The sequence below is a fragment of the Corvus moneduloides genome, unplaced genomic scaffold (assembly GCF_009650955.1).
Source record: "Corvus moneduloides isolate bCorMon1 unplaced genomic scaffold, bCorMon1.pri SUPER_scaffold_79_arrow_ctg1, whole genome shotgun sequence".
NCBI classification, from domain to species: Eukaryota; Metazoa; Chordata; class Aves; order Passeriformes; family Corvidae; genus Corvus; species Corvus moneduloides.
The window spans coordinates 141,904-282,700 of record NW_022436872.1 but is presented as its reverse complement, the minus strand read 5'-3'; the positions used below and the strand labels follow the sequence as shown (position 1 = coordinate 282,700).

Here is a 140,797-nt window from a genome sequence, read left to right as displayed (position 1 = left end):
AATTAGATCAGGATGGGTTAAGAAAAAAACCCTTAGAATTGTGTGTTAATCTTATTGGTCAAATAAGAAATACAATCCACACTTCTGTAAGTTTAGATAATAGAAGAAGAAGCTGTTTACTGCTTGCTGTTTGCCTGCTGCTGCTGTTACTGCTTGGCCTTATCATGTAACCCCTTCGAACTCTGCCTTCAGAAAACTATGAGACTATGAAATAAAGAATTTTAGCAGGACGGCAGCCTCCTCTGCTCTTTCACCCTTGTCTGAAAAGGAAGGGTATCCCACCAAAATCTCAACAAATGGTGCCTCTATTTTAAGGGAGAAAACTTAAAAGAATTTCCTGTTGAAGCATCTCCAAAGTAGGAAGAAAAAGGCTGTTTGGAAGAAACAGAAAAATCCTGGGAGCAAAGTGGACCTTGAAATGAAAGGTGACACGGTATCTATTGGATGCTGAAAGGAAAACATAAACCCAACTTGAAGGATGAGCTGGAGAGAACTGTGCTGAAGTGTTGCTATGACCCAGCCCACTGCGGGGCTAGGGCAGCGAGATGCCAACCTGTTGGGGAAGATGAAACAGGAAAGCCTTATAAATATGATTGCCTGACAAAAGATTTTGGGAATATGAAAACTATAAGCAACATCGAAATGAAAGCCACCTTTTGAGATACCAAGTCTTAGTTACTGAACAACTGGAAAACAATGGTATGGCCGACTGAAGGTAATCCCGTCTTGATGGAACAATACCCTCTGCTTGCAGGCAGGTCCAAGGGTCAGAGCAGACCCTACTAGCTCAGCAGAAGGGGTCCAAAGAGTAGTTTTTAGAAGTTAAGATGTAACACTCTATGGTAATATAAGAACTCTTACAGGCTGTATGTAAATGCTATAGGATTTGTATCTTGTATTAGATTGGTTAGTGACAATTAGAATATTCAGTACAGAAGATGATTTATTGTATTGTAACCAGGACTTCAGACTCTCATACTACTTCTTCACTCTCATTCCTCTCGCTCTCTCTCTCTCTTTACTTACCCGCTTACTCTCTTGCTCTCCTGGGCCTGCTCCGAGCTGAGTCTGGCAGTTCTAAGCAGTGCCCCTATACCCACGCCCTTTGCAATAAACCGCATGTTCCAAGATCTGACTTCAGAGATCTCTTGTCACCGTCCAAACCCGCACTGAGCACCCCCCAGGCTCCTACAGTCTGGCGCCCAACGTGATTGCCGAACCCACCCCAAGCTCCTGCAGTCTGACGCCCAACGTGACTGAAGGCCCGGTTCAGCTTTCTCCATCTGTGGGAGACTTGTCCATGGACGGTAACTGAAAGACCAGTTATAGCCACCTAGAACGTGTCATGAGCATGGCATACCATTGCTGCGCATCGTAAAAGCTGGAGCTCTATAATTCTGCCGAGGCAGCCCTCGAGCACGGGGATTACCTGGAGCTCTTGGAGAGAATTGCCTGGCAGTCCTCGAGCACAGGCGGCCACTGCTGCGCAGCGGCTCCCTGGAGCTCTTTGAGGAAGTTTGCGTGCCACCCCTCGAGCATGGACACGCTGCTAAGCAGTGCCGACCGGAGCTCTACGGAGGGACCCTGCCGCGCGCCCCGAGCACAGGCGAGTAGTGCTCAGCACCGCCCGCACTGGAGCTCAGTGTGGACCCACCCGTGAGGTCCTGAGCACGGAAAGCCGTTGCCAAGCTACGCCTAAAACCGGAGCTCTGATGAGGGACCCAAAAGCAGCGTCCTGAGCGCCGAGTGGAGTGCCTGGCCAGCCCCCCATGACAGACCTCTGACTAAGGACCCTGCTCCTGCGACATCTAAGTGAGTATCATACTGGTCTAATAATGGGACAAACTCACACTGCCCATGACAGAGATCTCTATAAGCAACTTAAGCATTTACTTATAAGCTCCGGTCCAAGTCCATTACCTAAACAGGAGCTAAAAAATCTCTTAGAATGGACTCGAGTTAATTTCCCAAATGCTGACCGTTCAGCCGTCTTTACAAGAGACTTCTGGGACACAGTTGGGGTTAAGCTCTTTAATAATGTCTCTTACCGGGATATGGCTGCCGTGCAGCTGATCCCAGCTTGCAGAGCGCTGGTAGAGCTGTTTGCTGTGAAGGCGCCGCCCGCAGCAGTCACCCCGCCGAGCCTGGCTCCTGCTGCTAGCCCGCCCCTTGCCACCGCGAGCCCGCAACGGGGCACGGCCCCCACCTCTCCGCCGGACCTTGCGGCTCCAGTACCCGCGGTCCGGCTGACTCGTGCCGCCCTGCCCCCCGCGCTCGCGGTCCCGGCACCCGTTACCCCGGCCCCAGCCACCCCACCAGACCCTACGGCCCCTCCCACCGCTCCCGCCATCCCCGCCCCCGCCATCCCGCTCGTCCCCGCTGTCCCAGCTCCCGCGGTCCCTGCCCTCGGTTCCAGCGTCTTCGCGGCCCCGCCCCTCGCTTCTACCACCCCGTCCGCCAGCGTCTCCGCGGCCCCGCCCCTCGCTTCTACCACCCCGTCCGTCAGCGTCTCCGCGGCCCCACCCCTTGCCCCTGCCCCCACGTGCCCCCCCCCGTTTCTGTCATCACGGCTCCACCCCCCGCTGCTGCCGTCATTGTTACCCCACCCCCCTCTGCTGGCATCATTGTGGTCCCGCCCCCCGGCGATACCCCTGTGGGGCCGGTGGCTACCCCCCTGCTACCTACGGGTGCTACCGCTCCTCCAGCCGCGCCTGTTATGGCCGTGGCTGCCATTATAGCCGGCCCCCCGCAAAGCCAAGCGGCGACCCTTCTTCCAGCCCCACAGGTCCCCCTTGCCGCCACCAACACGGCGCCGGTGGTAGCCAATGTCCCATCCACGTCCGTCGCTGCTGCGTCTTCACAGTCTCCTGCCGCTCCCGAACCACCGGTGCCGACAGCGCCTGTCCCCAAGCTGTCCCCCGGCCCTGCGGCAGCACAGATGTCTATGTCTACTCCCGTCCCTGCTGGCATTCCTGTGCAATCCCCCGATCCCGGCACACCATCGCTCGGGCTGGGACGCGGAGCGCCCCAGCCCCGCGAGCCACTTGGTGCCGGTGCCGCAGCGTCTGCACGGATGACTGCAGCTCCCTCCGTGCCTGCCGCTGCTCCAGCCCCGTCTCCCAGCACCGCCGCTCCGGCAGTGCCGTTCCTGCCCGCCGCACTAGCACCCACCCCAGCCCAGCCTACAAGCTCCCAGCGGCAGCATGCCGCGATCCAGCCGCCGGCCCTCCTGCCTCCCGCCGCCCCGCGATCAGCTCCTGCCAACAGGGCAGCCCTGCCGCCGCCGCCCGCCTCTGTGGCCCCAGACCGGACCCTGCCGTATCCACCGCAGCCTCCCGCTTCTCAGCTGCTGAATAGTGCGGTCCCACCGCCACCGGCATCCATGATCGTCCCATCGCCCCCTTCCTCGACCGCGGCCGCAGCCCCAGCCCCTGGTTCTGCGGTCCTGCCATCTCCCACTCTGCCCGAACCGCCTGCCACACGGACTGCCGCCATCACAGCCTGCCACGTTGCCCTGATGACGCAACCCACGCATGCGCAATTGCTGCAACCTCCGGACCAGCGATACCACTCCGCTCACACTCCTCCAACCACAGCACCGCTCCCAGGACCAGCCGCACATCTTCCCGCGGCTCCGCCGCCTGCCTCCCTGCCTCCGCCGACGCATCCCGGAGCCAACCCAAGCAGCACCGAATCTCTTGCTCTCCTGGGCCTGCTCCGAGCTGAGTCTGGCAGTTCTAAGCAGTGCCCCTATACCCACGCCCTTTGCAATAAACCGCATGTTCCAAGATCTGACTTCAGAGATCTCTCGTCTCAGTCCGTCCCGACCGACCCACCCAAGCTCCTACACCAACCAATCCCAGCCCATCCCCTGGATCGAGTTTCCAGAAGAGACAGACTCCGAGGGTGGGTCGAGGGGTGGCTCAGAAACCTAAGCCGCATCCCCCCTGGGTGGTGCCCGGGTACAAGCCGCCTCCCCCGGTTTGGGAAAATTCTCGGTTACTTGGTTGTTCATTGGTTCTTTGTTATAACTCCCGCTTCTCGGTTTCCCCCAGTGGTTCTTGCTGAATTGTATCCTCCCCCTGGCTTGTAACTCATTGGTTGTTTTTCCCTTTCCCCATGGTTTTCAAACCCCCTATAAAACTGAGGAAAAGAGTCTCGGCAGCATCCCATCCCATCCCAGCTTATGATCATCGCCATGTTCTGGTTGTGAAACTTCTGGCAATAAACCTGTTAGAAGCCAGACCAGAACAGCCTCTCTCTTCCTTTACCTCCAAACTAATGTGAACCTATATCATTGGTTCCTGACGTGTTCCCTCTGCAAAGAAGCCAGCTAGCTAGCTCAGCCAGCAGCACCCTTCTTGATGCCGAAGTCACTTCTGCGACGCATAGAAGTAGTGCAGCTGGACTCTCTCTGATCAAGGGCACGCCAGAGCTCGTTCCACGAGCACAAGAACTGTGTTACTGAAGCTTACCTCTGGGGAGGAAAGGTAAGCATCCTTTGGAGTAATCTAGATGGGGAACAATACGACAAAAGCGCAGAGGCAGATTATGAACATCTAAAATATTTATTAATATGTAATAATGACAAGATCCCAAGCAAAGATTTGAAAGATCTTTTAATATATGCTCAAAAAAACTTCTCAGAAGTTAAAGCAGGCTCTGCATTAAATAAAAAAAGTATGGGACCAAATAGGTATAAAATTATTTGATGAATCCATCCGTGGAAATAAATCTGTATCAAATATACTGCCCATATGGCAAATAATTGTTGAAATATTGAATAATCCCTTCTCTAAATTCATAATTACAGTCCTTGAAATAGAATCCAATAACGAAATACTGCAAACTCCAGTTTCAAATTCTATATCGCAGCTAGACACTAATGTGGGTGGAGAGGGCTCTCAGCCAGATGGCACATACAGGAGACACATGTGCACGCGAGTTTGCATGTAGCACCTTGGGTGCAGATAGCCCACTCACAAAACCTCCACGTTCTTTAACTGCTGTTAAACTGCAGACCCAGGACCCCCCGGGACCGGCGGACATGGCACAGCCGTGTTCTCGGGCTGCACAGCTAGTTCAAACAGCTCCGTGTGAAGCCCCAGCACCTCCAGGTGCCTCTCCGAGCAAGCCGAGCGCAGCCGCTGCTGATGCTTTGGAAGATGCAGCGGGCGGAGCAACCTCCCCTTCGTCTTTGCCCCTGACTCCGCCCCATCTCTATGGGCAACAGACGGGTTTTCTGCAGGTGCTACCGTTCCTTTCTTATTGGGATTCCCATACCCCTCCTGGCCTGAGAAAACAGGAGGGATTTTCCCTTCCCTTTGCGAAACAGCTTTACTTTTTGCCTCCACGGCCAAGAAACCCGAAATTTTTATAGATTCAAACTCGGTCCTGCTGCCTGATCCAAGCGCCAGACCTCTGTGTGTGGCCTCCTGCTGCCACCACTCACTTCTTCCCCCCTGCACGGAGCTGCTACAGTGTCCAACCTGCAGCCCATGACGGAGCAGCATTCGGCACCCGCGCTTGTTTCCCCACCATTGGTGCAGCCACTGCCTGTGCCAGCCGGCCTGCTGCTGGACCACCCTGGCCATGACCCTCTGCCCATGGTTCCTCAAATGGACCAAGTCTTCTATATTCAAGCCGGTGCTTGGCCAAAAAACTACTTCACTACAGAAATCTTGCCGGGTATCCACGATGTACAAAATGTGTGCTCACGTTATCCCAGACAACCAGCTGATGTCCCAACAACGCCATCTGCCATACAAGAACATGGCGGTGCCCTCATCACTTCCGTAAACAATGCCTACGTACTTCCGCTGGTGCCATCTTGTAACCAACAAGTTGCTCATCCGCCAGCTGCAGCACCACCTGTGGCTGCTTCTGTTATTGCACCCTCAAATACTTGACAATACACAGACACAGATACAGCCTGCCTCGGAACCCATTCTATTGCACAGAAAGGGGGGAGATGGACCAGAAAGAAACAGCTGCTGGAATAATAAACACAGAAGAATGGACAATGATTGTTCTGCTTCTGGTGAAGAAGAAAACCTATCTCTCCCTCATCAAGACACCCTCTAAGGGAAAGTCAAAAGCCAGTGACAACAGACTGGGCAGAAGTTAGACAAAAGGCACTAAAAGAAAAAGATTTTGACTTAGCCCAAGAGCCACTTCTAGCTTTGCCAGTCAGATATGGCCAAGGGAATGCCGAACCAAGATGGGTGAAGGTAGACCATGATGATATCAAGGATTTGAGAAGAGCGATTCGAGAAAATGGGATAGGCTCACCATATTTTAAACAGCTGCTAAAAGCAGTAATTGATAATGCAGATTTAATACCTCTTGATTGCAGATACATTGCTTCATCAATTCTAACAGAATCACAATACATCCTATGGGACATGAAATGGAGGAAATTCTTGAATCAAAAAAATGCAACATATGCTGGGGGTCCCCACGCAGCACTTACAATAGCCCAGCTAACAGGCGACCCCCCCAACGATAAGCCTGAAGAACAAATAGATTTACCGAAAGTAGTGTTAGGGGACATAAAAAAAGCAGCCTGCAAAGCTTTTTTATTGACACAGCCGGTGGGGAGCCCAGAAGGGACTTACACATCAGTAAAGCAGGGTCCATTAGAGCCCTATACAGCATTCATCGATCGCCTGACACAAGCCTTGGAAAGGCAGTGTGAGGATGATGAAACCCAACCACTCTTGCTTTGCAACCTTGCATATGCGAATGCCAATGAAGAATGTAGAAAAGTCATTCGAAGCCTACCTGAACAAGAACCTACTTTATCACAAATGATAGAAGCCTGCAGCAAAATTGGCAGACCTCAGCAAACAGCTACCATACAAGCAGCTACCTTGGGAGAGTCACTTGAAAAGGATCTCAAAAGTCAGTCAGAAGTAATCGACCAGAGACTTGCAAAAACCCTTGACGCTCTCAATTTAACAATTCAGCAGAGCAATAAGGTCATGTAAGAGCCAATGAATTGACAGTAGTTCTTGTTAATACTCTAACATTTTTGAACAAGCAAAACTGAGTCATGCCTTTTACATCAAAATGTGCAAGCACTCATGTGAATGTTTCATCTTTCTAAGGATCAGGCAGAAGCAAGCGTAAGTGCCTGTCCTGACTGCCAACTTGTACAGCCTCCTGTCTCAACAGGAGCAGTCAATCCATGAGGATTGCAAAGCTTGCAATTGTGGCAGACAGATATTACCAAATACCTGTCTTTCAGGAAATTTAAAAATATCCATGTGTCAGTGGATACCTTTTCAGGTGCAGTCTTTGCTTCAGTACATACAGGTGAGACAGCCAGTCATGCCTGTCAGCATTTTTTGCAAGCATTTCCTTCATTAGGGTACCTCAAGAGATAAGAACAGGCAATGGCCCTGCATATACAGCAAAGAAATTGGCTGACTTTTTAATGGATTGGGGAGTGTGGCACACTTTTGGTGTTCCTTACTCTCCCACAAGTCAAGCCATTGTTGAAAGAACATATCACTCTTTAAAACTTATTTTAGATCAGCAAAAAGGAGGGTTGGCACAGGCAACACCACAGATGAGGTTGAACAAAGCTCTGTATGTCTTTAATTTTTTAAACAGCTCTTTTGTAGAGCCTGATCCACCAATTTTCAGACATTTCTCTAACAGTGCAAGAGCAAAGTTAAAAGAGAATCCTCCAGTGTTAATTAGAAACCCAGAAACAGGGAAGATTGAAGGTCCATTTCCTCTAATAATGTGGGCAAACGGTTTGCTTGTGTTTCCACAGGCGGCCAACTCAGATGGCTTCCAGCAAAGAACGTGAAACCCTATCAAATGCGAAGAAACGCTGACAACCCCACAAGTAAAGAAGCAGGCACACAGATGTGAGCTGAACAGAGATTGCAACCTCTGCCTGACATCTTGCACTCTATCTACAGAAGATTGTGAACTTTGGGTGTGGGAATCAGTAATATTGTAGAATTCTTTGTTAGATGATAGTGTAAGAAGAATATGGAACTTAATCGAAAATTATGCTTATGCTTTTTTGCTTTGCTTGCTTTTGGCTATGCAGATTTACCTGTTAACCAACCTAAAGCTAACGTTTGGGTGACTTTAGCTAATGCATCAGGTTTAGATGCCATATGTCTGTCCGACACGACCCCTGAGAAACCATTTCACACCTGCTTGGTTGGTGTGCCAATGGATGCTTGGCCAATCCCGATAGAAATTGATGAAGCTTTTCAGGGTCCCTTTGTTAAGACAAATGTGTGGAACTACTACAATCCAGTAGATGCATGGGATTGGTGGGTTCCTCACCTTCTCAAGGCATCTTCTGAACCTCAGGAATTAGCCATCCTTGGTTCTACATATATGACCTTTTGTGTCAAATTTAATTATACAAACAACAGTCAATATTTAATTAAGGATGTTACTCCTTATCACAATTTATATAAAAATCAGACTTTATGGTGCAATTATACTTCTGTAATTCATTCTGTATATGATACTCAGCAAGCCCTGTGAACGCCCGACCGAGAGGGGCGGCGCGCGGGTGGCGGCGGTGGAGCGGAGCCGCGCCCAGCCGAGACGCGTGCTGGAGCAGGGCGTGGGGGAGTCATTGCTTGGGGGCCCAGCCGAGATGTGGCTGCAGCGCCTGGCATCAGCAGCGAAGCTGTGACCAGAGGAGGTGACCCGCAGAGAACTGAGCGGCGCGGCCCGGCCCAGCCCGCACGGCCCCGAACGCGACCCCGGGAAGAACGCGCAGGCACCAGCAGCTCCGGCGGCCCTGGCAGCCCCAGCAGCTCCAGCAATTCCAACACAGGAGCGAGCGAAAGAGAAAGCAAGAATGCAGCGAGACAGAAAACAGCAGCCACTCAGAAAAAGGAAAAGATCATAGTAGCTAAGATTTTAGGAATGGTAAAGTGGCATAATGTTAAACAAAATTATGGTTTTATAACAAGATGTGACAACCAGCAAGGCATATTCGTGCATAGAACTGCTATTAAAAAGAATAACCCTGAAAAATGCATCGCAAGCTTGGGAGATGGAGAGGTGGTGGAATTCAAAATTATACAAGGGAGAAAAGGGTTACAAGCATCGCAGGTCACTGGGCCTGATGGTGTTCCTGTAAAAGGCAGTATATATGCAAAAAATCGTAGTCATGTTAGACAATATCTCCATTGTAAGCCCCCCCTACAGTCTCCCTTTCCTAATCCCACCTTTCCCTTTTACCCTATGTCCTATTACCCCCAGTGTATTCCCAATCCATTTTTTCATCCATGGTTTCCCTCACAAAACCATGTCTTTGCCAATTGTTTCCCCAAAAATCCCTTTCCAATGCCAAGGGGGGGATGAAAAGGGGGAGGGAAGAAATTAAACCCTCTCCTGCTTCAGTTTCCCCACAAAGCATGCTTGGAGAGTCCTGTCCCCCTTCTGCCAGCCTTAAGATGTTCCAGAGAATCTGTTTGGACATTTAAAGACTCAGGAGGGTGGCTTGTTTTGTTTTGAAACTGTTCTTGTTATGTTTATCCAGTTGTTTTCAATGTTAAGTTTTACATCTCTTTTTCTAAAAATAAACGGGTGAAATGTTGGGGTCTCCTCCCCCGCCGTGTAGCCCTGGGAGAGGGACCCTGAGGGGACAGACACGGGGTTTCCCTGCCCCTGGTCAGCCTCGTTCCCATTGGTTGTTCTGTGTTTCCCTGCGTGGACAAGGACCCTCGGGTCCCATGACTGTAAGAGTTCCTCGGCAGAGCCCTGGCCATGCGGTTGGAGAAATAAACATCTCTCTGAAACATCTACCAAGAATCTGTCCATACATATTTCTTTCCACGGGACTCCTTGTTTGATACATGGTGTTACAGGATCTGCACTGTAACAAGACTCCCTTTCAATTACCAGGTGGAGTATTTTTCATTTGTGGAGGTAGAGTTTGGCCTACTATCCCAGCATACATCACTGGTGGACCATGTAGCGTGGGAAAACTTACTTTGCTAACACTCAGTGCAAAAATGCTTGCTTTTATGAGACATAAAAGGTCTATTCTTCAGTATAAGCCAGATTGTAATGATGATTTTGTACCCTGAGGTCCTGTGGAAAGGCTCTCAGCAGCTCTTCTTTTACCACAACTTGCTTCAGGAGTTGCACTGAAACAATTAGACCGACTAGGGTGTTGGCTGAGAAAGGAATTCAATGCTATTTCCCTTGCATTAAGCGATATGCTAACAGATACCAAAGATGTGCAACTTTGCAGAACAGGGCTGCAATTGATTTCCTTTTATTAGCACATGGACATGGGTGTAAAGACTTTGAAGGAATGTGCTGTATGAATTTCTCTGATCATTCAGAATCCATTCATAAGAGTATTCAACAACTGAAAGGAGGTGTGCCAAAGATTAGAGTTGATGATGGAACTTGGTTAGATAATCTGCTTGATGGATAGAACTTAACAACATGGGCGAAAGAGCTTTTAAAGATGGGCTTTTACATATTAGTTATCATTAGAGTTGTGTTAATAATGGTGCCTTGTTTACTTCAGTGTATCCGGCAAATTATCAACAAAGCTATTAAGGAAGTCTTCATGGTTCAAACAAGAGGGGGAGATGTTGGAGTGAAAGCTCCTCTGGACTCAGGCCCAGAGGAAAGCCAAAGCACAGGGATTGAATTAAAACCTTTGGATAAGCTGAAATACATGAAGTCACACCAAACTGAAATAGAAATACAGATTTTTTAACTTTTAGTAGAAATATATGCTAAGTGCCTTAAACATTAAAAAGCTGTAGCAGAGACCTTAAACACAGTTCTTGCTGCAGCAGTATTACCTTTCACAGAATTCTTTTACTTTAGACAAAACATAGATAGAATTAAACTGTTCACATTTTTAGATAGAGTGTTCACATAAACAATAAGAACTGATAGAAACTGTATATGCAAATCTGTGTAATACCTATGTAACACTTGTGTAAGGCTTACGACTGTTAGAATTAGACCAGGATGGGTTAAGAAAAGGAAAACTAGAATCGTGTGTTAATCTTATTCGTTAATTAGCAAATATAATCCACACTTCCATAAGAAAAATTGTTGAGTATATAGAAGAAGAAGCTGGTTTTTGCCTGTTGTTGCTGTTGCTGCTTGCCTTTATCATGTAGCTCCCTTCAAACTCTGCCCTCAAGAAAGCTATGAGACTATGAAATAAAGAACTTAGCAGAACAGCAGCCTCCTCTGCTCTTTTACCCTGGTCCGAGAAGGAAGGGTTAAAAGCTCAACAACAACAGACATAATAAAACACTTTCTCCTTGCCTTTTCCACCCTGGGAGTGCCCAAAGAAGTGAAAATGGACAATCGTCCTGCCTATGTTTCTAATAAATTGCAAGGTTTCTTTAATCAGTGGGGCACCCAGCACACCACTGGCATGCCCCACTCCCCCACAGGACAGTCTATTGTTGAAAGGACCCACCAAACTCTCAAGAGGGTCCTTGACCAACAACGTGGAGGTGCAGAGGTTAATTGTCCCATTGTGAGACTCTGCAAAGGCTCTTTACCATCAATTTCTTAAACAACTCCTTCTCAGAACCTACCCCCCCCATATTCTGATACTTTACCAATTCAACACAGGCCAAATTAAAGGAACAGCCACTGGTGTTGGTCAAGGATCCAGAGAGCTGTCAAATTCAGGGACCCTTTCCACTCAACACCTGGGGAAGGGGATATGCTTGTGTTTCCACACCAGCAGGTTTGAAATGGGTGCTGGTAAAGAATATCAAGCCCTACCTTGGACCACCACCACCAACTCCTGAGACCGTAAGAAAAAATACAGCTAACCCTGACGCTGAATCAGCCAAAGACGAGACTAGTGCCGCCTGGAGGCGATGTCAACACAAAGTGACAAGCCTCATGAACATCTAATTTGTACCCCCTCCAGACTGGTTCAGTTAAAAATCCCCCTGAACCCCCCTGACCTTCCCTCATGGTTTCCCTGCCCGAATAATCCCTTACCCTTCCTATACCCTATACCTACCCTCTTTTTTTGAAAAGAGGGGATGGAAAAGGGAAATTGATAAAGGGAGAAAGAACATTTCCAGTTTCGGGTATTCTCGAGTGATTCGACGGTCCTTAACAACTTTGTTTGAGACCCTTACAGAGACATCTGTCCTGACTCCCCCATGGAACCTGGCACCTGTCACCCTGCCATCTCCTAGATGTCCCTAATCTGAGCAAGTACCCAGAGACGCTGCTGTGGCTGTGGATGCTGTGGCTGATAAGAGCATGGAAATAGCAGCCTCAGTAGCCCAGAAAGGTCCACTGCACCCAGCACCATCGGAGGAACTCAGGACTTGTTGGGACATTGGGAACTCGGGGGAGGGGTTGCCTCCCTCCAGAGGCTTTACGGGTGTTTCTGGTTGTTCTGCCATCCATTCGTTGTTTAAAATACTGCCACAACCCTGGACGCTCACTGTTAAGATCAAAATACCCTTTCCCCACTCACAGAAAGGGGAAGAACGGTTCCCACCTTAGTTAGTTCCAAGTAAATGGGGGAGGCCTTCTTTTAAAGTAAATTAGAGGGAGATGTTGCAGTGGCTAAGTCCACTTTACACCCCCCAAGTTGCCCTAAAAGTGGTCTCTCCTTACAACACTGTGCTAGAAAATTCTCTCTTTGTCTAGATTCTGCTGGTCACTGGCCCTCTCCTCCCTCCCATCCCTTTTCCCATTTGCCCCTGTTATGTCACCCAACCTTGCCTCTGCCCCCTAGCCCTCAGACTATTGCTTTTGGACGCTCTGTCTGCCTTTGGGAGCTCTCAGGATAAAACTGGCGTGGGCTTTCAGTTCTGGGTTCTTCTTGCCTCCTTCAGGTGTGTTGCTATCAAACACCTCGGAACCCCTCTCCCCTCTTTATCCCTGGTTTGTGCATAAACTCTGTGTGTGAGCGGCTCTTTGTGATAACCTGTGAAGGTGAGATTGTGTGCACACGTAGGTGCTGGGAGAGCGCCACCTAAGTGGTTCATGAGGGACCCAGCAGGGACAAACATGGCACTGAACCACCAAAGCTCTCATTCTATAATCCGTCACCAGATGATCCACACTGGGGAGAAGCCCTGCTCCCAGGCTGGAGCAGCCTGGCCTCGGAGGACTACACCCTGTGGAAGACAGACTCATGGCATGGGAGGACTGTGTGCCCGTGGGATGGGCTCACGCTGCAGCAGGTGCGGTGTGGCTGCTGCTCATGACAGTGGGCCCATGCTGGAGAAGTTCACGGAGAACTGTCTCCCGTGGGAGGGACCCCACGGCCTCACAGGGGAAGGAGTCCTCTCCCGGAGCAGCAGAAGGAAGTCTCAGTGATGAACTGACCAAACCCCCGTGCCCTGTCTCCCTGCGCTGTCGGTGGGAAGGAGGGAGGGGCTGGGGGGGGGAAGGTGTTCTAAGGGCTTATTTTATTTCTCATTATCCCCCTCTGGTTTAAGTTGAGCCTGTTTCGCCCTTGAAGTGTTTTCTCCCGGTCCTTATCTCACTCATGAACCCTTCGTTAATTTTTTTTTTTCCTTTTCCCTCCTCTGCCCAGCTGTGGCAAGGGAGGGTAAGCGAGGGACTCCTGTGGATGCCTGGCATTGGGCCAGTGTCAAACCACGACACTAGGATCATACTGGTGGAGACTGGAACCTTACTGGGGCAAGTGGCTGTGACTGGGAATGATTATGAGCAAGCTGAGGGCAACTGGGCTATACTGGGAGTGTCTGTAACCGCACTGGGGGTGACTGGGAACACACTGAGAGCAACTGGGAGTGACTGGATCTACACTGGGGGCAACTGGGATTGACTGGGACCGTGCTGGGGGAGACTGGGATACTATCGGACACATACAGGTATCATGCATGGAATAACTGGCTCTGTGCTAGGGGCAACTGAGAGCAACTGGGATCAGACTGGGAGGAACTGGTACCATGCTGGGGACAACTGGGATCATACTGGGAACAACTGAGTCAACACTGAGGGTGACTGGGGTCATACTGGGATCATACTGGAAGTGACTAGGAGCATCCTGAGGGCAACTGAGATATACAGGGAGTGACTGGAATCATGCTGGAAGCTACTGGGAGACACTGCGAGACACTGGGAGTGACTGAGATCATAGAGGAACCATAACGGAAGTTACTGGAATAATACTAGGAGTATCTGGGAGTGACTGGGATCATACTGGGAGTTACTGGGACTATGCTGGGAGCAAATGGCTTCATACTGAGGGTGACTGGGTTCATACTGGAATCATACTGGGGAGGACTGGAGCCACAGTGGGAGTGACTGGGATCATACTGGGAGAAATTGGGACTTTACTGGGAGTGCCTGGAACTATACTAGGGGTGAACACGTGGGACCATGCTGGGATCATAGTGGGAGTGACCAGGGTCATACTGGGATCATACTGAGTGTAACTGAAAGTGACTGAGATCATACTGGGGAGTGAGCTGGAACCATACTGGGGTGACTGGGAGCCACAGGGCCCATGCTGGGAGTGACCTGGGCCCCCCTGGGGGAACTGGGGGAACTGGCCCAGCTGGGGCTCAGGGTTGTTCTCCCCCAGGGCTGCCCAGGGTCCTGCTGCCACCCCCGGCCCCACAGAGCCGAGGGACACGGAACAGCCGAGGGACAGGGAACAGCCAAGGGACACGGGACAGCCGAGGGACAGGGGAGAGCCGAGGGACAGGGGACAGCCCGGGAACACGGCCTGGCCCAGGGACACTGTGCTCCAGCACTCTGGGCTGTTGTGCCCGGGGCGTTGCCCTTGGGCTCCCAGGACAGGCAGAGGGGGCAGAATCCCCTCCAGGAGCTGTTGTTCGCTTGAAGCTTTGGTGTTGGACATTCCTGCGGAGCCACCTGCAGTGGCCGGAGCCCGGCCGGTGCCCGGTGCCACCAAAGCTGCTCTGTCAGTGCCCTCCTGCCCCGGGCAGGGCAGAGAACACTGAAGGAAAGGCCCGAGCTCGGCTCGGGGCAGGGAGAGGGCACTCCCCTGGCGCTGCCAGGGGCACCACAGACCCGGCCTGGGGAAAGGATTGGGATTTATGTCCCATTGAATTGCAGCAGGGATTTGATTGGACATAAATTCCAGTCATTTCCCCATGGAATTCCCATGGCAGTGGGCTGGGGGGGAGATCCGTCCATGGAATTCTCACCTGACTGGGATGAGAGTGAGATCCATCCATGGAAATTCCATGGGAATTCCTGCATTCCCAGGTCCACCCTTCCTGAATCCCACATTCCCATAGGAATTCCCCCCCCACACCCACCTTTGTGCTCCAGAGCCTCCCGACCACATCCGATGTATTTTGGGAGCTCTTCCACACAGGTGTGTCCCAGGTAATGCTTCATCTGCTCTGGCAGGATCCCTTTGGATTCCCAGCACCTCTGGGGGATCCAGGTGGCATCGTCAGACACTGCAAAGCTTCCGGATCCCAGCTGGAAGGAGATGAAATCCCACCCATCGTAGCCGTGCCGGTGGGATCCATGGACGCTCCATTGGACAGGAGGTCACAGCTGGAAACCACCTGCACCGTGGGGAGACCTGGGAACGAGGAGAGAACGGACCCATGGAGTCGTGTCCCAGCCCCACGGAGCCCCTTGCAGCTCCCTGGATTCCTATGCCAAGCACACAGATCCCATCCCACTCCCACAGATCCCACCCCTAGAGATCCACCCCATTCCCACAGATCCCAGCCCCCAGCTCCCCCCCGTCGCCCCACTCTGGTTGTACTGGCCCTGTCTCCAGGTCACTGTTGGCCACGTGCCAGTTCCTCTCCTTGAGCCGGGTCTGGCTATCCCAATATCCCAGGTCTGGCTATCCCAGTATCCCGGATCTGGCTATCCCAATATCCTTGCTCAGCTCCCGCTCCCATCCCCGTGCCTGCAGCTCCATCCGGTCCCGCTCGCTGTGGCAGCGCTCGGAGGGGGTCCCGTCCACGTTCCCGTGATCAGGGACTGGGGGACCCCCGGGCCGGGCTCTGACAGCGCCACTTCCAGGTACTGCAGGGAGTGGAGAACTGGGGGGACACAGAGATCTGGGGGGGTGGGAGTTTGGGGATCCAGGGGGTCCACAGGTCAAGGAGAGGAGGGACTTGAAGAGCTGGGAGAGCTGGGAAGGAGGTTCAGGGGCTCGGAGTCAAGGAAAGGGGGTGCAGGGACTGGGAGAGGTGGGGTGGGGTGTCCAGGGAATTCTGTGCCCAGGAAAGGGGATGCCAGGGGCCCTCAGTGTGAGGGAAGGAGGGTCTGGGGGCTGGGAAATACAGGAATGGGGGCCCAGGGGTCCCAGGGTCAGGGAAAAGGGTGGGTCTGGGGGCTGGGAGAGGCAGGGTGGCCAGGAAAAGGCTGCGTTGGTGCCAGATAAGGGGGTGCAGGGGGGCCTCAGTGCCAGGGAAAGGAGTAAAAGGGCATCCTGGTTCTCAGGAATGGGGGTCCAGGGGAGTCTCAGGGTCAAGGAAAGGGGAGTGCAGGGACTGGGAGAGGTACAAGGGAGTTCCAGGGGATGCCTGTGCCCAGGAAAAGGGAGTCCAGAGTTTCCCAGAAAAGGGGGGTGACAGGGTGGGGACACCCGCATTGTCCAGGAACGGGAGTTCAGGGGGTCTCTGGTTTTGCAGAAAGGTGGGAAGGCAGGAATGGGGGACCGAGGCGTTCCAGGGCATCCCAGGATCCAGAACACAGGAAGTCTGGAGGCTGGGAGACATGGGAGAGCCAGGAAAAGGGGAGCAGGGGGGTCCTCATTTCCGACAATAGGGGATTCAGGGGGGTCCTTGTGAAGGATAAGGGGAGTAGGGGAGTCCCGGTGCCGGGAACGGCAGTTCAGGGGGGTCCCGTTCCCGGGAATGGCAGCTCAGAGGAGTCCCAGGGGGTGCCAAGGTCCCAGTCCCCCCTCGCCGCCCCAGGAGCCCCCAGCCCCAGCGCTGGAGCCATCGCGCTGCTCCGGGCAGATCCCGGCGGTGCAGGTTGGGAGATGCGGCAGTGCCCGAGGGAGGGTGGGGGAATGGGGGGATCACTTCCAGCTGTCCCCAGGGAAGGCTCTGTAAATCCCAGTTAATCCCAGTCGCTCCCAGTGTGTCCCCAGCCACCCCCAGTATGGTTACACACACTCCCAGTATATCCCAGTTGCCCTCAGCATGTCCGTAGTCATTCCCAGATGCTCCCAGTGGTCCCAGTAAGGTGTTTGTTATCCCAGTATCATACCAGTCACGCCCTGTATATCCCAATTGCCTCCAGCATGCGTCCAGTCCTTCCCAGTTACTCCAGTTTGCTTGCAGCATGATCCCAGTTGCTCTCAGTTGCTCCCAGTAGCCCAAAGTGTGATCCCAATTGCTCCCTTTCAACACCAATATGATCCCAGTTGCCTCCAGTATAATCCTAGTCACATGCCAGCACTCCCAGTATGGTCCCAGTTGCCTCCAGCATGGTTCCAGTAGCTTCATCGATCAATCCAGTCAGTCCCAGTATGATGCCATTTGCTCCCAGCATGCTCCCAGTTGCTCCCAGTCACCCCCAGTATGGGGGATGATATGCATGGTGTGTTTCCCAGTCACTCTCAGATACTCCCAATATTAGTCCAGTCACTCCCAATAGGATCCAAACATGACCCCAGTGTTCTCCCAGTCACTGCCAGTATGAACCAGTTGCCCCCCACAGGTTCCAGTTGCTCTCTTTCACCCTCACATTTGCTCCAGTCACTCCCAGTCTCTCCCAGTTTCCTCCAGCATATTCCCAGTTCCTCCCAGTTGCTTTCAGCATTATCCCATTTGCTCACAACCACTCCCAGTCAGCCTCAGTGTAGTCGCACTCACTGCCAGTCTGATCCCAGTCACCTCCAGCATGACCCCAGTTCATCACAGTAGAAGCCCAGTTGCTTCCAATCACCCCCAGCATGCACCCAGTCACTCCCAGTTGCTCCTAGCATGATCCCAGTTGCTCCCAGCTGCCCCCAGTCACCCTCAGCATGATCCCAGTCACTCCCACTGTATCCCATTTCCCCCAGCATGGTCTCAATTGCCCCCCAAAGGCTCCTACTCACTCCCAGTATGATCCCAGCATGATCCCAGTCTCCCTCAGTGGGATCGCAGTCTCCACCGGCATGGGCCCAGCTACTCCCAGTATGATGTCAGTACGATCCCAGTACAGCCCAGTCACTGCCAGTATGATCTCAGTACGATCCCAGTACAAAGCAGTGACTGCGAGTGGTGCCACTCCTGGGATCCCCCAGCCCTCTCTGCGTTCCCCCTCCCGGCTCTCCAGGCTCCGAGAGGAGCCCCAAGGGCTGCAAGTCCCCACCCAGGGTCCCCAGCAAGGCCCAGTTTGGATGTGCAGCCCCCAATGTTCCCAGTTTCCCTCTCCTTTCCCCGGGCCGGGTTGCCCCGCCCCCAGCGGGTGGGAGCAGCCGAGAGCCCCGCGCTGCCCATCCCGACCTGTCCCGGCTCCATCCCCGCTGCTCCCGCGGGCTGCGAGGGGCTCGGCAACGGGGGAGGGGGAAGGGGAGGAGGAGGAGGCGGAGGTGGGATTGGGGAGAGGCGGGAGGAGGAGGAGGAGGAGGAGGGAGGAAGAGGCGGAGCGGCAGCGGGAAGCTGGAGTAGAGGAGGAAGCGCTCGGCTCCAGCGCTCGCTGAACTCGCAGCCCCCCGGGACCATCGCCCCCCGTCCCGCAGGTGCCCGGGGAGGGGGAGCTCGCCCCAAATGTCCCGGGGGGTCCCTGGGTTTGGGGTTTTTTGGGGGGATGTTTGGAGCTTGCGGGACTCCAAAGGCGAGCCGCAGATGCCCTCGGGGGGACATCGTGGGGTCCCGGGAGGTGTTTTTGGGGGTGCCGGTGGCGGCAGAGCCCCGGCGGGGGCGGGGGGATGCGGGTCCCCCCGCGGTGGGGGTTGGGCTTCCCGGGCCGGGCCCTCGGAGCTCTGCCGGGGCCCCGTGGGGAGCGCGCGGGGGCGGGGGGACACCGGTTTTGGGGAGCCCCGGGAGCCCCGGCTTCCCTAAGCGGGACCCCGGAGAGAGGAGAGCCCCAGAAGCCCAAAGCGGGGAGCCCGAGAGGGGGGACCCCTGGGATTGGCGGGACCCCGGCGGGGGGGGTCTGGGGGCTGCAGGGGCGGCACGGCCGGGAAAGGGGCTCGGGGGTGCCGGGGCCGGGAAATGGCTGCTCCCAGTATGAGCCCAGTTCCCCCCCACGAGTGGTTCCAGTTTCCTCATCAGTCCCAGTATGAGCGCAGTCAGTCCCGGTATGATCCTGGTCACTTCCCCTCACTCCCTGTAGGATCTCTGTTGCTCCCAGTATGAACCCAGTCACTCCCAGTCATTCCCCATTATGATGCAATTTGCCCCCAGCATGGTCCCAGTTGCTTCCAGTTCATCCCACTTTTGTCCAGTGTGTTCCCAGTTCTCCCAGTTGCCCTTAGCATAGTCCCAGTCACTGCCAGTATGATGCCAGTCTCTCCCAGCAGGGCCCCAGTCATTCACACTTGCCCCCAGTTCCCCCCAGCACATTCCCAGTCGCTCCCAGTGTGGTCCCAGCCACCACCTGTATGGTCTCAGACACTCCCAGTATATCCCAGTTGCCCTGAACATTCTTGTGGTCATTCCCAGGCACTCCCAGTTACCTCGGCATGGTTCAGTTGCTCCCAGTTTTATCCCAGTCACTGCCCGTACATCCCAGTTGTCACCAGCATGCATCCTATCATTCCCAGTTGCTCCCAGTCTGATCCCAGTGTATCCCCAGTAGGTTCTCAGCATGGGCCTGGTAGCTCCCAGTAATGCCCAGTCAGGGTCCATTGACACCCACTATAATCCCAGTATGATCCCAGTCACTTCCAGTATGATGCCAGTGGCCCCCAGTGTGCTCCCAGTTGTTGCCTGCCAGTGCCAGCATGAGCCCAGTAGCCTCCAGTATGATCCCTGTGACTCCCTGTCTTTCCCAGTATATCCCATTCACCCCCAGCATGCTCCCAGTCCTTCCTACTTCTTCCCAGTTACTTTCAGCATTATTCCAGTTGCTCACAGCCATTCCCAGTCAATCCCAGGATGATTCCAGTCACCCTCAGTATGATCCCAGTCTCACCCTGCTGCTCCCACTGTAATTTCAGTATGATCCCACTTGCCCCCACCATAGTTCCACTTGTTCCCGGTTCCTCCCAGTATGATCCCAGTTGCCCCTAGAATAGTCCCAGTCACGCCCAGCATAGATCCAATTGCTCTCAGGTGCCTCAAGCGTGGTCCCAGTTGTCCCCAGCGTGGTCCCAGCTGTTCCCAGTGTGGTTCCAGTAAGCCCTAGTGTGGTTACAGACACTCCCAGTATATCCCAGTTGGCCTCAGCATGCTTGTAGTCATTCCCAGTTACTCCCAGTTGCCCCAGTAAGGTTCTAGTTTCCTCAGAATGATCCCAGTCTTTCCCAGTTACTCCCAGTTGCATCCAGCATGATCCCAGTTTCTGGCAGTTGCCCAAAGTGTTGTCCCAGTTGCTCCCAGTATGATTCCAGGTTCCCCAGTTGTCCCCTCAGCATGGTTCCAGTACCTTCCAGCTGATCCCAGCTGCTCCCAATGTGTCTGATGCCTTATGAGGCCTCCTAGAAACAGAGACTAGACTGGAGTAAAGGAATAAAAGAGATATTTATTTGATAGGACCTTCACATGTACACCCTGGGGAGCCTGAAGCTATTATCAAAATGGACCCCAGGTCATGAGTTCTTCACCCTTTGATAGGTTTTGTTCATTTGCATAGCAGGGTTAATTCTCCAGTTAAAGCTTCGATTTTCCCCACAGCTTACCCCGCCTTTAGAGGCTCTTCGTTTTCTACTTTTTTGCCTAGGACAGTCTTGGTGTCCTTGGAAAGCAGGGCCAGAGAGGCTTTGTTATGTCTACCTAGCATGAGAGAGCAAAAATTAACAAGCTACAAGAAACTTAAGAGTCACACACTAGGCAGTACAGAATTTGAAAAATATGAAGGTTGAAACCTAAGGCATCATTTGCCCTCTTTAGAGGCTTGACAAGGCCTCTATCTTATTGAGACTCTATTCCAAATATTCTAAATATCTACTAATCATATGTGTTTAACTGCAGTATATATCTATAAACAAGAATTACAATTACAATTGTTATAAACAATCTTTAATTCAGGGTCAGTTTGGTAACCATGAAACCAGGATGTGGAAGATACAATCAGCTTTGAACATTATCCAATGTAAGATCTAAGTTAATTCTCAAATTGTAAACAAATTTTGTTGCTCTTTTCACTTCAGTTTACATGTCAATTGTTAGTTTTGTATCCAAATGAATGTCTTTGTATATACTTTGGACTAGAATCATATGCAAAATTTAGTTCCAAACCTGAGTCAGCGTTACCAACTATGTAGATAATAAGCACAGGAAAAAATAATTTAAACTACATCATCTTCATTTGTATCAGTCTCTGCTTTCTCAGTTGTTTCCAGAGCAGAAGCCTTCTTAACTCTGGAGTAGTGAATCCAGGGTCCTTTGCCCACGACTTTGACTGCGGTGAGGGTGGTCATCAAAATCTGGAATGGTCCTTTCCACTTGGTCTGTAGAGGGTCACTGTTCCACCACTTAACACAGACCCAGTCTCCAGGCTGGAAGGGATGTGCAGGGGTGTCCAATCCTATGGGTCTGGATATCACAATGTAATTCTGGAGCTTCTGCAAAGTAGAACCTAAAGCCATTAGATATCTCTGTAAATCAAGTTTTCCCCTCATGTGAATTTCACCCGGAACATGTGGAATTTGATATGGCCTGCCATACAATATTTCATAGGGACTGATGTTATCCCTCCACCTTGGTTGTATACAGATCCTCAGTAAAGCTATAGGCAAGGCCTGAACCCATGTCATGGATGTCTCTTGACAAATTTTGCTAATTTGTGCCTTACCATTTGCTTGGGGTCTGTAAGGTGTGTGCAGATCCCAAGCAATTCCCAAAATTGGGCTAACCTCTTGAATCACATTTGCAACAAAATGTGGTCCCCTGTCTGAGGACATACCTAAAGGAACCCCAAACCTTGGTATTATATAATTAAGCAAAACTTTCACCACCTCCTTGGCTGTGTTAGTGTGACAGGGGTAAGCTTCAGGCCATCCACTGAAGGTGTCAACCAACACCAGTATGTACCTGTATCCTTCTTTGTGTGGTAACTCAGCAAAGTCTATTTGCCAGTAATCTCCAGGAAGATCCCCTGCCTTTGCTACTCCTAACACAACTCTTTTTCTCGTATCAGGATTGTTTCTGCAGCAGATTTCACACTTGCTCACTACTGATTGTACAATATCTGTGATTCCCTTTCCTATTACTACCTTTTTCAGATGTTTCAGAAGATTTTCAACCCCAAAGTGTGTGTTTTCATGTTCTCTTCAAGCTAGCTCTCTAAGGATTAAAGGTGGGACTACAACCTGATTTGCAGGTGTAACAGCCCATCCATTTTCTGTGATCTCAGCCTTAAGAAACTTAATTAACTTGTGGTCTGCCTGATCATATTTTGGGGTGAACCCTGACAAATCAGTCTTTTTTTTGTGGAATTACTGCAAGAATACCTTTTTCTCAGCCCTTCTTGCTGTTTCATCGGCAAAGCGATTTCTCAATTCTGGAGTGGTTTTCTCTTTCTGGTGACCCTTACAATGCATGGTACCTACTTCTGTGGGTCTTTTAATGCTCTCTAAGAGGGCAAGGATTTGTTCAGCGTGTTTGATCTGGTTACCTTGAGCATTCAACAGTCCTCTCTCCTTCCAGATGGCTCCATGGGTCTGGACAATACTAAACACATATTTAGAGTCAGTCCATATAGTTATCTTCTTTCGTTCAGGTCTAGGGCCCTCATTAATGCAATCAGTTCAGCTTTCTGCGATGATATGCCTGCTGGCAGGGCCTTCGCCTCAATCACCTTGTCCTGGGTTGTTACTGCATAGCCTGTCATTCATTTACCATTTCTCATGAAGCTGCTCCTGTCTGTAAACAGCTCCCAGTCTGGATTTTCTAGGGGTACATCCTTCAGGTCTGGTCTGCTGGAATAGACCTCCTCGATTGTCTGCAAACAGTCATGCTCAGGCGCATCGTCAGTTAAGGTAGAGGACAGAAACATGGCAGGGTTAACAACAGAAGTTGTTTTCAGGGTAACATCATCCTGTTCTAACAGCAGTGACTGATATCTAAGCATCCGATTGCTGGACAGCCAATGTCCTCCTTTCTGTTCCAGTACTGCTGCTACTGCATGTGGCACATACACTACAATGTGTTGTCCAAGGGTGAGTTTCCGGGCCTCTTGAATCAGGATGACAGTAGCCGCCACAGCCTTCAAACACCCAGGCCACCCTTGGCTAACATTGTCCAGCTGTTTGGAAAAATAGACCACAGCGCTTCGTTGGCTTCCGAGGCGCTGTGCTAATATGCCCAGTGCCACATTAAGTCTCTCATGTGTAAAAAGTTCAAAAGGCTTAGTCAAGTCTGGTAAGCCCAGTGCTGGATCTGACAGAGAATGTTTCAGCTGTTTAAATGCAGCCCTTGTGCTTTCATTCCAAATTATAATGCCATTTTCAGCTGCTTTTATTGCTCCATACAATGGTTTCATCAACAACCCATAATTTGCTATCCACAAACGACACCAACCTACCATTCCCAGAAAAGCTTGCATTTCTCTCACGGTGTGGGGCTCTGGAAGTCGGCAGATGGCTTCCTTCCGTTCCTTGCTGAGCTGTTGGTGTCCACAGAAGATCTCAAGTCCCAGGTAAGCTACTGCTTCCTTGGCGATCTGTGCCTTGTCTTTGGAAACTCTGTACCCACTCTGTCCCAAAAAGTTTAACAAGCTTACAATGAATTGGATGCAGTCATCTCTGGTCTTAGCTGCAATCACAATGTCATCAACATACTGAAGGATAACCCCTACTGGCTCTTGTCTCCTCCAATCTTCTAATTCCTTTGCTAGCTGGTTTCCAAATATTGTTGGGCTATTCTTGAAACCCTGGGGTACGACTGTCTAAGTAAGCTGACTTTTCCTCCCCGTTTCGGGATTCTCCCACTCAAAAGCAAAGAGCTCCTGGCTGTTTTTATGCACAGGAATGCAGAAAAAGGCATCTTTTAGGTCCACAAGAGTAAACCCTCCTAATTCATCTGTCAGTGTGGTCAAAAGTGTGTACGGATTGGCAACCACTGGGTGTATGTCCTCTGTAATTTTGTTAATTGCCCTCGAATCTTGGACCAACCGATAACTTTTACCATCAGCTTTCTTCACTGAAAGGATTGGCGTGTTATACCTGGACTCACATTGCGCTAATAACCCACGGTGGAGGAATTTTTCAATTATAGGTGCTGGTCCTTTGCGACTCTCTAATTTTAAAGGATATTGGTTTTGCCTTACCAGTGTAGCTCCCAGTTTGAGTGCAATGCCTGTTTGGATCTTCCTGGAACATCACTGGCCCACACAATTGGATTGACAGCATGTTCAACTTCAGTGGGGATTTCACCACATCTGTCCTGTATAAAAAGTGCAGCAACTTGGACAAATTTAGTTTCTGGAATGATAACTCGTATGCCCCCCCCTTTTAAATTTAATTTCTGCTTCCAATTTTTCTAACAAATCCCTCCCCAGCAATGGTTTAGGGGAGTTAGGCATATAAAGAAATTGATGAGTTACCCAGTGCTTCCCCAGTTCAAATTTCAAAGGTTGGAAGAAAGGCCGTGTTTCAGTTACCCCTGTTGCCCCAACTACATGAACACTTTCATGACTCAGTTTCCCTTATTAAGTATTTAACACAGAATATGCCGCGCCGGTGTCTACCAGAAATTCTGTCTCATCTTTCCCCAGCTTAACTATAACCAAAGGCTCTGCTGGGGGAGAAGCCTCCGGTCCCCATCATTCTGAGTTTGAGTTTTGTTCCAATGGTAGCTGTGGAACTGGGGGTGTCTTCTTCAACATCAGTCAGCTTTCCAATGCCCTTTCTTCTTGCAATAAGTGCATGTGTCTTTCTCCCTAGGGAGAGAGGCTTTCTTAGATGACTTTTCTTGACTATTCTTCTTCCTGGGACAGGGTTTACCTTTGTCACTGGAGTCTCTAGCTCAAAACACTCTCCAGGCTACTTCTAACAATTTATTCATGTCTTGAACACCTTCTAACTTTTGCAACTTTCTTCTTATATAGTTTGAAACCTGACCCATAAACATATAAGCCAGATGATTTCCCCCTTCCGCTGTATCAGTATTTATGTTTGTGTATTTGGTAGCAGCTTCTCTTAACCTATTCAAAAAATCAGTAGGAGTTTCATTAGGACCTTGCTTCACTTCATAAAGCTTTGCCCAGTTAAAAGATTTAGGGACACCATGCTTTAACCCATATACTATGAGATCTTGATACCATTTTAATCTTTGCATTTCTGCTGGCACATTTGGGTCCCACCTTGGATCATCTGTTGGGAAAATTTCTGCAACTGTACCTTGGAACATCCCTCTAGCTATGCCTAATTCCACAGAGTTTATAGTAGCTTTGTTTACCATCTGTCTTTTAGTGGGATCAAGCAATGTCTCTATCATAGCTGCCAAATCACTCCAGTCAGGGTTCTGTGTTTTGATTGCTCTTTGTGCCAAAGTAGCCACTTTGTCTGGATTTTCTTTATATTTTCCTACTGTACTCTTCCATTGTTCTAACTCTGAGGGAGTACAGAACTTTCACATAGATTGGCCCTTGATTACCCACAGCCTGTCTCAGAGGGGCTTGCAAAACTGGCTCCCTTTTTGCTCTGGTCTGTTTAGCAATTGGGCTTCTCTCCCTTATTGCTTTTCTTGCTGTCTTTCCCCTCTTTCACCTGCTTAAAGCAGCTATCTCATCTTCCTCCTCAGAGGAACTGCCTGGGTGAGAGCTGTCTGATTCTGTGGAGTCGGCTGTGTCAGGTCTGCCCCGGCCCGTTCTGGTACCTGATATCACTGACAGGGACCTGCTCTGCCGCAGGGGCCGGGCAGTGTCCCTGGGCCTCCGTGCTTCCATGACTTCATCCTCTAAGCCAGCCACTCTGCGTGAGGTGTTGTCATGGAGATTCCGACGCCTGGGAGAGGGAGGAATGCCACCCCCCCTGAGGGAGGTTCCCTCCCTACCCTCTTCATGGAAAGTCCTGCCCTCTGGCTCCACCTCCAAGAGGGGTGCCGTAGGCTGCACACACTGGCTGTCCCCTACCCTTGGCCCATCCGCTCCTGGTGGGACTGAAGGGGAGGCGGGGGAGAGAGCCGGGCAGCTATTGGGCAGAAGCCACTGGAGACACAAGCACCTTCCAGAGCCGCCACGGCCAGTCTTCATCCTCTTTTAGATGCGGCCCTGCCGGAGCCTGAGTCACGGTTGGGAAGTCTCCCGCGTCTGCGGGAGGTCACGGGGGCGGCCACTCTGCCTTCCCCTTCTCCTTTTTCACCGGCTGGAACCTATCTAAAGCTGCCTCTCCTCCCCCCCCTCGCCCCCAAGATCCATGTTGGCTGATAAGGAGAAGGAGGAGGGAGAGGAGAAGGAGGAGGAGGGGGAGGAGGAGGAGGGGGGCCCAATCTCGAGGCGGGAGCTATTAAATCCATCTCCACGTCTTCCCCTTTTGTCAGGTCCAACATAGACTTCTTAATCTTTTTCTCTTTTTTCCTTAAAAACAGTATATGCTCTTTTTTAGATATTTGTAACTTAGATGCAGCCAAGAAGAGCTTGGCGTACTCTAATTCTAAGAAACAGTGATCTCTTCAATGATACGATATTAAACTCAATAATAACTCTTCATCTGGGCTTCCAAACTGTGGCCACTTTTGCCAGTTATCTAACCTATAAGCTGACCAAATCAATGTTGAAAGCCTAATTAATTCTGCTTTTGTAAGGGTTTTATCTTTGCCTATCAATTTTGCCCAGTTATCTAATACAAAGCTTAAAGGGGTGTTCGGTGGTATTTCACTCCCCATACAAGAAATACTACTGCCCATGGTTTTATGCTTATAAACAGAAAATTCACAAAAATAAAGCAACAAGATCTAAGTCACTCTATAAAGCAGAGAGGGAAAACTAGAGAAGGTAGGATTCGAACCCACAACCCTGGGGATTCAAACAGAGGCTCAAAATACAATCCAAGCCACTGTGCCACCTGGCTGCATGTCAGAGGGTGGTGGCTGGATGGAAGCTAGGAACAAACCAACAGAGGGAAAATCAAATTCCCTGGGACTCTCACACGAGTTCTCTGACAAGCTCTCGTGAGCTGCCAAGCTAACAAAAGGGGGAAACACCAAACAAAACCCCTTGGACCCTCCCGAGTCCCTAAACAAACTGTAAGAGATGTCTTAATACCCAATTCAGGTGTTAACAACAGAATACCACCTTTATTCAGTTACTCATGTGCCTCTGTGCTGGATCTGGAGAGTTTTCTGGGCTCTTGAGGCTTCTCTGCCTCCTGGACTCCTGGCAACTGCCCCCCGGGTGCCGGCAAGGGGGGGGAGCTGGGCTGGATCTTTCTGAGTCCCAGAGGACTTTGGGAAGCCTCATTGTCCGTTCTGGTGGCGCCAAAGAACTGATGCCTTATGAGGCCTCCTAGAAACAGAGACTAGGCAGGAACAAAGGAATAAAAGAGGTATTTATTTGATAGGACCTTCACATGTACACCCTGGGGAGCCTGAAGCCATTCTCAAAATGGACCCCAAGATGGACCCCAGGTCATGAGTTCTTCACCCTTTGATAGGTTTGGTTCATTTGCATAGCAGGGTTAATTCTCCAATTAAAGCTTCAGTTTTCCCCACAGCTTACCCTGCATTTAGAGGCTCTTTGTTTTCTACTTTTTTGCCTAGGACAGTGTCTTGGTCTGAAAGACAGGTGTCTGCTAAGGAAGGCAGGAGCCTCCCTTGGAATGGCAGATGCAACCCCCCTTCCCTCCAAGTTATTATAATTTTGAAATCAAGGGGCTTTTAGGCAAAGATATGGGAAATAGGAGTAACAGTTCTTTACTATTATATATCTATATGTGTATAACAAGTCAAACAAACAACAATAACTATGGCAGTAACAGCAATCACAAACCCAGTGCCAGCCTTCTCGGCTGCCGGGCCCTTTCCCCTCGGGTGCAGTTCCGCTCGCAGCCGGCAGGGGCGCTGGCGGCTCCCGGTGAGCAGGGCAGGTGCGATGGTTCCCCCGCGGCTGCAGGGGGCGCTCCGGAGCGAGCTCGGGAAACACGCGGCACCGGTGCCCCGGGATCCCGGGAAGGGATGGAACAAAGAAGCTTCACAAACCCCTGGGCAGCCGATCCCGGTGTCCGGCTGGACCTTTGGGAACAGCAGGCTGGAACGGCAGGCTGGAATTGCAGGGACAAGCACAAATCCTGGGTGGCAGATGAGATGTATCCAAATGGGGAACCCCCCCAGGGGTCTGGGCAGGCAGGGCGAGCAGGGCTACAATGTAGCGAAGGCTCGAAGCAGCGGCGGAGGCAGGGCGGCCACGGCCCGGCTCCCAGCGGGGCAGGGAAAGGTGGGCTTGGGATCCCGGGGTTTCTCCGGCAGAAGGAAAAGCAGCCAAAGAAAGCAGACTCCCTGTCTGTTCAAGCACTGGTGACCGACTTCCTGCACACCCAGGTGAAACAAAAGAGTAGCCAGATGCACCCCACTGCTGTAGCCATCCCTTTTTTTTTCTTAAATACCCAGCCATTTGTCCCCCTAGCACCACGTATGGGGAAAATTCCTTTAACAGAAAAAAGGAAACCAGGAGAGCTCCTAAACCCCCAAGACAGTCTTGGTGTCCTTGGAAAGCAGGGCCAGAGGGGCTTTGTTATGTCTACCTAGCATGAGAGAGCAAAAATTAACAGGCAACAAAAAACTTCAGAGTCACACACCAAGCAATACAGAATTTGAAAAATATAAAGGTTAAAACCGAAGGCATGTCCACATTTTCCTCCCAACATGGGCCCAGTAGCTCCCAGTAAGCCCCCGTCAGGATCCGTTCACACCTGCTGTAATCTCAGTGTGATCCCAGTAGGACCCATAGTCACTGCCAATCTGGTTCCAGTCACTCCCAGTATGATCCCAGTTACCCCAAATGTGATCCCAACTGCTCCCTCTCAATGCCAGTATGATCCTAGTCACTTCCTGCCACTTCCAGTATGATCCCAGTTGCACCCAGTCACCCCCAGTATGACGCCAGTCACTCCCAGATACTCCCAGTATTATTCCAGTCATGCCCAGAGTGACTCCCTCTCACTGCCAGTGTGGGCCCAGTTGCTCCCAGTATGAATCCAGTCACTCCCAGTCACTCCAAATATGATCCCATTTGCTCCCAGCATGGTCTCTGTTGCTCTCAGTCACCTCCAGTATGGTTCCAGTCACGGCCAGCACCTTTCCAGTCACTCCCAGTCTGATTCCAGTATGATTGCAGTCACTCTCAGATACCCCCAGTACTATTCCATTCACTGCCAGTATGATCCCAGCCAGTTCCAGTAGGATCCCAGTATGACTGCGGCATGGGCACAGCTGCTCCCATGATCTTCCAGTGTGGTTCCAGTTTAATGCAGTTGCCCCTAGTATAGTCCCAGTCACTCCCCATATGATCCCAGTCCCTCCCAGCATGGTCCCAGTCGTGCCCAGTTGCCCCCTGTTCAAACCCAGTCACTCCCAGTAGCCCCCAGCATGGTCCCATTTCTCCCCAGCATGGTCCTGGTTGTTCCCATTGTGGTTCCAGTCAATCCCAGGATGGTTACAGACACTCCCAGTACATACCAGTTGGCCTCAGCATGCTTGTAGTCATTCCTAGTCCCACCCAGTTGCCCCAGTAAGGTTCCAGTTACCCCAGTACAAGGCAGTCACTGCCAGCGATGCCACTCCTGTGATCCCCCAGCCCTCTCTGTGTTCCCCCTCCCGGTTCTCCAGGCTCCAAGAGGAGCCCCAAGGGCTGCAAGTCCCCACGCAGGGTCCCCAGCAAGGCCCAGTTTGGATGTGCAGCCCCCAATGTTCCCAGTTTCCCTCTCCTTTCCCCGGGCCGGGTTGCCCCGCCCCCAGCGGGTGGGAGCAGCCGAGAGCCCCGCGCTGCCCATCCCGACCTGTCCCGGCTCCAGCTCCCGCAGGCTGCAAGGGGCTCGAGAAAGGGGAACCCAGGGTCTTACTGGTCCTGGGAGGAGGAGGAGGTGGGATAGAAGAGGAGGGATGAAGAAGGAGCAGGAAAAGGGGTGGAAGTAGGAGAAGGAGGTGGGATTAGGGAGGAGGAGGAGGAGGGATGGGAGAGGAGGAGCAGGAGGAGGATGAAGAGGAGGGACAAGGGAGGATGAAGAAAAGTAGAAGGAAGCACGAGGTCGAGCACTCCCTGAATTCACAGCCCCCTACCCATGGGAGCATCACCTCCCATCCCACAGGTGCCCGGGGAGGGGGAGCTTGGCCCAGATATCCTGGGGGTCCCTGGATTGGGTTTTTTGGGGAGGATGTTTGGAGTATGAAGAACTCCAAAGCCGAGAAGAAAATGCTGCTTGCAAGGACATTGGGGGGGTCCCCAGGAGATGTTTTTGGGGGGTCCCAGTGGCGGTGCAAGCAGAGCCCTGGCAGCGGGCAGGGGGATGTGGGGTCTCCCCTGCAGTGGGGGTTGGTTCTGCCCCGGGTCAGGCACGGCCAACTCCAGCCCAGAGCCAGGGGGCTGCGGGACCCCCCGGGAGAGCCGAAGGGGGAACCTGGGGACCCCCAGAGATGGGAGAGCAGAGAGGGGCAGTACCTGGACCAGAGGAGCCCCGGCAGTCTGGAGGAGCGAACCCCTGTGACCCCCAGGACCCCAAAGTGGGGAGCCCAGAGAGGGAAGAGTACCAAAATTTGCGGGACCCTCAACAGCCTGGAGAGGGGAAGGGGGGACTCCTTGGACCCTCTGCACCCCGAAGCAGAGAATAAGGGGAGAAGGACCCCTTGGACCCCATAATCCCCAGCATCCCTAAGTGGGGAGACCAAAGATGGGAGCTTTTTGGATTCCTGGACTCCCAGCAGCCTGGGGAGGGCGGGGACCAAAGTAGATGGGGGACCCCCAATACAAGCGTGACCCCTGGCAGCTGGGATAGGGGGGAACCCCCCAACATCAGAGCAGGGGGACTAGGGAGAGGGAACTCCTGTGAGGCTTTTTCAGGGCTGAATCTTGGTGTTTGGGAGGGTTTTCTGGACCCCAGATGCCCGGTGACTTGTAGAGAAGGACTTGGGCAGGGGGACATTCAAATTCAACATGCTCATCCCTTGTTTTTCCCCAAACCAGGATTTCCCATTCCCAACCCTTGGCCAGATGGAGGAGGAGGCTGTGAGGAAGAGGAAGATGCCCTGGAACACCCAGGCAGGTGAGGAGGAAGTCCCTGCCCCTTTCCCCCTCTCTCCTGCTCCATCTCCCAGCCCAGCATCGCTCCCGGCTGCAGGACAACCCCGCTGCCAATGCCGTCCTGCTGGGGACGGACTGGGTGGATCTCCTTCCCCTTCTCTGTGGCACGGAGGCAAATCCCATCCTCTCCTTGTCCTTCCTCCCCCAGACAAGGAGCTGAGGATGGAGCCCAGGGAGGACAAATCCCCGCGGCAGAACCTCATGGAAGAGGCCGTTTTGAGCAGCTCCACAGCGCAGGAATCCAACGGGGAGGAAAAGCCCCGGAGATCCCACAGGAGGAGGGGCTGCAAACACAGCCCAGGGAGCTGTGAGGAGGAAAGGCCCACCCTGTGCCGGGAAGGCAGCTGGAGATCCAGCCAGAGCTCGGACCTGGTGGTCCATGAGCAGCTTCACACTGGGGAGAAGCCGCACAAGTGTGAGGAATGTGGGAAGAGCTTCAGCTGGAGATTCCACCTGATCTGCCACCAGATGATCCACACTGGGGAACAGCCCTATGAGTGTGGGGAATGTGGGAAGAGCTTCAGCACGAGCACCCTCCTGATCCATCACCAGATGATCCACACTGGGGAGAGGCCCTACGAGTGTGGGGAATGTGGGAAGAGCTTCAGAGACAGCTCACACCTGATCTGCCACCAGATGATCCACACTGGAGAGAAGCCTTACGAGTGTGGGGAATGTGGGAAAAGCTTCAGACAGAGCTCCCACCTGATCCGTCACCAGAGGATTCACACTGGGGAATGGCCCTACAAGTGTGGGGAATGTGGGAAGGGCTTCAGCCAGAGCTCCAGCCTGGTCCACCACCAGATGATCCACACTGGGGAACGGCCCTACAAGTGTGGAGAATGTGGGAGGAGCTTCAGGGAGAGCTCCAGCCTGATCATCCACCAGAGGACCCACACTGGGGAGAGGCCCTACAAGTGCCTGGAATGTGGAAAGAGCTTCAGACACAGATCTCACCTGATTGTCCACCAGAGGCTCCACACTGGGGAGAGGCCCTACAAGTGTGGGGAATGTGGGAAGAGCTTCAGAGAGAGCTCTGAGCTGATCATCCACCAGAGGAGCCACACTGGGGAGAGGCCCTACAAGTGCCCTGAGTGTGAGAAGAGGTTTCAGACCAGCTCCCATCTCCTCCTGCACCAGCGGACGCACACGGATGAGAGGCCCTTCCGCTGCCCTGACTGCGGGAAGAGCTTCAAGCACAACTCCACCCTCATCAGCCACAGGCGTATCCACACTGGGGAGAGGCCCTATGAGTGTACCAAGTGTGGGAAGAGGTTTCAGACCAGCTCCAGTCTGCTCTTGCACCAGCGGATTCACACTGAGGAGAGGCCCTTCCGCTGCCCCGACTGTGGGAAGGGCTTCAGGTACAACTCCCACCTCATCAGGCACCAGCGCATCCACACTGGGGAGAGGCCCTATGAGTGTTCTGAGTGTGGCGAGAGCTTCTCACACAGCTCTAATTTGGCCAGACATCAACAGAGGCACCGGTAAGTGAAGCCCTGTGAGTGCCCCGAGTGCAGAAGAGCTTTGTCCGCTGCTCCAACTTCATCCCCCACTGAAGGACCGACATTCCCTGTATCCATGTTGGGAAGACACCTGGCTGGTTGTCTCCATATCCTTCTGTATCCCCACAGGCACCAGGGATGATGATGTTTGGGAGGATTTGGGGGTTCTGAGGGGATATGGAAGAGTTTTCTCCATCACTTTGTACTCCAGAAGATAGAGGCCTTGATCTGTTACCTCAAAACCACTGGATCCTACTGAAAAATGTTCAGTTCCCACTCCAAATGGCTCAGTCACATTCCAAAATTACTTGAATCTACAGCCCCCTCAAAATCCCCACGAGGGGTTAGATGTCATTCAGAGGGTCTGGATGGAGTGGGAGGTACATGGGGGGGCGGCGGGGGGGTGAGTAATGGGGGGGGCGGCAGGGGTTTGGAATGAAGAGCTGAAGGCTGGGGATGATGAGGCTGGGGGGAATCTCCTTTCTGGGTATCCCCCACATCTGAGGGCATTTGGGTTATCCCCTGTTCCTGAGGGGTGTTTTGGGTGTGATGATGGTAGCAGCAGCTGCTGAGGTAACCAGGGAGCCAAGAAGGGCCAGGGCAACATTGGACTCACGGTGGGCTGGTACCGAAGTGTAGAATCTCTCCCTGGGTTATGGAGAGTTCCCCCAGTCCTTTACTGTGGTATGTAAATTGTTTTATGGTTGGCCAGTTGGCCCTCCGCCTAGTTCTGTGTAGATCCCATTGAATATGTATGCCCCCTAGTTAATATGTATAATGTTCTGGAAGTTTCTCTGCTCCTTGACACCCCATTGGTTCCCTGTCCCTATTCCCACCACCCCACTTCCCCGGTTGTTGTTCCCCTGTCACTCCAGGTTCTCTCCTTCCTCTAGCCCTCACCCGATTGGTTTCTGGCACTCTGCCTGCCCCCAAAACCCCGAGTATAAAATCCCTGAATCTCTGTCGGGGCCATTTTTTCACTGGATCCTCCTGTGTGTGTTTTAGAATAAACCTCGCTGGAATCTACACAAAAGGTCCCTCTCGCCTCTTTATCTCTGGCAACGCGACTTGATATCCATCAGGGTTCATTTTGGTGCGAGGCTTCTGTGAGCGGAGCCTGGTGCTGTCGTGCTGAAGCTGAGTATCCGGGATACTAGTGGAAGCAGCCCCAACCAGGACGCTCTCCAGGAAGGATGCGGTGGCCCCCCACACCAACGGGCCAGAGCGCGTCATAGTGGTGCCCGAACAGGGACCTCTCCCAGAGGTTCCTGTGGAGCATCCTTGGCGGTCGAAAAATCACCAAGTGTTCGCCTCAGGTCATCTGCTTGCCTGAGTAGGCACTTCAGTTTTATTAAGCGTCCTCCGAGGGATGGCCAGCAACCCTCTGAGTTAAAGAGGATCGGCTAGGCCAGAGGACTACTGTGAAAAGCCTTTTTTCCTGCCGATGCTTTGAGACTGGTGAGTAGCGCCTGGCAGGGCCATTTGGTTCATTTGTCCCTTTCCTTTTGGTGGTGGGTGATGTGGTTTTGGGGAGATGGGAGCGAGTCTATCCCAGCCCCAACAGGAGATATTCATCCAAGCTGAGGGTTCCCTAAAAGCGGGCAAATATAAGTTTTCTAAGGGGCTTCTTAAACGCTTTGTTAGCTGGATTTTTTTATACTTTCTAAATGTGACAATTGAGTCGGTTAAGATGTTAAGTTTTTGGGATAGAGTTGGGGAGAGATTGTCGGTGTTGGGGAAAAGTGGGGTCGTTCTGTGGGGAAGTTTTTCCTTTACTGGTTTCGATTTACAGTTAGAAATATGGGGAATAGCTTGGGTGTTTGTAAAAGTCCTAATCCCTTTTGGAACGTTCCCCATCCGCCTCTACCCTATCCCCATGTTCCTAATCTCTTTAACCCGTTTCTGGGGGAATTGGGAGGTGTAGCCCACCATGCAGTGCAGGGTTGCCACTGTCTCCCTGACTCCTCTTGATCTCCCCTGTTCCCTTTCCGTGACAGTGAGTGCACCACTGCCCTGGACCTTTCTTTTAACCCGTTTTCCTCGCCCTCAGACCCAGTTTCATCCCCCTCAGACTGTTCACAAAATGATGCCGGCCTCGTGGCCAGGCCCGCCATTTTGTCCCTGTCCTGCCCCATCCTTCCCGCTGAAAACCACAGCTCCTCCCTTGTTCCACCCCTTGTGGCGATAGATGCCCTTCCGTCGGACCCCTCCCCTGCGCCCCTTGCATCGTTTAGTGTAACCGTTCTGCAACCCTCCCCTTTCACTGAGAATCCCTTTCCAGTCGTGGATTCCACCCAACTCCCCGCCCCTTCCATCGGCAGCCCTGCCCCTTACCAGTTTCCAGTTCCCATGCCACCTCTTCTGGTTCCCATGCTCCTGGGGCCAGAAGTGGGAGTGACAAAGGCCGGAACCAGGGCGGGGAAGGCACAGTTTTTGCTGTCCTGGTCTTGTACAACAGGGAACCATTTCCATATGCCCACCTGAAGGAGCTGTGTAAAGCTGGCAAGGAATTTGGGTGGGAGTCCCCTTACTTCGAAGGCTTAATCCAAGCTACCTTCACCACCAATGCTCTGGTTTTGCAGGATATAAAAACAATTATGTCATGCATCCTTTTCCCCGGCTGAGTACCTCCTATGGGAGAGGACTTGGAAAAAGCAGCTTAGGGATCTTCTTTTGACATACCAAAGGGATCCTGCTAAGGCACATCTCATAATGGACCAATTGTGTGGCAAGGGTCAGCTTTCAAAGCCCCAAAGATCAGGCTGCGAACCTTCCCGAGCCAATCCTGAGTGACATAAAAATCGCAGCAGAATGGGCCTTATCCCTGACCCCCATGGCCAGCTTTACACACATCAAACAGGCTCCCCAAGTGTCATTTGTTAAGTTTGTGAATGGGCTCCGGGAAGCTGTGGTGAGGCAAGTTAACAACATTGAGGCCCAGGGAGAACTGCTCAGCACTCTGGCTAAAACAAATGCCAGTGAAGCCTGCCAATTGGTGTTGAGGGCGCTCCCCCTGGACTCGCCTCCCACCCTTGATCACGTGATCAAGGCGTGTATGAAGCTGGTCCCTTTGGACACTGCCACCATCCAAATAAGCTGGGGGGTGTAGTGGAAGCTATGGAGAATTCCCGGCCAGGGAACCTTCCATCGGGCTGCAGAGACACACACAATTGCTTTAATTGTGGAAGCCCTGGCCACTTTGCAAAAATCTGTCCTAAGCCTCAAAGTTTTCACCAATTCTCCATACCTAATAAGCCTTGTGAGCCTGTTCCTGCAGACTGCTCTAAGTGCTCGGCGTGCAGACACCATTGACACCAATACAACCAGGGAAACCAGAAGCAGAGTGTGGAGTGGCACCGTGCGATGACACAAAATTAATGGCTGAGCTCCCCAAGCCTGCTAGCTTTGACACAGAGGAAGCCTTGTGACACTTTACCGTGTGTAGTGGTTTGGCCCAAAATACTCATTACTGTTTATCTGTTGTGAGATAAGAATTAGGAGAAATGCAAAGCAGGCACCAAACTTGAAAGAATATAAACAAGTTTATTAACAGACCTAAAAGAAGGAAAAAAAAGTATACCATACCTTCAGAACTCTCCTCCTCTGCCCACCTTCCTCCCTTCTCCCACTGACAACGTAAGAAGAAAACCCTTAAGATGTTCAGTCTGTTTACCACTTCCATAACAACCTTGGTCAGTCCATTTAGGAAGAGGAGTCTCTCTTGCTCGTGCTATGAAAACAGTATCACAACGAGACAGCCGCCCACTTCCAAATATTGTTCAGTCCATTTAGGAAGAGGTCTCTCTCCCTGCATGTGAGTCCCTTCCCCCGACTTGCAGCTTTTCCCGCAACTGCTTTCAAGGGTCCACTCTTGAAATTTTTTGGGGTACAATTTTAAGGGTGAGCCGTTCAGAAACAAAAAACAGAGGCCCTTCTCCTTCCCTGGGAGCAAAGGGTCTTCCTCATCTTCATCTTTAGGACTATTTCTGGGAGCATCTCTAGGGACTGAGGTTTTCTCCTTTCCTGTTTGGAGCAAAAGTCCTCATCTGGTCCATCTCTCCCTGTCCAAACTTCTCATGAAATTACAGCAGCATCAGCATCTGCCTGTCTCAGCGCAGGTGCTTTCGCTTACGAGTTGAACACTCCACCCCCCATATCTTCATGAAATTACAACAGGATACTCTGATAGCTTCACAACAGAATTTCAGCTTTGAGCATCTCCTCCCTTTCTTCCCTCAGGTTTTCAGCTCTTCACAGCAATAAAAGGGTTAATCTCACCTCGGCCTTGCAGCTCTGTGGCTTATCGCAGTGGAGGTGGGGGGGAGCCAAGCCGCTCCGGCTGCCCACAGCAAGGCAGTGGGGGGGGTTCCACGGATGGAACAGGCCCATGGCTCCAGGATGGCCATGGCCCGGCCTGGCCTGGCCCGAGCAGGGCCTGAGCCGGGCCCACGGGGCCCCGCATGGGGCCCGCAGCCACCTGTCCCAGCACCGGAAACAAGAGAGAGCTTGGGGGGGAGTTTGCCTATTCCTAAGTGTCTATCACAGAGGCAGACACAACTTTAAGTGGCTTAAAGAATTGTCCATATTCAAACTGGCCAGCTGATAGGTTCTATCAGGTCGCAGAGGAAGCTGTAAGCACCCCTTAGCAAGGACATCCCTTCCGGGACTATGCTTGCTAACCTATGACACCGTGCCATAAATCGAGTCTCTCCTGATGGAAGAGAATTTGCTGAAAGTCCTTGCAAGGAGTTTGAGAGATAAAGCGAGATGTCTTCTTTAGTTTCAATGCTTCTAGATAGTTGTTTAAGTCTTATCAGAGGAACAGAGCCACTAGCGTGACCCAGGTACAGCATAGAAGGAGGAAAAGTAGGAGTGAGGCCAATTATCAAGATTTACACAGCCTTTTAAAGATATTTTAACCAATAGTTACTAAAAACATACATTATTTTCACTTCCTTACCAATTATTCAGTAACACAACTAGGAACTGTGGAATTTTCTATCCAGTCAATCCAAACTACTTTTACTGCAGAATATGGAGTAGTAGAAGAAGGAGAAGAAGGTTTAGAGAACAACAACAATCCTCCATTTTGATATTTTTTACTCTTATCTATGTACTACAAAGACAAGCCCAAAACCTCCAGATTTTTCACCCTGTGACAATCTTACATAGTAGTCTATCACCTAATTCACACCACTGTATTTTCTAGTTCTTGTCTGACTGTTGGTAATTTTTTCCAAGGTTTGAAGCTAAATCAGTGTTGTTCAGGGGGGTAAGAACCCTTAAAAACAGGCAGAGAAATATTCTCGGCACTCTGGGTTCCTACACCTTGGAAAGGTTGGAACTAGAATGATGGGTTTCCCTGGTGAGTGCTTCCTCCATCCACTTTAAAAAGCAGGTTCAGAGACAAATTGTGACCAAACGGGCTTTTTTAGTTCCAGCAAATGCAGAGCTCTTGGTTATAACTGATCCCATACGGGGTCCACAAGAACTTTACATTGAACCCAGTGTTCAGGAAATTGACTCGGACGGGACTGTTACATTTTTTGCAGCTTGTTGCAGCCCACCCTTCTTCCTAGCTGAAGGACAGGTGGTTGCTCAAGCTATCATCGTTCCTAAGGACTATCCAGGTGCTGCAGAACACCTTCCATGTGGTGGATGGAACTTGTGGGACGGGACAAACCCACCACCAACTGCTGCCTGCACAATGACAAAGACATCGTCAGCTTGTCCGGCACGGTAGACACAGGGGCCGATGTGACGGTTGTCTCTAGAACAGAATCACCCCAGGGATGGAGAATGAAACTGGTAGGTGGGAGAGTCACCAGCATTGGGGGGACAGCTGCTGCTGAGCAGAGCATTGATAATATTCTTATCGAGGGTCCCGACAAATGGATTGCATCAGTTTATCATTGACACTGGCCTTACCCTGTGGGGACGGGACCTATTGTCCCAATGGGGGACTCGCCTTGAGATTCCCTCACCCTGGGATTTTCAGTAGGGGCCACTGTGGGGTGCGATACCCCACGCCTAAATTGGAAAACCGACACTTCGGTGTGTGTTGACCAGTGGCCCTTGATCCGGGAAAAATTAAGCACCCTTGAGTCCCTAGTGGAGGAGGGCCAAAGGCAATATAGTTCCATCGAATAGCCCTTGGAACTCCCCTGTTTTTGTACTTAAAAAACCAGGCAAAGACAGGTGAAGGCTCCTCCATGACCTCAGAAAAATCAATGAGGTGATTGAGGACATGGGTCCCCTCCAACCAGGCATGCCATTGCCCTCTATGCTCCTCCAGCATTGGCCAGTATCTGTCATCAATATTAAAGACTGTTTTTTCAGAATCCCTCTTCATCCATGTGACACTCCCCGGTTTGCCTTCTCTGTCCCGTCTATCAACCGGCAAGTCCCTATGCGCAGGTACCACTGGCGAGTCTTGCCGCAAGACATGAAGAAGTCCCCAACCATCTGCCAGTGGTACATAGCGGAAGTCCTGTCCACAATCTGCAAAACATTTCCTAGAGCAATCATCCTTCACTACATGGATGATATCTTGATCTGCGCACCCAATGAAGACCAACTGAAAAAGACATTAAACTACACCATTCATGCCATCAAGGAAAAGGGCTTTGAGATACACCCTGACAAGATACAGTGTACCACCCCATTGACCTATCTGGGTCTTCGCATCGGGGAAAAGACCATCGTGCCCCAGAAGATTACCATTCGAGACAACCTGAGGACCCTGAGATCTCCATCAACTCTGTGGGTCCATCAGTTGGGTCCGTCTTTTGCTGGGACTCATGACGGAGGACCTCGCGCCTTTGTTCCAGCTGCTAAGGGGCTGCGAGGACCTTGACTCTCCCTGGACTGTCCCTGCAGAGGCCTGGGAGGCAATCGGTAAGGTACAGCTAGCCTTAGCCTTGAGGCAAGCACACCAGACTAGACCAGACTTACCCTATAGTCTGATCATTTTGGGTAAGATACCACACTACCCTTCCCTCGTTTTCCAATGGGATGTGGTGCAGAAGGATCCTCTTCTTATTATACGGTGGGTCTTTTCTGCCACACCAACCGTCTAAGAGCATAACAACACCGCAGGAATGTATGGCTCAATTGATCATCAAGGCCAGAGCTCGCCTCCGTACCCTTGCGGGATGCGATTTTACATGCATACACCTTCCATTAACGATTGGTGACTTAGAACATTTGTTACAGAACAATGAGCACCTCCAGTTCGCCCTGGACAGTTATCCAGGCCAAATGTCAGTTCACAAACCGCAACATAAGCTCTTCAGTGCTAATTTTAATTTGACTCCAAAACATCTCCAGAGTAAAATTCCCTTAAAGGGAATTTTACCCTGACTGTGTTCACAGATGGCTCTGGATCATCCCAGAAGTCGGTGATGACTTGGCGGGATCCTCTGACCCAAGAGTGGGAGACTGATGTTAAAGTAGTGGACGGTTCTCTGCACGTGACAGAATTGGCAGCCGCTGTCAGGGCCTTTGAGAGGTTCAAGTAACCATTTAATGTGGTGACAGATTCGGCTTACGTGACTGGAATAATTGCCAGGGCAGAACACGCCTTATTAAAGGAGGTTGCAAATCCACACTTACCTGGGCTACTCTCACAGTTAATATACTTGGTCTCCCACTGAGAGCACCCCTTTTATGTCCTGCATGTAAGATCACATGCTGACCTACCTGGACCAATCACAGAGGGGAATCGGAGAGACAGCAGCTTTCCAAGGGTAATATAGTACCATCTAATAGCCCTTGGAACTCTCCTGTCTTTGTGCTAAAGAAACCAGGCAAGGACAGGTGGAGGCTCCTCCATGACCTCAGAAAAATCAATGCGGTCATTGAAGATATGGGTCCCCTGGAACCTGGCTTACCCTCGCCCTTGATGCTGCCTCGGCAATGGAAGTACGCTGTAATTGACCTCAACGACTGTTTTTTCAATATCCCCCTACACCTGCGTGACGCCCCCCGATTCGCCTTCTTCTATTCCATCAATGAACCAGCAAGCCCTGATGCGCAAGTATCACTGGCAAGTTCTGCCACAAGGCATGAAGAACTCTCCTACCATCTGCCAGTGGTACGTTGCTCCTGTCCCCCGTTCTGAAGGCGTTTCCAAAATCAATGATCCTCCACTGTATGAATGACACCCTGATCTGTGAACCAGAGGAAGCCCTACTGGACTTGACATTGGAAAAGACTGTCCAAGCCATTTAGAAGGCAGGATTTGAGATTCATCCTGAAAAGATCCATCACATCTGCCCATGGACCTACCTGGGACTCCACATCAGTGAACAGACCATTGTACCCCAGCAGCTGACCATCTGGGATGACCCGAGCACCCTACGAGACCTCCATCAGCTCTGCGGTTCCATCAACTGGGTCCATCCCCTGCTGGGTGTTACGATGGAGGACCTCACTCCCCTGTTTGATCTCCTGAAGGGATGAGATGAGATGACCTGGACTCATCACAAACCGTCACTGTGGAGGCCCGGGATGCCATTGGTAAGGTGCAGCTCGCCCTGTCCTCTCGACAGGCCTACTGGACAGACTTGAGGTTACCCTTCATTTTCATCTTCCTGGGTAACTCACCACGTTACCACAGACTTATTTTTTAGTGGGACGCATTGCAGAAAGACCCTCTCTTGATCATAGAGTGGATCTTCCCATCACACCAGCCATCCAAGACCATCACCACACCACAGGAATTGATGGCTCACTTAATTATGGGAGCCAGAGCTCACCTCTGTACCCTTGCTGGGTGCGACTTCACGTGCATTCATGTACCATTGACCATTGGTGTCTTGGAACATTTGCTCCAGACCAATGAGCACCTCCAGTTCGCTCTGGACAGCTACCCAGGCCAAATCTCAATTCACAAGCCCAAACATAAGTTGTTTAACACAGCTTTCAATTTGGCCCCAAAACAACTGCAAAGCAAAACCCCGCTCAAGGCTCTAACTGTTTGTACCGATGGCTCAGGATGACTTGGCGGGATCCTCGGACTCAGGTGTGGGAGTCTGATGTCCAAGTGATGGAAGGATCACCACAAATTGCAGAATTGGCAGCCGTGGTTAGAGCTTTTGAGAGGTTCCAGGAACCCTTCAATCTGGTCACAGATTCGGCCTATGTGGCTGGAGTAATTGCCAGAGTGGAGCATACCTTGTTGAAAGAGGTTGCAAATCCAAAGCTGTACCAGTTGCGCTCGAAACTGGTCTATCTCCTTTTCCACCGAGAGCAACCTTTCCATGTGATGCACGTGCGGTCACACAATGATCTCCCAGGTCCCATTGCTGAAGGGAACAGGAGAGCTGAGGCTCTGGCAATGCCGATACTAACACCCAATGTACCTAACACTTTCCAACAGGCAAAATTGAGCCACCAATTTTTCCACCAGAATGCTCCCGCCCTCATCAGGATGTTTGATCTCCACAGGGATCAAGCGAGGACGAATGTGGCGACATGTCCAAGCTGCCAGAGCTACCAGGTCCCATCATTAGGCTTAGGGGTAAACCCCCGAGGCGTAGGTAGCTGTGAACTCTGGCAAACCGATGTGACACACATTCCCCAATTCAGGAGACTTAAATATGTGCACGTCTCCATCGACACCTTCTCAGGGGCCATGTTTGCATCTGCCTATGCAGGAGAAAAGGCAAAAGAAGTCACCAAACATTTTTTCCTTGCCTTTGCCACCCTGGACATGCCCATATAAGTTAAAACGGACAATGGTCCTGCTTATATTTCAAAAAACTGCAAAAATTTTTTAGCACATGGGGCATCCGGCACACCACGGGCATTTCCCATTCCCCCACAGGACAGTCCATTGTCAAAAGGGCCCATCAAACCATCAAGAGGGTCCTTGATCAACAATGTGGAGGGACAGAGATTAACTCTCCCATTGTGAGACTCTGTAAGGCTCTCTTCACAATAAACTTTTTGAATAATCCTTTCTCAGAGTCAACCCCCCCCCATATTCCAGCATTTTACTAACTTGACCCAAGCCAAATTAAAGGAGCAACCACCAGCATTGATCAAAGACCCTGAGAGCCATCAGATCCAGGGCCCTTTTCAGCTCATTACCTGGGGAAGGGAGTATGTGTGTGTTTCCACCCCTAAAGGATTGAAGTGGCTGCTGGGCAGAAATGTAAAGCCTTACCTAGGACCATCAGCGACAACCCCTGAGGAGAGCAGAGACAAACACAAGATACTGCACAACAGCAAGATGAGACAAGTGCTGCCTGGAGGAGACGTCGGCGCAAGCAGACAGGCCACAGCAACAACTAACTCACGCCACCTCCAGACAGTGTGCCCTCGTTGCCTTCCCTCATGTGTTTCCCCACCCCATGATCCCTCACTTACCCTAAGCCCCTTACTTACCTTTTTTTTTGAAGAGGGGGGAAAGAGAGGAGAAGGAAAAGTTAAAAGTGGAACCAACAAGTTGTAAGGTTTTTAATGCTTTTGATTCTGATTTATGTTAGCTTTATTTACAATCCCACAGAGGAGCCTGCCCAGAAAACCCCATTCCACCAGGATGGAGACCTACCTCCACCTCATTATGATCTCCTGCATCATATCACCAGATGTCGTTGCGTGGATCATCCCGCAGCCAAAGACCAACGTTTGGGTCACATTGGCCAAGGCCATTAACCAAGACCATATGTGCCTTTCAATGTCTGGCGTGGAAGACCCATTGTCCACCTGCCTGGTGGGAATCCCCCTCCAGCCCCTTTGCTGCTAAGAGGCCCAATCTGGTGTACACCTGGGACCAGTGGATGCAGATACTGCCACATGCACCAGAGGAGCCCCAAGAATTTGCCTTACTGGGGTCCTCCAAATCACCTTATTGTATCCGATTTGGATACAAATTAACCAACTCCGAATGGCTCAAATCAGCACATCACAAAAAGAGTTACGCCAAAGATGTCAACCCCACAAAAAGAGAGTATGATGCTGCCTACTGGTGCAATTACACCAGCTCCACACTGTTGGCGTCCACTATCAAACCCAGAGTGCTCCCCCAGGGAGTGTTTCTTATTTGCAGAGACAGGGTTTGGGCTGGAATCCCTTCCCATCTTCAAGGAGGGCTGTGCACTCTTGGAAAGCTTACCCTGCTAGCACCCAACAAAACACAAATTATCAATTGGTGTAACAGAAATCAATTGGCCCGCAAAAAAAGATCCATTCAACAATTGGATGAAAATTGTAATAGTGAAATTGTCTATTGGTCTCATACAAAAAAGGCCATGGCATCCTTATTCCTTCCATAGAAAGAATAGGGCCAAGGCCTTAGGTGATATTGGTCACCTTGAGTGCTGGCTTGGCAAGCTAGCCAATTTAACATTGAGTGCACTCAGCCAGCTCCTCAAAGACGAGGAAACCACCAGGCAAGCCATGCTCCAGAATAGGGCTGCAATTAACTTCCTGTTACTGGCACACAGCCACGGCTGCGAGGAGTTTGAGGGACTCTGTTGTTTCAACTGTTCCTCGCACAGCCAGAGCACCCACAGGATGATCCAGAAGATGCAGGACCACATAAAAGACCTAAAGAAGTATGTAGGCAGATGGTTTGATGGACTCCTGGGGAAGTGAGGACTGTCAAGTTGGGTGGCCTTGATATTAAAACTATCCTATGGGTTATTTTGATCATTTTTCTGGTTCTATTTCTTTTTAGTTGTCTTAAGAGTTTTTTGTTGAGGGCTGTGGGAAAAGCCTTCTTTTTAAGTAAAGAAGGGGGAGATGTTGGGATGATGGTTGAATCCACTGCAGGAATGACCAGAAAGCCACAGAGCCTCAGAACAGTGGAGGTCCGCTGGTGGGCAGGCTCAGCTGTCTAAGACCACCCCCCTTTTACCCTTTTTACGTTCATGTTCTAGATAGTTCTCCTTTCCTTGATACCCCACTGGTTCCCAGGTCTCTTGTTCCACCCCTCGCCTTTCCCACTGGTCACTGTCCTGTCACCCCACTCCCTTTCCACCCCCTGGTCCCCAAAGAATAGGCTCTGATGTTCTGCCCCTCCCCTGGTGCCGATCCGGATAAAACCCTGGACCTTGCAGTATTCTGTGTTCTTTGTCCCTGGATCCCTTCAGGCAGGGACCTCAATAAACCCTTTGTATGGAACTCTGTACAAAGGACCCCTCCCACCTCTCTGTCCTGGGCGATGCTGCAGAAGCTGTCAGGCTCTGTGTGTGTGTGTGGCAGTGAGTATCCACCTCCTACGGTGTGTCAGAGTGTGTCCAAGTTCGTTCGCATGGCATCCCCTGGAGCAGCTCCGGTGGGACGCGATCGAGATGGATGTGATGCTCTTTCCACCCCCCCCCCCCACGCCCAGCACATCAGTGTCACTTTAGAACTTTGGTTCCATGAGGTTCCATAACCTCACTGTGGTCTCCTGAGCTCCATTAGGCCCTGCTGTAAGGTAGTGGAGCCTTGGTTCCATGGGGTTCCATAACCTCACTACGGTCTCTTGGGTGACATGATGCACCACTGTGTCACATTGGAGCCTTGGTTCCACAAGGTTCCATAACCTCACTATGGTCTCCTGCGTTCCATGAGGCCCTGCTGTGAGATATTTGAGCTGCAGTTCCATGAAGTTCCAGAACCTCACTGTGGTCCCTTGGGTTCCATGAGACCATGCTGTGTCACTTTAGAGCCTTTGTTGAGGTTATGAGGTTCCATAACCTCACTCTGGATTTACTCATGAGGTGCATTCAGACCTCACACTGTCTCACACTGGATCCTTGGTTCCATGAGGTACCATACCATGACTATGGCATCTTAGATTCCATGAGGCTCCTCTGAGTCACATTAGAACCCTGGTTCCACTGGGTTCCAGAAGCTAACTGTGGTTTCTTTTATTCCATGATTCCCCACTGTGTCACACTGGAGCCTTGGTTCCATGAGATTCCATAGAGTCACAATGGACTCCTGTGTTCACATAGGCCCCGCGGTGTCACATCAGAGCCTTGGTTCCATAAGATTCCATAGCCTTCCTATGCTCTCCTATGTTCCGTGATGCCCTGCTGTGAGACATTTGAGATTTGTGCTTCCATGAGGTTCTGTGACCTCACTATGGTCTCCTGAGCTCCTATAGACCCCACTGTGTCACATCAGAGCCTTGGTTCCATGAAGTTTCATTTCATCACAATGGTCTCCTGAGTTCATTTAGGCCCCTCTCTGTCACACTGGACTCTTGGTTCCATGATGTTCCATAGCTTCACAATGGTGTCCTGTGATCTATGAGGCCACATTGTGAGACATTTGAGCTGCAGTTCCATGAGGTTCCAGAACCTCACTATGGTCTGTTGGGTTCCATGAGACCATGCTGCGTTGTGGTGTAGTGGGTTGAACCTGAGTTGATGGACAGTCTTTTAGACTAATGACGCTTCTCACAATTTACATATTTAAACCGCACGGAAAGGTGGGAATTCCCTTTTTGTCCAAGCTCGCCTGCTGGAAGGTGGGGGGGCTCTTAGCCTCCAGGCCCTGCCAGGTCAGGCCAGGGCCACGGCCCCTTTCCCCCTTTCCCAACACCACAGCACGGACCCTGGGTTGCTGGGGAGGGACTGTCCCAGAGCCGCAGGCAGCTAAAACCAGCCATGGACTGCCACACAGCTAAACCCATCCGGCGTGGCTTCTGGGGACAGGCGGGTCCTTCTCTTCTCCATGCGGAGCCGGTGGAGTCAACGGGAGCCGGAGGAGCCTCCTTTCTGCAGCCAGCACACTTCGTGCTGAACTGGACACTGTTGGGGAAGATGAAACAGGAAAGCCTTATAAATATGATTGCCTGACAAAAGATTTTGGGAATATGAAAACTATAAGCAACATCGAAATGAAAGCCACCTTTTGAGATACCAAGTCTTAGTTACTGAACAACTGGAAAACAATGGTATGGCCGACTGAAGGTAATCCCGTCTTGATGGAACAATACCCTCTGCTTGCAGGCAGGTCCAAGGGTCAGAGCAGACCCTACTAGCTCAGCAGAAGGGGTCCAAAGAGTAGTTTTTAGGAGTTAAAATGTAACACTCTATGGTAATATAATAGTTTTTATAGGCTGTATGTAAATGCTATAGGATTTGTATCTTGTACTAGATTGGCTAGTGAAAATTAGAATATTCAGTACAGAAGATGATTTATTGTATTGTAACGAGGACTTCTGCCTCTCTCCCCTTACTTACTACCCCCTTACTTACTTCCTCTTTGCTCACTCTTACTCCGCTCTTACCTACTTGCTCTTACTTTTACACTCTTGCTCTCTTGGGCCTGCTCCGAGCTGCGGCTGGCAGCTCTAAGCAGTGCCCCTGTACCCACGCCCTTTGCAATAAACCGCATGTTCCAAGATCTGACTTCAGAGATCTCTCGTCTCCATCCGTCCCAACTGTCCAACCCACCCAAGCTCCTACAGACACCACACAGCCAGTAGCACAGAGGGAGCGAGGCTTTCTCTACCATAAAGCCTGAACAAGAACACTCTTCAACATGAGTCAGAGAGAAAGAGAAAGTGAGTCATGTGAGACGAAGCTGAAAATGGCGATGGGAGAAAAGAGGGCGGTGCTGCCATTCTCGCATGTAGCTTAAAAAAACTTCTTGCATGCTGTGGTAAGAAACTGTAATACCACAAACTTTTTGTCTCTTTAATCCATTTGAAGTACACGGGGGGATGGAGAATTCATCGTGAGGCCTGTGAAGATTGTGAAGAGTGCCTATGCCAGGCTATATAGAAGCAGTGAGAGGCTTTTAGAGACTTGTGGCGAAGAAAGCCTTTGTGTGCAGGCCAAAATAACTTATCCTTAAAAAGATTAATAACCCCAAGTGATGGCCCATGTTTTGCAGTGTGAAGGAACTGTGAGATTTTTCATAGGCGAGATGTTTTATACCGCAGCAGATTGATTGTTTCCAGGTGGGTCTGCTGTTGGTGGCAGTTTGGGAACCACGTGCAACTGAAGAAAACCCTTTTTTCCTTAAGCATAAGAGAGAGACTTTTCAAGAACTGCAACACTGACTAACATCCCATGTTCTGTTATCCTTTGTGCAAGTTGGGTAAAAGGAGAGAAGTGCTGGAAAAGGGGGGGGGGGGGGGGGGGGGTAGACTTTGCTTTAATTTCTTGTTATTTCTCGTTACTTTTAATTCTGTTAGTAATAAAACTCTTTCATTGTACTGCAACTGTTTAAGGTTTGTGCCTGCTTTGCTTTTCTCCTAATTCTTATCTCACAGAAGGAAAATAAGTAAGTAATGAATATTTTGAACCAAAACCACTACATGTGGGAATTAACAGCAGGTCAGCAAGCCTGTCTGGTTCCGACATTGATGGTAGCACAATCTGTTTGTACCTGTGAGAAACAGAAGCAAGAAATCTAAACACTACAGAGAGAGAACAGCAACAAACTTGCACCTGGTGTTTTTCTGAATGTTGAGAATGCTTAGGATGCTTATGCTTCATAGAAACAATAATGGTATATTATAGTTAAATAATAGCCAATAAGTCTGTTGTAGTAGTTAAGTGACCAATGGATAAGTGACATGAATGATAAACATACAAAAGTGTATAAATGACACTGACTTCGTAGAATAAATGGTTTTTTGCCTGGAACTGTTCTGGGGTCTTTATGTGTCGTGCCCGTCTCAACAGCGACACTGCGTCACTTTAGAGCTTTGGTTCCATGAGGTTCAAAACCTCATTATGGTCTCCTGAGCTCCATTAGGCCACACTGTGTCACACTGGAGCCTTGGTATCATGATGTTCCATAACTTCACTCTTGTCCCTTGGGTTACATGATGCACCGCTGTGTCACATTTGAACCTAAGTTCTATGAGATTCCATAGAGTCACAGTGTGTCGCTCACACTGGAGCCTTTATTCCATTAGTTTCCAATATCTCACTATGGTCTCTTGGGTTCCATGAGACCATGTGGGGTAATATTGAATCCATGGTCCCATGAAGTTCCTTGACCACACTATGGTCTCCTGTGCTTCATTAGGTCCTGCTGTGTCACATCAGAGCCTTGGTTCCCTGAGGTTTCAATACCTCACAATGGTCCCTTGGGTTACATGATGCCCCACTGTGTCACTTTGAAGCCTGGGTTCCATGAGATTCCATAGAGTCACAGTGGATTCCTGTGTTTAATTAGGCCCCGCTGTGTCTCACTGGAGCCTTGGTTCCATAAGATTCTGTAACCTCACTATGGTCTCCTGCATTCCATGAGGCCCTACTGTGAGACATTTGAGCTGCAGTTCCCTGAGATTCCAGAACCTCACTATTGTCTCTTGTGTCCCATGAGACCTCACTGTGTCACTTTAGAGCCTTGGTTCCATGAAGTTCCATAACCTCACTATGGACTATTGGGTTCAATGACGGCCCTCTGTGTCACACTGGACTCTTGGCTCCATGAGGTTCTGAAACCTCACTCTGGTCTCCTGTTTTCCATGAGGCCCTGCTGTGGGACATTTGAGCTGTGGTTCCATGAGGTTCCAGAACCTCACTTTTGTCTCTTGTGTTTCATGAGACCACTCAGTGTCACCTTAGAGTCTTGGATCCTTGAGGTTCACCATGGACTATTGTGTTCCATGATGACCCGTTGTGTCCTACTGGAGCCCATTTTTCATGAGGTTCCATAACCTCACTATGGACTATTGGGTTCCATAAGGACCTGCTCTGTCACACCGCAGCCTTGGTTCCGTAAGGTTCTATACAGTGGTTATGGTATCCTGGGTTCTGTGAGGCCATGCTATGTCATTTTAAGCCACGAGGTTCCATAACCTCACTGTGGTCTCCTGAGCTCCATTAGGCCCTGTTGTGTCATAGTGGAGCCATGGTTCCATGAGGTTCCATAGCCTTTCTCTGGTCCCTTGGGTTCCATGAGACTCCTCTTTGTCACACTAGACCCTTGGATCAATGGGGCTCTGAAGCAGCCAGGATGGGGTCTGTGGCTCAGACCCAGGAAGCCGTGACAGCTCCAGAGAGAGCATCCTACAACGAACAGTCCCTCAGAGATCTGCAGTGATCCCTCAGCCACTGGGCTGCCTTCACAGGGGGTGCCTGTCTCAGCAGGCTATCAGCTCTTTAGTGATTCAGCGGGAGTGATTTCAGCTCTTGTCCTGCGAGGGAAACCCCAGGCCAGACCAGGAGGGAAGAGACAAGAGACCCATATAGCAGTTCCGCATGGGGCAGCTTTATCAGTCTGCACCCCGCGAAGCAGGGGCCAGGGACAAGCTCTCTCTAATCGCACAGGGACAGAGAACCTGATCTTATAGGGATACTGGAGTGGGTGTGAGAGGGTAAAAGGCAATGGGTTACAAAGGAACTGCATAGGTTCTCCAAGAGGATCGTGGCTCTGTGTCCTCTCTTGCCGTAACTGAAAAGGTGGCTGCCTTTTCCAAGGGGATCTTGCTGGGAGGTTGTGTAACCTCCCTATTTCAGCTGGTCTCCCTCAAGGGCAGAGGCTGGGCATACCCTACAGGGCTCCATACCCTCAGTATGGTCTCCTGTGTTCCATCAGGCCGTGCTATGAGACATTCTGAGTAACCCCTGTCCCCCACAGGTGCCCTCAAAGGCTCAGCTGGGGACTGGGCACCACGGGCATGGTGGAACAGCCACGGTGCTACCAGGGGCCCATGTACCCAGGCACCCGCCTGCCCACAGACCCTCCTGTGCCCCCCACCCCACAACCCACGTGGGCTATTCCAAGTTACCTCCCACTCTGACACGTCTCCCACCTTGTCCAGGGGTCCCTGACACCTGCAGCCATGTGTGAGGGGGAGCAGAGGCACATGGAGCTGGGGACAGGGCCGCCGTGGCACAGGGACATCGCTCACCCCGTTCCCCACCTCTGTGTGTCCTCTGAGCCCCTGGGGATCTCCAGTCCATGGACCTCCTCAACCTCCTGGGGTCCACAACCATCCCTAGAGGTCCCTGTCCCGCTGGAGGTCCCCAGCCCCTGCAGGTCCCCACCCATACCAGCACCAGTCGTGTGGGTTCCATTCCAAGAGCTCCAGGGTGACATCTCCTGACACCCTGAGAGCCCTGCCCAAGGATAGGATATTTCCACTGTCCACTGTGCACGGCGCTTTCTGTTGGTTCACGGTGATCTGCAGGGACATGGGGATGGCAGGGACAGAGGGGACAGCAGGGACATCAGGGACAGTGGGGTGACTGATGCCCCTGGGAGCACAGGCTGTGCCTGCCATGGGGAGCTGAGCTTCCACTGCTTGGGGTCTCACCTTGTACTGGCCCTCGTGGGGCTCAGTCAAAATGTGGAACTCTCTCTCCTTCCATCGGAAGTGACAGTCCCCAGTCTTCTCCTCTTGTCCCCAGGGCCGTGCAAGTGGCATCCAGCCCCTCGGTGACACGAAATGACAGCTGGAGGAGTTGTTGTGACACACGGCACAGCAGAGACACCCAGAACCTGCAGCAACAGCAGCCATGGGTGGGGGGTTCCTGCACCCCCACAGGCCACAGAGGGGCCCCCAATGCACCCCCACACCACAGGGCTCGGGGAACCTCGGACACATCCCCCCAGCCTGGGCACAGCCCAGCCCAGCCCCGCTCCTCCCACCCACTGAGTCCTGTCCCCGTCTGGGACCCGCACAGTGCCCAGTTTGGGGACACCCCCATGGTCTTCCTGCCCCTGTCCCCAATGAATCTTTGCCCATTCCCCAGAGGCCCTGAGCACCTTTGGGGTGATGGCTGGGGAAGGGGGGAGGGATGACACCGGGGGGCACCCACCTCCTGTCCCAAAGGAGGAGCTGTCCCCAGGTGATAAATGATGGCCGTGGAGACAGACTCCCAAAAATGTAGGCAAGCACAGGAACTGTTTGGATGGGGAAAGAGACAGGGTGGAAACGGTGGCTCTGGAGGACACACTGGGCCGAGAGGTCACTGCTGTTCCCTGCCACGCATTCCCCTAGCCAGGTACAGCTCTCCCAACCCCCTATAATCCCTCAGCCCAGGACACCAACCCCCATCAATGGAGCTCCCCCTCAGTGCCATGGAGACTCTCAAGGCCACCCCCAGCCCCACAGGGTACCCCTTGTCCCCATCAGATCTGACACCACCTCCAAAGTGAGCGCTCCCAGGCGCAGCCAGGGCCGTGCCGCCCTGCAGATCCCTGAAAGCCACAGTGGTGGCTTCGAGGCCACAACCCGAGTCTCAGACAGTTTCCCACTCTTTATGTCTGGAGCTGACCAAGAAATGCCCCATGGTGGGGTGCCCCTTTCCTGCAGTCACCGCAATGACCAACGGCAAACTGATGATTTACCAAAACATTAATATCGATCTAATATCAATATCCAACTGAGACGGACAAGAACGCTCTAACAGTTTAGAAAGTGTATGTTTTGTTTAGCACCGGGCACTGCATTGAATAGCTCCCTAAGATGCAGGGCCCCGATCCAAGCAAACACAAAGCTTTTTATTTACAAAAATTATGAATATCCAAAATACAAATGCATATTCATAACCTCAACACCTCCCATTCTCTGCTTCGTATGGAAATCAGCTTAAATGTCATTTAAGCCTGTGTAGTGTGTGCTCTGAATTGAGTTGGTGGTCTTGAATTGGGTCAGTGGTCCCGGATAGATGAAGTATGCTCATCTTCCTCATTTTGACCATTTTGCCTTTCTGAACTTTAACAATCCTAATTACTTTAGTGACCTCTAAGTTTCCTCTTGCGTGACTTTTGAATAGGTTCTCACAGAGGGAGGAAATTGGTAATTGTCCTTGTTCCCTACACCAACTTATCAACGTTTCTATTCCTTGTTCTAAGCACAGCTAAGCAAACATACAAATGACAGATCATCAGTTATTCAGTAATCAATTACTAACATCTTGAAAACCGTTTCAGGTCCAGCTCTCTTAACTATTTTAATTAACTCTAGCTGGGCCCGAATTCCTTCCTACTCTAACTAATTTCAACACAGCTAACCTATAACTAAAATCTTTATATTTCTTTTAACTCTATGTTTCATTCCCCACTTCTCTTTTAACAGTGAGTAAATTCTTTTACTCAGTACACAGATTCTTCTTCATTTATCCAAGCGGCGTGGTCAGCCTTTTTCTCATTCAAGGCTAAACCATACACTTCAGATATTGATGTCAAGGCTGCTATTCTCCACAGCATCTTCCAATACCAAACAAGCTTCACCATGGATAAAATCCAACTTGCACTTACTAAAATGAGTAATACAATAATAGGATGAATCAAGGCATTGAGTATACCAGTTGCTGTTGGTGACCATCCGAAAAGCACATCCCACCAATGATGAGACAAATGTCCTTCAAATAGTTTAAAAACCGTTTTAATAGTTTCTGTATCATGATGCACCATGATCAATGTCTTCCTTCCAGTGCCTTTGACTTCCTCTAAAATTTGTCTCAGCTCTTGATGTTTTAGCAGCTGAGCCACTAGGGTCAGATTCACTCCGATACACACAGGCAAGACTTCTTGGACAGTAATCATGCTTGCCTTTATATACTGATGTGATATTACAGGTGCCTGATAAGAAAATGGCATCCTTCAATTTTCTAAAAATTGCAAATACACAAATTAAATTGGGTCTCATTTACAATTCAATTGTCTATTGTTATGGTGGGACATGCCATCCTGAGGCAGACGCAACCTTGTCTGGTATACGCCAGCCGTGTTGTTTGGTTAATTGAATGCACCTCAAAATGGCAAATGCTTTGGTCCGTGTCCAAACAACTAATCTTTATCTTCTTCTAAAATCCCTTCACATATGTACCCTAACTGTTCCCTCATAGAACAGGGCTCTAGGTTAATGGTTTGCCACTGCCCTTTAATTTCTCGTGCCCACATTCTGTGCTCAGAGGCATATAGTACGGTTCCCTCATGATTTAGTCCTAAAGTGGCTATTGGATGTATCATGGTGATGGAGGCATTGTGTACGGTCAGAACAAAGGCTGTTACCACACTCATTATGGGGTCATAAGTGAAAATGACCAAAATCCACCAAGATTGAAGCTCTCTCTCTATTTCAGAGGCACTATCCCAGACAATTTTTCTAATTTCAGCAGGGAATATTCCTTCTCCACCTTCCCTAATGACTACGGCGGCCACTGACTGCATCCACAGTTGTGCTTGAGTACATCCAAGAGCCAAAGAAACATTTTTACTGGCTATACCTAGGGCATTAATCATCAATTCATGGTCTTGTTCTTCTGTATTCTCCCAATCTGGTAATATTTTGGACAGTTTCCAATGGTTATCACCTAGGGCCAGTAAAGAGAATTGCAATGGTTGCTGCAATTTAATTAAACACTCCCTACTGTGGTCAATTTGTTCATTAGCACTTCTGAATCCATTGTATTTAAAACTCCTAATCCTGTTCCTAATAGTCCGGTAAGATCTCTCTTTGTTTTAAAATTACGAGGCATACGGTTTTGGAGACAAGTCTTCCAATCTATTAAAGGGTTTTTGAGAAATGGGGTGCATTCTGGCCGGATGGCGGATCCGTTTACCTGCATCCCCATTTCTACTCCTTTCAAAGACCATTTTGGGCTAGTCAATAATCTTTGAACCCCTGTCCTTTTGATCGCATGTGGTCCAATTTTGCTGATTTGGGGGGCCATGGACTTTTTTCCTTTTCCCTGAATTGTTGTTTTCACTTTCTGTAATACTGGTGGGGTCACTTTATTTTGGTCTTTATAATGTCCAGTACATACTTGGGTGATATTAAAATCAATGTCATATGCTTTTGTTGCACACCCCTCTATTTTGAGTCTGAACTCTGGACACTTGCTCAAGCATTTGTCACAGCATTCAGGGCTGAATCGGATAGGTTTCATGGGTGGATGGTAAGCCTCATGAAACCCATCCTGCATGAATGCATATATACATCCCCAAACACCCCTTCCTTCCCACAGGCGTGTGTTTGTGACTCTGAGCATTTTGTTCAAAGCCTTCCGAGAGTGAGGATCATATGCCTTCCCCTGGCATCGGTATATGTCAGTCATGTTGGACTGGCGTGGTACTGCTTTAACTCTTGTTACGATTGTAAGAATAATTAGTAAAGTCCCAACTTTCCACAAAATGTCCATCATAACTGAGTTCATCAATTGCTTTTTCGGGTCAGCTTCAGCTTCAGTTTGTTGTCACCGGGCGTTACCTCCCAAAGTCCCTCAGGGGCTTTCTTCACCCAGGAGTGATGAATCCAGGCCTTCTGCTCTTTGATCTTGATTGCAGTGAAGGTGGTGGGGAGTACCTGGAACAGTCCTTCCTACTGTGGTTCCAAAGTCTTCTCTGCAAAAGACTTAACATACACATAATCTCCAGGTTGTACATCATGTACTGGCCCATCTAATTCTCTGCTTTGGGCCCCAGCCACATATTTTTCAATTTTTCTAAGTTGTTTATTCAAGGCCACCATATATCTGTGCAGGGTTTCTTCTCCCAGATGAATGGGTGAAGTTCCCTCTTGAATTGCATATGGCCTCCCATATAAAATTTCAAATGGACTTAACTTTTCCTTTGTTCTGGGTTTTGTTCAAATTCACGCTAATGCCAGTGGGAGGGCCTGGGGACAAGGCAAATTTGCTTCTTGTCCCAATCTTATAATTTGTTGCTTAATTAAATGGTTCATCTTTTCTACCTGGCCATTACACTGAAGGTTATATGGTGTATGTAACTCCCAATCTATTCCCAGGTGGTGACTGATTTGTTGTACAATTTTTGAAATAAAATGTGGTCCTCTATCTGAAGACATAGTGGCTGGAACTCCAAAGCGGGGTATTATTTCTTGCAACAGTGCTTTGGTCACCTCTCGTGCTTTAGCTGTCCTAGTAGGAAAGGCTTCTGGCCATCCTGAAAAGGTGTCTGTTAACACCAATAAGTATCAATACCCCCCTTTCCTGGGTAATTCCATTGTTGCCCAGGTCCACAGCCTTTCCCAATTTGTCCAACTTTAGGTTTTGGAATATTCTTAGGATTAGTTTGGAGGCAAAGACCACACTAGCGAGTTACTGCACCTTGCAATCTCCTAGCCATAATCCTATCTTTCAAATAATTGGACAAAGCATCCATTCCCCAATGTGTTTCCTCATGTTCTTTCTGCACCAGTGACCACAACAAATAAGAAGGTACTATAAGCTTGTTATCCTTAGTTATAGCCCATGCCTCCTGATTATAACTTGCATTTTCCTTTTAAGTTTCTTATCTTTCTTGTTGTATTCTGGCCGACCTTCTTTTCTTTCCTTTTGCTTTGCATGCGGCGGGACCAGGTGGTGCTCGGCACAGGAACTAACCAGCACTGTTCTGCTCTTGTCCCAGGGTGCCTGGTTATACTCAGCCTTTGTGGGTTACAGCTGTATCATGGTATTTCTTGTTATCTCTTTGGTGAATTGTAACTCCCACCTTAATCTCTCTTGGGGCAGATCAGTGGGGTTCATTTCTCATGCCAGTTAAAACCAGCACGGTGTTTGAGAGGATTTTACAGTCATGAAACGCCCGGTGACTTCTAGAGAAGGACTTGGGCAGGAGGAACCCCTAAGCCAACACACTCACACCTTTATTTTCCCTCCACACCAGGATTTCTCATTCCCAAACCTCGGCCAGATGGAGGAGGAGGCTGTGAGGAAGAGGAAGATGCCACAGGACACCCAGGTGGGTGAGGTGGAAGTCCCTGCCCGTTTCCCCCTCTCTCCTGCTCCATCTCCCAGCCCAGCATCGCCCCCGGCTGCAGGACAACCCCGGTGCCAACGCCGTCCTGCCGGGCACAGACTGGGGGGATCTCCTTCCCCTTCCCTGTGGCACGCAGGCAAATGCCATCCTCTCCTTGTCCTTCCTCCCCCAGACAAGGAGCTGAGGATGGAGCCCAGGGAGGACAAATCCCTGCGGCAGAACCTGGTGGAAGAGGCTGTTTTGAGAAGCTCCATGGTGCAGGAATCCAATGGGGAGGAAAAGCCCTGGAGATCCCACAGGAGGAGGGGCTGCAAACACAGCCCAGGGAACTGTGAGGAGGAAAGACCCACCCTGTGTCGGGAAGGCAGGGTTCGGACCTGGTGGTCCATGAGCAGCTTCACGCTGGGGAGAAGCCCCACAAGTGCGAGGAATGTGGGAAGAGCTTCCACTGGAGATCCCGCCTGATCCATCACCAGATGATCCTGTTGGGGTTTTAGGAGCTCTCCTGGTTTGGTTTTTTTTGTGCTAAAGGAATTTTCCCTATACATGTTGCTGGGGAACAAATGGCTGGGTACTTCAGAAAAACAAAAGAGCTGGCCACTCCTTTTGTTTCACCTGGGTGTGTGGGCAGTCAGTCTCAGGCATTTGGACCGAGAGGGAAGCTGCTTTCTTTGGCTGCTTTTCCTTCTGCTGGAGAAGCCCCAGGATCCCAAAGCCCACCTTCCCTGCCCCGCTGGGAGCCGGGCTGTGGCTGCCCTGCCCCGCCATTGCTTCTAGCCTTTTCTACGTTGTAGCCCTGCTCACCCTGCCTGCCCAGACCTCCGGGGGGTTTCCCGTTCCCCATTTGGATACATCTCGTCTGCTACCTGGGATTTGTGCTCCTCCCTGCTGTTCCAGTCTGCCATTCCAGCGTGCTGTTCCCAAGGGTCCAGCCGGACACCGGGATCGGCTGCCCAGGGGTTTGTGAAGCCTTTGTTCCATCCCTTCCCGGGATCCCAGGGCACCGGTGCCGCGTGCTCCCCGAGCTCGCTCCGGAGCGCCCCCTGCAGCCGCGGGGGAACCATCGCACCTGCCCTGCTCACCGGGAGCCGCCAGCGCCCCTGCCGGCTGCGAGCGGAACTGCACCCGAGGGGAAAGGGCCCGACAGCCGAGAAGGCTGGGACTGGGTTTGGGATTGCTGTTACTGCCAGAGTTGTTGTTGTTTTGTTTGACTGGTTATACACATATAGATATATAATAGTAAAGAACTGTTATTCCTGTTTTCCACATCTTTGCCTAAAAGCCCCTTGATTTCAAAATTATAATAACTCAGAGGGAAAGGGGGTCACATTTGCCATTCCAAGGGAGGCTCCTGCCTTCCTTAGCAGACACCTGTCTTTCAAACCAAGACAGATCCATACTGGAGAGAGGCCCTATGTGTGTGGGGAATGTGGGAAGCGCTTCAGAAACAGCTCTGGCCTGGCCACCCACCAGAGGATCCACACTGGGGAATGGCCCTGTGAGTGTCCCAAATGTGGGCAGAGCTTCAGACAGAGCTCCAACCTGACCTCCCACCAGAAGATCCACACTGGGGAGAGGCCCTACGAGTGTCCCAAATATGGGAAGAGGTTTCAGAGCAGGTCCCATCTCCTCCTGCGCCAGTGGATGCACATGGAGGAGAGGCCCCTTGGCTGCCCTGACTGTGGGAAGGGCTTCAAGCACAACTCCCACCTCATCAGGCACCAGCACATCCACACCGGGGAGAGGCCAATGAGTGTCTCAAGTGTGGGAAGAGCTTCTCAGGCAGGTCTAAGGTGACCAAGCACCAACGGAGGCACCGGTACAGGAAGCCCTGCGAGTGCCCCGAGCGCAGGAAGAACTTAGTCCTCTGCTCCAGCTTCATCCCCCAGCAGAAGACCCACGCTGGGAAGAGCCCTGGTGACCCACATTCCCTGTGATCCACATTGGGAAGACTCCTGGCTGGTGCACTCCACGTCCTCCTGGGTCCCTGTATGTACCTGGGTGAACGCAGGGGCAGGAGCATCCATCGGGACTCAGATTGACATTGGAAATTCATTGGGAAGGTTGTTTTTGTTGACTTTACAGGCCAAAAAATCTCACCTGCTCTGTCCAATTGTTTCTTCTGGTGATATCAAGCAACGCTGAATGACCCTGGAGGTCTTTTCCAACTTAAATTATTTCCTTCTTCATCCTGTCAAAATACCTAAAATTAGGGTAAAACATGAATTTTAACAAAGAGATCTAAAGATGCACCATTTTACTGGGATTTGGAGGTGAATTTGGGGTTGCTTCACAGGATTTTTGGGGAAGATTTGGTGTTGTGGTGCCACCCAACCAGCCAGATGGAACAATGATCTCCTAATGGTTCTGGCAGAATGTTTCCACCTGAGCCCGTCTGTTCTCCAGGAATTCCGGTTGTCTGTCCCAGTCCCTGCCCTGGGTCTGCCCATCCAGGGTGTCCCCCACAAAGTGCCCAAATCGCTGCTGAAGTGCCCAAGCTGCTCCCGGGTGGGGATGTTCCTGTCCACCAACCTGTCCTGGTCGGTGCCATGGGGGCTGGGAGGGGTTTTAGTGGCTCCTGGGAGGGGCTTTTGTGGCTCTTGGGGGCATTTGTGGTGCTGGGAAGGGGTTTGGGGGGCTTTTTGGGGAGTCTGTGATGGAGTTTTGGGATGTTGGCTGGGCTGTGTGGCTTAGAGAGAATTTAGAGCGGGTCTTGGGGAGATGGGAAGGGGTTTCGGTGGCTCTTGGGGCCATTTATATTGCCGGGAGTGGTTGGGGAGATCCTGGCCAGGAGCTGTGGGGTGGTCTGAGGTGTCCAGGAGTGGCTGTGGGGCTGGGAGGGGCTTTTAGGGCAGCTGTGACCTCCCCCCAGACCCTCAAAGCTGCCACCAGACCCCACCCCCCAAGATGCTGCCGGGAGTTGGGGGCTCCATGCTGGGGTTCATCCTCCTGGCACTGCAGGAGAAGGTGAGGGGGGGTCCCCAGGGGCTGTGTGTGTCCCCCCAGAGCGTGTGTGACCCCCCCATCCCGGTGTCACCCCTTTTTCCCTGCCCACAGGGCTCCTGAGCCAACCCCTGCTGCCCCGGGAGGGAATTTGGGGAGGGGGCAGAGGGGGTGCGCAGCCCCTGCTGGGGGATGACCCCGGCCCAGCGCCCTTCGTTCAGCACCGAGCTGGGCTTGGGGCCGCAGGAGGAAGAGGCCGATGGGAAGCAGATCCTGCAGGGGGGACAGGGCTTGGGCTCAGGGCAAGGTCCTGCCCTGCACACCTGGCTCAGGTGTGAGCCTGCCCCGGGAAGGGAGCGGGACATTCCCATCCCCACGGATCAGGGCTGGGAGCAGCACAGGGAGCACGGACATGGAAATACTGGGAGCCACTGGGACTGCACTGAGGGCTACTGGGAGCTACTGGGAGCAACTGGGAATGACGGGTGCGTGCTGGAGGCAACTGGGATATACTGGGAATGAACGAGATCATCCTGGGGATGTCTGGAACCATGCTGGGGCAATGGGGGTGACTGGAAATGAGCATGCTGGGAGCAACTGGAATATACTGGGAGTGTCTGTAACAATATTGGAGGGGACAACACTGGGAACAACTGGGACTATGTTGAGGGCAACTGGGAGCAACTGGGAGTGACTGTGTCTCCACTGAAGGTAACTGAGATCATACTGGTAGTAACATGGACTATGCAAGGTGCAACTGGGATCACATTGGGAGAAACTGGGAGCAACTTGAACCTTGCTGGAGGCAACTGGGACCACACTGAGGTGGACTGGGATCATATTGGGAGTGACTAGGAGCACGCTGAGGACAATTTGAACCATGTTGGGGGCAACTGGAAGGTAGTGGGAGCAACGGCAACTGCACTGAGGGTGACTGAGAGTGGCTGTGGGCAACTGGAATCATGCTGGAAGCAACTGTGAGGAAGTGGGAGTGACTGGCAGCATGCTGGGGGCAACTGGGATATACTGAGAGAGACTGGGAGTCATTGGGATCATGCTGGGAGTGACTGGAAGCGTGGCAATGGCCTGGGCTGGCTGAAGTGGGGCCTCAGGGTGCGCAGGGAGCACTGTGACACTGTGAGGCCCCATGGAAGCAAGGGGACATTGTGACCCTCTGGGCCCCGCGCTGCCCGTGGGGTGTTTCAGGAGCCCCAGGGTGCCTGGGGCAGCAGAGCAGAGCCCCTGGCTCAGGAGGCAGCAGCTCCCCGGGACACTCTGGGAGGGCGGGAGGCAGGAGATGCCCCTGGAGAAGAGGAAGCCCAAGGCCCAGCGCCCCAAGGGCGGCACCAGCTGAGGGCCGGGCCGGGAGGGAGAGGCCGCTGCTGGGACGGTGCCAGGGCTCCGCAGCACTGGGCCAAGACAGCGCCTCCATCCCACACCGCCTCCTCTTCCTCCTCCTCTTCTTCCTCCTGGTCTGGCCACAGCTGCAGCAGCGGCAGCCTCAGGGCAGCCAGGGCCAGGCCTCGTCCCTCCATGGGGAGAGGGATGGGCCACCCTGGCCCCGCAGCCCCGCAGCTCCAGCAGCAGCGGGAGCCATCGCAGCCTGGCCTGGGGGCCCTGGCGGGGACAAGGGCCGCAGTGGGGCAGCTGCTGTCCTGGCCGGCCCTTGCAGCTGGGCAGCTCGGCCAGTGCCACAGCCCCAGCCAGCCCTGCCCGGCGCTCGGCAGCACCAGGGGCACTGCCCAGCCCTGCGCCCGCCCCGCACCAGGAGGCCAAGGCGGCCTCTGTGTCCAGCAGCAGCCCGCACACAGAGCCTGCAGCCAGAGGCACATTCAGCTGCTCCTCAGCGTGCCCAGCGGGGCACAAAGACGCAGCCCCGGCACAAGAGGAGGCACATTCAGCTGCTCCTCAGGCAGCACAGAGCGGCTGCCCCTGGGCTCCTCCAGGCCTGCACAGCTCCCTCTTTCCCAGCACAAAATCCCCTCGGGCAGCTTCCCTGGAGCCCTCTGGGGCTGCTACCCGGGATCTCAGCTCCTCAGAGCTCTGTGTGTCACAGACTGCAGGAGATGCCTGGGAGGAGTCTCAGGGACATCCTGGAAGATGCAGGTTCACTGCAAAAGCAAAAATGGATCAAGGTCAGCTTCCCTGGAGCAATCTGGGGCTGCTGGACATTTTTGTCATCCTGAAATGGGAGGTCAAGACTCTGGGAGGTTCCTTGGAACAATGTCAGGTAGATCACAGAAGATCCAGTTTTCACCAAAAGAGAAAAATCACCTCTGGTACCTGCCTTGGAGCAGTCTGGGGCTGCCACCTGAGATATCAAGTGCCTAAACCAGAGAGGAAAAGACTCTGGCAGGTGGCTGGAGGAGTCTTCAGTGCATTCTGGAAGAGAAATACTTCCAAATGAGCAAAAGCTGCTTCCTGGGATCTCAGCTTCCTCCAGGAGGTGTGAAGACTCTGGGACATACGTGGGAGGAGTCTCAGGTGGATTCCAGAGAAAAAATGTAACTCCAAAGTAGAAGAAACATATTGGAAACCTTCCCTGGAAGACTGTGGGCCTGTGGTTATCAACTCAGGTGCCAAAATAAGAGATCAAAATACTCCAGAAGAATCCTGGGAAGGATCTCAGCTGAATCCAGGAGGATACAGTTTCTCACAATAGGGGAAAAATCATGTGAAGCTGCTCTCCTGGAAAGGTCTGGGGCTTCTTACCTGGGACCTCAGCTCCTTAGAGGAGATGTGAAAAGGCTCCAGGAGATACCTGGGAGGAGTCTTGGGTGAATCCAGGAGGATACAATTTCACGTCAAAGCAAAAAAGCATATTGGGCACCTTCCCTGGAGGAGCCTAGGGCTGCTACCTGGGATTTCAGGTCCCTAAATGAGAGACCAAGACTCCAGGAAATGCTGAGAAGGGTCTCAGCATTTTCCTTCAAAAGAGAAAAATAATTTTTGACTGCTTCCCTGGAGCTGTCTGGGACCACTACTGCAGATCTGAGCTCCTTCCTGGAGACGTGAAAAGACTCCCAGAGATGCCTGGGAGGAGTCTTAGGTAGATCCTGGAAGATGCAGGTTCCACAAATAGAGAACAATCACCCCAGGTACCTGCCTTGGAGCAGTCTGGGGCTGCTACCCGGGATATCAAGTGCCAAACTCAGAGATGAAAAGACTCTGGGAGATGCCAGGAGGATTCTCCCTTGGTCACCAAAAGGGTGAAATCAGCTTAGAAGCTGCCCTGGGGGAATCTGGGTGTCATACCTGGATTTCAGACACCAAAATCAGAGGTCAAGGCTAGGGGAGATGCCTGGGAGGAGTCTCAGGCAGATCCTGGAAGATGCAGGAGCCATGAAAATAGAAAAATCATCCTGGGTACCTGCCTTGGAGGAGTCTGGAGCTGCAGCCTGGGTTCTCAGCTCTTTAGAGGAGATGTGAATATACTCCAGGAGATGCCTGGGAGGAGTCTTCAGTTCATCCAGGAGGATACAATTTCCTGTAAAAGCACAATATCCTTTCTGTCTTCATCCCTGGAAGAATCTGGGGCTCCAACCCTGGATTTCAGGTCCCCAAATCAGAGACCGAGACTCCAGGCAATGCTTGAGGAAGCTCCAGATGGATTCCAGGGATTGCATTTTCCTTCAAAAGAGAAAAATCACCTCGGGTACCTGCCTTGGAGGACTCTGGGGCTGCTCCCTGGCATTCACTTTACAAATCTGGTACCTTCAATGCCGGGGCTGCAGTGTTGGTGGATGGGGCAGAGCATCGGACCTCGTCTGCCCGGACTTAGGGAAAGCGTTGGGCACTGTCCCCCATGACATCCCTGCCTCTGACTTGGAGAGACCTGGATGGGATGGACAGACCACTCGGTGCAATAAAAGCCTGGCTGGATGCCCGCATGCAGAGAGTTGTGGTCAGCGGCTCCTCGTCCCTGTGGAGGACGCTCCCAGTGGGGTCCCTCAGGGCTTGGTGCGGGGGCCAATGCTGTCCCACAGCTCTGTGGGCACCGTGGACAGTGGGATGGAGACATCCCCAGCCAGTTCCCTGGCGATCCTGAGCTTTGTGGTGGGGGAAGGGATGGACCCAGAGGCACCCGGAGAGGTTGCAGGGCTGGGCCCAGGCAAGCCTCATGAAGTTCAGCAAAGCCAAAGGCAGGGTCCTGCACCTGGGAGGCAGCAATGCCAGACACAGCGACAGGCTGGGCACTGGAGAAGGACCTGGGAGTGATGGGTGAGCTGGCCATGAGCGCTGCCAGCCCCAAAACCAACAGAGCCCTGGGCTGCATGCAAAGGAGCGTGGCCAGCAGGCCAAGGGAGAGGATTCTCCCCCTCTCCTCTGCTCTTGTGAGACCCCACCTGGAGTCCTGCACACAGGTCTGGGCCCCCCTACGGAAGAAGAACACGGAACTGGTGGAGCAAGTCCAGAGGGGACACAAAGTTGATAATGGGAGCACCTCCCCTACCAAGACAGGCTGAGAAAGCTGAGGGGCTGTTGAGCCTGGGGAAGAGAAGGTTGTGTGGAGACCTCACAGCACCTTGCAGGATCTGAAGGGGCTTCCAGGGAACTGCAGAGAGACTCATTATTACAGCTGGTGATGGGGTCAGCGGCTCTGACCCAGGAAGAGGTGACCGGTCCGGGGAGATGGTCCTGAAAGGAATTGCCTTCCCGAGGCCCGGTGTCTTCCCTCAGCTGCTGGCAGAGGGGCCCTTGCAGAGACTGTCAGCTCTTTAGTGATTATCAGCTTGTGATTCCAGCTCAGCTCTGCAGAGCAGCCTCCAGGCCAAGCCAGACCAGAGAGAGAGACGAGAGAGGTTCGTGTGGCTGGTTCCGCACAGAGGTAGCTTTACTGTAGGTCCCCTCCGGCAAAGGGGAGAGCCAGGGACGAGAACCCTCTCTGAGCCACAGGGGCCCATAGGGCTTGCTTTTATAGGGATACAGGGGATCAGTAAAGGACCAATGGATTACAGAGGATCTGGGATGGGTACAGGCCAATGGGTTATGAAGAAATCTGCGTAGTGTCTCCCAAAAGATTGTGGGTCTGTCTTTTCTCGCCGTGACCAAAGAAGTGGTTGCCTTTCCAGCGAGTCCTGCTGGGCAATTGCAAAATCTCTTATCTCAGCAGAGATCCCTCCAGGGCAGGGGCTGGGCATACCCCACAACTCCCCCTTCTGTATTTTTTAAAAAGGCATTCCCAGCAGCCTTTCTGCAGCAACGTTGGAGGCAAGAGAACATAAGTAACACAGTAATAATTACAATGAATACCCACTAAGCTCCCTTAAGCAAAGATGCAATCTATCCTGTTATTCCCCATCGTCCAAAAAGGTCATTATCTACTTTTAGGTCATCGAGGCAGCAGTGAGGACAGCATCAATGTAGATAAGTTTCATCTTTGGGCAGGGATGGGGCTTCTGAGAGGGAATATAAGCGAGATTTGTTAGCTTTGTGGTGAGAGGGGAAGTTTTGGGGTTTAGGGAGGTTTGACATGGATTGAGAGAAGGGGATATTTTGGCGTAACAAGGGGTGATAACATATAAACTAAGGATCAGTTTTTTCAGGCTGTGTCTGGCCTACGGCTTGACTTTTTGCTGTAGCTTCTTGTTCAGTTTTCTGTTTCATCTGCTGCCGTGTGGTGGGACGATCTTTTTCCTGGTTGGTGGGCATCCGGTGACGTTTTCGTCTCCATGCAGAGCTGGTCTGGTTTTGGGGAGGTCCTGTATTTGACTCAGGAACATTCTTGTTGGTGTTTGTGGAAGCAGTGTTTGTAGGGCATAAGTATGGTTTTATACTTTTTCCCGGGAACCACTTCGGGCCAGATGGTAGCTGGACACAGGCGTAGCCTCTCCCCCAGGTAATGAATTGGAAAGGCCCAGAGACCTAGTGTGATTCAGGGTCCTTTACCAGCACTGGTGGCTTCTCTGTGAGGTTAGGTTGGGTTGAATTTGAGAAATGGCGGAGTATTGGAGGGTCAGGCTCTGATGATGTACCATTTAGGAAGTTAATGACATGGAGAGCCTTACAGAGTCTTTCAATATTAAAGAATGGTTAGAGGATCAGGGGCATGGGTCATTGATAGAATTATGGGATCAATAAAAGAACTGTACAAGCAAAAGGCCTGCAAGCAAAGGTTAGTGTGAGAAACTGCCTGCATGAGAAAGCACCTGTGTGAGAAATAGGCCAGAGAAACAAAAAGGGAGTTTTGAAGAGGTGCAGCTGTGCAGATAAGATGTGCTGACCAGGAGAAGGGAGGGTGAACTCTGAATTCTTTAATCATAACATAACTAGTAGAAGCTGGCCAGTGTAGTCTAATTATGTAGAAGCAGAAATGCGCTTTGATAGATTTAAGCCACGTAAGAGTTAACAAGCTGATATACTATATAAGTGCCTCTGGATTGCTAATAAATGGAGCTTGCTTTTATCAACCATATTGGCTGGTCTGCATTTCTCCCACTGCCGCAGTCCACGGACTTTTCCAACATTTCAACAGGAAACAAGATTTCTGTTTCTCTCCATTGCTGGTTGAGGACTCTTTTGAGGGTTTGGTGGGTCCTTTCTACGATTGTCCTGTGAGATTGCTAGGTATCCCTGTCTTGTGTTTTATTCCTCACTGGTTGAAGAAATCTTTTAACTTGTGAGAGGTGTAGGCAGGCCCACTATCTGTTTTGATTTCTTCAGGGACTCCCAGGGTGGTGAAGGCAAGGAGAAAATGCTTGATGATGTGGATGGCATTTTCCCCTGCATGGGCTGATGCAAACACTGCCCCAGAAAATGTGTCAACTGACACATGTACATACTTGGATCTCCCAAAGGATGGGAAGTGGGTTACATCAGTTTGCCACAATTGGCAGCTGTTCAGACCACGGGGGTTGACTCCGGTACCCATAGATGGTATTCGGTAGTTCTGGCAGTTTGGGCATGTTGCAATGATAGCTTTTGCTTGATCTTTTGAAAGCTTGAACATTCTGAGGAGGGCAGGAATGTTTTGGTGAAAAAATGCATGTGACAACTTTGCCTGGGCAAAGATGTCAGGGACGTTTGCAGTCTCTGCTGGCATGGCCAGTGCATCTGCTCTCCTGTTCCCTTCGGCAATGGGACCAGGGAGGTCAGTGTGTGACCTCACATGCGTAATGTAGTAAGGCTGTTTTCTGTGCGAGATTAAATGAATTAATGTAGAAACCAATTGGTATAATTTTTGGTTGGAGACCTCCTTTAGAAAAGCATGTTCAGCCCTCATAGCTATGCCAGCGACATAAGCTGAATCTGTGACCAAATTAAAAGGTTCATCTTTAAACTTCTCAAAGGCTCTGACAACAGCTGCTAACTCAGCAATCTGTGGAGATCCCTCTACTATTTGGATATCAGATTCCCATTTTTGGGTATTGGGTTGCCTCCAAGTCATGACAGACCGATGGGACGAGCCAGACCCATCTGTAAAGACAGTTAGAGCTTTGAGAGGTTTTCTACTTTGGATTAATTTTGGAATCAATTTAAAAGCTGCATCATGGTAGAAAAATCTATGTTTTGGCATGTGAATGGAAATTTGGCCTGTGTAGCTATCTAGGGCAAACTGGAGGCTCTCATTGGTCTGGAGCAACTGCTTCAGATCTCCAGTGGTCAATGGCAAGTATATGCATGTGAACTCACACCCCGCAAGAGAGCAGAGACGAGTTCTGGCCTTTTTTATTAAATGTGCCATTACCTCTTGGAAGGCGGTTAATGTCTTTGTAGGTTGATGGCTTGTGAAGACCCATTCAAGTATCAGCAAAGGGTCTCGGAGTTGAGGGTCCCATTGGAAGATCAGTCCGTGTAAACAGGGAGCTTTACCCAAAACTGCAAAATGGATAGGCAGGCTGGGTTCAACGCGATGGGCTTGGCGTGAAGACAGGGCTTCTTGAACTTCAGTGATGGTATCTCGGGCTTCAGGTGTGAGGGCACGTGGAGAGTCCAAGTCTCTGCTGCCGCGGAGGAGGTTGAAGAGGGGAGTGAGGTCTTCTGTTGTGAATCCCAGTAGGGTGCGTATCCAATTTATGGATCCACACAGGCTGTGTAAGTCCCTTAGGGTTTTGAGGTCCTCTTTGATGGCGAGTTGCTGGGGTACAATGGTTCTCTCACGGATCTGGAGGCCGAGGTAAGTCCATGAGCTGGAGTGCTGCACTTTGTCCTCACGAATCTCGAACCCTGCTTCTTCTATGGCTTCAATTGTCTTTTTAAGAGTTCTGTCCAAATAAGTTTTTTCTGATGCACAGATTAGTATGTCATCCATATAGTGGTAAATGATTGCTTCTGGTAATAGGCTCCTGATGGGGGACAGAATGTGGGCGACGTACCACTGGCAGATGGTCGGGCTGTTCTTCATGCCTTGTGGAAGGACGAGCCAATGGTATCTTCTGAGTGGGGCTTGTTCGTTAAGAGAGGGGATGGAGAAGGCGAACCGTGGTGCGTCCTGGGGATGGAGCGGGATGTTAAAGAAACAGTCTTTAATGTCTATGATGGCAAGCAGCCAGTCTCGGGGCAGCATCGATGGTGATGGCAGGCCGGGTTGGAGGGGGCCCATGTCTTCAATGACCTCATTAATCTTTCGTAGGTCCTGGAGTAGTCTCCATTTGTCCTTGCCGGGCTTTTTCAGTACAAAGACAGGGGAATTCCAAGGGCGGGTGGTCTCGGTGATACGACCTTTCGCAAGTTGCTCTTCTACCAGGGCTTCCAACGCGCGGAGTTTTTCTTCTTCAAGGGGCCACTGTCTTACCCATTTTGGGTTGTCAGTCTTCCAGGTGAGCAGGGGAGTAGATGGCAGCGCGCGTTTCTCAGGGGCCCCAGTCAGAAATCCTGGCTGGGAATGGTAAGGGTGGCACCCCACTGGGATAGACGGTGTCTGCCCCATAGGGTGATGGGGGCTCTTACCACGAATGGTCGAGTGGTCGCTATCTTGCCTTCAGGTCCTTCAATGACAACATTTCATTTGCTTCTCATGGATACTGCAACTCCACCAATCCCGGAGATCATACCTGCCACTGGCTCCAGTTCCCAATTCCCTGGCCACTTGGAGCGGGCGATGATGGTCACGTCTGCTCCGGTGTCCAGCATCCCTGGGCGCTAGACCCTCTCTCCTTTACAGAACAAGCTGCACTTGATGGTCGGTTTGTTTGAGCCCACAATCTCTATCCACATTGCTGTAGGATTGAGAGGGAGCTGTTCTGGGCGGTTCTGTGGAAGTAAAAAAGCTTGAGCAATCGGTGTTCCCTGTGGAAGAAAGAAAGGTGTGTCCGTGCAGCAAAGCTGGACAAGAATCTCTTGTCCAGGGTGCACTGTTTGTATCTCAGGTAACACAAAGAGTTGTTCTGGACCATGGAGGGTACCACTTAGGGTAAGAATGTCCCATGGGCCGTTCTACGGTCTATACTTTCCTGTGGGAATACGATAAAAACGCTTGTCAACAAAGTTAATTGGCAGTGATGTTACCAGTTGGCGTCTGGTTCCCATCGGTAGCACTCCGTGTGTTGGATCCTTCTCATGTGTTCTGGGATTGCCTGGGATGATGGTGCTGGGTGAGGTCCAGTTTGTCTGCTCTTGGTGATCCGATGTGGAGTTCGCAGCTGGGGCGGGGTAGTATGGCCTTTGATTTGTTGTCTGGGCGTAGGGCCTTGACACTGCGCTCCGATAGAAGTTTTTTGGACGCTGCTGGTGCTGTTGCTGTCTCTGGTGCCTTTGGTAGGCGGCACGATGGTCCTGGGTGGGTGACCTTTGTGGGCAGTCCTTTATAAAGTGTCCAAGTTCGCCACAATAGAAACAGCGGGCATTCTCCTTAGAGACTGCTGCAGCAAACGCACCAGAAACCTCTGTGATGCCTTTGACAACTGCTTGGGTTACTGTGTTTTCTGCAGATGTGCGTCTAGTACAGGTCTCTATCATTTGTTCTATTGTGGGTTCTGTGTCCATGGGTAGGGCCCTCAAGATATTCTTACATTGTTCGTTAGCATTTACCATGGCAAGTTTGCCCAAAAGTTCCTTTCGTCCATCTGGACTTTCTATCTGTTTCTCTAAGCTAGCTTTTAAACGATCAACAAACTGAACGAAGCTTTCATTTGCTGACTGTTTGATGTTAGAGAAATATTGTGTAGGAACAGAATCATCAGGAGTAAGGAGCAGCGATGTCTTAGCTGCAAGAGCTATGTCTTGTAATGCTACTTCAGGTAAGGTTGTAGCTTGATCTAGGGGTTTTTGGAGGTCACCTTCTCCAGCCAGTTGTTCTATTGTCCAATCTGTCTGATTTGCATCTTTAGCATAAGTGTCAGACAGTGTTTTTAAATGTCTTTTCCAATGCCTTTCCCATAACATATATTCGGCAGGGGAAAGGATGCAGTTAATAATGTTTTTAATATCATGTGGTACTAATGTATAGGCAGAGAAAGTGGCTTCCAATAAGCTTCTAAAGAAATGTGACCCTCTCCCATGGTCTTTTGCTGCCTTGCTAAGCTCTTTGACTTCTTTGTATGGGATAGGTTCCCATGTTTTTGCAGTTGGACCACCCTTCCTCCCTTTCCCTATAAGGACTGGAAAGGCTGAAATTTTCTGGGCTAACTCCCAATCTCCCTCCCGGTTCGCTTCCCTGCGTGTCTGTGCCCATCAGTCCTCAGATTCAGAGTCAGAGCTGCTGCTAGTGTAATCTGAACAGAAGGGATAAGCTGTGGCAGGGCGGGGCCGGGATACAGGGGGCGTAGTGCGGCATTTTTGAAATGCTGACTTTCCTTTAGCCAGGGCAGGGATAGCGGGGTGTTGGGGGTGGTTTGAGGGGTGGGAAGGGGGTCTGTTGTGGCAGCATGGGGGTGGAGAGGTTGTACAGCAGCAGGTCATTTGGGGGGAGGTCGGGTTGCAGGTAGTGCCAGTTTCGCAATTCTGTGTGGAGTCGGGATGGGCTGTAAGAGGGTGTGGGGGAGCGGTGGGCTTTAGGGCAGGAGCGGAGGAGATAGGGATTGCGCAAGACCCCGTGGGGGGGGGAGGGGGTGCAGGGAGAGGAGGAGCATCAGCAGGGATTGCGCAAGATGCAGCTGGGAGGGGAGAGAGCGGGTGTGCCGGTGCCTGCCAGGGTGGCAGAGGCATTTGCGGTGGGGGAAGGGGGGAGAGAGATTCCACTCCTCGGGCGATAGCCTGGGGCAGTGCTGCGGATAGCTGCGTTCTGCCAGCGGCGAGAAGGGCAGATGCTGGCGAGGGGCGTGACGCTTGTTCCGAGCCCCATGATGTGTGCACGGAGCTCTGCGGGACCGGTCCCATGTTGTACCATGCTTGCTCCATGGGTGCGGGGAGGGGCAGCAGCGGCGGGGCGGCTTGCTGGGACGGGGCTGCTGCGCTGGGGTGGGGGGGGGCAGGGCTGCTTGGGGCAGGGATGCGGCGGGGTGCTGGGACGCGGGGGCGTGGGATGCGGTGGGGTGGGGGGGGGCAGGGCCGCGTGTGGCAAGGATGAAGCAGGAGGCTGGGACGCGGTGGGGTGGGGGGGGTCGGAGGCACTATGGGCCGGTGCGAGAGGGGGAAGGGTGGTGTAGTGCGGGAGGGGTTGCGAAATACCAGGGGCACAGGGAGATGGGGCTGGAGGGGGCTCAGAGGCATCCATCCCGGGGAGGGGGGATGGGTCTCGGATGGGTGCCGCGTGTGCTGCCTGGGGGGTGGCAGCGGAACCGAGGGGGCGATTGGGGGGGGTTGGGTATGGGAGGACTGCCGGGAATAGGGGATCGGGGTAGGGAAGTGGGGTGGCCGGCGCCCCAGCCGGGCTAGGGCTGGGGCGGCTGGCGGAGTCCGTGCTCTGGCTGGCCATAATAAAGGAAAGAATTTGGAAACAGAGAGGTTTCCTGAGGCTTGAGAGGAATAGAGTTTGTTCCCCACTCTGTTCTAGAATGGATCAGAAAGGACAGAATCTGTGGTAGCATCAGGGAAATTTCGAGATACCCAATTACTGAAAGATTTAAGATTTTTCTTTGAAAGAATACCTTTAGAGAATTTAAAGTCAGATTTTAACAGAAGGGTTAGAAGAAAGGGGTATAGGTCTCTCTCAGATTGGGAAAGGCTGGGTTTAGCTTGCCTATGTCCCATCTTAGTTCCTCCCTCAGCAGAAAAAAAGAAAAAAACCCCTAAAATTACTTAAAGTTGCGCGCAAGAGGAGGAGAGCCCCAAATTTAGACTTACAAATCCCGTTTTCTGGTGGGGCTGGCTCCTGGAAAGGTCTGCTGGGGGGATGGTCTGGCAGTTCGATCCTCAGGGACTTCAGTCCTAGGTGGGAGGCGAGGGTCTCGAACTGTCCCCATCCAAAAGGCCTGCTAAAATGTAGGTCTATCTTCAGAGGATCAGCACACGAACGGCTGGTTCTGTCTTGGCGATCAAGACGCAGCTCAGGCCAGGTCCGGGGTCCGGGGTCCAAGGCTGTTCGGGTGCCAGTTATTACAGCTGGTGGTGAGGGGGGTCAGCGGCTCGGACCCAGGAAGAGGTGACCGGTCTGGGGAGATGGTCCCGAAAGGAATTGCCTTCCCGAGGCCCGGTGTCTTCCCTCAGCTGCTGGCAGAGGGGCCCTTGCAGAGACTGTCAGCTCTTTAGTGATTATCAGCTTGTGATTCCAGCTCAGCTCTGCAGAGCAGCCTCCAGGCCAAGCCAGACCAGAGAGAGAGACGAGAGAGGTTCGTGTGGCTGGTTCCGCACAGAGGTAGCTTTATTGTAGGTCCCCTCCGGCAAAGGGGAGAGCCAGGGACGAGAACCCTCTCTGAGCCACAGGGGCCCATAGGGCTTGCTTTTATAGGGATACAGGGGATCAGTAAAGGACCAATGGGTTACAGAGGATCTGGGATGGGTACAGGCCAATGGGTTATGAAGAAATCTGCGTAGTGTCTCCCAAAGGATTGTGGGTCTGTCTTTTCTCGCCGTGACCAAAGAAGTGGTTGCCTTTCCAGGGAGTCCTGCTGGGCGATTGCAAAATCTCTTATCTCAGCAGAGATCCCTCCAGGGCAGGGGCTGGGCATACCCCACAACTCATCATCAGGAACTGGAGTGACAGGACAAGGAGTAATGGGTACAAACTGAAAGAGGGCACATTTGGGCTGGATAGCTGGCTGAAATTCTATCCTGTGAGGGTGCTGAGACCCTGGCTCAGGTTGCACAGGGAGGCTGTGAATGCCTCAACCACATCAGTGTTCAAAGCCAGATTGGACAGGGCTTGGAGCAGCTCGATCTAGTGGGAAGGGGGCAGATATCAGGACCCTGCCCTGTAGTAGTTAAATCACATTTGCTGTTGGATTAAGTTCAAGAGATGGGATTATCGTAGTTGAAGATGATTTATTACCAAAATAACAACCAAAGCATCAGCCTGAAGGCATGAGATTTGGTAACAAGCTGCCATAACAAGAGATAGTCACAGAATCTAGAGTTACATGACCTTTTATACCTTTCTAATCCAGTAGGCACTAAAAATGACACTTTGTTTTGGATTTACAACCTATTACCTTTGGTACTTTCTGCTGCATTGTGTCTGTGTTTCAACCAATGACTTCTTAACTCACGTACACACATATACTTCTATTATAACATCTACATTCTTAACTTAAACGATATAAAATCACATTAGTATATTTAAAAATGCTCCACCAGAATACCCAGTGTATATTTTCACTTATAACTATAAAAACATAGGCTTGCAGTTCTTTGACTTAAGGTCTATCTGCCGCTGTTATTCCCGGAGAGATGGCGAAATCACGACTAAGTCCAGGTCAGATGATACGGCCAAAGCAGAGCTAAGCCACCTTTAATGCCAAAACCCATCTTCTATAGCGTGGATCGCAAAGGAGAAATTATATGATTGGCCCATTGACCCACCACCTCCCAAGGTGATATTTCCAAATATTATTCTTAAAGAAGGAAAGTAATTTTCACAGTTCTCAAAACAACCTGCAGGTGTACAAATGGTTTACATTCTCTCAAACTGTTGTCCATCCAGTTCACATGAGAACGAAAGCTTTCACAGAGAAGCTGTGAGAAGCTGGATTTCTCTAACCGCTTTCTTATGAGAAAGAAAAGTTTCACAGGAAAATTCCTCTGTCAGCCCTTGCTAGCATCCACATCTATCAACCTCTGTCAATTAACCCAGACCTAGTCTCTTCCATGGTTGTAAATCAAATCCCCTGTCAACAGCAGGAGTTGGTATTCCTCTGATTCCCACATCTCCTTTCTGCACCAAAAAAACTCCTTCGATGGACTTATCAATCATTCGTTGTATACATTGGAACAAACAAGGTACCATTATGAGAACTATTACTATGACTGCCAAAATGTATAGGCCTGTTGTAAGACACTTCTTTATCCATGATGCTAAGCCCCATCCACTAAACAAATCATTTAACCAAGTTCCATCATTGATTCTTATTTTTGACACACCCTCTTTAAGTTGTATGCTCTTATGAATAGATTTCAAGTGGTCAGACAGATTCATACAGCACATCCCTTCCAAGTCTTTGCATCCATGTCCACGGGCCAGCAAAAGAAAATCAATTGCTGCTCTGTTTTGCAAAGTTGCATGCCTCACATCTTTGACATCTGCTAAGAGGCCACTTAATGCAAGGGACGTGGCATTAGATTGTTTACTCAGCCAACATCCCAACCGATCCAACTGCTTTAACGCAGCTACTGAGGCAACTGGTGGCATAAGGAGAGATGCTGCAAGCCTTTTTCCATAGCCCCATGGGGTAAAGTCATCTTTGCATTCTGGTCCATATTGATGCGGAACAGATCTTTTTTGTCTGTGTCTCATGTTGGCAATTGTCTTCATATTAGGAGTAAACAGTGTAAGTTCTCCCACAGTACACAGACCTCCCTTAATGTTTGAAGGAATAGCTGGCCATGCTCTGTCTCCACATACAAAAACATTCCTCTTGGTAATTGCAGAGGAATAGAGCTAGGTGTAGATGAGACTATAAAAGTACTATTACACCAAAAGGAGTGGTTTCTATACACAGGGTGATGTGGAGAAACATCTCTCATCATTGATTGATTGATGTCTATAGAATGGAATTCAACACAAAATTTTACTTTTACAGAACCAAGGAGTTCTAATACTTGGGGTTCATCAGAGGTTTTAGGAAGATAGGGAGTCCACCATTCCTGTGTATCTACTGGGGTATAGTACTCCCAAACTTTTGATCCTGCAAAGGTACCTCGTAGGGCTCTATCAATTCTTTCTGGTATTGGCCAATTTTCTACTGACTAAACAAGTTGAAAATGGATTTTCTGGAGTTGTGGTAGACAAGCATAGAGTATCCAAACCTGAAGCATTAGCTAAAGTCACCCAAACATTGGTCTTAGGTTGATCAACTGGCAAAGCTACCCTACTAAAAGCAAACAAAACAAACAGAGCAAAAAATAAACTTAACATCTGATTAAACTCCATGTTTCTTTAAAGTTATCTTTTGGCAAAAGGACTTTTCTCCCAAATTTTAATCTTTAAATGAATTTTAAGAATATTATTTATATTTTCTCAGTTTTGTTTCTATCTCATTTAATGATGAGGCATTCTGTGCTTTCTTTAAATAGAAAGGTGAGAATTATTTGCCAAAAGAACTTTACGATGTTCTCTTTTTTCACAGTCTTTACATTGAAATAAAACCCAAAGTTCACAGTTTCAACAATAAAAACAAGAGATTGCAGGTATGGGTTGTAGTCTCTGCATAGTTCACGTCTGTGTACTTTCTTCTCTACTTGTGGGGTTGTCACTGTTTTTCTGTGTACGGTATGGTTTCATGTTCTTCGCAGGAAACCACCTAGGTTCTGTACCTGTAGAAACACAAGCAAACCCTTTGCCCCAGGTTATTAGTGGGAATGGACCTTCGATCTGTCCTGTTTCTGGATTTCTAATCAGAACCAAAGGATTCTCCTTTAATTTCACGTGTGCTGTTAGAGAAATACCTAAATATTGGAGGATCAGGCTCTGCAGAAAAACTATTCAAAAAGTTATAAACATATAAGGCATAAACATATAAACATATAAACTCAATCGCATCTGTGGTGATGTCTGTGCTACATCTCCCTTTTGCTGATCTAAAATACATTTTAAGGAATTATGTGTCCTTTCCACAACTGCCTGACTCGTGGGCGAATAAGGAAGGCCAAAGGTATGACAAACGCCCCCATTCATTAAAAATGTGGCTACCTTCTGGGCTGTATAAGCAGGACCATTATCTATTTTTATTTCTTGAAGTACCCCCAGTGAAGCAAAAGCTTGCAAAAAATGCTGACACACACGATTTGCTGTCTCTCCTGTGTGTACAGAAGCAAGAACTGCATTGGAAAATGTGTCTACTGACAGATGGATATTTTTATATTTTCCAAAAGATGGGTATTTTGTGATATCTGTTTGTCACAATTGCAAACTGCAGTCCTCGAGGATTAACCACTCCTGTGGAAACAGGGGGCTGCACTAGCTGACAATCTGGGCAAGTATTTACAATTGCTCTAGCCTGATCTCTGGAAAGGTGAAACATTTGCATAAGAGCTTGTGCATTCTGATGAAAAAAGGCATGACTCAGCTTCGCCTGTTCAAAAATGTTAGGTAAGGTGTTCACTACGGCTACTGTCAATTTATCAGCCCTGGAGTTGCCTTCTGCCAGAAATCCTGGAAGTGATGAATGAGCTCTAATATGGGATACAAAATATTGATTAGTTCTATTTTGTACAAGTGTATAAAGACATGTAAGATAACAATACAGAACATCATTGCTAACATCCTTCAAATCTGGTCCTTCTATTCTCTTAACTATATTAGCAACATAAGCAGAATCCGTAGTCAAATTAAAAGGCTCCTGAAAAAGCTGAAATGTTCTAACTTCTGCTGCAAGTTCTATCACCTGGGTTGAGCCTTCTACTGTTTGGACATCTGATTTCAATGCTTTAGTTTCTGCCAAACTACCACAGAAAAATTTGGTTTTCCTGACCCATCACTAAACATAGTCACAGCATCTAAAGGCACTTCACTTAACAGAGGTCTTTCTCTAAAGCTTAACTTTCCCTGTAATAATTAATGACTAGGAAAATAAATTCTGGTTTCCCAGAAAAGGGGGGTAACACGGTGAGGACACCCGGCATGTCCAGAAAGGGGGAGTTCAGGGGGCCTCTGGTTTTACAGAAAGGTGGGGCTGGGGGCTGGGAAAGGCAGGAATGGGGATCTGAGGTGTTCCAGGGGATCCCAAGGTCAAGAACACAGGAAGTCTGGAGGCTGGGACACATGGGATGCCCAGGAAAAGGGGAGCAGGGGGGTCCCGGTGCTGGGAACGGAGGTTCAGGGGGTCCCGTTCCCAGGAATGGTGGTTCGGGGGGGGTCCCGTTCCCGGGAATGGCGGTTCAGGGGGGTCCCAGGGGGTGCCAAGGTCCCAGTCCCCCCTCGCCGCCCCAGGAGCCCCCAGCCCCAGCGCTGGAGCCATCGCGCTGCTCCGGGCAGATCCCGGCGGTGCAGGTTGGGAAATGCGGCAGTGCCCGAGGGAGGGTGGGGGAACGGGGGGATCACTTCCAGCTGTCCCAGGGAAGGCTCTGTAAATCCCAGTTAATCCCAGTCGCTCCCAGTGTGTCCCCAGCCACCCCCAGTATGGTTACACACACTCCCAGTATATCCCAGTGGCCCTCAGCATGTCCGTAGTCATTCCCAGATGCTCCCAGTGGTCCCAGGAAGGTGTTTGTCATCCCAGTATCATACCAGTCACGCCCAGTATATCCCAGTTGCCTCCAGCATGCGTCCAGTCCTTCCCACTTACTCCAGTTTGCTTGCAGCATGATCCCAGTTGCTCTCAGTTGCTCCCAGTAGCCCAAAGTGTGACCCCAGTTGCTCCCTTTCAACACCAATATGAACCCAGCAACCTCCAGTATGATCCTAGTCACATGCCAGCACTCCCAGTATGGTCCCAGTTTAATCCCAGTTATTTCCAATCACTCCCAGTATGGGCCCAGTTGCCTCCACCATGGTTCCAGTTGCTTCCTAGATCAACCCAGTCAGTCCCAGAATGATGCCATTTGCTCCCAGCATGCTCCCAGTTGCTCCCAGTCACCCCCAGTATGGGGGATGATATGCATGGTGTGTTTCCCAGTCACTCTCAGATACTCCCAGTATTAGTCCAGTCACTCCCAATAGGATCCAAATATGACCCCAGTGTGCTCCCAGTCACTGCCAGTATGAACCAGTTTCCCCCCACAGATTCCAGTGGCTCTCTTTCACCCTCACTTTTGCTCCAGTCACTCCCAGTCTCTCCCAGTTCCCTCCAGCATATTCCCAGTCACTCCCAGTTCCTCCCAGTTGCTTCCAGCATTATCCCATTTGCTCACAACCACTCCCAGTCAGCCTCTGTGTAGTTGCACTCACTGCCAGTCTGATCCCAGTCACCTCCAGCATCATCCCAGTTCATCACAGTAGAAGCCCAGTTGCTTCCAATCACCCCCAGCATGCATCCAGTCACTCCCAGTAGCTCCTGGCATGATCCCAGTTGCTCCCAGTGTATCCCATTTGCCCCCAGCATGGTCTCAATTGCCCCCCAAAGGCTCCTACTCACTCCCAGTATGATCCCAGTCTCCCTCAGTGTGATCACAGTCTCCCCCGGCATGGGCCCACCTGCTCCCACTATGATGTCAGCACGATCCCAGTACAAAGCAGTGACTGCCAGTGATGCCACTCCTGGGATCCCCCAGCCCTCTCTGCGTTCCCCCTCCCGGCTCTCCAGGCTCCGAGAGGAGCCCCAAGGGCTGCAAGTCCCCACCCAGGGTCCCCAGCAAGGCCCAGTTTGGATGTGCAGCCCCCAATGTTCCCAGTTTCCCTCTCCTTTCCCCGGGCCGGGTTGCCCCGCCCCCAGCGGGTGGGAGCAGCCGAGAGCCCCGCGCTGCCCATCCCGACCTGTCCCGGCTCCATCCCCGCTGCTCCCGCGGGCTGCGAGGGGCTCGGCAACGGGGGAGGGGGAAGGGGAGGAGGAGGAGGCGGAGGTGGGATTGGGGAGAGGCGGGAGGAGGAGGAGGAGGAGGAGGGAGGAAGAGGCGGAGCGGCAGCGGGAAGCTGGAGCAGAGGAGGAAGCGCTCGGCTCCAGCGCTCGCTGAACTCGCAGCCCCCCGGGACCATCGCCCCCCGTCCCGCAGGTGCCCGGGGAGGGGGAGCTCGCCCCAAATGTCCCGGGGGGTCCCTGGGTTTGGGGTTTTTTGGGGGGATGTTTGGAGCTTGCGGGACTCCAAAGGCGAGCCGCAGATGCCCTCGGGGGGACATCGTGGGGTCCCGGGAGGTGTTTTTGGGGGTGCCGGTGGCGGTGGCGGCAGAGCCCCGGCGGGGGCGGGGGGATGCGGGTCCCCCCGCGGTGGGGGTTGGGCTTCCCGGGCCGGGCCCTCCGAGCTCTGCCGGGGCCCCGTGGGGAGCGCGCGGGGGCGGGGGGACACCGGTTTTGGGGAGCCCCGGGAGCCCCGGCTTCCCTAAGCGGGACCCCGGAGAGAGGAGAGCCCCAGAAGCCCAAAGCGGGGAGCCCGAGAGGGGGGACCCCTGGGATTGGCGGGACCCCGGCGGGGGGGTCTGGGGGCTGCAGGGGCGGCACGGCCGGGAAAGGGGCTCGGGGGTCCCGGGGTTGGAAAGGGGCTCGGGGGTGCCGGGGCCGGGAAATGGCTGCTCCCAGTATGAGCCCAGTTCCCCCCCACGAGTGGTTCCAGTTTCCTCATCAGTCCCAGTATGAGCGCAGTCAGTCCCGGTATGATCCCGGTCACTTCCCCTCACTCCCTGTAGGATCTCTGTTGCTGCCAGTATGAGCCCAGTCACTCCCAGTCATTCTCCATTATGATGCAATTTGCCCCCAGCATGGTCCCAGTTGCTCCCAGTTCCTCCCACTTTTGTCCAGTGTGTTCCCAGTTCTCCCAGCTGCCACTCGTGTAGTCCCAGTCACTGCCAGTATGATGCCAGTCTCTCTCAGCAGGGCCCCAGTCACTCACGCTTGTCCCCAGTGTGGCCCCAGTGTGGTCCCAGTTCCCCCCAGCACATTCCCAGTCGCTGCCAGTGTGGTCCCAGTCACCACCCGCATGGTCTCAGACACTCCCAGTATATCCCAGTTGCCCTGAACATTCTTGTGGTCATTCCCAGGCACTCCCAGTTACCTCAGCATGGTTCAGCTGCTCCCAGTTTTATCCCAGTCACTGCCAGTACATCCCAGTTGTCACCAGCATGCATCCTATCATTCCCAGTTGCTCTCAGTCTGGTCTCAGTGTATCCCCAGTAGGCTCTCAGCATGGGCCTGGTAGCTCCCAGTAACCCCCACTGACACCCACTATAATCCCAGTATGGTCCCAGTCACTTCCAGTATGATGCCAGTGGCCCCCAGTGTGCTCCCAGTTGTTGCCGTCAGTGCCAGGATGAGCCCAGTAGCCTCCAGTAGAATCCCCGTGACTCCCTGTCTTTCCCAGTATATCCCAGTCACCCCCAGCATGCTCCCAGTCCTTCCCACTTCTTCCCAGTTGCTTTCAGCATGATTCCAGTTGCTCACAGCCATTCCCAGTCAATCCCAGGATGATTCCAGTCACCCTCAGTATGATCCCAGTCTCACCCAGCTGCTCCCACCGTAATTCCAGTATGATCCCACTTGCCCCCACCATAGTTCCAGTTGTTCCCGGTTCCTCCCAGTATGATCCCAGTTGCCCCTAGAATAGTCCCAGTCATGCCCAGCATAGATCCAATTGCTCCCAGGTGCCTCCAGCATGGTCCCAGTTGTCTCCAGCATGGTCCCAGCTGTTCCCAGTGTGGTTCCAGTAAGCCCCAGTGTGGTTACAGACACTCCCAGTATATCCCAGTTGGCCTCAGCATGCTTGTAGTCATTCCCAGTTACTCCCAGTTGCCCCAGTAAGGTTCTAGTTTCCTCAGAATGATCCCAGTCTTTCCCAGTTACTCCCAGTTGCGTCCAGCATGATCCCAGTTTCTGGCAGTTGCCCAAAGTGTTGTCCCAGTTGCTCCCAGTATGATTCCAGTTGCCCCAGTTGTGGTCTCAGTCCCCTCAGGATGGTTCCAGTACCTTCCAGTTGATCCCAGCTGCTCCCAATGTGTCCACATTTTCTCCCAACATGGGCCCAGTAGCTCCCAGTAAGCCCCAGTCAGGATCTGTTCACACCAGCTGTAATCTCAGTGGTTCTCAGCATGATCCCAGTAGGACCCATCATCACTGCCAGTCTGGTTCCAGTCACTCCCAGTATGATCCCAGTTACACCAAATGTGGTCCCAACTGCTCCTTCTCAATGCCAGTAAGATGCCAGTCACTTCCCGCCACTTCCAGTATCATCCCAGTTGCACCAAGTCATCCCCAGCATGGTTACAGGTCACCCCCAGTATGACACCAGTCACTCCCAGATACTCCCAGTATTATTCCAGTCATGCCCAGTGACTCCCTGTCATTCCCAGTGTGGGCTCAGTCACTCCCAGTATGAGTCCAGTCACTCCCAGTCACTCCAAATATGATCCCATTTGCTTCCAGCATGGTCTCTGTTGCTCCCAGTCACCTCCAGTATGGTTCCAGTCACGGTCAGCACCTTTCCAGTTACTCCCAGTCTTATTCCAGTATGATCGCAGTCACTCAGATACCCCCATTACTATTCCAGTCACTGCCAGTATGATCCCAGCCAGTTCCAGTAGGATCCCAGTATGACTGCGGCATGGGCACAGCTCCTCCCATGATCTTCCGGTGTGGTTCCAGTTGAACCCAGTTGCCCCTAGTATAGTCCCAGTCACTCCCCACATGATCCCAGTGTCTCCCAGCATGGTCCCAGTCGTGCTCAATTGCCCCCAGTTCAGACCAAGTCACTCCCACTTGCTCCCAGTTGCCCCCAGCATGGTCCCATTTCTCCCCAGCATGGTCCTGGTTGTTCCCATTGTGGTTCCAGTCAATCCCAGGATGGTTACAGACACTCCCAGTACATACCAGATGGCCTCAGCATGCTTGTAGTCATTCCCAGTCCCACCCAGTTGCCCCAGTAAGGTTCCAGTTACCCCAGTACAAAGCAGTCACTGCCAGCGATGCCACTCCTGGGATCCCCCAGCCCTCTCTGTGTTCCCCCTCCCGGTTCTCCAGGCTCCGAGAGGAGCCCCAAGGGCTGCAAGTCCCCACGCAGGGTCCCCAGCAAGGCCCAGTTTGGATGTGCAGCCCCCAGTGTTCCCAGTTTCCCTCTCCTTTCCCCGGGCCGGGTTGCCCCGCCCCCAGCGGGTGGGAGCAGCCGAGAGCCCCGCGCTGCCCATCCCGACCTGTCCCGGCTCCATCCCCGCTGCTCCCGCGGGCTGCGAGGGGCTCGGCAACGGGGGAAGGGGAGGAGGAGGAGGAGGAGGAAGAGGGAGAGGAGGGATGAAGAAGGAGCGGGAGAAGGGATGGAAGTAGGAGAAGGAGGTGGGATTAGGGAGGAGGAGGAGGAGGGATGGAAGAGGAGGAGCGGGAGGAGGAGGAAGATGAGGGACAAGGGAGGATGAAGAAAAGTAGAAGGAAGAACGAGGTCGAGCACTCCCTGAATTCACAGCCCCCCACCCGTGGGAGCATCTCCCCCCCATCCTGCAGGTTCCCGGGGAGGGGGAGCTCGGCCCAGATATCCTGGGGGTTCCCTGGGTTGGGTTTTTTTGGGGGGGATGTTTGGAGTATGAAGAACTCCAAAGCTGAGTGGAAAATGCCCCTTGCAGGGACATTGGGGGGTCCTGGTGGTGGTGCAAGCAGAGCCCTGGCAGCGGGCAGGGGGATGTGGGGTCCTCCGTGCAGTGGGGGTTGGGTCTGCCTGAGTCAGGCACGGCCACCTCCAGCCCGGAGCCAGGGGGCTGCGGGACCCCCCGGGAGAGCCGAAGGGGGAACCTGGGGACCCCCAGAGATGGGAGAGCAGAGAGGGGCAGTACCGGGACCAGGGGAGCCCTGGCAATCTGGAGGAGCGAACCCCTGTGACCCCCAGGACCCCAAAGTGGGGAGCCCGGAGAGGGGGGAGCGCCGCCATTCGCAGGACCCTCAACAGCCTGGAGAGGGGGAGGGGGGACTCCTTGGACCCCCTGCACCCCAGAGCAGAGAATAAGGGGAGAAGGACCCCTTGGACCCCATAATCCCCAGCATCCCTAAGTGGGAAGACCAAAGAGGGAGCTTTTTGGATTCCTGGACTCCCAGCAGCCTGGGGAGAGCGGAGAACAAAGTAAATGGGGGACCCCCAGTACAAGTGAGACCCCCAGCAGCTGGGACAGGGGGGATCCCCCGAACACCAGAGTGGGGGGACTAGAGAGAGGGAACTCCTGTGAGGCTTTTTCAGGGCTGAATCTTGGTGTTTGGGAGGTTTTTCTGGACCCCAGATGCCCGTGACTTGTAGAGATGGACTTGGGCAGGGGGACATTCAAACTCAACGTGTCCATCACTTGTTTTTCCTCAAACCAGGATTTCCCATTCCCAAACCTTGGCCAGATGGAGGAGGAGGCTGTGAGGAAGAGGAAGATGCCCCGGGACACCCAGGCAGGTGAGGAGGAAGTCACTGCCCCTTTCCCCCTCTCTCCTGCTCCATCTCCCAGCCCAGCATCGCCCCCGGCTGCAGGACAACCCCGGTGCCGACGCCGTCCTGCCGGGGATGGACTGGGGGGATCTCCTTCCCCTTCCGTGTGGCACGCAGGCAAATGCCATCCTCTCCTTGTCCTTCCTCCCCCAGACAAGGAGCTGAGCACGGAGCCCAGGGAGGACAAATCCCTGCGGCAGAACCTGGAGGAAGAGGCCGTTTTGAGCGGCTCCACAGCGCAGGAATCCAACGGGGAGGAGAAGCCCCGGCGATCCCGCAGGAGGAGAGGCTGCAATCGCAGCCCAGGGAGCTCTGAGGAGGAAAGACCCACCCTGTGCTGGGAAGGTGGCCGGAGATCCAGCCAGAGCTCAGACCTGGTGGTCCATGAGCAGCTTCAAACTGGGGAGAAGCCCCACAAGTGCTTGGAATGTGGGAAGAGCTTCAGCTGGAGATGTCACCTGATCCGCCACCAGATGATCCACACTGGGGAATGGCCCTACAAGTGTGGGGAATGTGGCAAGAGCTTCAGACACAGCTCCAACCTGATCCGCCACCAGATGATCCACACTGGGGAGAGGCCATACGAGTGTGGGCAATGTGGGAAGAGCTTCATCAGGAGCTCACACCTTATCCTCCACCAGATGATCCACACTGGGGAATGGCCCTATGAGTGCCTGGAATGTGGGAAGGGCTTCGGACAGAGCTGTGAGCTGATCATCCACCAGAGGAGCCACACTGGGGAGAGGCCCTACGAGTGTTACGAGTGTGGGAAGAGGTTTCAGACCAGCTCCGAGCTCCTCAAGCACCAGCGGATTCACACGGATGAGAGGCCCTTCCGCTGCCCCAACTGTGGGAAGAGCTTCAATCGCAAATGCAACCTTATCAGGCACCAGCGTATCCACACCGGGGAGAGGCCCTACGAGTGTCTCGAGTGTGGCAAGAGCTTCATCCAGAGCTCAGCCTTGACCAGACACCAATGGAGCCACCGGTAAGTGAAGCCCTGCAAGTGCCCTGACTGCAGAAGAGCTTCGTGCACTGCTCCAACTTCATCCCCCACTGAAGTACCCACATTCCCTGTATCCATGTTGGGAAGACACCTGGCTGGTTGTCTCCATATCCTTCTGGATCCCCATAGGCACCAGGAAAGATGATGTCTGGGAGGATTTGGGGGTTCTGAGGGGAGATGGAAGAGTTTTGTCCATCGCTTTGCACTCCAGAAGATGAGAAGTCTCGATCTGTCACCTCACAACCACCTAATTCCACTGAAAAATGTTCAGTTCCCACTCCAAATGGCTCAGTCACATTCCAAAAGTACTTGACCCTACAGCCCCCTCAAAATCCCCAGGAGGGGCTGGATGGGCATTCAGAGGGTCTGGATGGAGTGGGAGGTATGTTGTGGAGGGGTGGGCAATGGGAGGGGGGCAGGGGTTTGGAATGAAGAGCTGGAGGCTGGGGATGATGAGGCTGGGGGGGAATCTCCTTTCTGGGTATCCCCCACATCTGAGGGTATTTGGGTTATCCCCAGTTCCTGAGGGGTTTTTTGGGTACCCCCCAATCCTGAGGAGGGGATACAGGGAGACAAGGGAGGACACGTGGCTCCGACACTTGGAGTGGGCACCACAGGGAGGGACACGGGGAGGCCATTTTGGGGAAGATCCTGATGCTTTCTGCCAATTTTGGGGGCTAGAAATGGCTTTTGGAGTTTTTCTGCTAATTCAGGAAGCTGAGGTGACACCCCCTCCTCATTTTCTGATGGTGAGGAGATGCCGTTTTGGAGAGCATCCTGCTGCTTTCCCCCAACCTGGGGCAGGGATATAAATGGCTTGTGGGCTCCGTGCCTCATTTTGGGGGTTGGGGTGACCCCACGGTTCCACCGGTGTCTGAGGGAGGGTTATAACTCTCAGTTTTGGTGGTTATAAGCAGCTTGTGGGGGTCCCACATTTGTCAGAGGCTCCCAGCCCCCACCCCAAAGCAGCCTTTGGCCAATCAGGGCATGCGGCGGTGATGACTGAGCAGTTGCCATGGAGATGTGCAGGTGCCAGAGACCACAACACTTTTAAACAAATCAGAAAATGCACAAAACAATTTTTACTCAGTCAGAGCTTTTCTCACCGATGACTCCTGTACTGGTTTTGCAAGGCCTGGTTTTTGGTGGTGAGGGGGCCACAGAGGTGGCTCCTGTGAGATGCTGCTGGAAGCTTCCACCATGTCCAGCAGTGCCAGTCCCCGATGGCTCTGAAGATGGACATGCTGCTGGTCAAAACTGGGCCAATTACAGAGGCTGGTAATGCCTCTGGGATAGCAGATTTAAGAAGAAAGTCAAAACAAAGTCACAGTTTTGTTGGTGGTTTTCTGCTGGTCAGAGAAGAGGAGGAGGTGAGAACCTGCAAGGGGAACAACATGGAGACACCAAGGTCAGTGGAGAAGGTGGGGGAGGAGGTGCTCCAGGCGCCAGAGCCGAGATTCCTCTGCAGACCTTGGTGATGAGCATGGTGAAGCAGCCCCTGGGTATCCACGGGGGATGCAGAGATCCATCCACAGCCCATGGGGGTGGTGCCCATGCCAGTGCACGTGGATGCCTGGAGGTGGCTGTGCTCCAGTGGGTGACCCAGTGAAGAGAGGGGGCCCTGCTCCCAGGCTGGAGCAGCCTGTCCTTGGAGGACTGAACCCCATGGAAGAGTGACCAACACTGCAGCAGTTTTGGGAGGAGCGTGTGCCCGTGGGAGGGGCTCACGCTGCAGCAGGTGCAATGTGGCTGTTGCTTGTGAAAGTGGACCCACACTGGAGAAGTTCACGGAGAGCTGTCTCCCGTGGGAGGAACCCCAGAGTGCAGCCGGGGAAGGACTCCTCTCCCTGAGGAGAGGAAGGAAACCTCAGGTGACAAACTGAGCAAACCCCCAACGCCCTTTCCCCTGCGGTGTCAGTGGGAAGGAGGGAGGGCTTGGAGAAAAACGTGGTTTTTTAAGGGCTCATTTTACTTCTCATTATCCTGCTCTGATTTTGTCAGTAATAAACTCACTCTGTACCTCTAAGCTGAGCCTGTTTTGCCCTTGGAGTGTTTTCTCCCAGCCCTTCATTACATTGTTCTCTCCTCTGCCCAGCTGTGGCAGGGGAGGGTCAGTGAGTGACTCTCATGGGTGCCTGGAGCAGGGCCAGTGCCCAACCATGACAGGCACTCATGGCCCTGCTGTGCCCAGAGACCTGCGTGGGGCCTCGATTGACTCCAGGTTTATTCCAAACCCAGGAAAAGTGTTGTTTACCATGACAAAATCCGGCCTGGAAGCGTCCCACCGTGTGCAGTTCCCATTGCTCCAGGATCCCATTAAAACTCATCCCTGGGCTGGAAAACCCTTTCCAGGCATTAATTGTTCCCAGTATCCAAGTTGACCCTGGCCTGGCACAGCTGGAGGCCGTTCCCTCTCATCCCATCCCTCATTCCCTGGGAGCAGAGCCCAATCCCAGCTGGCTCCAACCTTTCCAGGTTCCAGCCAGGAACTCTCCCGTGGGCGCTGGGGCTGAGCCGTCGCTGCTCCCAGGGCACATCCTGGGACTGAGGTGGGAAATGAGTCAATGGCTCAGAGAGAGGAGAAAGGAAATCTGGAGACTGTGCTCTTGTGATTCACAGATTTTATTGGAAAATGGAAAAATTCTTCAGGACTTTGAACTCTGTTACATTCATCCTATTGTGTTTTCATGTTTTTATATCCCATACTGCAATATAAATATACAATTTGTGTAGCAATGGGGAACAAAGACAACAGACCCCCTTGTATGTCCCAAGAAGATCCCTTTATTTCCAAAAATCACCCCCTCTTTATACCCTTCATCTCAACTGAAACCAAACTGAAGAACCATAACAGAACTTAACAGCAGAAGGGCACCCATTGGCTGGCACAGCTGCTGTGCTGCGGGCCACGCGTCCTATCAGCCAATCAGCTTCCCGCTCATATGCTGTGCACACCTTCCTCCAGCCAATCACAGTCCCTCTGCCAACTGTCACTCAACCGACTCTCTCCTCACTCACAGCTGCCTCTCACCCCTCACCCAACTTCCAACCGCCCAGCCCGCAGAGGGTCCTTTCCCACAGGGCCTTCTGCTGAGCATAAGCCTCAACCTCTTTGACAAATGTAACACCATGTTCCACATCTCCCCCTTCTTTTGTTTAAATGAGGAAAACCTACTAAGAAAAACTTTAACAACTTCTAAAAGATTAAGATCAGTAACAACAATAATAACTGCAACAACTTTTCAAAAACTGTGACATACACCTGTAACATAGCAACCATTTACACATGGGATCAGGACGGTGCAACAAAAGGTCACACACACTGTGATGGAACCCACTGCACACGGTGCCTGTGGAGACTCAGGCATTACTCCTTCCCCATGTCAGTAAGTGCAGGGATCCTTTCCCTTGTCCAGTCAGCAAGTCCTTCACCATTACGGGAGGCCTTAGATGAGCCTTTGTGTCAAAGGAATACTGTCTCTCGCATGCAGTCGGTCCCATCTCATCCCGATTTAAAAAATTGAGGACATACAGGGCTTTAGCTAGTCTGTGGTGAGGGCACCCTAACTCCCCCTTCTTTTGTTTTTCAAGCAGTGTTTTTAAGGTTCTGTGGGCACGTTTGACAGCAGCTTCCTCTGTGGGAGAGTGGGGAATGCCCATATTGTGCAACACACCCCATTGCTGCAAGAAGCTATGAGCTCTCTCCGGGGTGTAGGCAGATCCATTGTCCATTTTGATGGTGTTGGGAAGGCCCAGAGTGGCAAAACAGGTAAGCCAATGCCGGATGGCATCGCGGGCCTTTTCTCCGGTGTGGGCAGTTGCCATTAGAAAATAAGAATAGGTATCAATGTATACATGAATATATTTTAAGTGACCGAAATCTTGGGTATGGGTGACATCAGTTTGCCAGATGGAGTTAGCAGTTAAACCTTGGGGGTTTGTGCCTTCTGCTAAAAGAGTAGGAACAATACCATGACAGGAGGAGCAGGACAACAGGATACCATGAGCTTGTGAGGAAGTTAATTTAAATTGCTTGTGAAGAGAGCGAGCATTCTGGTGGGAAAAAGTCATGGGATAGCTTGGCTTGTGCAAAAGTATTTGGTACCACACCTGTCATCACAGTGATGTCTGGATAGTTGTTACCTTCTGCAGCAGGGCTGGGTAAACCTGTATGGGAGCGAACATGTAACACAAAAGTCATGCTGCCAGCTGTTAATCAAAGTCCACAATGTTCTCAACTCTATAAACAAAAGATGGTTATTCACATGCTTTAAATAGGAAGATTCAAGATGGAATACCACATAGGCAACATATGAGGAATCTGTTATGATGTTGAGTGGCTCCTGTGAGAATAACTGAAAGGCATATCGAATAGCTGCCAATTCTGAAATTTGCATGGAAGCATCCTTTAACGTTAATACCCTCTTATGCCAGTGGACAGTCACCCATACGCCAGATCACTGCCGCTTTGTTGGTTTTGCTGGATGCATCTGTAAAAAGGTCTGTTCACAGGGGTCACACTGCAGCGACGCTTTGCATAAAAGGGAAGGTTACCCATCTCAGTTCATAAATGATGGGAGGGATAATGGATAGATAACTGTCCAGAAAAATGTGCAAGCGCAATTTGAAAGTTAGCGTTTTCTGATAGCAACCATGACAGATTACTTGCAGGTGTGTAGATGATATGAGGATCTTGGCCATTGAGAGTTTGTAGTTGCTCTCTGCCTTTTATAATTAAATGTGAGAACATATCATTAACAGTCCACACAGTCTTTAGCGCTGTGTGAGGACAGAATAGCCATTCTAATACATGTAAAGGGTCTTTATCATTTGCAAACCATTGAAATAGAACAAAAGGTTGAAATTTGCTAGCAATTATGGCAAGGCACAGAGGTTTATCAGGATCCCACGTCCAACTCTGTTGGTTTTCTAGTGCTTGAGCACAGTGTGCAAGGGCAGTTTTAGCTTCTGGGGTTAGCTGCCGACGCAAATGCAGGTGGGGATTTCCTCTGAGTAAGTCAAATGAAGGATGTAAAAGCTCTGTGGATAGACCCAAAACAGGACACAGCCAATTCAAAGAACCTAGCAGTTTCTGTAACTTATTTAAAGTTAGGGTGTCTTTAACACAAAGCCTTAAAGGCTGAGGGCTGATGGTCTGTTGAGTAATTCTCCACCCCAGATAATGCCATGGGGACTCCCGCTGCACCTTTTCAGGTGCCACGATCAGTCCTGCATCTTGAATTGCCTGCATGATGGCTACCTGAATAGAATATAAGGTGGATTGATCGTGCGCTGTAAAATGTCATTCATACAATGATATATGGTTGACGCAGGAAATTTAAGATGGACAGGCTGTAGGGCAAGATTGACTACCCTTTGGCATTTAGTTGGGCTGGTGCACATGCCTTGCACATGGCAACACTGTCCAAAGAAATCTCTTCATTGGTTCTGGATGGTTCAAGGTAGGCATAAAAAAGGCAAACCAAGGTGCATCATCAGGTTGTAAAGGTATGGTGAAAAAGCAGTCTTTTAGGTCTATAATTACTAAGGGTCAGTTTAGGGGAATCATTGTAGGTGACAGAAGCCCAGGTTGCAGAGCACCCATAGGTTCAATGACTGCATTTACTGCCCATAAATCATGCAATAATCACCATTTGCCATTTTTCTTAGGTATACAGAACATGGGGGTGTTCCAAGGGCAAGAAGATGGACAAATATGGCCTAAAGGCAATTGTTCTTCTATGAGCTGTTTTAAGTTTTGTAGCCATTCCTTCCGTAGGGGCCATTGGTCAACCCATACAGGGTCCTCAGTCCGCCATGTGAGTTTACATATGTCCAATATTTGATTTTGGAACAGCTGATCAATGGCCCCTATGAAAAAGGCTTTTTCGATGAGGTTGAGTCTATTTGTATGGTGGTTCCCAATTGTCCCAGAACATCTCTTCCCCATAATGTACGGTATAGTGGCAATGAATGGGGCAATCTGGGCAGTTTGCCCTTCAGGGCCAAGGACAAGCCAAAGGTGAGCGCTTTGTCTAGGGTGCTGCATTCCTCCCACCCCAGTTAGGCTCGATGTGGGCTGATTGTGGGCCAATTATTAGACCATTCACTGCTTTTAATAAGGGAGACATCAGCTCCAGTATCAACAAGCCCTTTAAATGTTTTACCATCTATACTGCACATCAAGGTTGGCTGAACTGTTGTAATGGAGCTTGTCCAGAAAACCTGTGGCTGACCTGTGCTGCCAAAGTTACTTGTGCCACGTTTACCCTTACCACTAGGGGTTTTGTTGGGAAAAGGAATAAGATGTACAATGTGTTGACCTGCAGGTATAAAGCAGGGTGGCACAGGAGTCCATAGCATAATTTGTATTTCACCCTCATAATCCAAATCAATAACTCCAGGCAGCACAAAAAGCCCCAGTTTGGTGGCAGAGGAATGCCCTATTAGCAAAGCATGTATATTACCAAGGGGTCCCCACACTCCAGTAGGAACTTGGTGCACTGAAAATGTCATGAGAGTTATTGACTCTCTGGAGGCCAGGTCCAACCCTGCACTGCCTGCGGTTGCAGGCAGGAGCTCGCTTGCCAAATATTTTGCCTTGCACTTCTTTGATTCTGCAGGGCACGCGGGCTTGCCCCCCACCGGAAGTTTCCCCGTTGTATAGCTTTCCCTTTGATAGTGTACTGCGAACGGCCATCGGTAGCCCGATGTTCCCTCTTCCACACTGGGGACAATCTCTAGATGGTATTTTTATCTCATCCCCTTGTTGAGGGCAATCCCTTTTAAAACGATCGGTTGAAGCGCAGTTAAAACAACCTCCCCCCCGTGTGTCTGGAACCCGGAAGTGCGCAGCTAAAGCCGCGGCAGGAGTGTTAGCGTGATGAGTGGCAGAACCCACATTTTGGCATGTCCTAACCATATCTTCTATGTCACAAGGGTGCGGGTTACGAACAGCGAGCAATGCTTTTCTGCAGTCTTCATTTGCATTTACAAAGCAAGCTGCCACAACAGAATAGTGCTGGCCTCATCGTTACCGACTTGCTGGGAGAACGTGGCTTGCAGTCTGTCCAGGAACTGTACAAACAACTCTGCCAGACCCTGTAAGATCTTAGCAAAAGACGTGTTGGCATCGATACCTGTCCCCAGGAGTCGCCACAGGGCTTGCCGGGCTAGGCGGGTGATGATATCATATACGTCACACGGATAGCCTGTCTGCGCTGTAGGGACTGCGTACGGACCCTCTCCGGTCAGCTGTGCGGCAACGATGGGTGGATTTCTGTCTCGCAGCACTTCCGCCTGGGTAGTACACAGCTCACGGTAGTCGGTGAGCCAGCCTGCAAACTGCGTCACTGTCAAGATCATTCTCATTATGCTTTTGCAATCATTAGGTACGAGGACGTACGTGGCACTTATGGACTCTAGGTAAGTTAGGACGTGACAGGAGGATACACCGCTTTCCTTTACTAGCGTCCTCAGTTCTTTGATTACTTTATAGTCTAGTTCCCTGTAGGCCGGGCGTTGCTTTGGCGCATATATAACCGGACAGGCAGTAACGACTGCCAGGTCACCCTCCTCCATTACGGCTTCCCCACACTTCCACCACTGCTGGGTTACAACGTCATCATTCTGGGCAGGAAGGGAGTCCGACGCTTGCTCACGGTCTGGGAGTCCAACGCTGAGGAGGCCAACTGTGTAGGGATTTTTTTATCGAGTAAAGCAATTCCCTAGGGGATGGGTTAATCTCGGGGTAGCCAGATTCATTGGATACAAGTCCTGGTGGTGCTGAGGGCTCAGGGGAATCAGCTTCTGAGGCCGCGTAATGGCCAACATCCGTGCAACTTCCCTAAAAGTCCGCCATGGTCGTTTCCCATGTAGCGAGGTGCCTGCAAACTTCGGTATCACTGTCACACAGGAGACAGCTGTGGCAACTCCAGTGCCGGGTCGGTCAAAAACAGCCGAGACCACATCCTGAAAAGAAGCTGCAGTTCTAGCCATGGCACAGCCGACTGCAGCCTCTGCTGTCAGTTTCTCTTCTGGTCAGCTCATTCCCCTCCGCCCACTTCTGTTTGCTCACGGCACCTCAAAGTTGCCTTTACCCAGTGATTCCTCGTCAGGCAGTAAGACAGAGGAGGTTTTGTCCCGGGATGTAAAGCCACTGTAGCCGGGTGGTGAAAGAAAAGGCTGCTCTGGTCTCGCCCTTGGACCTTCCCGGACTGCACTGTGACAGTGCGTCCAACCCACTACAACCGTTTCTGGGAGTCACTTAAGATGCGGGCTTTGGAGGAGGGTGACTGGAAGTTATTGGAAACACTTGGAATGCCAAACAGATTTGAGGATTCTGGGAGTAATCAGGAAGCTGTTACAGTGCATCCTGAGGCTGTGCCAGTAGTTCAGGATGGTAGTGACTCTCCGAAAGGGGAGATCCAAGCTTTCCTAGTGTATAAGGCTCTCCCAAATTCAGGTCAGCATGATAAGCATGAGGTGACTGCCTGGATGGTTGCACAGGATCTGCAATCCAAGGTGGCACAACATGGGCTAGGTTCTGCTGAGGTTATGCAGATAATAAGGGTGATAAATACAGATTTGCTTGCTCTATTTGATATCAGACACTTAGGTCAAATCCTATTTCAACCTGTACAATTTGGAGTTTCTGAGAAAACCTGGAGAAAGCTGGCCGACAAGGCTGCATTAGGGAATATGCAGCTCCCTGCTGACAATCCTAGACGTGCAGTGGGGACGGATGCTCTTATGGGGACTGGTCCCTTCTCTGATCCCAATCTCCAGGGTACCTTTCCCTCTAGCGTCCTGCAGAAAGCCCAACAGGTCGGCGTGATGGCCGTGTTGAAAACCATAGAGATGACTGCTCCTAGAAAGCAATATACTGAAATAGTTCAAGGGAGGTCAGAGTAATTCCTCTCTTTTGTAGAAAAAGTTGCTGCTTCTCCCAAGAAGCAGGTTGACAATGATGGGTAAAGGCAGATGTTGTTAAGGCAGTTAGTGAGAGATAACGCAAACGAGGAGTGCAGAAAAATCATAGATGCATTACCAGGAGAACCTGAACTCACAGACATGGTCGAGGCCTGCTCTAAGGTAGGATCTGGGAACCAGAGAAGGTCTGCTTTGGCTGCACTTTTGCAGCCTGTTCACGCATCTTCTGGTAGTGAACCAAAGCAAACCAAACACGTGAAAACAGAAACGGCCTAAGCCATGCCAAAAAGAGAACACAGCGATGCCCCAGTGCAAGAGGTGTGGCTGGCCAGGGCATTGCTCGGACTATTGTAGATCTCTGACTCATGCCGATGGTCGGCCTTTGTTGGGAAACTTCCGCCGGGGTGCAAGGAGGGGGAATTACTCTCTGATGCAGTCGCTCCCCCAGAGGGTGGCACAGGTACAGGCACAAGCCTACTCAGCCACCCTAGAGACAGCATCCAGGGATCAGACAGTTTTGATGTCCACACCTCAGCAGCAGTCTTCTTAGACTCTAGTGGTATTTATAAGGTTCCCTTGGATGCATATGGACCCCTAGCCCAGGGAGCCAGTGCAATGCTGGTGGGAAAACCTGATGTTGCCCATCAAGGAATCTTAGTGCACTCAGGAGTTATTGACGCTGACTTTTAAGATCAGATTCATGCTATAGTCTCCATGCAAAACCCCCCTGTCACTATTCCTGAAAAGACCTGCCTTGCTAAATTAGTGCCTTTTAAGTCTTGTGTCCCCAGGATAGAACAACCAATTCACAAACATAGCAGCAGTGGATCTACGGGATTTCCGCAGGCCTTCTGGACTGCAGACATCTCTGACCAAAGGCCAAAGATGACATGTACCCTGATCCTGCCGAACGCCCGTCCGCCCCGGATTCAGCTTCGAGGTTTGATTGATACGGGTGCTGATGTAACTATCATCTCCTTCTCTGCATGGCCTCCCTCATGGCCTTTAGCCCCAGTGGGATTGGCCATCGCAGGAGTAGGAGGAACCACACAGAGCTATTTGAGCGAACGGCCTGTGGTGGTGAGGGACCCAGAGGGACACACAGCTACAATCAGGCCTTATGTTGCTACCACTTCCCTTAACCTTTGGGGGCGGGATGTGTTGGCAGTTGGGGGATGCGGATTGGGACAAATTTTTAGCAGGGGTCACTGTGTGTAAGGGCGCACAGTATCCTACACTGCCTTTGCAGTGGCTGACTAACACACCAGTCTTTGAACTGCAGTGGCCCCTACCAATGGAGAAGTTAGATGCCCTTCATCATCTGGTTCAGGAACAGTTACAACAGGGGCACATGGTGTCTTCTACTAGTCCCTGGAATACTCCTGTTTTCGTAATTAAGAAGAAATCAAGGAAATGGAGATTGTTGCAGGACCTCCGAAAAGTTAATGCAGTAATGGAAGGTATGGGGGCATTGTAGCCTGGCATGCTCTCTCCCACCATGATTCCTACGGGGTGAGACATCCTGATCATTGATTTAAAGGATTGCTTTTTCACAATTCCTTTGCATCCTGATGACAAACTGTTGGGGTTTTAGTTTAGTCTTAGTTTTTTTCCTGTTAAAGGAATTTTTTCCCATATGCATGTTGCTAGGGGACAAATGGCTGTACTTAAGAAAGACAAAAGAGGGGGGTAGGGCGGGCCTGGCTACTCCTTTGTTTTCACCTGGGTGTGGGGTCAGTTCACTCTTGGCGTTCGGAGAGAGAAGCTGCAGAGAAAGGAGCTGCTGGTTCTCTGGCCGTTTTTCTTTCTGCAGGAAACAACGCCGGGACCCCAAAGCTGTTTTCCCTGCCCTGCTGGAGGCCGGGCTGTGGCCGTCCTGCCCGCACTGCTGCTTCGAGCTTTCGCTACGCTGTAGCCCTGCTCGCCCTGCCTGCCTGCCCGACCTCCGAGGGGTTCCCCGTTTGGATACATCTCTTCTGTCCTCTGGGATCTGTGCTCGTCCCTGCCGCTCCAGCCTGCTGTTCCCGAGGGTCCGGCCGGACACCGGGGCCAGCTGCCCAGGGGTTTGTGAAGCCTTTGTTCCATCCCTTCCCGGGATCCCGGGGCACCGGTGCCGCGTGCTCCCCGAGCTCGCTCCGGAGCGCCCCCTGCAGCCGCGGGGGAACCATCGCACCTGCCCTGCTCACCGGGAGCCGCCAGCGCCCCTGCCGGCTGCGAGCGGAACTGCACCCGAGGGGAAAGGGCCCGACAGCCGAGAAGGCTGGCACTGGGTTTGTGATTGCTGTTACTGCCAGAGTTGTTGTTGTTTTGTTTGACTGGTTATATATATAAATATTAGTAAAGAACTGTTATTCCTATTTTCCCACATCTTTGCCTAAAAGCCCTTGATTTCAAAATTATAATAACTTGGAGGGAAAGGGGTTACATCTGCCATTCCACGGGAGGCTTCTGCATTCCTTAGCAGACACCTGTCTTTCAAACAAAGACACAAACCAAAATTTGCCTTTACTGTGCCTGCCATTAACAATGCTGAACCTGCTAAGAGATACCAATGGAAGGTCCTCCCTCAAGGGATGAGGAACAGCCCAATTATCTGTCAGTGGTATGTCGCCCAAGCTTTAGCCGGAGTCTGTGAGCAGTTTCCTGATGCATGCTGCTACCATTACATGGATGATATCTGGGTGGCAGCGTCCACCTGGGATGAGCCGCTGAGAATACAGCCTCAGGTGCTCGTTGCTCTGCATGCCTATGGATTAGAGGTAGCTCCAGAGAAAGTTCAACAGCATCCTCCTTGGAAATATTTAGGAGTAAAAATTTCGGACCAAACTATCCAACACTAAGAGGTGCAATTCTCAGATTCGATTAAAAGCTTGAATGATGCTCAGAAACTGCTGGGTCTCATCAATTGGTTACGACCTTATTTAGGTCTAACCCCAAAGCAACTTTCCCTGCTTTTTAGTATATTAAAAGGGGACCCTGATCTGAATTCACCTCGGGAGTTGACTCAGGAAGCGCGACAAGCGCTGCAGGAGGTCCAATGGGCTGTTTCCGCTCGTCAGGTTTATTGAGTGGATCCCTCCATTGCTATCACTGTTTTCATTACTATTCCAGACCTCCATCCTATGGCTATCAATGGCCTGATCCTTTGCATATCCTAGAATAGATCTTTTTGCCTCACCAGCTGAAAAGCACTGTGACCACAGTGTTTGAATTGGTCGCTTTTCTGATAATCAAATGTCGTCAACAGCGTTTGCAACTGATGGCTGCGGATCCTGCAGTAATTGTCATTCCGATCTCAAAGGAATACTTTGAGTGGAGCCTTATCCATAGTGCTCCTTTGCAAAGTGCACTGCAAAACTTTTCAGGGCAGATCACTTACCATCTGCCCAGCCATAAATTACTGCAGTTGGCAAAATCGACTGTACTTTCCTTGTGGCCGAGAAATAGTCGAGTGCCAGTGCATGGACCCACTGTTTTTATGGATGGTTCTGGGAAAACTGGGAAAGCCATCGTTACTTGGAAGGACGGATCAGAATGGCAGGTGCTGAAGGGCCACAAGTCAGGCTCTGCTTAGTTAGTTGAATTAAGGGCTGTTACCATGGCTTTTCAATGATTCTCACAGGAACCTTTGAATTTGGTTACTGACTTCTTACATAGCAGATATAACCCAACGCTCAGATTGTTCATTTCTGAAGGAGGTGAAAAATGTGGCTCTGTTTTCGCTGTTGCAAACCTTGTGGTCTGCAATTCAGGCTTGAGTGCATCCGCGTTACATGCTGCACATTCGAAGCCACACCAGTTTACCAGGTTTTCTAACAGAAGGCAATGCCAGGGCTGACATGCTGGCCAACCCAGCGTGGGTAGGGCCTCAGCCTGACAAAATTGCACAAGCCAAGGCATCGCACGGTTTCTTCCATCAAAGTGCACATACCCTGCAGAAGCAGTTCCATTTAACGCCAACCGAGGCGCGCGACATTGTCAGCGCTTGTGCTGACTGTCACGGACTCGCTGCGCCTTTGCCAGCAGGGATAAACCCCAGAGGGCTAAAAGCCTTGCAGATTTGGCAAACGGATGTAACTCACATCCCTGAATTTGGTTGGCTTAAATATGTGCACGTGTCTATTGACACTTTCTCCTCGGCTATGTGGGCTACTGCTCACACTGGAGAGAAAGGCCGTGATGTCATTGCCCATTGGAAATTGGCTTTCTCAGTCCTGGGCGTGCCAGCTTCTGTGAAAACCGATAATGGTCCTGCCTACGCCTCAGAGAAGACGCGGCAGTTCTTGCACCTATGGGGTGTAGACCATACCTTTGGTATCCCACATTCTCCTACTGGCCAAACCATTGTCGAACGTGCCCATGGTACTTTGAAGCGTGTTTTGGAAAAACAAAAAGGGGCAATGCATGGAGAAACCCCACAGAGCCAACTAGCAAAAGCTTTGTATACAATTAATCACCTTACAGTACCACAAAATTCAAATAACCCTGTTATTCTGAATCATTTTCTCTCATTGCAGTCTGCAGGCGACACACAACTGCCCCGGGCAAAAGTCTGGGTACAGAATTTACTCACTAACCAGTGGGAAGGCCCTCATGAGCTTATTGTTTGGGGTTGTGGGTATGCTTGCATTTCCACAGATATTGGGCTATGGTGGCTACCTTCAACATGTGTTCGCCCTGACCCACGGCTTTTGAGGCAGAACAGGCAACCTCCAAATGATGACCAGAATGCAGACCATCCAAATGGTGACCAGAACGTAGATCATCAGCCTAATGACTCTTCTGATGATGACCAAGATGTTGACCATCAGGCAGATGGTCCTTCTACAAGCAGAGACTGGGATGGTCCTTCCACAAGAAGAGTGGGATGGTCCTTCCACAAGCAGAGACTGAACCTTAAATTTCTTGTTATGGAGTCAAATAGTTAAAGCCTTAAGGACATATTTAGAATTAATAACTGATGTAAATTTCTGTTGAGGATTAATATAAAGTTGTTATCTTATAAAACAAAAAGGTGGAATTGTAGATACAAAAATGCTGCTAGCAAGGATTTTCTTGCTATTTTCTAAGTCTGTGAGAGACTTTTCTCTCTCACAGAAGATAGTAGCAGAGTTCTGTAAAAAGTGAAACACCTGCAACCTTGAAAAGTCTTGTTCATAGTATAGTAGAAAAATATTTTGACAATGGATGTTTTAGGATTTTAGCCAATCACCCCCAAAGGGTGGCTGATCCTTTGTCCAATTAGAGTATGAAGAAAAAAGTCTATAAAAGAGTTTATAAAATAATTAAATTTGCTGCACAATTCCTGCCTGCTGGCTCTTCTCCCATCCTCCCTATGGCTGCGGGACATGGCAAGATGCCCTACGGCATTTTAATACCATCCTGATCCCATGTGTAAATCGTTGCTATGTTACAGGTATATGTTACAGTTTTTGAAAAGTTGTTGCAGTTATTATTGTTGTTACTGATCTTAATCTTTTAGAAGTTGTTAAAGTTTTTCTTAGTAGGTTTTCCTCACTTAAACAAAAGAAGGGGGAGATGTGGAACGGCGTTACATTTGTCAAAGTGGTTGAGGCTTATGCTCAGCAGAAGGCCCTGTGGGAAAGGACCCTCTGCGGGCTGGGCGGTTGGAAGTTGGGTGAGGGGTGAGAGGCAGCTGCGAGTGAGGAGAGAGTCGGTTGAGTGACAGTTGGCAGAGGGACTGTGATTGGCTGGAGGAAGGTGTGCACAGCATATGAGCGGGAAGCTGATTGGCTGATAGGACGCGTGGCCCGCAGCACGGCAGCTGTGCCAGCCAATGGGTGCCCTTCTGTGTTAAGTTTGGTTGGTTTCGGTTGTGTTCGGTTGAGGTTAAGGGTATAAAGACGGGGCGGTTTTTGGTAATAAACGGACAAACAAGGGGGTCTGTTGTCTTTGTTCCCCATTGCTACACAAATTGTATATTTATATTGCAGTATGGGATATAAAAACATGAAAACACAATAGGATGAATGTAACAGAGTTCAAAGTCCTGAAGAATTTTTCCATTTTCCAATAAAATCTGTGAATCACAAGAGCACAGTCTCCAGATTTCCTTTCTCCTCTCTCCGAGCCATTGACTCATTTCCCACTTCAGTCCCAGGATGTGCCCTGGGAGCAGCGACGGCTCAGCCCCAGCGCCCACGGGAGAGTTCCTGGCTGGAACCTGGAAAGGCTGGAGCCAGCTGGGATTGGGCTCTGCTCCCAGGGAATGAGGGATGGGATGAGAGGGAACGGCCTCCAGCTGTGCCAGGCCAGGGTCAACTTGGATACTGGGAACAATTAATGCCTGGAAAGGGTTTTCCAGTCAGGGATGGGTTTTAACGGGATCCTGCAGCAATGGGAACTGCACACGGTGGGACGCTTCCAGGCCGGATTTTGTCATGGTAAACAACACTTTTCCTGGGTTTGGAATAAACCTGGAGTCAATCGAGGCCCCACGCAGGTCTCTGGGTACAGCACGGCCATAAGTGCCTGTCATGGTTGGGCACTGGCCCTGCTCCAGGCACCCATGAGAGTCACTCACTGACCCTCCCCTGCCACAGCTGGGCAGAGGAGAGAACAATGTAATGAAGGGCTGGGAGAAAACACTCCAAGGGCAAAACAGGCTCAGCTTAGAGGTACAGAGTGAGTTTATTACTGACAAAATCAGAGCAGGATAATGAGAAGTAAAATGAGCCCTTAACACCTTTTTCCCCAAGCTCTCCCTCCTTCCCACCGACAGCACAGGGGAAAGGGCGTTGGGGGTTTGCTCAGTTTGTCACCTGAGGTTTCCTTCCTCTCCTCAGGGAGAGGAGTCGTTCCCCGGCTGCACCCTGGAATCCCTCCCACAGGAGACAGCTCTCCGTGAACTTCTCCAGCGTGGGTCCACTCTCATGAGCAACAGCCACACTGTACCTGCTGCAGCGTGAGTCCCTCCCACGGGCACACGCTCCTCCCAAAACTGCTGCAGTGTTGGTCACTCTTCCATGGGGTTCAGTCCTCCAAGGACAGGCTGCTCCAGCCTGGGAGCAGGGCCCCCTCTCTTCACTGGGTCACCCACTGGATCACAGCCACCTCCAGGCATCCACGTGCACTGGCATGGGCACCACCCCCATGGGCTGTGGATGGATCTCTGCATCCCCCGTGGATACCCAGGGGCTGCTTCACCATGCTCATCACCAAGGTCTGCAGAGGAATCTCGGCTCTGGAGCCTGGAGCACCTCCTCCCCCACCTTCTCCACTGACCTTGGTGTCTCCATGTTGTTTCCCTTGCAGGTTCTCACCTCCTCCTCTTCTCTGACCAGCAGAAAACCACCAACAAAACTGTGACTTTGTTTTGACTTTCTTCTTAAATCTGTTATCCCAGAGGCATTACCAGCCTCTCTCATTGGCCCAGTTTTGACCAGCAGCATGTCCATCTTCAGAGCCAGCAGGGATTGGCGCTGCTGGACATGGTGGAAGCTTCCAGCAGCATCTCACAGGAGCCACCTCTGTGGCCCCCTCACCACCAAAAACCAGGCTGTGCCAAACCAATTCAGGAGTCATCAGTGAGAAAAGCTCTGACTGAGTAAAAATTGTTTTGTGCATTTTCTGATTGGCTTAAAAGTGTTGTGGTCTCTGGCACCTGCACATCTCCATGGCAACTGCTCAGTCATCACCGCCGCATGCCCTGATTGGCCAAAGGCTGCTTTGGGGTGGGGGCTGGGAGCCTCTGACAAATGTGGGACCCCCACAAGCTGCTTATAACCACCAAAACTGAGAGTTATAACCCTCCCTCAGACACCGGTGGAACCGTGGAGTCACCCCAACCCCCAAAATGAGGCACGGAGCCCACAAGCCATTTATATCCCTGCCCCAGGTTGGGGGAAAGCAGCAGGATGCTCTCCAAAACGGCATCTCCTCACCATCAGAAAATGAGGAGGGGGTGTCACCTCAGCTTCCTGAATTAGCAGAAAAACTCCAAAAGCCATTTCTAGCCCCCAAAATTGGTAGAAAGCATCAGGATCTTCCCCTAAATGGGCTCCCCATGTCCCTCCCTGTGGTGCCCACTCCAAGTGTCGGAGCCACGTGTCATCCCTTGTCTCCCTGTATCCCCTCCTCAGGATCGGGGGTACCCAAAAAACCCCTCAGGAACTGGGGATAACCCAAATGCCCTCAGATGTGGGGGATACCCAGAAAGGAGATTCCCCCCAGCCTCATCATCCCCAGCCTCCAGCTCTTCATTCCAAACCCCTGCCCCCCTCCCATTGCCCACCCCTCCACAACGTACCTCCCACTCCATCCAGACCCTCTGAATGCCCATCCAGCCCCTCCTGGGGATTTTGAGGGGGCTGTAGGGTCAAGTACTTTTGGAATGTGACTGAGCCATTTGGAGTGGGAACTGAACATTTTCCACTGAGATTCAGTGGTTGTGAGGTGACAGATTGAGACCTCTCATCTTCTGGAGTGCAAAGTGATGGAGAAAACTCTTCCATCTCCCCTCAGAACCCCCAAATCCTCCCAGACAGCGTCTTCCCTGGTGCCTATGGGGATCCAGAAGGATATGGAGACAACCAGCCAGGTGTCTTCCCAACATGGATACAGGGAATGTGGGTCCTTCGGTGGGGGATGAAGTTGGAGCAGTGCACGAAGCTCTTCCGCAGTCGGAGCACTTGCAGGGCTTCACTTACCGGTGCCTCTGTTGGTGTCTGGTCAAGGCTGAGCTCTGGGTGAAGCTCTTCCCACACTCAGAACACTCGTAGGGCCTCTCCCCGGTGTGGATGCGCCGGTGGGTGATGAGGTGGGAGTTGTGCTTGAAGCCCTTCCCACAGTCAGGGCAGCGGAAGGGCCTCTCATCCGTGTGGATACGCTGGTGCAGGAGGAGACTGGAGCTGGTCTGAAACCTCTTCTCACACTCGGGACACTCGTAGGGCCTCTCCCCAGTGTGGATGCGCCGGTGGGTGATGAGGGTGGAGTTAGAATTGAAGCCATTCCCGCAGTCAGGGCAGCGGAAGGGCCTCTCCTCTGTGTGAATCCTCTGGTGCTTGAGGAGCCTGTGGCTTGTCTGAAACCTCTTCCCACACTTGGGACACTCGTAGGGCGTCCCCCCAGTGTGGATCCTCTGGTGGAGGATCAGCTCAGAGCTCTGTCTGAAGTTCTGCCCACATTTCCCACACTGGTAGAGCCTCTTCCCAGTGTGGATCTTCTGGTGGCGGATCAGGGTTGAGCTCCGGCTGAAGCTCTTCCCACACTCCCCACACTCATAGGGCCGTTCCCCAGTGTGGATCATCTGATGGCGGAGAAGTTCAGAGCTCTGGCTGAAGCCCTTCCCACATTCCCCACATTCGTAGGGCCATTCCCCAGTGTGGATCATCTGGTGGCAAATCAGGTGGGAGCTGCGGCTGAAGCTCTTCCCACATTCCAAGCACTTGTAGCGTTTCTCCCCAGTTTGAAGCTGCTCATGGACCACCAGGTTTGACCTCTGGCTGGATCTCTGGGCACCTTCCTGGCACAGGGTGGGTCTTTCCTCCTCACAGCGCCCTGGGCTGCATTTGCAGCCCTTCCTCCTGTGGGATCTCCAGGGCTTTTCCTCCCCATTGGATTCCTTCGCCATGGAGCCGCTCAAAACAGCCTCTTCCACCAGGTTCTGCCGCGGGGATTTGTCCTCCCTGGGCTCTGTCCTCAGCTCCTTGTCTGGGAGAGGAAGGACAAGGAGAGGATGGGATTTGCCTCCGTGCCAGAGGGAAGGGGAAGGAGATCCCCCCAGTCCGTCCCCAGCAGGACGGCGTCGGCAGCGGGGTTGTCCTGCAGCCGGGGGCGATGCTGGGCTGGGAGATGGAGCAGGAGAGAGGGGGAAACGGGCAGGGACTTCCTCCTCACCTGCCTGGGTGTCCCTGGGCATCTTCCTCTTCCTCACAGCCTCCTCCTCCATCTGGCCAAGGTTTGGGAGTAGGAAATCCTGGTTTGGGGAAAAACAAGTGATGGACATGTTGAATTTGAATGTCCCCCTGCCCAAGTCCTTCTCTACAAGTCACCAGGCATCTGGGGTCCAGAAAAACCTCCCAAACACCAAGACTCAGCCCTGAAAAAGCCTCACAGGAATTCCACCTCTCCCTAGTCCCCCCACTCTGATGTTGGATTCCCCCCTGTCCCAGCTGCCAGGGGTCACGCTTGTATTGGGGTCCCCCATCTACTTGGTCCCTGCCCTCCCCAGGCTGCTGGGAGTCCAGGAATCCAAAAAGCTCCACCTTGGTCTCCCCACTTAGGGATGCTGGGGGTTATGGGGTCCAAGGGGTCCTTCTCCCCTTATTCTCTGCTTCGGGGTGCAGAGGGGGTCCAAGGAGTCCCCCCTCCCCCTCTCCAGGCTGTTGAGGGTCCCGCGAATGGCGGCGCTCCCCCCCCCCCCCCCCCCGGGCTCCCCACTTTGGGGTCCTGGGGTCACAGGGGTTCGCTCCTCCAGACTGCCGGGGCTCCCCTGGTCCCAGTACTGCCCCTCTCTGCTCTCCCATCTCTGGGGGTCCCCAGGTTCCCCCCTCTGGCTCTCCCGGGGGGTCCCGCAGCCCCCTGGCTCTGGGCTGGAGTTGGCCATGCCTGACCCGGGGCAGAACCAACCCCCACTGCAGGAGGGACCCCACATCCCCCTGCCCGCTGCCAGGGCTCTGCTGGCACCACCACCGGGACTCTCCAAAAACACCTCCTGGGGACCCCCCCCAATGTCCTTGCAAGGGGCATTTTCTGCTCAGCTTTGGAGTTCTTCATACTCCAAACATCCCCCCACAAAAAACCCAACCCAGGGACCCCCAGGATATCCGGGCCGAGCTCCCTCTCCCCGGGCACCTGTGGGATGGGGGGGTGATGCTCCCACGGGTGGGGGGCTGCGAATTCAGGGAGAGCTCAACCTTGTTCTCCATTCTCCTTTTCATGATCTTCCCTTGTCCCTCCTCTTCGTCCTCCTCCCACTCCTCCTCTCCCATCCCTCCTCCTCCCGCCCCAGGATCAGTGACACACTGGGTCCCCCGTTGCCGAGCCCCTCGCAGCCCGCGGGAGCAGCGGGGATGGAGCCGGGACAGGTCGGGATGGGCAGCGCGGGGCTCTCGGCTGCTCCCACCCGCTGGGGGCGGGGCAACCCGGCCCGGGGAAAGGAGAGGGAAACTGGGAACATTGGGGGCTGCACATCCAAACTGGGCCTTACTGGGGACCCTGGGTGGGGACTTGCAGCCCTTGGGGCTCCTCTCGGAGCCTGGAGAGCCGGGAGGGGGAACACAGAGAGGGCTGGGGGATCCCAGGAGTGGCATCACTGGCAGTGACTGCTTTGTACTGGGGTAACTGGAACCTTACTGGGGCAACTGGGTGGGACTGGGAATGACTACTACAAGCATGATGAGGCCAACTGGTATGTACTGGGAGTATCTGTAACCATACTGGGATTGACTGGAAGCACACTGGGAACAACCAGGACCATGATGAGGAGAAATGGACCATGCTGGGGGCAACTGGGAGCAAGTTGGAGTAACTGGGTCTGAACTGGGGGCAACTGGGCACGACTGGGACCATGCTGGGAGGGACTGGGATCATATGGGGAGTGACTGGGACTATACTAGGGGCAACTGGGTTCAACTGGAACCACACCGGAAGATCATGGGAGCAGCTGTGCCCATGCCATGGTCATACTGGGATCCTACTGGAGCTGGCTGGGATCATACTGGCAGTGAATGGAATAGTACTGGGGGTATCTGAGAGTGACTGCAATCATACTGGAATCAGACTGGGAGAAACTGGAAAGGTGCTGGCTGTGACTGGAACCATACTGGAGGTGACTGGGAGCAACAGAGACCATGCTGGGAGCAAATGGGATCATATTTGGAGTGACTGGGAGTGACTGGATTCATACTGGGAGCAACTGGGCCCACAGTGGCAGTGAGAGGGAGTCACTCTGGGCATGACTGGAATAATACTGGGAGTATCTGGGAGTGACTGGTGTCATACTGGGGGTGACTGTAACCATGCTGGAGGGGGACTGGGTGCAACTGGGATCATACTGGGAGGGACTGGAATCAGACTGGAAGTGACTATGGGTCCTACTGGGATCATGCTTGGAGCCACTGGAATTACAGCAAGTGTGAATGGATCCTGACTGGGGCTTACTGGGAGCTACTGGGCCCATGTTGGGAGGAAAATGTGGACACATTGGGAGCAGCTGGGATCAGCTGGAAGGTACTGGAACCATGCTGAGGGGACTGAGACCACAACTGGGGCAACTGGATTCATACTGGGAGCAACTGAGACAACACTTTGGGCAACTGCCAGAAACTGGGATCATGCTGGACGCAACTGGGAGTAACTGGGAAAGACTGGGATCATTCTGAGGTAACTGGAACCTTACTGGAGCAACTGGGAGTAACTGGGAATGACTACAAGCATGCTGAGGCCAACTGGGATATACTGGGAGTGTCTGTAACCACACTGGGGCTTACTGGAACCACACTGGGAACAGCTGGGACCACACTGGAGACAACTGGGTGTGACTGGGACTATTCTAGGGGAAACTGGGAACAACTGGAACTATGGTGGGGGCAAGTGGGATCATCCTAGAATCATGGTGGGAGCAGCTGGGTGAGACTGGGATCATACTGAGGGTGACTGGAATCATCCTGGGATTGACTGGGAATGGCTGTGAGCAACCGGAATCATGCTGAAAGCAACTGGGAAGAAGTGGGAAGGACTGGGAGCATGCTTGGGGTGAATGGGATATACTGGGAAAGACAGGGAGTCACGGGGATCATACTGGAGGCTACTGGGCTCATGCTGGCACTGACAGGGAGCAACTGGGATCACACTGGGGGCCACTGGCATCATACTGGAAGTGACTGGGATCATACTGGGATTATAATGGGTGTCAATGGACCCTGACTGGGCATTACTGGGAGCTACCAGGCCCATGCTGAGAACCTACTGGGGATACACTGAGATCAGACTGGGAGCAACTGGGAATGATAAGATGCATGCTGGTGACAACTGGGATGTACGGGCAGTGACTGGGAAAACTGGGAGCAGCTGAACCATGCTGAGGTAACTGGGAGTGCCTGGGAATGACCACAAGAATGTTCAGGGCAACTGGGATATACTGAGAGTGTCTGAGACCATGCGGGTGGTGGCTGGGACCATACTGGGAGCAACTGGGAATGTGCTGGGGGGAACTGGGACCACACTGGGGGCAAGCGTGAGTGACTGGGGCCCTGCTGGGAGAGACTGGCATCATACTGGGAGTTACTGGGACTACGCTAAGTGCAAATAGAGAACTGGGAACACACTGGACAAAAGTGGGAGGAACTGGGAGCAACTGGGACCATGCTGGGGGCAAATTGCATCATAATGGGGAATGACTGGGAGTGACTGGGTTCATACTGGGAGCAAGAGATCCTACAGGGAGTGAGGGGAAGTGACCAGGATCATACTGGGACTGACTGCGCTCATACTGGGACTGATGAGGAAACTGGAACCACTCGGAGGAGGAACTGGGCTCATACTGGGAGCAGCCATTTCCCGGCCCCAGGACCCCCGAGCCCCTTTCCAACCCCGGGACCCCCGAGCCCCTTTCCCGGCCGTGCCGCCCCTGCAGCCCCCAGACCCCCCCGCCGGGGTCCCGCCAATCCCAGGGGTCCCCCCTCTCGGGCTCCCCGCTTTGGGCTCCTGGGGCTCTCCTCTCTCCGGGGTCCCGCTTAGGGAAGCCGGGGCTCCCGGGGCTCCCCAAAACCGGTGTCCCCCCGCCCCCGCGCGCTCCCCACGGGGCCCCGGCAGAGCTCGGAGGGCCCGGCCCGGGAAGCCCAACCCCCACCGCGGGGGGACCCGCATCCCCCCGCCCCCGCCGGGGCTCTGCCGCCACCGCCACCGGCACCCCCAAAAACACCTCCCGGGACCCCACGATGTCCCCCCGAGGGCATCTGCGGCTCGGCTTTGGAGTCCCGCAAGCTCCAAACATCCCCCCAAAAAAACCCCAAACCCAGGGACCCCCCCGGGACATTTGGGGCGAGCTCCCCCTCCCCGGGCACCTGCGGGACGGGGGGCGATGGTCCCGGGGGGCTGCGAGTTCAGCGAGCGCTGGAGCCGAGCGCTTCCTCCTCTCCTCCAGCTTCCCGCTGCCGCTCCGCCTCTTCCTCCCTCCTCCTCCTCCTCCTCCTCCCGCCTCTCCCCAATCCCACCTCCGCCTCCTCCTCCTCCCCTTCCCCCTCCCCCGTTGCCGAGCCCCTCGCAGCCCGCGGGAGCAGCGGGGATGGAGCCGGGACAGGTCGGGATGGGCAGCGCGGGGCTCTCGGCTGCTCCCACCCGCTGGGGGCGGGGCAACCCGGCCCGGGGAAAGGAGAGGGAAACTGGGAACATTGGGGGCTGCACATCCAAACTGGGCCTTGCTGGGGACCCTGGGTGGGGACTTGCAGCCCTTGGGGCTCCTCTCGGAGCCTGGAGAGCCGGGAGGGGGAACGCAGAGAGGGCTGGGGGATCCCAGGAGTGGCATCACTGGCAGTCACTGCTTTGTACTGGGATCGTACTGACATCATACTGGCAGTGACTGGGCTGTACTGGGATCGTACTGACATCATACTGGGAGTAGCTGGGCCCATGACTGGGGAGACTGCGATCCCACTGAGGGAGACTGGGATCATGCTGGGATCATACTGGGAGTGAGTAGGAGCCTTTGGGGGGCAATTGAGACCTTGTTGGGGGCAAATGGGATACACTGGGAGTGACTGGGTGCATGCTGAGGGTGACTAGGAGCAGCTGGGAGCAACTGGGAGTGACTGGGTGCATGCTGGGGGTGACTGGAAGCAACTGGGCTTCTACTGTGATGAACTGGGATGATGCTGGAGGTGACTGGGATCAGACTGGCAGTGAGTGCAACTACACTGAGGCTGACTGGGAGTGGTTGTGAGCAAATGGGATAATGCTGGAAGCAACTGGGCTTCTACTGTGATGAACTGGGATGATGCTGGAGGTGACTGGGATCAGACTGGCAGTGAGTGCAACTACACAGAGGCTGACTGGGAGTGGTTGTGAGCAAATGGGATAATGCTGGAGGTGACTGGGATCAGACTGGCAGTGAGTGCAACTACACAGAGGCTGACTGGGAGTGGTTGTGAGCAAATGGGATAATGCTGGAAGCAACTGGGAGGAACTGGGAGTGACTGGGAATATGCTGGAGGGAACTGGGAGAGACTGGGAGTGACTGGAGCAAAAGTGAGGGTGAAAGAGAGCAACTGGAACCTGTAGGGGGCAACTGGTTCATACTGGCAGTGACTGGGAGCACACTGGGGTCATATTTGGATCCTATTGGGAGTGACTGGACTAATACTGGGAGTATCTGAGAGTGACTGGGAAACGCGGCATGCATATCATCCCCCATATGGGGGTGACTGGGAGCAACTGGGAGCATATGGCATCATACTGGGACTGACTGGGTTGATCTAGGAAGCAACTGGAACCATGGTGGAGGCAACTGGGCCCATACTGGGAGTGATTGGAAATAACTGGGATTAAACTGGGACCATACTGGGAGTGCTGGCATGTGACTAGGATCATACTGGAGGTTGCTGGGTTCATATTGGTGTTGAAAGGGAGCAACTGGGGTCACACTTTGGGCTACTGGGAGCAACTGAGAGCAACTGGGATCATGCTGCAAGCAAACTGGAGTAAGTGGGAAGGACTGGATGCATGCTGGAGGCAACTGGGATATACTGGGCGTGACTGGTATGATACCAGGATAACAAACCTTACTGGGACCACTGGGAGCATCTGGGAATGACTACGGACATGCTGAGGGCAACTGGGATATACTGGGAGTGTGTGTAACCATACTGGGGGTGGCTGGGGACACACTGGGAGCGACTGGGATTAACTGGGATTTACAGAGCCTTTCCTGGGGACAGCTGGAAGTGATCCCCCCGTTCCCCCACCCTCCCTCGGGCACTGCCGCATTTCCCAACCTGCACCGCTGGGATCTGCCCGGAGCAGCGCGATGGCTCCAGCGCTGGGGCTGGGGGCTCCTGGGGCGGCGAGGGGGGACTGGGACCTCGGCACCCCCTGGGACCCCCCTGAACCGCCGTTCCCCATTCCCGGCATCGGGACCCCCCCTTCTCCCCTTATCCTTCACAGGGACCCCCCTCAATTCCCTATTGCCGGACATCAGGACCTCCCTGCTCCCCTTTTCCCGGCCATCCCATGTCTCCCAGCCTCCAGACTTCCTGTGTTCTGGATCCTGGGATGCCCTGGAACGCCTCGGTCCCCCATTCCTGCCTTTCGCAGCTCCCAACCCCACCTTTCTGTAAAACCAGAGACCCCCTGAACTCCTGTTCCTGGACATGCCGGGTGTCCCCACCCTGTCACCCCCCTTTTCTGGGAAACTCTGGACTCCTCTTTCCTGGGCACAGGCATCCCCTGGAACTCCCTTGTACCTCTCCCAGTCCCTGCACTCCCCTTTCCTTGACCCTGAGACTCCCCTGGACTCCCATGCCTGAGAACCAGGATGCCCTTTTACCCTTTTCCCTGGCACTGAGGCCCCCCTGCACCCCCTTATCCGGCACCAACGCAGCCTTTTCCTGGACACCCCACCTCTCCCAGCCCCTAGACTCACCCTTTTCCCTGACCCTGGGACCCCTGGGCCCCATTCCTGCATTTCCCAGCCCCCAGCCCCTCCTTCCCTCACACTGAGGGCCCCTGGCATCCCCTTTCCTGGGCACAGAATTCCCTGGACACCCCACCCCACCTCTCCCAGTCCCTGCACCCCCTTTCCTTGACTCTGAGCCCCTGAACCTCCTTCCCAGCTCTCCCAGCTCTTCAAGTCCCTCCTCTCCTTGACCTGTGGCCCCTCCTGGATCCCCAAACTGCCACCCCTAACGCAGTACTTGGGCTCGAGGCACGAGCTCTGGCGTGCCCCAGGTCAGAGAGAGTCCAGCTGCGTTACTTCTGTGCATCGCAGAAGTGACTTCGGCATCAGGAAAAGGTCCTGCTGGCTGGGCTAGCTAGCTGGCTTCTTTGCAGAGGGAACACGGCAGGAGCCGATGGGATCAGCTCACGTTAGCTCGGAGACGAAGAGAGAGGCTGTTTTGGTCTGGCTTCTAACAGGTTTATTGTTAGAAGTCTCGCAACCCAAACAAGCTCGGAGGGATGGAATCCAATGGGAATGATGGGAATGATGGGATTGATGGGATTGATGGGATGGGACCCTGAGGCTTGTCCTCAGTTTTATAGGGAATTTGAAAACCCTGGTGTTATAAACGGAGCCTGGACTTTTTTGGGTGGAGTAAAAGTCTGCTCGTTTATTAAAAAGAAAAGCCAGGAATGAGGACTTGAGATAAGCCTGAGTCCCACTCGACAACCCAGAAAAAAAAACAACAGTGCGATGCACAGGGCATTCCTTTGGACTCAGGTTCCTGAGGAAGACCCCGCGGGGGCTGAGCCCCGGGGCCGTTTCATAGTCTCTCTGATGTTATGATTGGTGGAGCTCAGATCCTCCTTCTGATGGCTCGTTGCTAGGGTCCTCATTGGTGTTCAGCTCCGTCAGTCTCTGGGGCGTCGAGTGATTGGTTTGCCCCCTAACCAATAATTCCTCAAGATGTTTACATCATAAATTATTAAGTCATCTTAAGAACATTCCAGAACGTTCCCTTCTTTTCTATAAACCCACCACTCTTCCCCCATTGGTGTCACCATCTAGCGATCACATAGCAGCATTACACCCGTACAGTCGCAATAATAATCAACTTATAAACTGTATGTAACAAGTAACTATTAACTTCTTTTTAACCAAAAAAACCTTTTAACCAGTTATTACACCGGTGAAAGGGGAAAACAACCAATGAGTTACAAGCCAGGAGAAGGATACAATTCAACAAGAACCACTGGGGGAAACCGAGAGGCGGGAGTTATAACAGAGAACCAGTGAACAACCAAGTAACCGAGAATTTTCCCGAACTGGGGGAGGTGGCTTGTACCTGGGCACCGCCCGGGGGGGTGCAGCTTAGGCTTCTGAGCCGCCCCTTGACCCACCCTCTGAGTCTGCCTCTTCGGGGAACTCGATCCAGGGGAGGGGCTGGGATTGATTGGCATCACACTGCCCCAGCCCCGCAGTGGGCTGGGTCACACCAACATCTCCCCCTTCTTTATTTCCTTGAAATGAGGGGGAAGACTTAAGGGATTTCAAAACCAAACACTTAACAATGGGAATGGCTAATAAAATTAACAACTCCATAAAGAAACCCCATACAATGTCCTTGAGAATGGAAGGAATCCAGCTGCTGGAGCTCAGGAGGAGATGCAGCAGCAGGTGGGGCAGCAGCAGGTAGAGATCATCACATAGTCACGGGTGGTAACTTTAGGAACAGTGTAACACAAATAAAATTAATATAAATACAATTAACTTAAATAACAAGAATGGCTCCCTTGAACTCCCCCTCTTTCAAAACAAAACTGAGGGGTCATTTTGGGAAGGGAAACACATTTTAAGGAGACTGGGAGGTGGAGGGTTTGTTTTCCAGGCCTGGAGGAAGAGTCTTTTTTCCAGGTGGCTTGGTTTTTCTTCTTTTCCAGGCTGTGGCAGCTTCTTTCCTTTGCTTGGCATCTGCAGGTGGTCTCAAAAAGGGTTTGATCCACTTCCCAGGGATCCATCTTGGACCCTCTGAGATGGAAACACACCCATAGCCTCTACCCCGGTGACTAGGGGGTACGGCCCACGTATTTGTAAAGTATCAGGGTCTGAGGACCTCAGGTCTCTCAGTCAGTTTATGTTTGGCAGAGTTGGTGAAGTGTCTCATTATGGGAGGATCAGGTTCCTCATAGGAACAGTTTAAAAAGTTCAAAGTGAACAATGCTTTGGACAGTCTTATGATGGGGGCAGTGATCTCATTGCCACCTTTCTGTTGTTCAAGCAGTCTTTTTAGTGTTTGATGCTTTCTTTCTACGATGGCTTGGCCTGTGGGTGAGTGAGGGATGCCAGTGATGTGATCCACACCCCACTCACTCGTGAATGTTTTTAATCTGCAGAGGTGTATGCAGGGCCATTGTCAGTTTTTACTTTATTTGGTGTCCCCAACACAGCGAAGGCCTGGACTAGGTGGTTAATGACATCTTTGGCCCTCTCTCCATGGTGGGCTGAGGCAAAGGTTGCACCAGAAAAGGTATCCACAGAAACATGAATATATTTCTGGCAGCCAAATTGGGGGAAGTGGGTGACATCTGTTTGCCATACCTCACAGCTGCCGAGGCCTCAGGGGTTAACCACTTGACCTAATGATGGAAGCTAATGTTTTTGGCAGTTGGGGCATGTCGCCACAATAGTTTTTGCTTGGTCTCTAGTGAGGTGGAACATTCTAATGAGAGCTGGAGCATTCTGATGGAACATTGCATGGCTCAGCTGGGCTTGCTGGAATCTGTTAGGCAGATTCTCTAACTCGATGGGCATCGCTAGGGCATCTGCTCTCCTGTTCCCTTCTGCAATAAATCCTGGCAGGTCAGTGTGTGATCTCACATGCATGACATAGAATGGTTGCTTTCAGTGGGAGATCAGTTGAATCAGTTTCGAAAGCAAGTTATGAATTTTTGGGTTTGCAACCTCCTTTAGTAAGGCTCTTTCTGCCCTGGAAATTACACCTGCAACATAGGCTGAATAAGTTCTCAAATTAAATGGTTCACTGAACCGTTCAAATGCTCTGACCACAGCTGCAAGTTCTGCAACTTGTGGGGATCCTTCCACTACCTGCACATCAGATTCCCACTTCTGAGTGCGAGAATCCCTCCACGTGATGACAGACTTGCGGGAACCTCTGGAGCCATCTGAAAAGATGGTCAGGGCATTTAATGGTTTTCTGCTTTGAATTTCTTTTGGAATCAGTTCGAAGACTGAAGTAAACAGTCTGTGTTTTGGATGGTGTATAGAAATTTGGCCTGTGTAGCTGTCTACGGCCTATTGGAGGTGCTCACTGTTTTGAAAGAGGTTATCAAGTGAATCAGTTGCCAACGGTAGGTAGATGCATGTAAAGTCAGACCCTGCAAGGGTGCGGAGGCAGGATCTAGCTTTCATCACCAACTGAGCCATGAGCTCTTGTGGTGTTGTGATACTTTTGATGGCTGGTGTGAGAGGAAAACACACTCGATGATTAACAGGGGATCACTCTGCACCTCGTCCCACTGAAATATCAGCCCGTGAAGGTATGGCATTTCCCCTAATACAATAAATTGAAAAGACAGACCTGGGGCACAGCGGTGTGCCTGCCGGGACAACAGCACTTCCTGTACCTTACAGATGGACTGTCTCGCCTCCTCTGTTAGATGCCTGTGATGTGAGGTCATCTTTCCCTCACAGGAGGTTGAACAGAGGAGCGAGATCTTCTGTTGTCAGCCCTAGGAGTGGCCTCACTCAATTAATGAACCCACAGAGCTGGTGGAGTTCCTGCAAGGTCTTAGGGCTATCATTAATTTTGACTTGTTGGGGAACCACAGTCTGCTCATGGATTTTCAGTCCAAGGTATTTAAATGGAGAGGTTTTCTGGACCTTTTTGGCCTGGATCTCAAATCCATTTGCCTCTAAGGCCTCGATTACCTTCTACAATGTGCAGTCTAAATAGGATTGGTTAGGAGCACACACCAAAATATCGTCCATATAGTGGAGTAAGAGTATTGCCTTTGCCGCTAACTTTCTGATGGGGGACAGAATGCGAGCTACATACCACTGGCAGATGGTGGGTGAGTTTTTCATGCCTTGCGGCAGAACTTGCCACTGGTAGCACTGCATGGGAGCCTTTTGGTTGATGGAAGGTACCAAGAAGGCAAACCGGGGAGCATCATCTGGGTGGAGAGGGATCTGGAAGAAGCAGTCTTTAATATCAATGACTGCTACCTTCCACTGCCTGGGGAGCGTGGAGGGTGAAGGCATTCTGCGCTGCAGGGGTCCCATGTCCTCAATGACTGCATTTATTTTCCGCAAGTCCTGTAGGAGGCACCACTTGTCTTTCCCCGGCTTTTTGATTACAAATACCAGGGAATTCCAAGAGCTGTTAGAGAGTTCCAGATTACCCTTTCTCAATTGCTCCTCCATGAGTGTGGTGAGCGCCTCTAATTTGTCATTTTTCAAAGGCCACTGATCCATCCAGACGTGCTCATCAGAGATCCAAATTAATTTCTGGAGGGAGCGCTCTGCCTTTACTAAAAATTTTGGGCTTGAGATGGAATTTCGACTTGAGCCCCCCCCACTGGGACATGAGATCCCTGCCCCACAATGTAAATCCAGACTCAATTACAAAAAGACAGACTGATGCTATCTGTCCCTCTGGACCCTCAATTTGGATAACTGCCTTGTTTCTCTGGGCAGATATAGATCCCCCCACACCCGTCACGATACCTTCTGCCAGCTGCAGCTCCCAGTGTGACAGCCAGTTGTGGGAAGAAATGACTGTCACGTCTGCTCCTGTGTCCATCATTCCTGCCAGGCTGATGTCCGAGCCTTGGCAAGACAGTTTGCAATTAAGCATGGGTTTGTCATTCCCAACTATCTCAGCCCAGAAGACAGAGGGGTTGTAGTCCTGTGGTGGACTACTGGGCATGAGAATAGATTGGGCCATAACCTGGTTAGCAGGAAGAAAAAAGGGATGTCAACACTGGATGTTGACAGTGAACAACCCTTGTGGCCCCCATACAAATGTCAGCTGGTGAATGTACAACATCTTTTAACACAAACAATATACAGTCTTTCAGATTCTTGCAACTCACGATGATTCTCTGGGGTGTCACTGAGTCCATTTGAGTTGCAGTGGTCGTGGTAACCATTTTTCTGGTGTCAGTTTCTTGATTAATTCCCCTGCATGGCCCTGCCAATCCACGTGGTCCTGTCAGTTTTTTGGCTGCATCCCTTTGGCGGCAGGTGATGACATTTGCCCTGGGGAGACAGCTTGGGAACACTGATTAACTGGAGCCGGAGCTCCAATTAGTTTCAGGCCAAGTGCCCTGGTTTGCCACACCTGTGGCCGACCAAATTAGCATTTCTTTTGTCCTGAGATGCTGTTGCATCAGCAGTGGCTGCAGGTACTATGAAGTTTTTCCCTGATTTTAAGTTTGGCTGGTGGATTGGCACCAATGACATGCAAGCATGAATCATTTGACTTAAGGTCGGTGGAGGTTCAAATGGAAGACCCAAAATCACTCTTTTACAAGCATCATTGGCATTAGTTTTTGCAATTTGCATTATAATATGCTCTCTTGTTTTTGGATCTTCCACTTGTCTTTCCACTACGAGCCTCAGTTTATCCACAAAATCAATAAATGTCTCATTTTGCAGTTGCCGAATCTCAGTGTAATTCAATTGAGGTGCTAATTTAGGAAGCATCATTAAGAACGCTTGCTGAGCTGCTTGCTTTACAGCATTCAGGACCGGCTCTGGTGTATTTTGAGCCTGGTTCTGGGGCTTGGACAATAACCCCTCACCAGTAAGGTGATCCATAGAAACCCCTGCGTTGTTTGGATCCTGCAGTAAAACAGGGAGGACCCCTCCCAGTTGCTTTCTCCAACCTTCTTCCCACATTTGAAACTCGGATGGGGAAAGCAAGCAGGAGAAGATGCTTTTGAGGTCATGCGGCACAATCACTATACTGGTGAGAGTTATCTTCAGGAGGTTCTTAAAATACTGACTCTCCCTCCCAAATTCTTTCTGGGCTTTGCAAAGCTCTTTGAGCCCTGCAGGATCAAAAGGTTTTCATGTGGGATTAGTGCCAGTTCGATCATATGTTACAGGAGCAGCAAAGGGGTAGGAGAGGGCTGAGGGGACTCCCAAACCCGATTTGAAGATGACGTCGGTTCCAGTTTCTATCCCGTGGGAACTGGAAGAGGGGGTGTGGGAACCAGGAAGTCCTCCAGAGTGGGTGGGGCTGGAGGACCAGGAGGCGTGGTCACATGATGGGCGGGGATTCCCAATGCAGGGGGCGGTACCCAAAGTGTGGGAGGAACCCGATGATGTCACATCTGGGGGCGGGGATAGGAAAGGGTTGGGGTCAGGAGGGCAACTGGGACTGTGGGAAGAAGAAGGGGAGGGAGGGGTGGACTGTGCCATGCGGTCAGTACCATTGTTCAGACACGTGGAGTGGGGGTGAGGGACAATGGCAAACAGCATTTAAAACAGTTTTCTGGGCTTACAACTGGGGAAGAGGGCAAGGGATACGGGGTTTGGGAAGAGGTCGAGGCAGCCTGGCCAGGGCTATCTCGACAGGGTGGCTGAAAAGACTGAGAGGGGTCAGAGAGATGGTAGCAACTCTGTGCCTCTGGGCATATCACCCTATTTGGTTTTTCCAACAAAGGGGAAGTGGGATGAGGAGCAGGAGGGGAGGAAGGAGGGATACGGGAAGAACTGTGAGGGGATTTGAGCTTTTCTTTTACTTTCTGATCCATTTTATGCAAGTCCCGAAGGACTAGAACTAAAGGAAAAAATTTTTCTCCAGAGGAGTCCCCTTTTCGCTTTAAATCAGTAATCTTATCATCCCACAGCCTGCCAGAAGGCAGGAGATTTTAAATTTGTGGGAGACACTTGAGGAAGGTAAAAGAAAAGCCAGCGAACAAATTGTTTTAACAGACCATTTGAAAATTTAAAGCCACTAACTTGAAGGAATTTTGCAACTTGGAGAAAAACCTCTCTTTGGGGCTGAGAGAGTTTTGATCCCATCTCTCTTGCAGAACTTCTTCCACCCACCACCCGCAAAATGAAAAAAGAAACAAAGTATCAGGGACCGGGGATACTCACACAAGTTTACGAAATCAGTTAAAAGGCGTCCGGTCCCAAACTAAAAGCACAGGTGGGGTTCTCCGAGACATGGCTGCTCTCCAAAGTCAGTTCAGTGCAGAATCAGTGGGAGTTAGCAGCCTTCTCTCAGGGCACCGCTCCTAAAACAGAGCGGACTGCACCAAGAGACGTCGGCAAGTCCAAAGTCGCTTCTTCTTGCTGTCCACCGACAGCCACGACGTCACAGGGATCCATTCGCGTGAGCCCCTCGCTTGTTGCGCCAGCCTAATGCAGTACTTGGGCTCGAGGCACGAGCTCTGGCGTGCCCCAGGTCAGAGAGAGTCCAACTGCGTTACTTCTGTGCATCGCAGAAGTGACTTCGGCATCAGGAAAAGGTCCTGCTGGCTGGGCTAGCTAGCTGGCTTCTTTGCAGAGGGAACACGGCAGGAGCCGATGGGATCAGCTCACGTTAGCTCGGAGACAAAGGAAGAGAGAGGCTGTTCTGGTCTGGCTTCTAACAGGTTTATTGTTAGAAGTCTCGCAACCCAAACAAGCTCGGAGGGATGGAATCCAATGGGAAGTGATGGGAATGATGGGAATGATGGGATGGGACCCTGAGGCTTGTCCTCAGTTTTATAGGGAATTTGAAAACCCTGGTGAAAGGGGAAAACGACCAATGAGTTACAAGCCAGGAGGAGGATACAATTCAACAAGAACCACTGCGGGGGGGGAACTGAGAGGCAGGAGTTATAACAAAGAACCAGTGAACAACCGAGTAACCGAGAATTTTCCCGAACTGGGGGAGGTGGCTTGTACCTGGGCACCGCCCGGGGGGGTGCAGCTTAGGCTTCTGAGCCACCCCTTGACCCACCCTCTGAGTCTGCCTCTTTGGGAAACTCGATCCAGGGGAGGGGCTGGGATTGATTGGCATCACGCTGCCCCAGCCCCGCAGTGGGCTGGGTCACACCAACACACCCCCCGATATCTCTGTGTCCCCCCAGTTCTCCACTCCCTGCAGTAGAAGTGGTGCTGTCAGAGCCCGGCCTGGGGTCCCTCAATCTCTGATCACAGGGACATGGACGGGACCCCCTCCAAGTGCTGCCACAGTGAGCAGGGCCGGATGGAGCCACAGGCATGGGGATGGGAGGGGGAGCCGAGCCGGGATATTGGGATAGCCAGACCCGGGATACTGGGATAGCCAGACTCAGGATACTGGGATAGCCAGACCCAGGATACCAGGATAGCCAGACCCGAGATACTGGGATGGCCAGACCTGCGATATTGGGATAGCCAGACCCGGGATACTGGGATAGCCAGACTCGGGATATTGGGATAGCCAGACCCAGGATACTGGGATAGCCAGATGCAGGATACTGGGATAGCCAGACCTGGGATACTGGGATAGCGAGACCCGGCTCAAGGAGAGGAACTGGCACGTGGCTGACAGTGGCCTGGAGACAGGGCCGGTACAACCAGAGCGGGGGGAGTGGGGGGAGCTGGGGGCTGGGCTGGGAGCTGAGGGCTGGGCTGGGATCTGTGGGAATGGGGTGGATCTCTAGGGGTGGGATCTGTGGGAGTGGGATGGGATCTGTGTGCTTGGCATAGGAATCCAGGGAGCTGCAAGGGGCTCCGTGGGGCTGGGACACGACTCCACTCATTCCCAGGTCTCCCCCCAGTGCAGGTGGTTTCCAGCTGTGACCTCCTGTCCAATGGAGCGTCCATGGATCCTGGGAATCCAAAGGGATCCTGGCAGAGCAGATGAAGCATTACCTGGGACACACCTGTGTGGAAGAGCTCCCAAAACACATTGGATGTGGTTGGGAGGCTCTGGATCACAAAGGCGGGTGTGGGGGGGAATTTCTATGGGAATGTGGGATTCAGGAAGGGTAGACCTGGGAATGCAGGAATTCCCATGGAATTTCCATGGATGGATCTCACTCTCATCCCAGTCAGGTGAGATTTCCATGGACGAATCTCCCCCCCAGCCCACTGCCATGGGAATTCCATGGGGAAATGACTGGAATTTATGTCCAATCAAATCCCTGCTGCAATTCAATGGGACATAAATCCCAATCCTTTCCCCAGGCCGGGTCTGTGGTGCCCCTGGCAGCACCAGGGGAGTGCCCTCTCCCTGCCCCGAGCCGAGCTCAGGCCTTTCCTTTGGTGTTCTCTGCCCTGCCCGGGGCAGGAGGGCACTGACAGAGCAGCTTTGGTGGCACCAGGCACCGGCCGGGCTCCGGCCACTGCAGGTGGCTCCGTGGGAATGTCCAGCACCAAAGCTTAAAGTGAACAACAGCTCCTGGAGGGGATTCTCCCCCCTCTGACTGTCCTGGGAGCCCAAGGGCAACACCCCGGGCACAACAGCCCAGAGTGCTGGAGCACAGTGTCCCTGGGCCAGGCCATGTTCCCTGGCTGTCCCATGTCCCTCGGCCATTCCATATTCTCTCAGCTGTTCCATGTCCCTCGGCTCCATGGGGCCGGGGGTGGCAGCAGGGCCCGGGGCAGCCCTTGGGGAGAACAACCCTGAGCCCCGGCTGGGCCAGTTCCCCCCCTAGGGGGCCCAGGTCACTTCCAGCATGGGCCCTGTGGCTCCCAGTCACCTCAGTATGGTTCCAGCTCATTCCCCAGTATGATCGCAGTGTCGTGGTTTGAAAGACAGGGGTCTGCCAAGGAAGGCAGGAGTCTCCCTTGAAATGGAATAAAAAAAATTTGCAACCCACTTCCCTCCGAATTATCCTAATTTTTGAAAATTAAGGGGTTTTCAGGCAAAGATATGAGGAACAGGAATAGCAGTTCTTTACTATTATATATCTATATGTGTATAACAAGGCAAACAAACAACAACAACTCTGGCAGTAACAGCAATCACAAACCCAGTGCCAGCCTTCTCGGCTGTCGGGCCCTTTCCCCTCGGGTGCAGTTCCGCTTGCAGCCGGCAGGGGCGCTGGCGGCTCCCGGTGAGCAGGGCAGGTGCGATGGTTCCCCCGCGGCTGCAGGGGGCGCTCCGGAGCGAGCTCGGGGAGCACGCGGCACCGGTGCCCTGGGATCCCGGGAAGGGATGGAACAAAGGCTTCACAAACCCCTGGGCAGCCGATCCCAGTGTCCAGCCAGACCCTCAGGAAGAGCAGGCTGGAATGGCAGGGACAAGCACAAATCCTGGGTGGCAGATGAGATGTATCCAAACTCGGGAGCTGTGGTGGAACCCCCCGGAGGTCTGGGCAAGCAGGGCGAGCGGAGCTACAGAGTAGTGAAGGTTCGAAGCAGCAGCGGGGGCAGGGCGGCTGAAGCCCACCTCCCAGCAGGGCAGGGAAAGGCGGGCTTGGGAATCCTGGAGTTTCTCTGGTAGAAGGAAGGAAGGCAGCCGGAAAAGCAGAAGTCTTCAGTGCTGACGAATTCCCTCCAGCCTCCCTCTCCAAATGCTGGGAACCAGCTACCCAAAAGCCCAAGTGAAAAAGAGTGGCCAGATGGCCCCCTCCCACTGTGGCCAGGTCTTTTGTTTTTCTCAAGAACCCAGCAATTTGTCACCCGGCAACATTTATGGTGAAAATTCCTCAAGGGAAAAAAAAAGAAGGGGAACTCCCAAACCCCAAAAACCATCCACTCAGAGCAGAGCACTTTGTGAAAGCCCCGCAAAATGACAGCAGGAGGAGGTTTGTGAGAAAGGCAGGAAATGGTATTTTGATAGGAAATCAAAATTCCAAATTATTTCTTTCTGTCACATTCATTTTCAGTCAGTTCTGGTCTGGTTTCCAGAGTGCCACCTTCTCAGCTGGCTGTATTTGTGTCCTCCTTCCTCTTCTGCCTTTCTTTGCCTGCTCTGTTTGTCTCTCAGTGTCTCTCTGGACCCAGGGCAGCTCCCACCAAAGGCCCTCCTCTGATTTTGTTCCCAATCCACCAGCTAAAACAACCATGGGTGAGGTGATGAAGGCTGGCAGTGAAATGTCACTGTAAGATCTTGCTGCACTTGGCTTCTGGCTCCTTCCTGAGAGCTTTGCCTTCAAGGGCAGGAACATCTTCTCCTTGCTGGGAACTGGAATTCCAGATCCCTGGAGGGTGTGCCGTGGATCCCAGAGGGGCATTGCCGAGGCTCGCAGGGTGCTGGTCCTGCCGTGCCTCCCACGGGAGCTGTGCAGGGCCAGGGGACAAGGTCCAGCAGCTGGGTGGGCTCCCAGAGCAGACAGCAAAGGCTGCTTTGCTGGACATTTCCCAGCACATTCCCAGCTGGAAGCAGAGGGAGGAAGGAAAGGGAAGCGAGTCCCTGCCAGAAGCCCGGAAGGATTGGGGTGGGAAGGGACCCTGCCCGTGGGTTACTGGGCTGAAAGCCAAGTGGAGCAAGACCTTACAATGCCATCTGCCTGCCAGCCTGTGCTGCTGACAGGAGCAGGGTGCCACTTTAGCCCTCTGTGGGTGGGACCAAACTGTGCATTCCACTCCCCTTATCTCATTTCTGATGAGCTGTTCATGATGGGTCGTTTGCAGGAGCTGCCCAGTGCACCCCCGACCCCTCAGGCTATGAGGAGCTGGCTGTTAAATGAGATAAGGAAGGAGAGGCAAACCCTGGGAGGCAGGGCAGTGTTTCTTTTTCTGCACACCAATGACTCAGCTGTGATAACTCCCTCCGGGGTAGCAGCAGCACAGTCCCACCCAGCCTGAGGGCTCACCTCTGCTGATGGGCCATCATGGACTGAATGGCCCCAGCACAATGGGCAGCTGCAAGGACTGAGACCATCAAGGCTCCCAAAATATCCCATGACTCCCAGGATGACATCGTTCCATTGTGAAACTGCCCGCCCTGGGGGAGGGGCTGAGCATTCCCACCTGAACCTGAGCATATAAAATCTGGGTTTGGGGCCTTCTGGCAACACTTAACAGATCCAGGGCAGGAGCAGAACTCCAAGAGGACTGTGACCACTGCTGTTGACAAGACTGCTCCCATCACTTGGACAGGACTGTGTCCACCACTCTGACCAACAGGTTTTGTTTTCTTTCCTTTTGCTTTGCATGCAGCGGGACCAGGTGGTGCTCGGCACAGGAACTAACCAGCACCGTTCTGCTCTTGTCCCAGGGTGCCTGGTTATACTCAGCCTTTGTGGGTTACAGCTGTATCATGGTATTTCTTGTCATCTCTTTGGTGAATTGTAACTCCCACCTTAATCTCTCTTGGGGCAGATCAGTGGGGTTCATTTCTCATGCCAGGTAAAACCAGCACGGTGTTTGAGAGGATTTTACAGTCATGATACAGCCGGTGACTTCTAGAGAAGGACTTGGGCAGGAGGAACCCATAAGCCAACACACTCACACCTTGTTTTTCCCTCCACACCAGGATTTCCTACTCCCAAACCTTGGCCAGATGGAGGAGGAGGCTGTGAGGAAGAGGAAGATGCCCCGGAACACCCAGGCAGGTGAGGAGGAAGTCCCTGCCCGTTTCCCCCTCTCTCCTGCTCCATCTCCCAGCCCAGCATCGCCCCCGGCTGCAGGACAACCCCGGTGCCGACGCCGTCCTGCCGGGGACGGACTGGGGGGATCTCCTTCCCCTTCTCTGTGGCACGGAGGCAAATGCCATCCTCTCCTTGTCCTTCCTCCCCCAGACAAGGAGCTGAGGACAGAGCCCAGGGAGGACAAATCCCCGCGGCAGAACCTGGTGGAAGAGGCCGTTTTGAGTAGCTCCACATCGCAGGAATCCAGCTGGGAGGAAAACCACCGGAGATCCCACAGGAGGAGGGGCTGCAAACGCAGCCCAGGCAGCTGTGAGGAGGAAAGACCCACCCTGTGCCGGGATGGCGGCCGGAGATCCAGCCAGAGCTCAAACCTGGTGGTCCACGAGCAGTGTCATGCTAGGGAGAAACGCTTCAAGTGCTTGGAATGTGGGAAGAGCTTCAGCCAGAGCACCAACCTGATCTACCACCGGTTGATCCACACCGGGGAACGGCCCTATGTGTGTGGGGAATGTGGGAAGAGCTTCAGCACAAGCTCCAACCTGATGCGCCACCGCCAGGTCCACACAGGGGAGAGGCTCTATGTGTGTGGGGAATGTGGGAAGAGCTTCAGCCAGAGCACCACCCTGATCCGCCACCGCCAGGTCCACACAGGGGAACGGCCCTATGTGTGTGGGGAATGTGGGAAGAGCTTCAGCCAGCCGCTCCCACCTGATTCGCCACCAGATGATCCACACAGGGGAACGGCCCTACGAGTGTGGGGAGTGTGGGAAGAGGTTTCAGACCAGCTCCAGTCTCCTCCTGCACCAGCGGATTCACACAGATGAGAGGCCCTTCTGCTGCCCCGACTGCGGGGAGGGCTTCAGGTACAACTTTGACCTCACCAGGCACAAACGCATCCACACCGGGGAGAGGCCCTACGAGTGTCCCGAGTGCGGGAAGAGCTTCTCCAGGAGCTCTCACTTGACCAGACACCAACAGTGCCACCAGTAAGGGAAGCCCTGCGAGTGCCCTGAGTGCAGGAAGAGCTCCAACTTCATCTCGCAGCAGAGGATCCATGTGGGGTGATGCACAGTGACCCCCGTTGGGCAGAGACCTGGTGACCCCTGTTCCAGATGATCCCCATGGTTGGGGGAATGTTTGAGAGATTTATTTCACTTCTCATTCTCGTGCTCTGATTTCATTGCTAATAAATGCAATCCCTGTCCCCAGACTGGGTCTGTGTTTCCAGTGCTGGTGATCTGGGGCAGGAGCTCTCCTGGTCCTTATCTCAGCTCCTGGGCCTTTCCTCAGCCAATCAAAGAAGTCACTAAACAATTTTTAGCCACTCTGAGCTTTTCTCGCTGATGACTGCCCAGGTGCCAGGTGGATCTGCCGCACCCAGAGCTCCCCACCTGGGCCCCCCTCACCCCCAGTGCCCCCTGGGAGCAGAATTAAGGGAGAGGGGAGGTTTCAGCACCTGCCAAGTGCTGGGGATGGGGCAGCTGGGGCCATACTGGTGGCACTGGTGGTGCTGGGAGCCCCCCTGGCCACAGGCATGGAGCTCTCAGGTGAGCCGAGGGGGTGGAAGAGGACGCGGGTATGGTGGGAAGGTGGGGAGAGGAGGGAAAATGGGTGTGTGGGACCCATAAAATGAGTTGGAGGGGGAGTGGGACCCCCTAAAGCAAGAATGGGAAGGGGGCTGAGGACTGGGGGATGATGGGAGAGGTGTGGGAAAGCTTAGAAATTAGGGAATGGGAAGGGTGGGATCCTGAAAACTGAGCAGGAGGGGGCTGGGGATTGGGAGGATTGTGTGAAAAGGTTTGGGAAAGGGTCAAAAGTGGGGACTGGGACCCCCAAACTGATGGGGGCAGGGGCTGGCAGCTGGGGATTGATGGGAAAGGAGGGGAGTAAATGGAAAAAGGGTGGAAATGAGGGTGGGACTGCGGGAAGGAAGGTCCCATGGCGGCCGTGGAGCAAGGGCTTATGGAGTGGGGATCCAGGGTGGCTCCCTGAGCTCTTGGCTTGCTGTATGGGTGCTGGGGGCTGCTGGGGGAGCACCCCCTGACCTGTGTCCTTGCTTACACAGGGCTCTTCCAGCACATGGTAAAGTCCGAGTGTCGCTTCATTAATGGTACCAAACAGGCGAGGTTGGTGGTGAGGTTCAGCTCCAGCCTGGAGCAGCTCCTGCACTTGGACAGCAAGGTGGGGCACTGCGTGGGGGACACACTGTATGGGGAGAAACAGGCCCGCTACTGGAACACTGTCCTGGGGTGATGTTATGAGGCTGCTTTATTCCTTAACCCTCCGCTCAATGCCCAAGGACGCTGTGTCTTTAGGATGGACCCAGGGGTGGGGCTGGATCCACGGGGCCCGGGTGCGGGTCGGTTCAACAGCTAGAGCCCAACGGCTCGGGGGCTCCGGGGTCTCGGCAGGGCCTGGGAGGGAGTGCGCCGGGAGCGTTGTGTGGCTCCTTGGGTTTTTGGTGTTCTGGCTAGCTGGAAAATGGTTCTGTTGGTTTTTCTTGTTCTTTTTCTCTTCCCTCCCCTTGCCTCACTGCCTCCCTTCCCTTCCCTACGATCCAGGGAGCCTGCGAGTTGGCACTGGTGGGCCCGCGGGGTGGCCCTGGCTGGTCCGAGCCCATGTGTCTTTTCCTTCTCCAGGAATTTGTTGTACTTCGGGGTTTTTTTTCCCCCTGTTCTACCCTGCTTTGTTTGGTGTTAATAAGAGCCTTGGTTCCATGAGATTCCCTTGACCCCAATGGTTTCCTGGGTTCCAAGAGGCCCCACTGTGTCACAATGGCCCCTTGCTTCCATGAGCCATGCCACCGTCCCAGTTGCACCTGGCTTCCATGAGGCCCTGCTGTGTTCACAATTGAAACTTGGTTCCATGAGATTTCACTGCATCACAATGTTCTCCTTAGTTTCAGGAGAGGCTGATGTGTTGACAATTGACCCTAGGTTCCTTGAAATTCCATTGCATCACAGAGTTCTCCTTGGTTCCATGAGGCCCTCCTCTGTCACTAGGGAGCCTTTGTTCCATGTTTTTCTATTGTGCGTCAATGGCTTATAGTGCTCTGTGAGGCCACAACATCAAACAGTGGACATTTGCTTCCATCAGTTTCCACGGTGTTCCAATGGTCTCCTGGTTTCCATGCAGCCCCTCTTTGGAACAACTGAGACTTGGTTCCCGGAGGTTCTATTGTGTCACAATGGTCTCCTGGATTCATTGAGGCCCCGCTGTCTTTACAATGGACACTTGGCTCCCCAAGATTCCATGGCGTCACTGTGCTCTCCTGTGATTCATCAGGCTGTGCTGTGTCACAATGGACACTTGCTTCCTCGAAGGCTGGAGATGTCCCAGTGGCACTGGCTGTCCCTCAGGCCACGCTTTGTCCCAATGGCGCCTTGGTTCCATGAGAACCCTTTGCCCCACACTGGTCTCCTGGGTGCCACGGGGCCTTTCTGTCTCACAGTGGACCCTTGATTGCACCAGCCTTGGCAATGTCCCAGTGGTGCCTGGGTTCCATGAGACCCTGCCGTGTCACAATTGACCACTGGTTCCATGAGACTCCATTGTGACCCTGTGCTCTCCTAGGTCCCATGAGGCCTTCCTGTGCCACAATGGCGCCTTCTTTCTACTAGGCCTGGCAATGTTTTTGTGGCCCTGGTGTTCCATGAGGCCCCTCTCTAGAACAATTGGCCCTTGGTTCCATGAGATTCCATTGCGTCATAAAGATGTTCTGGGTTCCATGAGGCCCTGCTGTGTCACAATGGACACTGGGTTCCACGAGTGGTGGCACTGTTTCTGTGGCACCTCTGTCTGAAGAGGCCCCACTTTGTCACAATTGACTCTGGGTTCCATGGGCTGGGAAGAGCAGAGGTGGGAAGAGGCTGGGCCATTGTCCCTGGCTGTGCTGCTGTGCTGGGAGTCTCTTCCCTCCAGCTGTGCCCACAGGCACTGCCCCTGCAGAGCCAGAGAAGGGCTGAGGAACAAACCTTGGACACACAAGTCAGGGCAGACCCTCATTTTTATTCAAACGCACAGGGAAGAAGCCTCCTGAAAGTCTTTGTGTTTCCAAAGAAAGGCAGATGTTCATGTAGAAATGCTAAGAGCAGTACTACAGGATTTTATAAAAAACAGTATAACACTAGAAAAAGAAGAAAAGAAGGCACCAATGATAAAATGGACAAATAGGAAAAAAAAAGCTGAGATTGTAAAGAGTTACATTCTGAAGGTTCTGGAGCAGAAAAGAGAGAGTTTATTCCTTCTGAAAAGATACAGTCATCATTTTCCTCAGGGCATCCTTGAGCTCCTGGTTCCTCAGGCTGTAGATGAGGGGCTTCAGGGCTGGAGGCACCACTGAGAACAGAACTGACACCACCACATCCAGGGATGGGGACGAGGTGGAGGGGGGCTTTAGGGGAGCAAATGTGCCCGTGCTGATAAACAGAGAGAGCACGGCCAGGTGAGGGAGGCACGTGGAAAAGGCTTTGTGCCGGCCCTGCTCAGAGGGGATCCTCAGCACGGCCCTGGAGATCTGCACATAGGAGAAAAGCATGAACACAAAACAACCTAAAAAAGGAAAAGTACTAAAAGCAAGAAGCCCAAATTCCCTCAGGTATGTGTCTGAGCAGGAGAGCCTGAGGATGTGTGGGATGTCACAGAAGAACTGGCCCAGGGCATTGCCCTGGCACAGGGGCAGGGAAAATGTATTGGCCGTGTGCAGCAGAGCAGTGAGAAAGGCACTGGCCCAGGCAGCTGCTGCCATGTGGGCACAAGCTCTGCTGCCCAGGAGGGTCCCGTAGTGCAGGGCTTTGCAGATGGACACGTAGCGCTCGTAGCACATGACGGTGAGGAGGAAATCCTCTGTTCCAAGGAAGAAGACAATCAGAAACACCTGAGCAGCACATGCTGTGTAGGAGATGTGCCTGGTGCCCCAGAGGGAATTGTGCATGGCTTTGGGGACAGTGGTGCAGCTGGAGCCCAGGTCGGTGAGGGCCAGGCTGAGCAGGAAGAAGAACATGGGGCTGTGCAGGTGCTGGCCGCAGGCTCCGGCGCTGATGATGAGGCCGTTGCCCAGGAGGGCAGCCAGGGAGATGCCCAGGAAGAGGCAGAAGTGCAGGAGCTGCAGCTGCCGCGTGTCTGCCAATGGCAGCAGGAGGAAGGGGCTGATGGAGCTGCTGTTGGACATTGCTGTGTCTGGCCATGGGCACCTGTTCATGGAGAAAGGCCAGTGACAAGTCAGGACAGGCTGCTTGGAGCCAAACCTGTGCCATTCCCTGCACACTGTCCCGCTGGGACTGCCCCACCCTTGTTCCTGCTCTGGGAAAACCTTCACCCAGTTCCCTGCCTGAGCTCCCCTTGTGCTGTCTGAGTGTGCCAGGAGCAGCCAGGCCTGAGCGTGGGGGCTCTCGAGGAGCCATCCCTGCCCCGCTGCCCTGGGTTTGTGGCCGTGTGGCAGAGGGACAAGGCTGGAGAGTCAGGATTTGTCAGTGCAATCCCTCCTAGAAAGGCTTGGTAGCAGTTTTACTCTCCGTTCCACAGGACAGGGATGGCAGGAGTGAGTTTTAGGAAATGTTTTCCTACCCACACATCATTCCTGATTCTCTGGGGTCAGAAATCCCCAGCATTTCTGCTGCACTCCACGTTTGCCACTGAGAGAGGTGAGAGGCAAAGGATTCCCTGTGGCTCAGGGCAAGCTGAGGGGCTGCATGGGCTTGTCCCCAACTGCCCTGGGCTTGCCCCTTTGGCTGCAGGCAGAGCACAATCACACTCCCGGCTCACCCTGGGATAAACCAGAGCCTGTCCAGAGCAGAGGCATCCCTGAATGTCTCACCCTCTCTAAAGGTCTCTGAGCAAGGGCTCAGCACCCCCTTCTGCCAGGGACACTCACGCTGCCCTTGGCAAACCCAGCAGCATTTCCTCAGCTGTGGCATCTCTGCACTTCCCCGGGGGACATTCAGGGGACTCGGAGAGGCTCTGGCACAGATTTGCACCCAGGAGGGCAGCTCAGAGCTTGGAAGGACACCGTGAGGGGAGCTCTGGGTGTACCCACGATGGTATCTCAGGGAGGGAGGCTCAGCTCATTCCCCTTTCCCATGGACTGCTTTGCCCACAGCCCCACAGCAGCACAGACACAGCACAAGGACTGGAATGATCCTCTCGGGGCTTGGTGCTGAGGCCCTGAACATCAGTCCCTGACAGGGACTGGTAGAAACCTCTCAAGAATTCTGAGTCAGATTCAAACTCCAAAGATCCTGATACCGTTAATGGGTCCCAGTGAGGGACACGACTGAGAATGTGTCCCCAGGCTGCAGTCAGAGCAGAGAACTGGAGGCAGGGATGACAGGTGGGGACAAAGAGAAGCCAGGTGTTGGTGCCCTGGGGCACAGCAGCGTCTGTGCCACCAAGGGCTGGGAGGAGACACCTTGTCCTGAGGCACCGGGGCTTCCTGGCACAGCCCCAGCACGGCTGGGCACTGTCAGCTCCTTGTCCTGCCCTCAGCATCCCCCCCACATCCCAGTGGCCTCAGGGGTCTGCTGGAAGGAGTCCCTGGGGAGCCTTGGTCAGGAATGGCCCTGGGGGCTCCTGAATGCTCCCAGGGATTGCAGGTTTTCCAAAGGACTTTGGCTTTGGCTTTTGCCTGGGAGTGTCTGAGAGCCTTGTGCAATCCTGGCCTCCAATTATCTGCTTTAATTAGTCCCTGGAGAGCCTTTGACAGTAACAACACTCAGTGGGGCTCATTACAGCTTCAAGGTACTTCTAAGTACTTGGTGTTCCCCTTTTGATACCAACACTATGAGAGGTTTGTGCAATCAAGGCCTCCAATTATCTGCTTTAACGAGTCCCTTGAGAGCTTTGTTTTGACACTCAGTGGGGCTCATTAATACTCTGCGATACTGAAGGATTTTAAGGTGCTTTGGATTTTCCTTCCCACACTGAGTCTCTGAGAGGTTTTTGTGCAATCCTGGCCTCCAATTCTCTCCTCCAAGGTGTCCATGAAGAGCCTGTATTGGTCATGGACCTCAGTGGGACCCATTAATGCCTCAAGACACTTTGGGTGTTTCCTCTGCCTTTGACTCCTGGGAAGGTTTGTGCAATCTCCTTTAAGGCCCTGAGGTTCCAGGGCTCAGCATCAAATGCACCACGGGGCTCATTAGGATCAAGCAAGTCCTGACAAACCACGGCTCAGCCTTGATTTCCCTCTGCTCGAGTGCAGTTCATTAGGAAAGTTTCCTACTGCAGTTGTGGAGAAATATTTCAAAGAGTTTCAAATAAAGACGTATTCTTATTTTAAGGGGTGTATTTTATTGCTGTTCTCTTTAGAGAAGAGGTGATTGCAGCATTCTGCGATCCATACTGATGTAGGGTCTCTCCTCAGGAGGTCTGGCCTGGTCACAGAAGCTGTGCCTTGAGGTCTGGCCCAGTGTGAACAATGCTGCTCCACATCCCCAACCCCATCCTGTCTCTCCTCACTCACCTGGCACCTGCTTTGCTTGGAGAACTGGCTGCACTCAGCCAAGCAGCGGTTTCTTTCATTTTTTTTAAAGAATCTAAAATTCCTAAGTTTCCCCACTGAAAACAGGCACCCTCCTCAAAGTGTGCCAAGCCCAAGGTGCCACCAAGACCACTGCAGGCGTGCCCTGGGCCAGCTGTGCGGGTGGATTATCATCCCAACCTGCACTGGGCCATTGCAAGGGACTGTGGTCATGGACACTGACCGATGCTGTGGCCATGGACACTGACCCCCACCGCAGGGGTTGGATGCCATGGCAACCCTCAGCAGTTCCAGCTCCCTTGGAAACCCCGCCAGGACCCATTGCTGCAGTCAGGCTCCGGGGCCACTTGCCCGCAGAGCTGGGGCTGCCCTCGGCTGCCATGGCAGCCCTCAGGACAGAGCGGTGCCGGGGCTGGTGCCAGCTACAATTGCAGTGACACTCGCTGATGCCCTCAGGTGCCACGGCAGCGGCCACAGGGACCCGTTCCTCACTTTGGTGCCACGGACACCAACGCTTGGCCCCGCTGCCATGGGCATTGGCACGGTCACCTGCACTCAGGGCCCGTGGCCGGGCACTGCTGCCATGGACATGGGCATGGAGCCCTGTGGCACAGTCGGCTGCCGTGGCCACCAGCCCAAGGTCCTGTGGCCAGGGCCAGGGGCATGGAAAGGAGCCCATGGAGCCGTGGTGATGGTGGATGGCTGTAGCAGGGGGGTGTCCCGGGAGCAGGGGAATCCAGCCAGAGTCATGACACGAACACTGGTACGATTTGAGCATCATGCTCCAGTTTATTGTTTACTTACACCAAGTTATACTTTGCAAAGATTCACGCCCTATTCCCACAAGACAGCCTCTAAGCAGCGGGGAGCTGACCACTGTATACCCCTTCCCAAGGCTGTTCAAGGCTGCCAGCGAGCAGGTGCCTTGCAAGCCTGTTTTCAGCCTGAGGCCCCATCAGGGGTACTTGTGCAACAGCCCTGGGGTGCCCAAGCCCTCCTGGGGTATCCTATATTCCACAAGGAATCCCTCTACACATCCCTTGTTTTCTTTTTGGGCTACCCAGGTCTGGTCGATGATTTTTTGAAGCCCCGCTTTAAGGCAAAAAATATACACCCAAGTATTATTAAACCTAAAATAACTACAAATAGCAATCGTCAGCCTTCTACTACCAAGGTACGCAGCTATCCGGTGATACCCAGACCCTTAAGCCAATCTCCAATAGGGTGGTCTGTCTCCTGAAGGATGTGTAGGCCCCTCTGGAGGTCAGAGGGGTGCTTGTGAATTGGGACAGAATGGTCAGAAAGATTCATACAGCACATACCCTGGAACTCTTCGCAGCCGTGGCCGTGAGCTAGTAGTAGAAAATCAATGGCTGCTCGATTTTGTAATACTGTATGTCTAACACTAGTAACATCTACGCTTAACTCCTCAAGCATCTGCGAAGTTATGTTTAACTTATCCCTCTCCCAGCAAGCAAGTTTATGCAAAATAGCATGAGCCTTGGCTGCTGAAGCACCAGGTAAAAACATAGATGCTAGCCAAATGAACTGCCTTCACTCGATCTAAATGGGTGGACAGCTGATTGAAAATGTCCGCCAATGCTCTTGTCTCAAGACAGTCAAAAAACAATTTCTCACTCTACCTCTGTGTTTGGTGCTAGACCCAAAAATATATGCAACTCTCCTTCTTAGTTTGGCCTTTGGAGAGGGTTCTCCAACACCCACCACAAGTCACTAGCAACCACCCAGGGCAGCTGTTCCATTCGCCCAGGGTCTCGCTACTTCTCCTGCTACGGAGAGTGGTGGATCTGGCAAGTCCTCAGCTCCCTCACTCCGCCACGTCTGCAGCCTCTCCCAAGGCTTTTTGGGACGGAGGTCCCAGAGTTCCAGCTGTTGAAGTAGTGGCATCACTTTCCTCAGGAGCTGATGCTGACTGCGCCTTCTCGCTTCGGGGTCCTGTAGCACGGCACCACTTGCTGGGCACCCCTCTGGTCAGTGCTGCGGCGATGACTTGTCCCTGTTGTCGCAGGACATTCTGCAGTGTTGCAGTAAAGGCAGTTGTTTGAGATGACTGTTCTGAACGGGCAGCACGTACGAGCATCTCGTCTACACCTGCTCCTTGGGGCAGCGTGGCAAGAATTGTCTTTGTTTGTCTATTAGCATTTTCAAAGGCAAGTGTTTGGAACATTTGCTCTTGGAGCTCTTCAGAGAGCTCAGTTGCATCCTTTAAGGCTGCTGACAAATGGTCAATGAACTGACCATATGGCTCTGACAGCCCCTGTCGGACTCCTGCATACGGGGGAGACTTCTTCTTTTCAGGTACTGACAACAAGGCTTTGTGGGCAAGAGTCTGTGACAACTGATGAATGACTACGGGCATGGTCAGCTGTGTCACCGTGGCTCCATAAGCCCTGCTCCCAGTTAGCATGTCAGCTTGGAGTGCATACAGTGGGTCTTGTGTGTCACTTTGATGTTTGCTAGCTTCTTCTTGTGCTAGCTGTTTCCACGTTTGCTCGCAGAGCAGGAACTGAGAAGGGGTTAATAACAACTGTGCGATGCTGATGCAATCATTAGGACACAGGACATCTGCTGTAAAGATAAACTGCAGAATGCTTTGTGCAGCTTCAGACCACGAGCCATGCGTGGTGACCGTTTGCTTGGCTTGCTGCAAGATCTTCCAGTCATGGGGTTCCCACTTTGCAGTGTCCCCTTGTATGTGTACAGGGCAAGCGAGGGCATTCACTGCTTGCCAATCACCCTCAATGATTGCATCACGGATAACTCCATTCCATCTCCGTCGCAATGGGTCAGTCCTCCCTGTTGGGGCTGATGGAAACGACGGCTGCACCTCCTCTGGCGGGAAGGGAGGGGCTGTAGGCACTGTGCCTGATTCTCCCGACGGGAACGTAGGAGCTCTGGGTGCTAACTTGACCGGTGGGGCCACGGGACGCCATGGTGCTGATGGTGTAACATCACAAGCTTTGGACTCTAGCGCATCTTGCCGTGTAGATAAGTCAGCAAGCTTTTTGATTACTTCTTGCATCATTTCTTGGTGCTTCTCCCCCTCTTGGGGCTGACCCCCGGCAGCCCTGGCTGGCTCTGGCTCTGCAGGCGACGAAACCGCAGAAGCTGCTTCACTGCCGGATGTTGCTCCGCTGTCTCGCAGAGGGGGGTTGCGCTCTGCCGCTTTTGGCCAGGAGTTAGAACCGCACGACTGCTCTGCCGCTTTCGGCCGGACACCAGGACCGCCTGTTCCTCTTTGGCCCGCCTGTGCCCCGCCCCCTGAGTCGGGCGGCTCTGTTTCCGCGTTCGCAGCCATTTCTCTCTCAGCCGTCAGAGGGATACCATCCTGCCCTGCTGAGTCCAGCAACTCCCGCAGTGAGTGGACGGGTGCTGCTGTGCCTTTAATCGGTCTTCTCGCGGCCAGCCCGAAGAACTGTGCTACCCTGGACTCTGCTCTGGTCTCTGGCCGCTGCTCCGTAAGACCCCCGTCTGTTTCTTTCCTGGAGCTGCTACTCTCTAAAGCCTCAATGCCAGCCGCAGGCCACTGTCCTCTCTGTTTTCATCTCTGCGAGAGTGCCAGTTACTGCCCTCCAGGTTAAGCCGAGAGCTTTAGCTTCTTTAGCTTCCTTTCCTCCCTCAGTAATGGACAGCCACAATTTATATCCAACTTCCCCCCACGCTTCGGTTGAGAACAAAAGCAAAATGTAACTCAATAATCCATGTTCCCGGGCCCACGTAATGAGGGCATTCAGATCTTGGTCTTTTACGATTTCGCCTCTCATAGAGAGAATATTAGCTAGGAGTCGAGGTCCTGCCCCGTAGTCCATAGCTTCTGTGCTGCGGGTATTCGCTCGGCCGCGCGAAAATACGGTCTCCGGCCACTCGGCTTTGAGGTTTAGCCCCCAGCTTTACTCAGCTTTGGGACTTATCCTCCAGCTTTCTATTCTGCTTTGAGACCGGGCCCCCGGCTTTACTCGGCTTTGGGGCCACCCGCTCTGGTTCCCCTGGCTCTGCCGCACCGATACGATGAAATTCGGAGTCTTACCGCATTGAAGCAAACCTGCCTGAAGCAAAACTCACTCGGGTCCCTGCCGTTCGGGCGCCATGTGTAGCGGGGGGGGTCCCGGGAGCAGGGGAATCCAGCCAGAGTCATGACACGAACACCGATATGATTTGAGCATTGTGCTCCTCTTTTATTGTCCGGTTACACCAAGTTATACTTTCTCCAAAGTTCACGCCCCTTTCCCATGAGAAAGCCTCGAAGCAGCGGGGGAGCTGACCAGTGCATACTTTTTCCCAAGGCTGTTCAAGGCTGCCAGCGAGCAGGTGCCTTGCAAGCCTGTTTTCAGCCGGAGGCCCCGTCAGGGGTACTTCTGCAACCGCCCTGGGGTGCCCAAGCCCTCCTGGGGTATCCTATATTCCACAAGGAATCCCTCTACATTCTCCCTTCCTTTCCCATCAATCCCCAGCTGCCAGCCCCTGCCCCCATCAGCTTGGGGGTCCCAGTCCCCACTTTTGACCCTTTCCCAACCCTTTTCACACAATCCTCCCAATCCCCGGCCCCCTCCTACTCAGTTTTGAGATCCCACCTTTCCCAATCCCCAATTTCTAAGCTTTCCCACACCTCTCCCATCATCCCCCAGTCCTCAGCCCCCTTCCCATTCTTGCTTTAGGGGGTCCCACTCCCCCTCCAACTCATTTTATGGGTCCCACACACCCATTTTCCCTCCTCTCCCCACCTTTCCCCACCATACCCGAGTCCTCTTCCACCCCCTTGGCTCACCTGAGAGCTCCATGCCTGTGGCCAGGGGGGCTCCCAGCACCACCAGTGCCACCAGTATGGCCCCAGCTGCCCCATCCCCAGCACTTGGCAGGTGCTGAAACCTCCCCTCTCCCTTAATTCTGCTCCCAGGGGGCACTGGGGGTGAGGGGGGCCCAGGTGGGGAGCTCTGGGTGCGGCAGATCTACCTGGCACCTGGGCAGTCATCAGCGAGAAAAGCTCAGAGTGGCTAAAAATTGTTTAGTGACTTCTTTGATTGGCTGAGGAAAGGCCCAGGAGCTGAGATAAGGACCAGGAGAGCTCCTGCCCCGATCACCAGCACTGGAAAAACAGACCCAGTCTGGGGACAGGGATTGCATTTATTAGCAATGAAATCAGAGCACGAGAATGAGAAGTGAAATAAATCTCTCAAACATTCCCCCCAACCATGGGGATCATCTGGAACAGGGGTCACCAGGTCTCTGCCCAACGGGGGTCACTGTGCATCACCCCACGTGGATCCTCTGCTGCGAGATGAAGTTGGAGCTCTTCTTGCACTCGGGGCACTCGCAGGGCTTCCCTTACTGGTGGCACTGTTGGTGTGTGGTCAAGTGAGAGCTCCTGGAGAAGCTCTTCCCGCACTCGGGACACTCGTAGGGCCTCTCCCCGGTGTGGATGCGTTTGTGCCTGGTGAGGACGGAGTTGTACCTGAAGCCCTTCCCACAGTCGGGGCAGCGGAAGGGCCTCTCATCTGTGTGAATCCGCTGGTGCAGGAGGAGACTGGAGCTGGTCTGAAAGCTCTTCCCGCACTCGGGACACTCGTAGGGCCTCTCCCCGGTGTGGATGCGTTTGTGCCTGGTGAGGCTCGGAGTTGTACCTGAAGCCCGTCCCGCAGTCGGGGCAGCGGAAGGGCCTCTCATCTGTGTGAATCCGCTGGTGCAGGAGGAGATTGGAGCTGGTCTGAAACCTCTTCCCACACTCCCCACACTCGTAGGGCCGTTCCCCTGTGTGGATCATCTGGTGGCGAATCAGGTTGGAGCTTGTGCTGAAGCTCTTCCCACATTCCCCACACACATAGGGCCGTTCCCCGGTGTGGATCAACCGGTGGTAGATCAGGTTGGTGCTCTGGCTGAAGCTCTTCCCACATTCCAAGCACTTGAAGCGTTTCTCCCTAGCATGACGCTGCTCGTGGACCACCAGGTTTGAGCTCTGGCTGGATCTCCGGCCGCCATCCCGGCACAGGGTGGGTCTTTCCTCCTCACAGCTCCCTGGGCTGCGTTTGCAGCCCCTCCTCCTGTGGGATCTCCGGTGGTTTTCCTCCCAGCTGGATTCCTGCGATGTGGAGCTACTCAAAACGGCCTCTTCCACCAGGTTCTGCCGCGGGGATTTGTCCTCCCTGGGCTCTGTCCTCAGCTCCTTGTCTGGGGGAGGAAGGACAAGGAGAGGATGGCATTTGCCTCCGTGCCACAGAGAAGGGGAAGGAGATCCCCCCAGTCCGTCCCCGGCAGGACGGCATCGGCAGCGGGGTTGTCCTGCAGCTGGGGGCGATGCTGGGCTGGGAGATGGAGCAGGAGAGAGGGGGAAACGGGCAGGGACTTCCTCCTCACCTGCCTGGGTGTTCCGGGGCATCTTCCTCTTCCTCACAGCCTCCTCCTCCATCTGGCCAAGGTTTGGGAGTAGGAAATCCTGGTGTGGAGGGAAAAACAAGGCGTGAGTGTGATGGTTTAGGGGTTCCTCCTGCCCAAGTCCTTCTCTAGAAGTCACCGGCTGTATCATGACTGTAAAATCCTCTCAAACACCGTGCTGGTTTTACCTGGCATGAGAAATGAACCCCACTGATCTGCCCCAAGAGAGATTAAGGTGGGAGTTACAATTCACCAAAGAGATGACAAGAAATACCATGATACAGCTGTAACCCACAAAGGCTGAGTATAACCAGGCACCCTGGGACAAGAGCAGAACGGTGCTGGTTAGTTCCTGTGCCGAGCACCACCTGGTCCCGCTGCATGCAAAGCAAAAGGAAAGAAAACAAAACCTGTTGGTCAGAGTGGTGGACACAGTCCTGTCCAAGTGATGGGAGCAGTCTTGTCAACAGCGGTGGTCACAGTCCTCTTGGAGTTCTGCTCCTGCCCTGGATCTGTTAAGTGTTGCCAGAAGGCCCCAAACCCAGATTTTATATGCTCAGGTTCAGGTGGGAATGCTCAGCCCCTCCCCCAGGGCGGGCAGTTTCACAATGGAACGATGTCATCCTGGGAGTCATGGGATATTTTGGGAGCCTTGATGGTCTCAGTCCTTGCAGCTGCCCATTGTGCTGGGGCCATTCAGTCCATGATGGCCCATCAGCAGAGGTGAGCCCTCAGGCTGGGTGGGACTGTGCTGCTGCTACCCCGGAGGGAGTTATCACAGCTGAGTCATTGGTGTGCAGAAAAAGAAACACTGCCCTGCCTCCCAGGGTTTGCCTCTCCTTCCTTATCTCATTTAACAGCCAGCTCCTCATAGCCTGAGGGGTCGGGGGTGCACTGGGCAGCTCCTGCAAACGACCCATCATGAACAGCTCATCAGAAATGAGATAAGGGGAGTGGAATGCACAGTTTGGTCCCACCCACAGAGGGCTAAAGTGGCACCCTGCTCCTGTCAGCAGCACAGGCTGGCAGGCAGATGGCATTGTAAGGTCTTGCTCCACTTGGCTTTCAGCCCAGTAACCCACGGGCAGGGTCCCTTCCCACCCCAATCCTTCCGGGCTTCTGGCAGGGACTCGCTTCCCTTTCCTTCCTCCCTCTGCTTCCAGCTGGGAATGTGCTGGGAAATGTCCAGCAAAGCAGCCTTTGCTGTCTGCTCTGGGAGCCCACCCAGCTGCTGGACCTTGTCCCCTGGCCCTGCACGGCTCCCGTGGGAGGCACGGCAGGACCAGAACCCTGCGAGCCTCGGCAATGCCCCTCTGGGATCCACGGCACACCCTCCAGGGATCTGGAATTCCAGTTCCCAGCAAGGAGAAGATGTTCCTGCCCTTGAAGGCAAAGCTCTCAGGAAGGAGCCAGAAGCCAAGTGCAGCAAGATCTTACAGTGACATTTCACTGCCAGCCTTCATCACCTCACCCATGGTTGTTTTAGCTGGTGGATTGGGAACAAAATCAGAGGAGGGCCTTTGGTGGGAGCTGCCCTGGGTCCAGAGAGACACTGAGAGACAAACAGAGCAGGCAAAGAAAGGCAGAAGAGGAAGGAGGACACAAATACAGTCAGCTGAGAAGGTGGCACTCTGGAAACCAGACCAGAACTGACTGAAAATAAATGTGACAGAAAGAAATAATTTGGAATTTTGATTTCCTATCAAAATACCATTTCCTGCCTTTCTCACAAACCTCCTCCTGCTGTCATTCTGCAGGGCTTTCACAAAGTGCTCTGCTCTGAGTGGATGTTCCAGGCTGCAGACACAAGGAAACCCGGAATGGGCTTCTTCCTGCTCCTGGGGAGTTTGACATCCTCACCTGAGGAGATGAGGAGGCAGCAGAAGAAAAGGGCAGCTGGGGTTCACCCTTCCACAGGAATAAGAGGGGGAAAGTCTCTCGTCCTCTCTGTCGCTGCTCCCACAGGGATGTGAAGGCTGATCCCAGACCCCCAAGGGTCACATTCAGGGCTGCCTTCCCGCAATGCTCGCATGGAATGGAGGGGCAGCGTGGCAGCACCTGGATCTTGGACCACCCAGCTGCCCCCCATGTTTGGAGGTGCCTGAGGAGGGCTGGGACGGTGCCAGGGACATCCTGCAGTGACACCTCAGCTGTCCCGCTCTGCGTGTGCTCAGTCCCAAACCTCACCCTGATCCTGATCTCAGTCTCACTCCACGTTTAGACAAACTCACCGTCCCGTGTTTAATCTCATCCCAGTCCCAGACTCGTCTAGCCCCAGACCCAATCCCAACCCCAGCCCTAAAGCCAATCCTACATTTAGCCTTGACCCCAATCCCAGCTGTAATCCAAATCTCAGCCCTAACTCCAACCCCAACCCCAATCCCAGCCCCTTCCTAAGCCCTCAGCCCCAAACCAAATCCCACGTTTAGCCCGAGCTGCAATCCCGGCTGCAATTCCAGCCCCTGCCCCAGCCTCCAGCGTTATCTCAAATCCCACCGTTCAGCCCTAACTCCAATCCCAGCCCCAATTCCAAATCTAACCCAAACCCCAACCCCAGTGCCAAATTTAGCCCTAACTCCAGCCTCAACACCAGCCCCAGTCCACACTCCAGTCCCACATTTAGCTCTGTGACCGCCTCTGAGATCCACACGTAAGAATAGACAAAGCCCGGGAAGAGCCCTCTCTCCTTTCCGGAGCTGGGACCGCAGGATGCTGCGGGCCCCTGCTGGGCCAGGCCAGGCTGGGCCACGGCCATCCTGGAGCCGATGGGCCCTGGTCCACCCGCGGAACCCCCCCAGGGCCCTGCTATGTGCAGACGCGCTCCCCCTCTCCAGTGTGGCCAAGATTCAGCTGAAGCTGCCCTGCTGCCCAGCAAAAGATCATGTGAGCAACAGCGATAAGCGACATTCCAGCTGCAAGGCCTGGGTGACATTAACCCTTTTAGTGCTGTGAAGAGCTGAAAACCTGAGGGAAGAGAAAGAGGAGATGCTTAAAGCTGAAATTCTGTTGGAAAGCTATGATGTATCAGAGCACCCGTTGTAATTTCATGAAGGCATGGGGGGTGGAGCATTCAACTTGTGCTTGAGAGCAAAAGCACCTGCGCTGAGATAGGCAGATGCTGAAGCAGCTGTAATTTCATGAGAAGTTTGAATAGGGAGAGATGGAAGCGATGAGGACTTTTGCTCCAAATGGAAAAGGAGAAGACCTCAGTTCTAGAGATGCTCCCAGAGATAGTCCTAGAGATGAAGATGAGGAAGACCCTTTGCTCCCAGGGAAGGAGAAGGGCCTGTGTTCTTAGAGATGAAATGCTCCCAGAGATGGGTGAAGAGAACTTCTGTTTCTGGATGGCTCAACCTTAAAATTGCACCCCAGTAGCTCAAGATTGGACCCTCAAAAGCAGTTGTGGGAAAAGCTGCAGGTCGTGGGAGGGGACTCTCACATGATGCGAGCAGAGAACCAACCCGGGCGGCTGTCTCGTTGTGATAATGTTTTCATAGCATGGGCAAGAGAGACTCCACTTCCTAAATGGACTGAACAAGGTTATTATGGAAGTGGTAAACAGACTGAACATCTCAAGGGTCGTCTTTTTACATTGTCAGTGGGAGAAGGGAGAAAGGTGGGGGTGGGGGGGAGGAGAAGTATTCTGAAGGTGTGGTATGACTTTTTTCTTCTTTTAGGTCTGTTCATAAACTTGTTTATATTCTTTCAAGTTTGGTGCCTGCTTTGCATTTCTCCTAATTCTTATCTCACAGAAGGTAAACAGTAATGAGTATTTTGGACCAAACCACTACACACCTTTAGCCCTGACCCCAGTCCCAGCTCTAAGCCCACCCTCAGCCCTGCCCCCAGCCCCCTCTCAAGCCTAATCCAGCCCAAATTCTGGTTTCAGTGCAACCCCTTCTCCCACCCCATTCCTGGCCCCGCCCCTACCTGAAGCCACGCCCATCCCCATCCCTCTCAGAACCTGCGCCCTCTCGGCCAACCACGTTTCTTTCTCATCTTCTTTGCTCCGCCCCTCATTATTTGTTCCTCGGCATCCATTGGCTGCTGCCACGGGGGGGCGGGGCTCCCATGCCCATATAAAGGGGCGATCATGGCCATTGTTTAGTGCGGGATCCGGTGCTGCTGCGGCGCAGAGGAGTGGGGAGAGAGGAGTCGAGCAGTGGGAGAGGAGCGGGGTGAGCGGAGTGGAGTGGGCAGAGTGCAGGGTGAGAGCCGAGTGGAGAAGACAGAGCCGAGTGGAGCTCCGCGCCCTTGGCCCCGAAACGCGGGAACCCCGCGACCAGCTCAGGCTGGAGGGTGTGTGGGTGGTTGGGGGGAGGTGGGAGCGGCGCCCGCCCCCGTGGGCCCGATTGCAGCACAATGTGGAGGGGGAGCCCCAGCCCAGCTCCCTCGTGCCCCAAGCCGCCGCTGCGCCCCGTGTCGCCGTCACCGGTAACGGGTGCGTGGGCCGGACATCAGCGGCCGCAGCAAGCAGAGCGAGAGGGACGGAGAGCTCCCTCCCCGAGGGTGCAGACACGGAGAGCCCCACGCCCCCTCCACATACGGGTGGAGGACAAAGGACACCCCCAGCTCTCCCCAAAGGGGAGAAGGACAGAGACCCCCTGGCCCACCCATAGATGGAAGTGGATGGACACCACTGCGGTTCCCCTCATGGTTCCCCCAAGGGTGAGGAAGATGTAGACCCCCTTGGGCCCCCTAAAGGGGAAGATGACAGAGACCTGCCCGTGGCCTTTCCCCTGGGCAAGAAGGATGGAGACCACTCCCATGCCCCCCCAAAGGTAAAGAGGATGGAGACCACCCCGCCCCAGGGTCCCCCCTAAAGAGGAAGAGGAGGGAGGCCTCCCTGGGGCAAGAAGAACAGGGACCACTAGGGTTGCCCCAAAGGTAAGGAGGAGGCAGAATCCCCCAGGGCGACGAGGACAG

At 52.5% G+C, this 140,797-nt stretch overlaps 4 protein-coding genes, 3 long non-coding RNA genes and 2 pseudogenes across 11 annotated transcripts in view; 4 read left to right on the top strand and 5 right to left on the bottom strand.

The window, feature by feature from the left end:
* The window catches only part of LOC116438671, a 23,732-nt gene extending 5,236 nt beyond the window's left edge, over positions 1-18,496 (bottom strand). The window contains exons 1-2 of the long non-coding RNA XR_004237870.1: positions 17,197-18,496; positions 15,270-15,544 (exon numbers count right to left, since the gene is read on the bottom strand). This is a non-coding gene — a long non-coding RNA (uncharacterized LOC116438671). The remainder of the gene's footprint in view (positions 1-15,269; positions 15,545-17,196) is intronic.
* A 12,744-nt stretch (positions 18,497-31,240) lies between these two features.
* On the top strand, positions 31,241-43,426 carry LOC116438657 (zinc finger protein 239-like). 5 transcript variants are annotated; one of them, XM_032097654.1, is made up of 4 exons: positions 31,241-31,276; positions 31,463-31,913; positions 32,166-32,801; positions 33,825-34,452. In XM_032097654.1, the coding sequence occupies exons 1-4, from the start codon at positions 31,255-31,257 to the stop codon at positions 33,889-33,891; spliced, it is 1,176 nt and encodes a 391-aa protein (XP_031953545.1). In that variant the 5' UTR covers positions 31,241-31,254; the 3' UTR covers positions 33,892-34,452. The 5 variants fall into 5 exon arrangements, with proteins under 5 accessions (XP_031953545.1, XP_031953544.1, XP_031953546.1 ...); XM_032097653.1 differs by having other exon boundaries at positions 31,463-32,222; positions 32,307-32,801; XM_032097655.1 differs by having other exon boundaries at positions 31,463-32,324; positions 32,577-32,801.
* Positions 43,427-46,904: 3,478 nt separating this feature from the next.
* On the top strand, positions 46,905-70,042 carry LOC116438673. The gene is made up of 3 exons (XR_004237872.1): positions 46,905-47,313; positions 59,170-59,172; positions 70,028-70,042. It is a non-coding gene; the product is annotated as an uncharacterized LOC116438673 (long non-coding RNA).
* A 2,642-nt stretch (positions 70,043-72,684) lies between these two features.
* LOC116438668 lies at positions 72,685-78,381 on the bottom strand. The gene is made up of 2 exons (XR_004237868.1): positions 77,104-78,381; positions 72,685-75,191 (listed from the first exon to the last, which is right to left on the bottom strand). It is a non-coding gene; the product is annotated as an uncharacterized LOC116438668 (long non-coding RNA).
* A 4,471-nt stretch (positions 78,382-82,852) lies between these two features.
* On the top strand, positions 82,853-84,249 carry LOC116438667 (zinc finger protein 239-like). The gene is made up of 2 exons (XM_032097664.1): positions 82,853-82,874; positions 83,061-84,249. The coding sequence occupies exons 1-2, from the start codon at positions 82,853-82,855 to the stop codon at positions 83,897-83,899; spliced, it is 861 nt and encodes a 286-aa protein (XP_031953555.1). The 3' UTR covers positions 83,900-84,249.
* Positions 84,250-99,476: 15,227 nt separating this feature from the next.
* LOC116438661 (zinc finger protein 239-like) lies at positions 99,477-106,978 on the bottom strand. The gene is made up of 3 exons (XM_032097660.1): positions 106,872-106,978; positions 102,703-102,781; positions 99,477-102,516 (listed from the first exon to the last, which is right to left on the bottom strand). Exons 2-3 carry the CDS (start codon positions 102,752-102,754, stop codon positions 101,510-101,512), a joined length of 1,059 nt encoding a protein of 352 aa, XP_031953551.1. The 5' UTR covers positions 102,755-102,781; positions 106,872-106,978; the 3' UTR covers positions 99,477-101,509.
* Positions 103,835-123,226, top strand: LOC116438665 (annotated as a pseudogene).
* A 2,873-nt stretch (positions 123,227-126,099) lies between these two features.
* Positions 126,100-128,862, bottom strand: LOC116438663 (olfactory receptor 14J1-like). Its single transcript, XM_032097661.1, has one exon. The coding sequence runs from the start codon at positions 127,205-127,207 to the stop codon at positions 126,245-126,247; it is 963 nt and encodes a 320-aa protein (XP_031953552.1). The 5' UTR covers positions 127,208-128,862; the 3' UTR covers positions 126,100-126,244.
* Positions 128,863-134,493: 5,631 nt separating this feature from the next.
* On the bottom strand, positions 134,494-138,710 carry LOC116438662 (annotated as a pseudogene).
* Between the last annotated feature and the right edge of the window lie 2,087 nt (positions 138,711-140,797).

Excerpts from the sequence above, each read along its gene's own strand:
- LOC116438657 (XM_032097651.1), top strand. The coding sequence starts at position 31,255 with ATGCCCTGGAACACCCAGGCAG. Across the intron at positions 31,277-31,462 it reads GCCCTGGAACACCCAGGCAG|ACAAGGAGCTGAGGATGGAG; the intron begins GTGAGGAGGAAG and ends TTCCTCCCCCAG. Across the intron at positions 32,802-33,824 it reads AGACATCAACAGAGGCACCG|AATAAACCTCGCTGGAATCT; the intron begins GTAAGTGAAGCC and ends TGTGTGTTTTAG.
- LOC116438667 (XM_032097664.1), top strand. The coding sequence starts at position 82,853 with ATGCCCCGGGACACCCAGGCAG. Across the intron at positions 82,875-83,060 it reads GCCCCGGGACACCCAGGCAG|ACAAGGAGCTGAGCACGGAG; the intron begins GTGAGGAGGAAG and ends TTCCTCCCCCAG.
- LOC116438661 (XM_032097660.1), bottom strand. The coding sequence starts at position 102,754 with ATGGAGGAGGAGGCTGTGAGGAAGAGGAAGATGCCCAGGGACACCCAG. Across the intron at positions 102,517-102,702 it reads GCCCAGGGACACCCAGGCAG|ACAAGGAGCTGAGGACAGAG; the intron begins GTGAGGAGGAAG and ends TTCCTCTCCCAG.
- LOC116438663 (XM_032097661.1), bottom strand. The coding sequence starts at position 127,207 with ATGAACAGGTGCCCATGGCCAGACACAGCAATGTCCAACAGCAGCTCC.